The sequence below is a fragment of the Rattus norvegicus genome, chromosome 2 (assembly GCF_036323735.1).
Source record: "Rattus norvegicus strain BN/NHsdMcwi chromosome 2, GRCr8, whole genome shotgun sequence".
Lineage (NCBI taxonomy): Eukaryota > Metazoa > Chordata > Mammalia > Rodentia > Muridae > Rattus > Rattus norvegicus.
In genome coordinates, this window is record NC_086020.1 from 53142257 (window position 1) to 53286435 (window position 144179).

General features: G+C 41.8%; 2 protein-coding genes, 1 non-coding gene and 1 pseudogene across 17 annotated transcripts; 3 read left to right on the forward strand and 1 right to left on the reverse strand.

Annotated features, from left to right (window-relative positions):
- Nucleotides 1–1900: 1900 nt before the first annotated feature.
- On the reverse strand, nucleotides 1901–95601 carry Nnt (nicotinamide nucleotide transhydrogenase). Of its 12 annotated transcripts, none has more exons than XM_008760774.3 (22): nucleotides 95468–95601; nucleotides 90633–90835; nucleotides 83154–83383; nucleotides 80682–80899; nucleotides 76023–76110; nucleotides 71566–71654; nucleotides 66557–66744; nucleotides 49578–49711; nucleotides 48854–49045; nucleotides 47773–47926; nucleotides 44950–45111; nucleotides 43822–43932; nucleotides 41879–42024; nucleotides 39965–40160; nucleotides 37425–37658; nucleotides 36187–36347; nucleotides 34075–34254; nucleotides 24233–24392; nucleotides 21370–21451; nucleotides 6146–6264; nucleotides 4742–4857; nucleotides 1901–2771 (listed from the first exon to the last, which is right to left on the reverse strand). In XM_008760774.3, the coding sequence occupies exons 2-22, from the start codon at nucleotides 90781–90783 to the stop codon at nucleotides 2622–2624; spliced, it is 3261 nt and encodes a 1086-aa protein (XP_008758996.1). In that variant the 5' UTR covers nucleotides 90784–90835; nucleotides 95468–95601; the 3' UTR covers nucleotides 1901–2621. The 12 variants fall into 12 exon arrangements, with proteins under 12 accessions (XP_008758996.1, XP_006232030.1, XP_006232031.1 ...); XM_006231968.5 differs by lacking the exon at nucleotides 95468–95601 and adding an exon at nucleotides 95249–95388; XM_006231969.5 differs by lacking the exon at nucleotides 95468–95601 and adding an exon at nucleotides 95244–95379.
- On the forward strand, nucleotides 65435–65507 carry LOC120101211 (small nucleolar RNA SNORD36). Its single transcript, XR_005501598.1, has one exon. It is a non-coding gene; the product is annotated as a small nucleolar RNA SNORD36 (small nucleolar RNA).
- Nucleotides 95602–104877: 9276 nt separating the features above from the next.
- Nucleotides 104878–105744, forward strand: LOC108349949 (60S ribosomal protein L15 pseudogene; annotated as a pseudogene).
- A 7915-nt stretch (nucleotides 105745–113659) lies between these two features.
- On the forward strand, nucleotides 113660–140709 carry Paip1 (poly(A) binding protein interacting protein 1). 4 transcript variants are annotated; one of them, NM_001399759.1, is made up of 11 exons: nucleotides 113660–113876; nucleotides 115281–115450; nucleotides 122953–123138; nucleotides 125672–125784; nucleotides 129218–129329; nucleotides 131320–131445; nucleotides 132879–132985; nucleotides 133665–133782; nucleotides 134732–134786; nucleotides 138319–138412; nucleotides 139430–140619. In NM_001399759.1, the coding sequence occupies exons 2-11, from the start codon at nucleotides 115352–115354 to the stop codon at nucleotides 139521–139523; spliced, it is 1104 nt and encodes a 367-aa protein (NP_001386688.1). In that variant the 5' UTR covers nucleotides 113660–113876; nucleotides 115281–115351; the 3' UTR covers nucleotides 139524–140619. The 4 variants fall into 4 exon arrangements, with proteins under 4 accessions (NP_001386688.1, NP_001386687.1, XP_008759000.1 ...); NM_001399758.1 differs by lacking the exon at nucleotides 113660–113876 and adding an exon at nucleotides 114231–114465; XM_008760778.4 differs by lacking the exon at nucleotides 113660–113876 and adding an exon at nucleotides 114232–114705.
- The last annotated feature ends 3470 nt before the right edge of the window (nucleotides 140710–144179 follow it).

The window sequence follows — 144179 nt, forward strand, 5'->3', positions numbered from 1 at the left end:
GAGTGTGACTATTCATTTGTTCACTTTCTGAAACTAGTTTCTATATCTCCCAGAGTGACCTGGAACTTGCCATCCTACTGTACAGTCTCCTAATTGCTGCTACTATAGGCATAGGTGTGCAGCCTGATCCTGGTTTTTTTTTGTTTTGTTTTGTTTTTTTTTTTTTTTGTTTTTTTTTTTTTGTTTTTGGTACTTGTGTTTTTCTATTGGAAGGCTCCAGAAGGCCAGCTAACAACAGAGCCCGGTCTTAGGGCCCAGGGCTTGTCTTTAGGATGAATGTCAAACACTGCCTTCAGGGTTGACTCCCATAACTATGCCTCCCTTTTCCCTTTCTACAACTAAAGGGGCTTTGCCCAAAGGAAACCAGACCTAGTGTCTTCATCCCTCCCTTCTGGAAATCAACAGCCAGTAACAACACAGAGGCAGCTCCAGGTGTGTGGACCATGAGTCTGTTGCACTTCGTCCGTTTCCATGAACTCTCAAGGAGTTATACACACCCGCAGAGCCCTTTCTTCTGCCTCTAACAGCCCCCTAGGGAAGGCAGAGCTTCACTAATCCTTGTAAAATGGTGAACACCAACCGATCACTGCAAATTACAGTTCCTCATTTGCCCTGGCTTTGGAAAAACTCAAGCTTCAGCCTTCAGTTTGGCAAATGCCTTTTTTTTTTCATATAGTGCCATGCTTTAGATATTGTAATTAGTATTTAAACCACCAAGAAAGACATCAGAGTCGAGAAGACCAAGGTTTCTCAACCTTGGCACTATTGATATTTGGGGAGTAGATCATACTGTGTACTATACGGTATGGGGACTGGTCCTGTGCATTTAGAATGATCATTTAGCAGCATCCCTTGACTTTTATCCATTGGTTGCCAATAGGATCCGCCAGTTCTGATAACCAAAAGTGTCTCTAGATACCACCAAAAGGCATCTGGGAAAAGAAGCAAAATTCCTCTCAGTTATTTAGATTTAAATTGGATTTTGGAACTACTTTTAAAATTCAACTTGCTACTTTCTAGAAACGCATACAGTTGCTTTAAAAGGAAGAAAGGGATATGAATAAAGATATTGTTTGACTTCTTCTAATAGAACTTTTATGATAAATTTGAAGTTACTAGTGATGGCAGATCCATTAGTAAATTGCATTTATTTCTTAGACATTTAAGAGAAATCTTTGTTGCTCTAACATCTTCCCCCTTCCTTTTCCCTCCTCTTCTCCCTCCTCCCTCTCGCTGTCCCCTCCTCCCCTCCCTCTCCCTCTGTCCCCTTCTCCCCTCCCTCTCCCTCTGCCCCCTCCTTCCCTTCCTCACCCATCCTTTTTCTCAAGCGCAGCAAACTGAACTTGCTTATAAACCTAACAGATATTGTGCAATATAAATTTGATAAAGATGGGCAAATTTTAACTAGTAGTCTTCAGATTTAGAGACAACAATGTATGGGCTTTTCTGTTTGTTTTGCTTTTCAGTACTGGGGATTGGACTCAGGACCTCACACAAGGCAAGCCCTCACCAATTAAGCCCTAGCCCCAACCCTTATATGGTTTAATAATTGCTTTGGGAGACTTGGTACCAAACTGAGTGCCCAGAGAGACAGAATCCTAATAATGTTCCACATTCCTCTCTACTTAAGAGCTTTTGATATAAAGGTAAAATCACAAAGAAAATCTAAACTTCTATGACAGATGTCCCTTTTTGACTGTTCCTTGAAGATATGGCTAAAAACACTGTTACAGCTTTTGAGTATCATCCAATTATATATGACCTCGCAAACCACAATGGTTTTGAAAAGCAATTGCATCTTCTAAACAATGATGAGAGGCTAACTCTACCTATTACAAAGTAGTAGGTCTTCCTCCAGTGTTAATTTTAGTTCTTGTCATCAGAGTCAAGTCTACATCACTTTGAGAACATGATGAACTCATTTATTACTCAAATGGTTGCATTCCATTCAAGAGCACTTAATACAGACCATTCAAGAGCACTTAATTGATTGAAATTAAAGAGACCAATTGGCATGGGACTTTTAAAAATACAACTTATTCCTTTTAAGTTATTACTTAAACTATCTAGATCTTCTACATATTAAAATAGAAGTGAGAAAATAGATCTTTGGAATCTAGAGTCTAGAGTGAAGGCTAAAAACCTGATATGGAATTGGCATGATCAATCCAGACTACGGCTAAAATGCAAGAGAACAGGTCAGGAGTTGATCAAAGTTTCAAAATTTGTCACATTTGGTGGAAAAATAAAACACTAAATGCATGTGCCTGTGATGATCAAACAGCATAATATTCTTCAGACCAAAACATATCCTGAAATCTTGAACATTCAACTTCTGAGCTCATTTCTAGCTCCCGAAAGGGGGTTGCAAAATCCAATGGGATTGCATCTACAGTGAGGCCACTCTCTCACTGCTGACAAAATACTCTGCTTTTTGGCAATGGCAATGATAAACAAGTAGATGATGAGAACTCCCGATGCTTTTTGAGAATCAAGGGTTGCTGATCTTGAAAATCTCCATTGTTTTCTGAGGCTTCTTTCGGGCCTTGAGAGCTTTGCTCATCTATAAATGTCTCATTCTCTGTTCCTGCAACCGAAGGCACTGGCTTGATTGTCAATATTCACTTCTGATAGGATTCTCGAACTTTGGCCTGCAGAGCATCACATGTCTTCTTGGCGTCCCCCAGAAGCATGGCTGTGTTAGGTTTGTAGAAGATTGGATTGTCCACTGCAGCGTAGCCAACACCAAGGGACCTCTTCATGACAATGACCTAAGAACCAAAGAAGGAAGAAATTATACTCAACAGGACTGGGTAGGCTCAAAGCACTGCCTTTTTCTGGTTTTGTTGTTGTTTTAATTCATATATTACTTTTTGACTTTCCTTTATTTATTTAATACATAAAATTATAAATGCATAGTTACAAGGTACAGGTGACACCTCAATACATGTGAGTATTAGTCAATACTTAGACCAAGTAAAATGTGTCTACCTCCTCTGACACCCATCGTGGATTAATGGTGGCGAGAGTCAAACTACTTCATTCCAGCATGGTGAAATCTACAGGACATTGCCCAGAGAACCCAGCTGTGCAAGACCACACAGGATTTCTTCCTCGAGTGTGAACACGGCCCGACCCACTACTAATTATTCAATAGAGAGATTTTAAAATACACATGAAGTATTTTTACATTATATTAAATGTATGTTTACATTATATTAATGACCATTTTTAATCATACTCTTATGCCCGCTGGAGGGAAGTTTGTGTTAAAAGTTTATCTTTGAGTGATAAGATTGCGGTGGCTTTTCATCCTTGCACTTTCTTCTACAGTCTGTGAATAACATTTTCTCATTGGAAAGGTAACACTGTGAGCCCATCTGCTTTCTGTGAATGAGCTAAAGAAAAGAAAGACACTTAGTGCATGAGCTTCCACTTGCAAAATACAACGGAGTCCGGAAATTGTAGGATTCTTGCCTATCACTTCAGAGTAAACTAAATCAGAAAGTTCTAGGACAAAGGCATGTCAAAAACGAAGTAGCTTCTTTCAAGATGGGAGCTAAAAAGTAACAAGACGTTTGGACCAAGGACAAGGATGGGGTTCGTTGCCCTAGAAACAGTGTATTAACACAGATAGACATTTGCAAATGTCAACCTGCAAATGTCAGGTTGGTTCATAAGAAATCGAAAGCCTCCGCATGGTCTTCTAGAACATATGATATATTCGAAAATGAAAGCTTTGGAAATGTGTTTGTGCCTTGTATGACAACAATACAGCAATGCAACTGTGAAGACTTTCAGATATTGACCACGGGTACGATAACGGCCTTACATACATGCACAAGGACATTTCACTCAGCTCAAACAGTACATCTTAAACTTGTGTATTTACAATAAAAGAAACAAAATTAGTGGGGAATGCTCCCTATGTTACTATAATCCTTTTAAAGCTATATTTTATTTTATTTGTGGGTGGGGGAGGTATGTGCACACACATATTTTGGAGCTGGAAGATGTTGGAAATCTAGGCGCTGAAGTTACAGGTGGTGCTGATCCTCCCAGTGTGGGTGCTGGGAACTGAACGCTGCTTAACCATGAACCATCCCTCCAGCCCCAACACTGCCATGATTCTTATAGTGTGTATGGCCAGGAGCAGTAAAGAAACCTTCTGGATCAGAGGACTATTTAGAAGCCTTTGAATTCTCTAAAACCTAGCACAGCTAGCTGCACGCAGGAGACATATGGATGAGCGAAGCTTCCCTTCTCGGGCCATGTTATTGTTTGGATTTTTAAATCACCTCTCCATTAGACAGTCCATAACAGCATACAAATACCCCATAAAAAATAAATTGGAAAAAAATGTGCTCGCCTTGGTATATGAAGGCAATGATACTGAGTCACTGTCCCAGAGGGAAGCCATCTGCTTCGATGGACTGAATCTGGAATGTGGCCAGACACATTCCAGTTGCTCACAGCCCTTTACTCAGCTGTGGTTACAGATTTTCTTAATCCAGCCACATAATTTCATCTGGTTCTACTCACAAGGCGGCGGCGTTCACTCAGGTTCTATGGTGTCCTGGGAACAGAAGGAAGCTGGACACGGGGACCTGCCCCTTACGCTATGCTTGTACTCCTGAGCCTCCTAAAAGGCATCACCAAATCCCATTCAGTGACCAAAGAAAGTTCTACGTGTATGTATTTCAGGGGACTGTGAGAAGGAATGGTAAGTCTAAAATTGTACCTGTTTGGACTTCCAGACCTCGAGGACTGGCATGCCTGCAATAATAGAATTGGGGTCTTCCTGAGCCGCTGAATTCACGGTGTCATTAGCTCCAATGACAAGAACCAGATCGGTATCTGTATTGGAAAACAGAGGGGAGGGGCAGAGAATAAAAAACACAATGGGTCGTTCGCACTTCTTTTTAGGCAAATTACAGCGATATTTTAACAATAATAAAACCAAATTCTTATAAGAGGCTAACTTGTGCCGGGTACTACATACGGCTTTACCAGAAAATGTCAGAGAACTAGAAACCAGCAGGGGGACCTGCACAGGGCTTTACCGTCCTGACTCAAGCCTGCTCTGTGACGCTTTTCCTCCCAGTGGACCTACCTAATCTGACTTTATAATTCTTTTATTGTCCCCAAATTATCTTGCTCTTCACATGATTTTATAAAATCTGAATCCATTTTCAACTCTCGAAATGACCAATTAAGATGCAATCTGATGTCAAAAAACAATGTCTAAAAGTCTGTACTGTATTAAAGCTGTGTCCATAATTCCTGGAACTGCCTGGTTTTACACATAATTTAACAACAGTTAAATTTAAAAAGGAGCGTAAAATTAAAATGGCCTAAATTCCCTCTTTAAGGACTATAATTTAAGTGACCTAAGCATGTTGCCAAAAATGCCATGTGCATCTAGACATACACACAATCTCGTTGCTTTTTTCCCTCCCCCCCCCTAATAAACAGTGTTTTCTTTTTAAGTTTACAGTGGATACTTGCCAGAGGGAACGGGTCTAATTTTAACAAACATGATCTTGGGCCAAACGTCATTACCATTCCACATCTACACAATGACAGCTATAAAGTACAGTGCCTTATCTTATGAAGTCCTAGTACTTATAAATGAAGGGGGAGGGAGAAAGGGAGGTAGGGAGGAAGAGAAGGGAGGAGGGAGGGCGAGAAACCAAAAAAGGACACAAGCTACTTCACTGATCATAACTTGGTACAAGGGAAAAACAGTAAAGTTTCAGACACCAAGAACTCATCCACAGAAGCAGTTCTGTAAATGAGGACACTGTGGCGAACATGCAGTTCAAGGCTACGAGCTACTGAGAGCGGAGATCTAGATTCAAAGGCCAGATCTGCCCAGATTTCAGACTGACTATGCACTGTGTCCTGGGGTTCTCAGAACCATTCGGCACTCACAGAATAAAATCTAACTGCACTTCTGACAGAGCTGCTGCGGCCCTAAATGATGCCCTCCACTTATTTCATGGTGAACTCATAGTTACTGTCTTCACATCACTCTTTATCAAACTTGGAAGTCTTTGCTAATCCCATCGTATTCCAAATAGAGTACCACCTCGTGCACAACATTTAAAGGGTAGTTAAAGCGTACCATCACCCCGTTGCTTACCTGGGAAATCACTGTTGATCTCATCCATTTCTAGCACAATATCATAGGGCACTCCTGCCTCGGCCAGGAGCACATTAAGCTGACCAGGCATTCGGCCCGCAACTGGGTGGATTCCAAACCTGGACAGGAGACAAATGAACAGCTGGCCTTACTTGATAGGCCAAGTGTACAGAGGTCCCAGTGTCCCCTCCGAATCTGCACTCCTTGTTCTTGGCACCTCTGCTTTCTCCTAGCTCTATCTGATTTCTGCAAGCAGAAGGGGAATTCGAAGAGATATATGGCCATTCTACAAGTGCTGAGGCTGGAAAGTCTAATGCCTTAGGACTTAGAAACTATAACTGCCCTCGTAAAAATAACACCGTAACTTTGGAACTTTACTCTTCCATATATGTCTTAGGTGCCATGAACTTTCAATAGTATTAATTAAATAATACTCCCTCCTCGCATTTAAAAGGCACTATATTTGCTCATGATGCTTTCTGATAAGTCCTAATCTCTTAAAACAGTAAGTTGGACTGGAATTGTTTCCAATTTAAAAGTTAACATCATTCCAACAAATGTTGCCTTAATGTTCAATTGTAGTCCCTGTTGTAAAAGGTGGAGAAAAAAATACGATACACAGGGTGTTAAAGATTCACAATTTTTCAGGGATTGATGCTAAACATCACAAAAGAAAAGTGATTGGAACACACTGGAGCATTTAAAGACAGAGTACAAAGCACCCAGAGTTCTATAGTCAAAGCAAGAAGCTGAAGCATTGATCTGCTTCTTCTGACCAGACACACGCACTGTCCTTTGAATATCCTATTCCTTGGCCACCATGTTTAGCTCTCAGTACCAGGCACCGTGCCTGCCACATAGGAAGGGTTCACAGAAAGTGAATGAATGAATTCAGAGAAGAAATGCCATTTGAGGGAGGGTAGAAAGACAGGGACAAGGCCCTGAGAAGGGAAAGCAGCCCTCCATTCCACAGTTTGGCCAGACCTTCTCACCAGCTCAGAGTCAGGAATTCCAGCACAAACTTTGCTGCGGAGGCTGCCTGCGTAGCAACAAGATTCCTTTTACACGGGTATTTCTAATCGCAACGTTAAAATGACAGTGAGTTACCCTTCCTCATCACGGAAGCTCCCTTTTGCAGTAGAAAAAGAGACCCACATTTTACATTTTACAGAGACCCACAGCTCAACAGCACAGAGGAGAGACAAATGGGACGTCTATATCACAACCCTCCCGTCAGGCCCCAGGCATATATGCGGAAGAGGGAATGAAAGAGTGTAAGGGTCGGAGGTAGCAGATGGCTTGGAGGAAACGGCATTCTTCAGACGCAACAGGACAGGTTGTGGACAACAGACAAACACATACAAACTCAGAGACTATGGCAGCACACAGTACAAGAGAACTGTACATGTTCAAGCCAGAAAAAAAAATCATCTCAGCACAGAGGAGGGGAAGTAGGTACGGAATCCCAACCCTGGCCGAGGAACTATTTGCAATTGATAGCTCTTTGGAGAAGGAAAGTCAGTTTTCCTTAATGAAGTGGCATCGAGTCTCTCAACCACACTCCAGGGCAGGCATCACAACACAGACCGAGCCCTGCAAGGTTCTTTGGTAATTTTTGTTGTTGATGTTTGTTTGTTTGTTTGTTTGTTTGTTTGTTTTTGAAGAAAAAAAGTAACATGAACTTAGATGGATAGACAAGTGAGAGACGATGTTGAAGAAGGGGAAAGATTACCATCTATATATTGTAGGAAATTCTCAACAAATTAAAACATTGGGGGAGAGACTTGTGCCTATATGGACTTACTATTTTCCCAGCCAAATATATACATTTTTTTTTAAATCTTGCAGGAACCCCTATTTATAGTGAAGGATATTTAATAACACCCCCTTATGCAACCCTTGTCACATGTATATCTGACCAAATTAAAATCCTATCGAAATGATTATCCAAGCCTCGATATAGTCCCACTCAATCCAAAAGAGGGGAAGGAGTCTAGAGAGATGGCTCTGCAGTTAAGAGCACTTGCTGCTCTTCCCAAGGATTGGAGGCACAGCTCCTAACTGCCAAGGTTGTTCACAGCCACCTCTAACGCTAGCTCCAAGAGTGCCCTCTTCTGGCCTCTGTGCATACTGCAGGAATATGCACACGACTCCCACAGGACCTAAATGTTTACCTTGAACCAACACAAAAAACCCTAGGATAATTACAAGATAGCATCTAAGGCTATTGGGATCAGAACACGGAGAGAGAATGTATAAATTAGTCCGCCAGAGTAACATTTTAGCTGACAGCCCAATGCACACGCCATGTTTTTCTTTTAGAATCCAATGCTGTGTCGTGTGCCTTTTTGGTTCCAATTTTTTATTTAATTTTAATTTGCTTTTTGTTTTTAATACTGCCTTTGTTATCTTTAAATTTCTCTGTCTACCATCTTTATGCTTTAATAGTGATGTCTTGGACCAAGTTAAAAATAAATCGAGACTCTTGGAATATATTAGCTCTTGCTCTAACATCCAGATTAGCTACAGACTGTAGAAAGACAATGTTTCTGTTTGGCTAGTTGTGACGGGTAAATAATCACCAACCTAACCATCATGCTACAATGACTATCCCAAAGGAGGGATCATTTTATATATCTGTTTGCATAATAATTTATTACCCTGAGCTTTGGGGCTCTGTGTTTGGAGCAAACTACATGTGAGATTATTAAAAGAGAATGCCAATGTTTTGAGAGAAATAACAGAGCACACTCAAATTTGTACAAATATATATGCATGCTGATGAGTCAACATGAGTTTAAAACAATTCTGGCCCTTGTGGCTGGCTAATCTCCAAAATACATATTAACATTAATTGTATTAGACAAAGGTTGGCCATAACCAGCAATTTCCACGAACTGACTGGCCAAAGCTCATCAATGATCCATCATCACATGAGGAATATCCAGAACTCTAACGCAGAAAGACTACCAGCCTTTTGGTTCTTCCCTTTGGAGCAGTAAAACGATCCTCTATTATGCGCATACTTTAAAAGCTGAGTCAGCGATCCCTGACCACAGCAGGGCTCTGCAATAGGAAAATAACTGCTAACACGGAATCACGCACCCTGGACTTTCTTCATCTCCTCCTCCTACACCACATTGCACATGGGCATCATGGCGTTCCTCCCAGCAGCAGCTCCTTGAGCATAGGAGCCAGGCCTTGCTGGTCAGTGGTCACAATCCCTGTGCTCTACCTCAGCCCTCACTTAAAAGCAGAAGGGTTTAGACGGCAAATCCCACGAAAACACACTGGTTGAAAAAATCCTACGTCTCTTTCTGAAGGAAGAATTTAGGGTTCAGGTAGCAGTTAGTTCTCATTGCACAAGCATTTGGACAATTGACTTAAACACCCCTCAGTTACCTCATGTGGATGATGGGGCTGGGAGAAAAACCTCTATGAAGGGTTGTGGGGATCTAAACAGGAGAATTAACAAATTATTTTACCTGCAAAGTGCTTTATATCAGCACCAAACAAATGGAGCCTTAGTAACTGTGATGGTTTGGACAAGAGCGGCCTCTCCACAGAATCTCATATTTGAATGCTTGGTCATTAGGGAGTGACATTACTTGGGAGGGATTAGGAGGTGTGGCCTTGTTGGAGGAAGGGTGTCACTCAGTGTGGACTCAGGTTTCAAAAGCCCAGGCCAGGCCCAGTGTCTCTCTTATCTCCTGCTGCCTGCGGATTCAGATATAGAATTTTCAATTACTCTTTCAGCAGCCTGTGTGCTGCCATGATTCTCACCATGTCTAGTTAGACAGACCAAACCTCTGAAAATGTAAGTAAGCCCCAACTCAAAGCTTTCTTTTATAAGAGTTGCTGTGGTCATGGCATCTTGTAACAGAATGGAATACTGGCTAAGACAGTAACAAGAGTATTACAGTATTCTGCTCAAATATACCTTGGTAATAGGGATGTTCATCACACTCATCAATTAAGTGTGTATTTCTTAATGTTCACATATTTCAAAACAACACACATTTTTACCTTACAATGTTGGGTTGTTGGTTTGTTTTTTTTTTTAAGCAACATTCTAGGTTTCCTAATTTTTACCTTGAAATGCTAACATAGTGTATACTGATATAGTCCCCTCAAAGCAGGAAGTTCTTTGTACCTGAATCAAAAGAAAAAAAAAAACCTAGAGAAATGATACTGTCAATATAGATTAAATCCAATAATTATGAACATTGCACATCAGACTCAGTGCAAGCCTGGTGATAGCTATTATTCACACGCATGTTTATGCTGATAGGGTCAAATTTCAAAAGGCTACAGTTAACCATTCAACAGATACCAGTAGGCAAAACAGTGTCATTGCTCTATTTGACAGACACAGAAACATCAGCACTGAAGTTAGTGTAATCTCTGTAAGTATCTTCCAGCACTTTCTGTCATTTTTGTCTTTCAACTGCGAAAAGCATCGTCTTTGATGGAAGCTTATGTAACAAAGAAGCTTGGCCCTCCGTTACCAATTAAAAATAGGCTCAAGCCCTTTGCGGGGGGAAAGTGGAGCAATGAGCTCTAATCAAACAGCCCAATCTTCTGGGCCTCTTTAGTTAGCCAAGAAAAAATAAAAACGGGTGAGAATGTGCATGGAGCTGATCATGAATATCAAGTAACTGGATAAAGTCTGGGAAGGGAGCAGTTCAAAACTATCACTTCCTTAAAGATGATTTGATAATCCGCGATGACATAAGCTCCACTCTTGCAGCATATTCCAACCTCACATCAGGTTTTCAGTGCCATATGTTTTAAAGGAGTCATGACGGCATCGATGCCCAGGATGACAGACTTTGAAAACAGTACGTCCCAACCAGAGTTCACTGTAGCAGTTGCTCTTGGGCATGTGGGGCTATTAAAGATAATAAAATATTCCCCCACGTGGGTCTGACCACAACCATCCAAATAAATCCTATTTTCCTGTTGACATTATGGAAATGTCTGTCTAGGTCAGCTGTGAATCATGGAGAATGGTTTGTTGAATCGAATGCTGTAGACAAAGAGACTCAGTGCAGTGGGCCCTAGCTTGAAGCTTCTAGCATTTTCCCAGCTTGTAGAGGCTCAAGCTTCAAACATCGAAATGCTCCCTGGACGGTACTCTATAACCTTCAACTATTTGACTTTAAGTCTTTTTTAGTCTGTGCACAAAATCACTTCCATATTTAGTACCATTGAAGGGTTAACATCCCTTCCTTTACTGTGATTTTTCATTTTAAAAGCAAACTGTATAAGAAAAGCAACGCATATTGACCGTATCTTTGAATTCTGCCTTCCCAAATCCACTCCCTCACAGTTTTCTTAAGTATTTTGGAGACTGGTAAATTAGGAAAAAGACAAAGAGAAAAGTAAAAAGATGATTCATTTGCTAGAAATCTACTTCTGTTTTAAAACCATAAATATTTCTAAATCATTAAAACTGTTGTCATGACTTCTACTAGGTGGCCTCGTCCAGCCTTTATATGAGGGCATATGTGTAGTTTTACTCTAACTTGCATGTCAGGATTGGTTGATATCCTCTTTTCTGAAGGGAAATGGAGGAGTAGATCTTAGGGAGTGGAGAGGAACTGAAAGAAGTTGGGGGAAGGGAATTACGGTCAGGATGTATATGACAGAAGAATGGATGGATAGATAGATAGATAGATAGATAGATAGATAGATAGATAGATAGATAGATAGATAGATGGAAACTGTTGCAAATACTTGTAATTTTATGTTGCCTCGGCATCCATTTAGAAGACAGCACTAGCACATTCAAGAAGTACAGATTAGTCCTTGACATTTTTCTGTCTCCTGCTCCCTGAGACTGATACAGATCCATCCCTACACAACTGGGCTATGCAATCTCACCGCTGTAGCCATAGATTCCTACCCACACTCTCTGAACTCATGAACTAGAGCTCCTCCCAGAGAAATTGCTCAGGTACTGCTTTGAACCTTAGCGAAGATCTGGGTGTCTAGGTATCTATCTCTTTGTCACCTCAGCTGCTAGGCTGAACATGATGGTTTCTCTTCTAATATTCCCAATTTGGCTTAATCCTCACTCCTCTTCTATCTGGGATTTATAATAAACTGTTTCCATGAATCACACAATTTGTTAGGCTTCCTCTTCTATCTAACGTGACCAACACACCCTCTCCACTGCAGGCCTCTCCTAGGGACTGGTCACCATGATTGAAATTTACTAGGTATGTATGAGTCAAGAGGCACAAGGGGACCAACCTATAATGAACAACATCACAGACTGGCCATTTAGGCATTAGATCATCCATCAAGAGAACAATGTCTTATGAAAAGCACACTATAAACAGACATTGCTACCTATTAGGACTCTCACCAGGTCAGGGCTAGATTTAAAATCACTCTTCTAACAGTGTAGAGAAATTTTAACCCAGCAACATGGCTTCTGTGGCAAGGAATCATATCCAAAGACCTTTTAGGTCTATGTGATCCAGCTGGAATGAAGACAGTCTCTAGATTACAGTAGGATCTGGCTGGGATACAAACACATCCTTAGTACCCACCTTTAATCCCTAACAGTGAAGGTAAGGTTGGTTTGTAGACAGAAGAAGCCATGTTTGAAAGTGATATCTAATTGAGGGGCAAAGTGATGAATCAAAGATTTGATATCTATCTATCTATCTATCTATCTATCTATCTATCTATCTATCTATCAAATAGAAGAAGGAGTCAGAGATAGAATATACCTGGACAAGTGTATTCTATCTATTTCCACAAGGACAAGAAAGAGAAGCTACTTAAGGGCAGCACGAAAAGAGAGAGGAGTGGTGTATGTGTGTGGCAGTTTTACCAAAACAGTTTTACAGATACAGGTTACAGAGAGAATGAGCTAAGCACAGGTGAGGACAGAATGAGAAGGAGCTGAAAGATTAGAATGCATTTCCAATGTTAGTATGAGGCCAAGCAGAGCAATTCAGTCAGGAGCCCAGAGAAGCCAGGTTAAATCAGTCAGCTTGGAAGACTAGACTATATAGCAGCTAGAAACTTCCAGGCCTACATCTAAGGATAGTTTGAACAAAGAAAGAAACGCTCTGCATATTTGCACAGCTTGGGGTCCAGCTCTCATCTCATCCCGTCATCTGAGGAAATAAAAGTGATGTCTATATACCAGAGACTCTAAATCCAAATTAGAGGAATATCACCCCTTAATAGTATACTAGACTTTAAAGATCTTCCTATGACCTTAAAGCCATCCTAGGAGAGGAAACGGTTATTTGGAGTTAGGTCAGTTATGTATACATGGTGTTCTGTCCCAGAATGTGTTGGAAATCTTACTATAAATGCAATAAAGGGTCCTTCAGGGACCTCTGTATTCTAGATTTGCATGTGACAATAATCCATTCTGAAGAGGGTCCGGTCCCTATAAACAATACAAGAGTTTGTTACTAGAGTCAGTAGTTTTACATTTAGTTACACATTTCTCCTGTAGAAAATATAGCAGACTGAAAAGAGAAGGTCTTTTGGTCTATCAATTACTTATTGATAAAATTTTTTACTGACAGTCATAAGTTCCTTAAAAACACAAAGGGAGTTTTTTAGTAGTAATTTTAGCAAATTGTTTTGAAATAAAAAAAACCTTCTAAAATATGAGGTCAGCATAGTGAATGCTACCCAAATCATCTTTGATCACTTCCAAGACAAGCTGGGTGGGGCTAGTCTTTTTCATCAGAAGAGAATCGTGTTAATGAGGAGATATAAATCTTCATGGCAAGACAGCTGCTGTCCATAAAAATCAATCACCAAGAAACATCATGCAGTCACCCTCTCTGGTGAAGTTTCATAAGTGAAACACGGATACCGCACTGTCTAAAATGCTGAGCACTATGAGAAGTTAGACAAAGTCACTCGTACGATTCTAAATGAAAAGAAGCACTTCATTCAACTTCCTGTGGCTTTCCTGCATTCGGATTATGCTTTACTCCTCCCTTTCTTCGTGTGAAGTCAATTAAGAGTTGAACTACTACTCTGACTGCTATCTGGTGGCCATTCGTATTCTTTCCTTACTTAGGAAAAAAAATGGTATGCAAGTCAAAGAGCTTATGAAAGGGTCCAATACTTTTTCTAACATAGAATAATGGACCCTGTTCTTCCAGTAAAATTGAAGAAATGCTTGACAGTCTACAGCCATGTTCTCCCTCTGGTCCATGTAGCACACAACATCAGGTACACAAAGATATAACAAGTCCTCCAGGTGGATCAGGTGCAAGAAACCAAGCTGAATGTCAACACATCCCTCTACAAAACCTCTGTATTTCCCATTCCAACAATACGTGTGATATAGCCTAACCTTTCTATAACTGAACTGAACCCAGATATCTAGCCTAGAATGGAAATCTCATGACTACACTCTTTCTTTTCCAAAATAATTAATAAAAAATAATTAACAAGACCATGAGTGGCCACATTGGAATGAAAACTAAACTTACATTTCTGACTTATGTTCTACAATATTATATTCTGGCATATCATAGACATTTAGTTAAAATTTCATCTATTTGCCTGAATAATAATCCTGTTGAATGCTCTTGGGATGCAACAGCTAACGAGCACCATAAAATGAAAATTATAAACAAGATACAGAAGAATTTGAAGATGAAATAGGAAGATATTTATTTGTACTGTTCTGTCCACATGGACCTCATTGAAGAGTTATAATAAACTGAGTTTATTAGAACTAATATTGAACCAGAAGTTAAAAAATCACCCTGATGGTCAGAAACATTTACTTCATCTGACAAAAGTATTCCTCAAACTGACAGCATGCTTGGGGGTGGAGTGGGGTGGCATGAAGATTCTAAAGAATGAGTCCTAAAAAAGACATTACAAAGTGCCTAAAATTCTAGTTGTTTGCACAGACAATCTTTGCTCACCAATCTGGAGAGGGTAGAAGATAGTTGTAATGGCTATTCCTGGTTGTCAACTTGATTATAATCTGGAATAAACTACAATCCAGGATTGGAAGGCTCACCTGTGATCCAGATCTTAAGGCTGGAAGATACAAGTTTCTGACCTGGATCTTGGCATGGAGATCTTGAGGCATAGTGGCTATGAATCCCAGGAGACTAAGGCAAGATCTCTGAGTTCAAGGTCATCTGGGACAAATTCCCAGATACCGGCATAATGGCACACACCTTTAATCTGAAATGCACCTTCTGCTGGAGGCCTACATAGGGTCATTGGAAGAAGGAAGATTCGCTCTTCTTCGCCTGCTTACCTTGTGGGACTGAACAGCTATGAGAGCCTTGGACTTGCCACTCACAGCTGACCACTGTTGGGGAGTTGGACTACAGACTGTAAGACATCATAACAAATTCCCTTACTATATAGAGACTACCCATACGCTCTGTGACTCTAGAGAACCCTGACTAATACAATAGTCAAGCCCCAAATGATCTCGAGAGAAAGCTGAGACTATCAAAACCCATCACTGACTTTTTTTTTAACATGCATTGGTGTTTTGCCTGCATTCATGTCTCTGTGAGGATGTTGGACTTTTGAGTTACAGACAATCACAAACTGCCATCTGGGTGCTGGGAATTGAACCCAGGTCCTCTGGAAGAGCGAGCAGGCGGGGCTCTTAAACACTGAGCCATCTCTATCCCCTCAATGACACTCTTCATCTGGGGGACTGCTGACAATCCTATACAAAGCGTTCAAATCTTCATGAGTGAGTGCATGTTCTTGCTTCGCTTCTCCTCTCTGCCACCAAAGGTTTACTGATTTGCACAACTGCATAAGCAACCTCGATCTCACCCTCCTCCCACCATGCTTTTCGAGCCGGCAAGTCAGCCAAGGGCAAGGTAGCAGAACCACTAGCTAACTCATGGTGTTACTCCTCTTCCTCTTTTCAGTTAGCATCTGAATTTGCCACAGGCATCCCCCTTCTCAGAGGAGAAGGAGAGAGGGGATGGGAGAGGTACTGGGAGGAGGTGAGGCTTCAATCTGGATGTAAAGTGAAAAATAAATAAATAAATTTATGGGAAAAGGGAAAGAAGAAATGTCCCCCAATTCAGAATTAAATCCTAAAATCCTAGTGCCTCACCTCTCAAGTGAATGTAAGCCCTGTACCCTGTACCGTTTGAATGAGAATAGTTCCCATAGGCTCATATGTTTGAAAGCTCAGGCTGCCAGTAGTGGAACTATTTGGGAAGAATTAGGAGGTGCAGCCTTGCTGGAGTAGGTGTGGTCTTCTTGGGGAAGGTGTATCACTGGGGGTGGGCTTTGATGTTTTCAAAAGCCCATACCAAGCTCAATCTCTCTCTCTCTCTCTCTCTCTCTCTCTCTCTCTCTCTCTCTCTCTGTGTGTGTGTGTGTGTGTGTGTCTCTGTCAATGTCTCTCTCTGCCTCTGTCAATGTCTCTCTCTGTCTCTGTCTCTCTCTCTCCCTCTGTCTCTCTCTCTGCCTCTGTCTCTCTCTGTGTCTCTGTCTCTCTCTGCCTCTGTCAATGTCTCTCTGTCTCTCTTCTCTCTGTCTTTCTCTGTCTCTCTCTGTCTCTCTGTCTCTCTCTCTCTCTGTCTTCCCCCTCTCCTTACCTTCCCCTCCCTCCTCCTTCCTTCTTCCTTCCCCTCTCCCTCCCTTCCTCTCTTTCTCTGAGCCTGCTGCCTATCAGATCAGGATAGGCCTGTGCTTGGATCAGGATGCAAGGTGCCCAGCTACTGCTCCACTACCACGTCTGTCTGCTTCCTGCAATTTTGATCATGGGCTCTGAAGCTACAAGCAGCTCCCCAAATTAAACACTTACTTTTATAAGAGTTGGCTTGCTCACAGTGTTTCTTCAGTAGAACAGTCACTAAGGTAAGCACTAAGAGTTTGGATATTTTACTCACTGATCTATCCCCAGGACCTAGAATAGTGCCTGGAACAGAGTATTACACAATTATTTGTTCAGTGATTGGTCATCAATATGAATAGTCATATCCTTAAGAAAAGAGTGCTATAAAACTATCATTAGACTGCCAGATAATGTTGATCACTATTCTAATTCTCTACTAGACCTGGCCCACTTTGCATTCCCTTTATAACGTCACAAATCTGCATGTGGTAGCTGTTTCCATGCCCTAAACATGACTCATAGAAACCTGAACTCTCCCTATTTGAATCTAGAGATTCAAAATAGTTCATCTTGTGTTTGGATCTTTTTTTTTCTTTTTTTTTCCGGAGCTGGGGACCAAACCCAGGGCCTTGCGCTTGGTAGGCAAGCGCTCTACCACTGAGCTAAATCCCCAGCCCCAAAATAGTTCATCTTAAAGTATGCTGAGGAACTGATTACTTAGGGGAAAAAAATACACTTAAACCATAGCCACACAACATAAGAAGACTGTAAAACATTATTAAGCTACAAATATCATAGACAAGTTGATGTATTAAATGAAGTAGTTTATACACACACCCACACCCACACACACATACACACAACTTTTTTTAAGCCTACAAACAGTTTATGTTATTTGTACAGATAATTGAAAATGTTCCTCTCCTGGCTCTACTCACCTTACAGTGACACATTAAATGGAATTCACTCTTTTATATATAGTTTTTTTTCCTTTGTAACCATGAGACTGGGGAACTAGACTTTTATAGCTTTGTATTATCAGTAACCAGCAAATAAAAAGCTATTGACAAGCTGTTAATAGATACAGCTGAATAGTAACCTAAATGTAAAAAAGAAAATGAGAAAAGAAAAGAAACACTGAGAAGAGGGCTTAGCACTTAAGAGCAGTCACTGCTCCTCCAGAGGACCAGGTTCGATTTTCAACCATCTATAATTCCACTCCAAGAATAACTGCCGCACTCTTCTGACCTTCACAGGCACCAGACATGTATCTAGTGGTTAAATATACACATGCAGGCAAATACCTATACAAATAAAATTAAATTAAATCAAATTTAAAAGTAACACATAATATCAATTAGTAAATCAAAGAAGTCAGAAAGTGTTTCCACAAAATCAAAAGGACTTCTGCAATAATGCAAGTGATAACCCTTTAGAGAAAGAAAATCAAGTAGTTATTAATTACAAATAAGGAAAATAATACAACTTTCTAACATTTACTGCTTAGAGATGGTATTCCTGACTTATATTGAAAAGACCGACCAATAACCAACCCAAAGTTTGGGAAGGAAAGAGGAAAGAAATATCTGTGCTATTATATGCTAAGGTTTTTATCTTTAAAACGTTCAAAAACCAGCATAAGTTTTGTGAGCTGACTGACTAAACAACTAACAATCAAACAATATCTTAAGCACTAAATTTTCATGACATTGGTGACCCAAAATGAGTTCTTGTCATGAAATGCTGCGTGCTTCGCTATAACCTCAAGCCTTTGAGAGCATGTTATGACTGTGGCCAAAGCGAAGGAAAACAGTAGTGTCTCTAAGTCAATCATGGGCCATGAAAGCCAGACAGACTGTATGACAGATGCGATTTCTCTTGGCACCACTCGGGCGTGACTAATTGATGACAATCGTATGTCCACATTGGCACGTTTCCACGGGGGAAGTGTGTGAATATGTCACTACATCTGGATGCGAGGCATGCTGGGTCCTGAGGCACGAAGACCTCCTAACCAGGGGCCCAGCAGCTGCACTCAATGAACACCGTGGGAGCGCCACAGAGTGATGAAAGGGGAAATTGCCACGAACTGTAAATACAGACTTATTTCATTAAAATACGAGGTAACCGCGCAGCTACCTCTTGTTCAGACATGTGACTCTATATAAAAAAAAAAACCTATAACGTGTGTGTGTGTGTGTGTGTGTCTGTCTGTCTGTCTGTCTGTCTGTATTTGGTCAATAAAAATCTTCATTTCCCCTATAAAAAGATGATGACGCACACATAAAGCAAAATCAGAGTTTACCTGACTTCCTTAGTAAAGAAAATCCACACAGAAACTAAAGTGGTAAAGTCAGACAGACAGCTGTCATCGTGTTTAAAAGAACAGTTCCTTTCCATTTCATTCAACTGAAAAATCCAAAACGCCAGGTCACAGAGCCTATGCTGGCTGAAAATCCAACTGCATAATAGTGAAAAGCATGATATAGATTATATATATCACATGTAAGTCCATCTTGAAAGTGAAAGGCAGATAAACATAAGCCAATATCTATAACTCACAACTAGTGAGATCAGACTAAGTAATAATTTTTTTCTGACTCTACATTATGAGTTATAAACAAATTTGATGGTTATTTTTAATAAGGATTTTCAACAATTATGCAAAACCATGGGGTGCTTTTACAAATATAAAAAGTTTCTATGATGTTCATAAAAACACTTCAACAATCTATAACTTATAGCTGGATAATCCCCTTACGGATGTATAATTAAATGTCTTATGAACCTTAATTACTCCTCCTATGCAGAAATACATACATGATGCTTTTTCCACTTGTGTTTGTGTGTGTGTCTCTGTGTCTGTCTATATGTGTGTGTGTCTATCTGTGTCTCTGTTTCTCTGTGTGTGTCTGTGTGTGCATGCATGTGTGTCTGTGTGCATGTGTCTATGTGCATATGTCTCTATGTATGTGTGACTTTCTGTGTGTGTCTGTGGGTGGGCGGGTGTATCTCTGTGGGTTTCTGTTTGCACATAGGCCTAAAGTCAAGAAACTTCCCACCTTCCTGTAATGGGGCTTGCCAATTAGGCTGTGCTCACTAGCCAGTGAGATCTCAGGATCCATTAGTCTCTATTTCCTCAGCAGTAGGCTTACAAGAACATACCACCATGCCTGCCTTTTTACATCGGTGCGGAAAATCCACCTCAGACCCACACTTGTGCAGCAAGCACTCTGCCTACTGGGCTACCTCCTTGGCCCTTAGATAATGAGTCTCCATTCCGCACCCACTCTTCTAATGCGGAACTGATTTTCTAAGCTGTCCTGTTAACCTCTGCTGAACAGTGAGTAACAAGAGAGGTATGCCACATCCAGGCCTCTTTCACTGAGGATAACCAAAACATAAAGGCCATCTTCCATGCTCTGTTTTATTACAATTGCCACTCGGCCCCTAAACACTCACAGGGTGATGGGAGGCGTTACTAATATCTTGGACTTTTCCACATGTGGATTGAATAAAGAAAGTCATTTCCTTTTTAGGAAAACCATACAAGGCTCTTTAACACATCCTTTTCACTTGTAGGCTTGCAAGTGCTTTGAAATGGAAGACTATGGCCAAGAAAGGAAGAGCAACCAGATAACTGATAGGAAAGAAGAATAAATAAAAAAAAGAGTCATTTTCTAATACTTGGATGAAAAACTAAAGTCAATGACTTTTCTTATCTCCAATTTATTTAATATCACCACCCAATAAGAAAATCCTCCACATTGAAACAATGTCGCTACCTTCTTCCATAAAATGGCATCTTGACACTTTGTGTACTGAAAAGCACACACCATAGATTTTGGGCAGGGATGGAGCAATGATAAAGGGGGTAAGAAGTAAAATTCAGCTGACCCTAGACTGGGTAAGTAATTTCTGATCTCATCACCTATGCCTCTTAGAATCATAAATGGATAGGACATTCAAAACCAAGATTGATTCTACATCCAGTTTGGCACAGACACTCTGACAAGTTCTAGGTCTGGTTGAGTTTAGGTCCACTTTCTTGTCTGCCCCCAAGACAAAAGCATACGGTTGATATTCAAAAGGAACTATTAGTAACAGACATTAACAATCTGGTGCACATACATTAACATCCAAATGAACCAACTCCATTCAATGAAGTATCTTGAGCCTCTTATTTATGCTACCAAGTCAACACTACTGCTAATGAACCTGGAAAATGAACAGCAACGTTCCTAGGAGAGAAGACCTCGCAAGCTCATTGTCTTTCCTAGATGCCAAGAAACAATGTCCCTTAGCGGGGACTCAGAGAGAAAGCTCAGCACCGCAAAGGCCATTGAGCTCTTCCTCTGAGAGCCCTGTGTTTGTGCTCCTTGGGACCCATGGGGAATGATCTAGGTGTGCACGGTCCTCCACCCCTCAACTTAACCCCCTCCCAAGAACATTCAGCACTCAAAAGGCAAGCAGCAGCAAGAGCAGCGCTGAGAGTTTGGAGGCTTCATGACAGCTTGGTCTCTTCCCCTCGGGTCACTTGTCTTACCTGTCACTTTTTAAAGACCCCACTGCTCCCTTCTCATCGCAACCACACGTTTACACACAGTGCACTGACCTGACTTTCTTGCCTTGTTCGGTAAGCATCTTCACCAAATCGGCAATGGGGTACTGAGCTTTAGCTGCACAGAGCCCATATCCTGTGAGGGAACATAAAGGACACAAAAGAATGTGGTTTTATCTGGGACATCTTACTGATTATAACCTCCCTCTGGATCCAACCATGTTTCTATGACAGCATAGGCAGTTAATCAGACTACATGATTTATAGTCTGAATACTTTGAAACTCAAAGCCTAATGACGCCTCCTTAAACTCTCAATAAGTCTCAGGCTGCAGAATGTCCCGGCTACGCTCCATGTGCCCACACTGGTCCATGCCCACGCCCATGGGCTTTTCAGATGTGGATATGTCTTGGATGCCACTGTAGTCCTGTGTGGATCGCTCCTGGCTTTGTTCTATTCTTCCTCTGGTACCCTGAATGGTTTTTCTCCTTTGTCACTAGCCACATCTTCCCCTGAGGCTTTCCATTTGTCCACTGCCTCTCCTTAAATCTTAGCTCACTGCAGGGTGGGAACAGCTGTGCTGAGTCCTCCTGGTTTGACCTACAGCTGATCTCCAGTACAGCATGATCACTGTTCAAACCTAATGTCTTCAAAGAAAAAGAACTGGAAACCCTTCTCCCCCAACTCTTCTGCCATATTTAAATAAATAAAAAATGGTCCTCTCCACTTAAGGTTTGTACAGGTTATGACCTAGAATGTCCGTCCACTCCCTTCTCCCTTAACTCTAAGACAGTGTCCATAGAACCTGTATGCTGACTCACAACCATTAATACTCTTCTGGTTCTTCTTGTCAAATGCCAACTTTTGCTCTAGCTAGCATTTCTGCCTTCTCCTACCCACAACACCATCCATCCTCGAAGGCTCAAAACGATTCCTAACTTCCCTTCAACCCTTCTTAGGCTCCACTTTAGGAAAAAGAAAATGTGTCTATACAGTTCAGTTTGGGACTATCAGAATACATGTGGCAGTATTTATCTCTCTGACTCCTAAACTGGGATAGGCAGTTCATGAAGGAAAGATATCACATCCCGTCAATCCTCATACTTTGCACACAGGCATACCCTCTCAATAAGCCACACCCTTGCCTTTTGGCTAGGACAATTCATTCTGCAGGTATGTCCCAGACATTACAGTGTGTTTCCTCACACTGACTGGCACCAGTAGTCTCAGCTCCGTAACAACCAAAATCCACTGTTCAAATGTCTTAAAGAGTAACACTGCCTATATTGAGGTGCGTATTAAAATATCAAATTTGCCTAACATTTGTTATTTTTATTTGGACTACATTCTCAGCCAGTAAATTGTCCACATGTCAAGTCAGTAGTCTTTCTTCATGGAAAACTCCCAGAATGGCAAAACAGAGTTAAAATCTTAATCTGACATTCTGTGACAAACATGAAAAATCGAACTCAGTCACACACATTAGGAACTGTGGCCAAGAGGTATTAAATGACTTGGTCTGTACTATTCTGGCTGTTAGAGACAAAGTTAAGGACAATCAGGATATATTGGGACTCCCGTGACAAGTTCTTTACAGTCCGCTACTTTAATCAGCCAAAACTATAATTACAAGATGAGCTTTCTCTCCTCAGTCATACTATCTAACATGATCAGAAACCATGCATTAAGCCTGCATAATTCCTAACAACCATCTAGACCTCTGTCCTTACACTCACAGGTGACTGTAGTCCTCACCCCTTGTCACAGAAACTTCACTCTGCAACCTATGGAAACCACTTCAGAAAACCTCAGAGAGATTCTTGATGAGCTAAATATTTATAAAAAGAGAACAACACTTACTGAGCCTATTGAATGAGTCAGACACTTCCATATGCTACCCTTAATTTAATTTTACATACCTTAAAATTAGCAATAAACGAGACTCAACAGTAGCTTAGCATGTATACAGAAGCTCAAAATGATGTCTGGAATCTACATCAATTGATAGAATATTTATGTTATTCTGAAATATTGATCTGAGAGTACCTAGTATTCTCACTGACTCCATGGCCACTGTCTCCACTGTGTTTTCAAAAATAAGGAGGTCCCTAGGGCTAGACAGGCCCTAGCCCTAGAGGAAAACCTACTAATATTAGCTGCTAATGGGACATAGTATTAAACTGACTTCTAAAGACTTATTTTTATTCCCATAGATCTCGTATCTCTCAGCCTTCATCTATGAAGCTTCTACTTGCACCGTCATTAACAGAGAGACTCACGACTGCCTGAGTTGCAGAGAATAAGAGGCTACAGGACACCCCATTAGGTGGAACATATTTACTGCAGTCACTCCTCCCAAGGCCCAGGGATCATTGCAGAAGAAGCAGAAGGAACCAGTAGGAATCAGAAGTAGTAGACGACTACAAGAAAACTTTATCTCTGGCACAGCAGGGCTGCTACTCATACAAATTCACAGTGGTTGTCACAGCATACACAAAGCCTATGCAAGTCCAAGTCAGACCAAAGTCCAATGTGGAGATGGGAGGTGGGTACAAAATCCTTCTCCTAGCCATGCAGTTATTGGCAACAGTTAGCTGCTGGAGAAGGGCCCCTGCCAAGCCAACCGTGCTCCAGTGGAAGACCACAGGTCCACCAATACTTGGGTGGCACAAATGGTCTTGATGAGTTAAGAAGAAAAGAGAAAGGTAGGTGAAGAGAGAAGAGATGGCTCGTGAAAGGATTGGTGATGAATCTGATCCAAACCTGTATGAAATTCTCAAAGAACTAACAAAACCTTTAATGAGGAGGTTACAATGTATCTTTTTCCTATCGATATAATCAATGATAGGTTGTTAGGTTTTTCTAGATCTTGCTTTTATTAATTAATTAATCAATTTATTTATTTATTCATTTTTACCTGGAGTAATAACAATGCTGTTAGCTTCCCGGATCATCTCGACTGCATTGTCCAGGTTGATTTCTGTATGTGTGCCGGAAATTTCCATGGGTTTTCCACCAGCTGTTGAAGTCGTACCATAGCCTCCGAGAATTACATTTGCCAGGGAACGGTTCATTGCCTAAAGAGCAAAATCAGCCCTATGAGAGTCCAATCCGTGGAATTCTTGGGGAATAGCATAAATGTTTTGTACATGAAATTCAACATCACTGTAAAGGAATGTGTCTTAACAATTAAAGAATTTTAGCCAGGGGTGGCTCCTAAAGTCACTTCAAAACTTAATAATAAAGATACCTACCTAAGAGCCCTATCAATTTTCCAACCGGGTCAATTACACACTAATTATGTTTTCAACAAAACAAAAACAAATGTTTTAATGCAAATAACATATAAAATACAGAAGTTAATTAAATTTTGGATGTACTATTATCGTCTAGATACTGAATAACCAACTTCTCACTCCATATTTACATGTACTTCAGCAGAGTGAAAGAGAATGAGAGAGTTGCAAGGAGAAAAATTTTCACGAAAAGGCCTCATGTATCTCTCCAGTAGGTTCTGCTACTGTGTTCAAGCTGTCAAAAGACAGCCAGAAGGAGTCCAGATGATAATTACACATTTCGTTTAGAACTCCTCAGCTTTCTGCATTCAAGAAAGGAAAAATACGGACGTGGACACTCGCACTTTCCAAATCTATTACAGCTCCATAAAATTTTATATCTGATTGTCACAGAAGCAGACGGACTCATCAGTAGCATTCTAAAGTCTCTCGCCTGCAAGGACGTGGGTAAGCAAGGCAATCCACTCTTTCAGTCTGTGCCCACCCTTTACCCTAGGAAGATAAACCCAGGAGAGAATTCAGAGAAAGCCATCTCTCCCTCCTAGTGTGCTCATCTGTGATCACCCATGGATGAACCTGCACAATGCCCCTAGACTATAAAACAGGCAGGAAGTGTTCTAGTTTTGTCAAGATAGCTGGCAGGGATGTGGTAAAAAACAAAAAAAAAAAAACAAAAAAACAAAAAAAAACAAAACTAGATGTTTTGAGGAACAAAACACATTTTAAGAATTCAAATTCCTTACTGTTTTAGTTAGGATTTCTATTGCCGTGATAAAACACGATGACCAAAAGCAATTTGGGGAGGAAAGGGTTTATTTTGCTTACACTTCCACACTAGTCCATCACTGAGAGGATCCAAGGTAGGAACTGAGGCAGAAGCCATGGAGGAGAGCTGTTGGTTGGCTTGTTCCTCATAGCTTGTTCGGTCTACTTCCTTGGAACACCCAGGACCACCGGCCCAGGGGTAGCACCACCTACAGTGAGCTGGCCCCTCCCACATCAATCATCAATCAAGAAAAATGCACCACAGGCTTGCCCAACAGACCAGTCTGGTGGGGGCATTTTCTCAATTGAGGTTTCCTCTTTCAAAATGAGTCTTGCTTGTATCAAGTTGACATAAAGCCAGCCAACACACATGCTATTCATGAATCAGAGCGTTTTATATGATGAGTAATTTATGGGGAGAAACAAAACTCAAAAAAAAATCTTCAAGACTTATTTTTTATGATTGTAATCCACTCTATTACTTAAAAGCTTACAATTATCAATCTATTGCTTTTTCAAAAACAAATACTCTATTTTAAAAGTTTTATTTAAAAAAGAAGCATCCAGAAATCTCCGATAATAGCCCATCAGGAAAAAGCAGAATGGTCCATACAACAGTAAAGAGGCCAGTGACAACCTTGCAGAGAGAGTTACACAGCTGGGGAGGTCTAGTAATAAGAAAGAGGGAGAAGGAATGTGGAAAATAGCCACACTTTAATAAATAACATAAATTTCAAAGATGATGGATAAGAGGATAAGAAAAATTTTGATGTTTTGAATTAACATCCTAATCCCAGCCGGGCAGAAAGTTTATAAACTTCTGAATAAAAAACCTGAAGCAGTCCTAACTAGGACTCCTCAGACATTCAACTTTTGATGTCTAGGAATCTTTTCCAGTTTTGTTTACAAGATTCTGAGATTTAACTCTCAAATATAAATGTGTTCTACTAAACTCTTGTCATTAAAAACTAATCTGAAAAGCCTGTTTTGGGAGGGCTGAAGAGATGGCTCTGTGGTTGAGAGTGGTTGCTGAGCAAGCATGAGGACAGGAGTTTAGATCACAGTTGCCACCACCCCACCCCCAAGAACTAGGCATGGCCCCACACACTGCAACCAGACTCGGCATGAGACCCTACCTCAAAGGATCAAGTCAGAGAATGAGAAAGTTAGACTCTCAGTGCCATTTCTGCCCTCCATACATATGTGCATACGTCATGCATGCATGTGCCTCATGCATACATGCACAAAACAATGTAGATGTGAAGGTTGCCATTACAGAGAACTTTTCTCCAACGGACGAAGAGTCCACTTCACTTTACAGCAGAACCAACAGGGCAGGGACGCAGAGATCATGTGTGAGGACAGAAGCATTATTGTTCTAACTTGGCTTAAGAAAAAGCATCGTTTCTCCTATAAAACTGGATAGGGGAGGAGGGAAGGACTTCTGAGGACATTTAATTAAAGTGCACTCACTTGGGATGGAACTTGGGGAGAAAAAATTATGGTTTAACAATCAAAATCTGCTTGTTAAACACATAAGCAAAATTATATCACCATTATACTAATTCCAAGTGGTCTCTTAAAAATTACATTACTTTTCATCTCTTAATTTACTGTTGCAACATTGTGTTTGCAACAAATGTTTAGGGTTTATGACTCTGTGTCTCTTCCCACCCCCCACCATTCTATTTCCTTCCTTGTGTAATTCATGAGACTATCCTGTGGCCACTTATCCACACATTGAGGGGTTCCCAGATTCCAAGACAAAAAAAAAAAAAAGGTTGCCACACTGTCCAAAACTGTTCCTTTTGAGCTAATACGTCCTATAATGAAAGTTATGTTCAACATTAAAGAGATCATTAACTCCCATAATTCTAGCTACTCGAAAAGAAATCAGTCGGGAGACAAAGAAGGGTCATAAAAACACCCGTAACTGAAGCAATAGCATATATACCATTTAGTGCTGTCTCTTGTCTCGATGCTCTGTAGATGCTGATCAATCAATCACAGAGAAATAAAATAAAATTCTACTTGGCCTGGCTTTTGACTTACTTCATCATGCTCTAACTCCACTTGAAAAGAAAGATGAGCAGTCTTTCCTTGTCTGAAAAAATGCTTTCCCAGTTTGGAAGAGCTCCACCTGCCAGGTACTAGACTGAGAAGAGACACACAGAGGCACATGGAGCTTGACTACTATAGCTTGGCAAGAAGCAAATCAGGAAACATGTCAGCATTTTTTCAGTTTTTATTATATGGCTTGTTGAGTAACCCCAGCACTGGGCTCAGAGCATGCCCAAGAGAATTCATTGTAGAGCAACACTTTGATTTTGGACATTGTTGGTTAGTCACTCGGGGACTATTCCATCTCCTCCCACATAATAAAACCACCCTGCTTGGGTTTGGACTTACATACTGCGCTTCAATAAACACTTAAGAAAGTCAATATACTAGAACCATATGGACTCTATTGGCATCTGCCCCTGTAACCTGTACATAGAGGACTCCAAACTAATAAATAAATAAATAAATAAATAAATAAATAAATAAATAAATAAATAAATAGCTGTCTCCTGAGAGGCTCTGCCAGAGCCTGGCAAATACAGAGGCAGGTGCTCGCTGATAACCACTGAACTGAGAACGGGGTCCCCAAGTTAGAGAAAGGACTGAAGAAGCTGAAGGGGTTTGCAACCCCACAGGAAGAACAATAATATCAACCAACCAGACCCTCCCAGAGTTCCCAGGGACTAAACTACCATCCAAAGAGTACACATGGAAGAACCCATGGCTCCAGCTGCATATGTAGCAGAGGATGGCCTTATCAGGCATCAATGAGAGGAGAGGCCCTTGGCCCTGTGAAGGTTCAATGACCTCGTGTAGGGGAATGCCAGGGCAGGGAGATGGGAGGAAGTTGGTGGGTGGGTAGGGATTCCAGAGGAGAAATTGGGAAAGGGGATAACATTTGAAATGTAAGTAAAGAAAATATCGGGGTTGGGGATTTAGCTCAGTGGTAGAGCATTTGCCTAGCAAGTGCAAGGCCCTGGGTTCAGTCCCCAGCTCCGAAAAAAAGGGGAAAAAAAAGAAAGAAAAGAAAATATCCAATAAAAAAAAAAGTCCTTTGCTGTCATTTAATGAACACTCAAGGTTCATTTACCAAACACTGTGTTCATTTGACTATGTATGCCTCCTGGATCAGGTTTCACAGACACGAAGGTGTGCATCTTAAAACACATCCTATACAAAATGAAGCTATTTCCCACCTCCAAAACTACTGTGGGGATTCAACAACCTCCTGTTTGTAAATGACTTGGCACAAAAGCTGGAGTATTAAAATAACCTTGAGCAGCCAGTATTTCATCGTTTTTTTGGTTTTGGTTTTGGTTTTGGTTTTGGTTTTGGTTTTTTTTTTTTTTTTTGGTTGTTTTTTTTTTAATTCTAAACTACCTTGAGCTCTTAAGCACAACTCTTTTAAAAGTTTCTTATAATAAACCAGTACATGCTACAGATCAGTGATGTGGGTGTAGTGGATAGGGGTGTCAACTATATGAGAAATTTAGGATGAATCTACTTTAAATGCCTAAAACTATGGCTGGCTTGCTTTTGATTGGTCACTCTCTGTTTTGCCATTGCAGGGGGAAGTGCGGGGAACGATGGAAGGTACACACTGACAATAAGACTTGAGCCTGCAGGATTCTCAGAGATCAATTCATCAGGATCAAGAGCCAACAAGCACTCACATCTCAGACTGGTTCCTTGTACTGATAAAAACCTAACAAAGGAACACCACAACCATTTGTTCAAAACGTCTCATTCTGTGGGTTTAGAACTATTGCAGTGTAGCTATATGCATAAGTGTTTAAAAATATACTAGTTAGAAAAATCAAACATTACAATAGCTTAATACATTTCAAAGAGGATGAATACAAACTCAGCAGTCCAAAATTAGAATACTAAATGTTAACAGTTAAATGATGAATGGGAATCGTGTCCTTTGTTTTCCTTTGTCCTTTTCTAGCCCTCCAAATACCCTACATCTTGTACTTTCATAACTAAACTTTCTTTCTGAAATAGGATCTTCATAGGTATGAGCTGGCCTTGAAGTCTCTACGAAATCCCGGCTGCACGTAAAACTCATGATTTCTCCTTCAGCTTCCCAAGTGCTGAAGTTACAGTTGTGTGCTGCTGTCCTCGACTTACAGTAGCTTTGTTTGTTTGTTTGTTCTTGTTTTTACTATATAAGCTTGGCTTGCTTAATACACACTACATAGACCAGATTGGCCTCAAACTCAGAGGTCTGCCTGCCTCTATCTCTGCTTTCCAAGTGCTGAGATCAAAGTCAGGAACTACCACATCCGGCCTTGGAGTAGTCTTTTTAATTAAGGCTTTCACTGCCCTTAAACCCAGATGAATTAAAAAAAAAATACTATTACAGAGTATTAATCTAATCTAATCTATTTATGGTCCCTGACAACCAACGCGATATTTAGTATAAGAACTCAAATAAATAAAAAACTAAAGCATTAATGGGAATGGTGTTTTTAAGGCAGTAGAATTAGAAAAGAAACAATGACTAGGAAGATATCCTAACATGTGGATGGGCAGAACAAAGAGAGAAAGATGACATCATTCTACAAGAGTACACAGAAGAGAGTATGTCTAACATACTCTTTTACTGGGCAATTTGTTCTCATTACTGTTACTGAGAAGTCACTGGAGGAGTTACTGTTACAGAGAAGTCACTGGAGGAGTTACTACTGTAAGAGTACCTGTGGCTACAACAATATGGAAACTGAATAGGAAAGAAAAGGCAAGACGTAAAAGACACAGATCAGAACCTTGGAACATGAGCTATGGAGGGTAAATATGGGAAAGGTGCTTATGATGCTGTCCCAAGAACAACATACAAATCCTTCTCCATGTCCCCCTATATTGATATGCTATTAGCATTGATAGAATTTGCCAGGCAAATTACAGGTGGTGCATGCCTGTAATTCCAGCATATGGGGGCTTGAGGCAGGTGGATCATAGTTTAAGGCCAGCCTGGGCTAGATAGTAAGATTCTGTCTAAAATGGAAACAAAATGCAAAAAACCAAATAAGATAAAATAACTCAAATCTTGCAATTTGATTTTAAAACTCACTTTTCTGGCAAATCGCCTTTAAATAATAATGACAATCTGCTGCCCCCTGCTGGCCATTCAAACTCTCCAAATGATACAAAGTAAAACGCTTTAAAAGTTCCTTTTCAAAGAAAACTGCATTTGTAAAGAACTAGATACAAGTTTTCTTTAAAGGTATTGGCAATTTAAACACCCTAGAGCCTTGACGTTTTCAACAGGGTATAAAATTTCCAAATTCCAAGTTTTTTAAACTACTTGGACTACATAATAATTGGGTTGTTTTAAACTTGGACTGTCAAGCCCTGTGTTTTTAAAAGATGAGCAAAACCACAAGAACACTTTTATTACAAAAAGATAACTCCAGTGTTTTAATTGACATGGTATCTCTCAATTAGAGCCAAGTAAAATGCTGAAATGAGAAAATGGAGGTTTTTATGTAACCTGGGGTAACCAAAGCAGCCAGGTGGAGAGCTATCACCTATCTTTTTTATTGTTGTGTGACAGATGGAGACTATTACAGAGATCCACGGCTGCTCAAAACAGTAAATAAGTAACCATGTGACGCCCAACGCCAAAGGAAACATTTGCAAACCTTACACCTAAAACTCAGGAAAACCACCAGAAGGGGAGATGGAAACCTTGTGAGAGCCTAAAGATGGTGCCTGCTGCTAAACAGTGCCCCCTAGACATGACAAAGGGAGCACACCCAGGAAATCTCAACAATGAGGTTGCCTGAACAAGCATGACACCAGCTGTGTGTCAATGTGGATGGGGGAAGTTCCACGAGGTTCCCACCCCTAGATGAAGGTGGTCAATGGCAACTGAGAAAGGGAAAAGCCACTTCCTTCAGGGAATCCCAAGTGGTCAGCCCTGGACACGTATACATTCAAGCAGCATGAAATAGACTGGGTATGTTGTCTATACATATAAGAAAGGCCTTGAATTTTCAGGAGACATGGGAGACGTTGGAGAGGGGAAGGAAGAGAGAGAGTGACAAGTTCAATCAATGTCCTCAAAAATAGTACATTTTTTTAAAAAAGCTCTCTTGTTCTCTCTTGCTCTTGCCTTACTGCTCCTGCTCTGTACTCCCATCCCCCTCCCCCTCTCTCTCCACATGCACATGGCCAGCCTCTACTTCCCTCCTCCTCCTCCTCCTCCTCCTTCTCCTCCTCCCACTTCCTCTCCTTCTCCTCCTCCTTCTTCCTCTTCCTCCTCTTCTTCCTTCTTCTTTCTTCTTCTTCCTCTTCCTCTTCCTTCCTCCTCCTCCTCCTCCTTTTTCTTCTTCTTCCTCTCTCTCTCTCTCTCTTCTTACTGTTACAGAGAAGTCACTGGAGGAGGAGTTACTGTTACTCTCTTCCTTTCTTTACCCTTACTAACCTCTTAGCTCTCCATGCCCTGAATAAACTCTATTCTATACTATTTTTAAAAAACAACTAGATGGCTAGAAAGGTGACTCAGCAGTTAAGAGCACTGGTTGCTTTTCCACAGGTCCCAGATTTGAGGGCCAGCATCCCCAAGGTGGCTCATAGCTCCCTATCATGCCAATTCCAGCCCTCTTCTGGCTTCTGCAGGTACCAGGTATTCAAATGATACACAGATATATATATATATATATCAACAAAATGATATATATATATCAACAAAACACCCATACACAAAAACAGTCTTTTTAATTAATGAAAAAAAATTATAGCCAGACACACTTCCTAACACTGGAGATAAAGGCAGGTAGAGCTCTGAGTTCGAGGCCAGCCTGGTCTACAAAGTGAGTTCCAGCACAGCCAGGGCTACACAGAGAAACCCTGTCTCAAAGAAATGAAATTCATATATATAAGCACAGGGGTATATAATTGTGTTATTAAGGTATGACACATTAAGGTTATCTGTAAACCTAAGATGTGTTTGTAAGCTTTGGGATAGTTTTTGTTAAGTGAGCTTTTCTTTTTATTCAAATGTTCAGAGTTATATCTCACATACTCTTGGTAAAGATATAATCACTGAAAACAATGCAGGGTTGGTTTTTTTAAACTTGTTATAAAGCACTGCAAGTGGGCTTCAGCAGTAATCCAAAGCGGTCCTGTAGAGAGTAACTGTTAACAAAGCTCTAAGTCAGATTTAGAGTTATTTGCAAGATACATTTTGCTATCAAGAAGGGAATTAACTAGAAACAAAAAGGAAGTTGGGAAGTACTTATGTTGCTACTTTTCTGTTCTGGATCCTTCTATTACAGAAAAAGTCACATTCACCATAAATCTTCAGTGATAGGCATGCTCATAGATGAGCAGGAGAAACCCAGGTCAGAACAAGCCGTCTGGAAACACACGACGAGTATAGAAAGCCTCTCACCATGAATGCAGTCTTTCTAAGAACTCAATCTTACAAAACTGAAAACACACGGATGGGGGAGATCAAGTCCCACCCCTAGTGGAGGAACTGCTGCCAACTGATGGCCTCTCAGGGACTCAAAGAGGGAGCTGTAGTCCCAGAGAGGCCATCCATGCTCTGGCAGATCGTCCTACACCCATGAACACTGAGTGGACTGAGTGCGGGAGGGGGGGATGGTTAAAATTTTTAAAAAGGAGCACATGAAGTTGGGAAGAAGCAGTGGTTCTAGGGATGTGGGAACAGTGGAGGGAAGACAATGGAGGTGGATTTCTTTTTTTCATTTTGTCTCACTGTGTAACCCTGGCCAGGCTGGCCTCAAACTGACAAAATGCTCCTGCCCCATCCCTGCCCCCACACCTCCCTTCCTTCCTTCCCCTTCCCACCCCTGATCCCTCATCCCCCTCCTTCCCCTGCCCCTGCTGCCTCTTCCCAAATAGTTGGATTAAAGCATGTGCTGTCCCACCCATCAAGAGGGATGAATTTCATCAAAATACATATAGGGAAATGAAATTTTCAAACAGTAAAGTAAAACACATGAAAAATGTCAAAGATGTGCTATGCACAGAGATAAATTAAAAAAAAAAAAAAAGTCAACCTAAGCTGTGAAGTGCTGGGAAAAATTAAATGAACTTAATATATCCACATGACAGATCACCATAAAGCCCCTTAAATAAGATTTTAGAGGCAGAGTCTTTCATGATTAAAAAGACAAGACTATAGTATGTAATATCCTAAAACTTAAGTGAAAGCTAGGTACACCCTATCCTGCATTCCTGTAACCCAAGCACTGGGAAGAGAGACTACAGCAGGAAGAGCGAGGAGGGTTCAAATCCCCAATTCAAGGCTAGCGAGGAGCCTGTCTCACACCACAGAAAGACGAAAGGATTCTGAATGGACAAATACAGTAAGGTCAGACAAGCAAAAGCACAGTACTATACAAACAAGAACCGGAAAAAAATCCTCCCCTAATAAATAGTATGTGTTACTCTCCAGATAGAAAACGGCATTAGAAGAGTTTTATTTTTTAAACTTTTCCCAACTCCTTAAAGATGGATATCTTTAAGGCAGTCTTAAAATTTTCCTCTAAAACAAAATCCTCATATTTCTGCTGAAAATAATGAAAACCAATAGATTTATTTCTACTGCAAACAGAAGTGGCGAGCACTTCTCCGGGTTACATCCTGTCTCATTTCTTACCACACACATGATGTACGACAAGATGGCGCCCGAGGAGCCGATGAGTGCTCCCACAATGGTCAACAGGTTGTTGTTGAGCAGGAAGCCCTCCGCACACAGAGCCCAGCCGGAGTAGCTGTTTAGCACAGTGATAACAACAGGCATGTCAGCACCGCCAATGGCAGCTGTCAAGGTCACACCCTAGCCAGAAAAAGCGAAGAACCCAACGTGAGCATGTGCAATCAAGCCTCTAACGTTCAACATCTTGCTTCTTAAACATTCTAATTTTTTTAATCAATATATATATATCCATCATACAAGTTCTCGGTGATGACCAAGTCTCCTATATGATCAACTCTCTCGTGGACTGTAAAGATTTAGTCCCACCCCCAAAAATTCCCTAAATAAAAAAAGTGATGAGAACTGGCAGAAACTGGAAAGAAGTCTCCCTTGGAAAAATGAAATATACCAATGAGTGTCTTGATATACCCAGCTCCTGATGGCTTTAGACTGAAGTCAGGGCCCAGCTGGTATCAAGTGGAGGAGACAAAACTAAGGCCATCAGTCCATGGTCTTACTTGTTTGACGATCCAGAAGATCGTGGGTTTGGTGACAAAGACAGCTGAAGAGTGAAAAAGAAAAATCCCACAAAGGAGCAGGCTAGAATCATTTAAAGGAGCCCCAAGTGCTATACATAATCAACACTACCCAAATCTCTAGTTAACATTTAGACTGTCCGTCAGAGGCCAAACGATTCTGTTAAGGGTAAAGTAACAACATACGTCATTGTTATGCTATAAGAGAACTTCAGTTTAAGCAAGTTAGCTGCTCCAAAACAAAAATAATGTTAAAAAATTAAATTATAAATGGTTATCAATATTCAAGATGAATACAACAGAGTCCACCGCATCTAAAAAAGAGCACAAACAATGTGCATGATGGAACCCAAAGCTATTAAATACAAGAAAGTAAAAAGGATGGGGGGAGGATTTTCACTACTCGGTCTGTATACCCCTCCATTTTTGTACTCTGTTTCTGCGTGAATATATAAGCCAAACCAATTAAAAATATCTTTGGGGTTATGGGGATATTTTCCTATTGGGTATAAGTTCCTTTTAAATATAGTCATCATTTCTCAAAAGTGACGATTCTTCCCATTTTAAATATCTTTATTATCGGTTTGAATATAGGGACTTCTGCTTCGTCAGGTTAGAAGTACAAAAATTATTTCATTTAAAATAAAACAAAACAATCATCACCAGATGAGACAGAGGAAAGCCGGACTATAAGGCACACAAAGAGAATTTCAAGTCATTTTTCAGTGTCCTATAGTGTCTGTACTGAAGCCATGGCCTGACTTCATGATAAATCACCAATAAGTCTCACTCATATGCCACAGGTCCAGTCCCTCTGAGCCAGGGTCAGTATTTGATAAGGAATCACTAGACAGCTAGCTCTGTGCTGTATTTTTTTTTCTCAGCTTAAAATATAAGGACTATCTACAAAGTATAAACCAGTCTAGAGGAATGTGAAGCGAGAATGAATAACAGAATTTCATGTAACAACATCCTCTACTAATAAAATCCCAAACTGAACACGGAGACAGAATCTCTGTCTACATCGATACGTTATGTGCGAAAGTCAGACGGGAGAGTGAGAAAACCCACCACAAAGAATGAACTCTCTCAGTGAATACACAGGGTTTAATAACCGCACCTCATTCTACATAGTTATTGGATTCCATATTATATCTTTTAAGGAACATGTGAGCAACTTATGGGCTGTGACCACCTTACACATATTATATAAATCTCAAAGTATTATCTGCAGAACCTGGCAGAGTAGGTGCCTACCAAACGGAGTTAAAAACCCTTGGCTTTTAAAATTCCTGTTCACCAGCAGGTTGGTAGTGTGAACCCCGGAGCAATAAAGGTGTCAGATGTGATGACTCTTAAATATTCGATTCATAGAACGTGATTTTCTTCTCATACTTTTTAAACTTTAAACTTTGCAACCAATGGTTAGACCTGTTTATTCCCTTGGGGATCTTAAAAGAGCAGAAGCACGACCAGATTGTAGTCTAATTCCCCAGCTCTTTTCTCCATACACACTTCTCCATCTCCAGGTACTTACCATCAGAGTAGAGAGTGCGGACACAGAGCCCAGACACATGATGCCTGTGGTAAAACTAGGGTCAGCCATAAATGGGATTATTCCCCCCACGCTAGCAGCCAGCAAGCCTGCATTGAGCGCGTGCCTTCCAGGGAGCAGCAGAGGGGCTGACTTCAGAATACCTGGGCCAAAGCAGATCGTAGTCAGAGCCTAGAGTGTGCTGTGGGAAACCCTACATGTCCCTTAACCCTAAATTACCAAAACGTAATATCAGAATCATGGTATAATACCTCAGATACCGATTTATAGCACCAGATATGAAACATAAAGGCATGTTAAGAGTTCTGTATGTAACAAATTAGCAGAGACAGGAAAATATGGTTCGACTTAACTGTTCTTTTCCCCACACTGACCACATGCTCTGTCATGGAATCTTAAAAGTTGATTTTTTTCCCCCTGTGTGACCAACACAGGAGTTGTTAAGTGTGGTTTTGTTTATTTACAACTTCAATTCAGAGTTCTGGGACATTAGCATTTCCAATGTTATCAACTGAGCCCCAGGGAGAACCCTTGTTAGCTATTTCTAAAGAAAAAGCCCAAGACAAGAATGCCATAGACTTGAAGTTCATTTATGATCTTTTAAGCTTAATGGAAGTTTACCCCACTTAATAACTTTATTATCCAGAGGCAAAAACATATTTTTACATCACAAACGAGTCTCTCTAGGGACTGGTTTGTGAGTGCACCACACAGAGGCTCTCTGGGTTTTTTCCCTCAGCTTCCGTTTTCATGATTCCACGAGACAGTAGTAAAATTTGCCATGGCAGAGCGCTGAAGCCCGTGCTGGTTTTCAGGATGAGTTCTGTTAACCAAACGCATCCAGTAAGTGTGTCTCTACTCTAGGAAACAGGACTTCATTTCCACAGACAATACATAGTCAAGTCTAAACGAAGGCTACAGAGTTGTTTCTTTGTTCATACGTGTTATCAAATATCCACTAATGTCTACAAATTCTTGTGCACTGATTTCCATTACTACCTGTCTGCAGAAAAAAATTGTCACAAAGCTTAGACCCCCTAAGAATTAGAATGAGTCGTCATTTTCAGGGGGAAATTTTTTACATGTGTCCGAGTGCTACACAAATCACTCCTCACTTCTGCAGGTCTCTACTCTAAAGGGCTTTTCTAAAATTGAGACAGACCCATGGGTACCCTGAAGAATAGACATATACACCCCACACATTATATCAAATCGCTTACCCTGTAATTTTCCGTAGGCAACCAGAGACCCACTAAAGGTGACTCCGCCGATGTAAGTGCCAATGTAGGCCACAATCTTGGTGAAATTTGAAGTGGCATCCATTGCGAAATGTGGATACTCCACGATGTACTCGGCCATGCATGTGAGCACTGCCGCCAGACCCACTAAACTGTGGAAAGCAGCAACCAGTTGAGGCAGGTCGGAGATCTGGATCCGCTTTGCAATCGCCAGTCCTGATGGAGAATGAAGAAAGGTCAAAGGCAGAGTAAACCTGACAGACCCATGGGAAACAACAAGCAGAAAAACAGAGCTTACATCACTGTCACAATGACATTACCTGGCTCCCAGTACGAACTTGAATGTTCCTACAAGGGTGGTGTGGCAGGAAAAATACTAGCTATATGCGTATCGTGTCAAAATAGCTCCTTTTCTCACCTCATCTAACCAACATCAAATAACAGCGTACGGCATCAGTGTGTGCTTCCTCTCTCACAGGCTCTGGATACATCCTGTACACAAGCTTATGAAGGCCACTTAACACTCCAGTGACACCTCCTTATAAGTCCTTACGACTTACACGTCCTCCCTGAGTGAATGTCCCAAGCTCTCTTTGACCAGTGCTTACACCTATGCATGGCACTAATGGATGGAATTTTGAGTAAAACAGAACTAAGCTTGGGTTCCAGATTAGTAGGGCTAGAGACAAAAATGAAAGAAAAATCCCAGGTAATAAATTCCCTAATTCTAAAGGATTTTAACTGAGGTAGTGAGGAGATACAAGGAGTAGGGATTCAAACACTTGTTTAAGATCACAGGTAAGCAATTTCCCACCAGGAACATAGGACAACCATTTTCCTTCAAGTCGGAATTGTTACCAAAGGACCCACGCGGCTTTCCAGAGGAAGTACAAAAGGCAGCCTAAAGCAAATGCTTTGTTGGGAAATATGCAGCAGCCAGATCACAGGAGGGGAGGTGTATATATGACTTTATATAAAGGTGAGTGGTACAACTTTCAAGTAATAAAATATACAATAGTGGGGGCGGGGCATGAAGGCTGGAAGATAGCATCAGATCCCCTGAACCTGGAGTTAGAGGCGGTCGTGAGCTGCCTAAATGTGGGTGCTGGGAACTGAACTCAGAGCCTCTGGAAGAGCAGAAAGAACGTCTAACCACTGCACCAGCTCTCCAGCCCCAACATATGCAGCATTCTTTATTCCAAGTTCCAAAAAGATTCCAGAATTTTCATAGCATGACTCTGGTAACTTCTGCTAAGTTCTCATACCTGGAGCAAACCTAGAATTTTCAACCAATAAGCATGCTTCCCACACAAACATCAGCAAATATTTTACTTACATTTATAGATATAATGAAAGAAAAGCTGAGGTTCGTGGTATGAACCATAAGATGCAAGTGAAAATTTTGCCCCTGTAACAACTATGTGGGGGACTTCTTCACTATGGTAAAAGTTTCCAAGCACAAGAAGAATATTTGCTTGGTTTTTTGTAAATCACAATTTAATAACCACGGTCATATCTTAAGTCTAAGCTATATTAAATTTTTCACATCACTTTCTTAGGTCTGTCCATTCTTCCACCCGGAGCAATTTTATGTCACTGAATGGGGATTGAAGAAGAAATTATAACAGCCTGCCATTATTTAGTACTTCTACATAAACATACAAGAGGCATAAACGACCTCGAGAGTGTATTAAAGAGTCTAGTACAATAATTACAATGCAGTATATGTTATGAGTATTACCTCTGTTCCTGGTGTAATTTAAATTTGGGGGGATTGTTTTGGTTTGATTTGGTTTTTGGTTTTTTGAGACAGGGTTTCCCGTTGGACCCCTGGAATTCACTCTGTAGACCAGGTTGGCTTCAAAGTCCTAGAGATCCATCTGCCTCTGCCTTCCGAGTGCTAGGACAAAAGGCGTGCACCACCACCACCTGGCTTGAGTAAGTAACGGTTCTATTTTAAAACTAGCTCACAAAATTACTGAAAATTTGACAAGATCTCCAACAGAGTAGAGAAGACACTCTACTTGACACAACAGGAGAGAAGATTAAAACGGGTTTATTTTTTTAACTCAGTTACACGTGGTGTTTGAAAGTTTAACGTTTAAGAACAGTCCTCTACTGAAGTTTATAATCAGCAGAACAACAACAACAACAAAAATGAGCCTACATATAAGCATCCCAGTCCCCCACCCTATAACAGTAATGCAGGTCGCAATCAGTAAAAGAAAATTGACTTCACAACACTTGGGGTTTTTCTTTTAATCACTCTCTAACCTAGTTGACACACTTCCCCGTGTTTTACAAATGCTGTATCTGAGTAAGAATAACCTGGGTGGTGTTTACCGTAGGAGGGATCCTCCCAGCGATGCATTCCTCAAATTAAGCCCTCAGTGTTAAGGAGCTCTTCAGACCTGAGTCTTCAAACCTCTTCAGACATATGCAGGACACTGAGTGCATATAAAGACAGAAGCCCACAAGCACTCACCGATAGTGCCGCCCACCGCCAGCCCACAAGCACTCACCGATGGTGCCGCCCATCGCCATTGCTCCGGACATCTGAGCTAACAGCTGTGGGTCCGGCTTCAGGCCTCCAAGGGTAGCTGCCAGGCCTCCTGCAACCCCAATCATGCCCAAGGCATTGCCGAGTCGAGCTGTTCCCTGAGTGGAAAGGCCGCCCAGGGCCCCAACACAGCACAAACCTGAGCCCAGGTACATGATCTTTGCAAAAGGAAAGAAGAGAAAGACATTATTAAAAGCTTTGGTCTGTTGGCTCAGGGAGAGTCCCTTGTGAAACATAACTTTCTGACAATTTAAATTCAGACAGTCAACAGACGAGAATTCTTCTAACACTTCAAAAGATTTTCTTACCCATTAGGAAAATAAAAACATGACATTCTCTACATTGTACTTAGAATTACACCATTTATACAGACTGGCTGTCTTCTGGGTTTGATAGTATACACAAATATATAAAAAGTACATAAATCCAAGTGAGGTACTTTATTGTTACATTTGAAAACAGTAAACACGTCTAAGTGCTAAGAGACAATAATCCCTGTCACTGGTGCCATGAGTCGTGTATATGCCTTACTTCTACTGTAACAGTCTCATGGAAGCCTTGAGAGGAAGGACCCACTGTCCCCACTTTAGAAAAGGGAGAAGTGAGGCGTTAGGAGATGACATTATTTCCCCAAGGTAAGATCAGAAAGTAGAAAATCTGAAGTTCAGATCTGAGTCTCTAGACTTCCAGCTTCCACTCTTCTCCAAAAAGATCTTGTCACTCTGGGAATACCGCTCATTGGGAGCACAGACGAAACCAAGAAAGACATGATTTTATTTTCTGCCATCCGAGAAGATGAGACCCAGTGGCATTCACTGGAAAGCAATGTAAAATACGTAACCCACAGAAAAGCCTCAGCTCGTTTTATATTTCACCCTGGAACTTTCTCAGTTCACACCTGATCATTAGCATATAGCATAAAACTGGGTGTGAGCATGTCCGCTTATGTGTGCAGGTCAGTAGACCACCTCTGTGTCCTCTCTCAGGGACCATTCTGCCTTGTTCTTTGAAACAGCATTTTCTGCTTTCCTGGAGACGACCATGTAAGCTATCTCTCCTGGTCATCAAAGCTCAGGGGTCTGCTTGTCTCTGCCTCTCCAGCACTAAAATTACAGTACCTCGCCCAGTGTTTTCTACACGGGTTTTGTGGATCAAACTCATGCCCTCCTGCTTCTGCAGTAAGTGCTTGACTAACTGGCCTATCTCCCTACCCCCTATGACAGTGGTTCTCAACCCAGGGGTCAAGACACCTTTGGGTTCAAATGACCCACTTCGTATTGCCTGAGACCATCAGAAAACAGATTATTATTATTATTATTATTATTATTATTATTATTTACATTATTGTTCATAATAGTAGCAAAATTGCAGTTGTGACATAGCAATAAAAATAATTTTATGGTTGGGGCTCAACACAAACTGAAGAACAGTATTAGAGAGTCACAGCATTAGGAAGACTGAGAACCACTGCCTTACAGGGTAAAAAATGTTAAATTCTATATTGTCATAAGTGTACTGCATAATGTCTTTTGTTAACAAGCAGTGATTGTAATGTATCTGTAGAGGAGGGAAATATAAACCTTTTCAAGATTACTGGTTTGATTATTGTGTCCTTACAACAATCCAGCCAGGCACACCGGAAGGTACTAATGCTCTTTCTGCATGTGAAAACCTTAAAAACTAACAACCGAGCCCACATCGGCTCCTCATCCTTAGGACACTGGGATGGTCTGTCTTGAACAGGGTATTTCTAGGTCACCACTGTATTTGCTGACCAAGCCGCATATTCTTGATACTTGGAATTCTGCTGGTGACATTAATTCTAAAAGGGAGAAAGACACAGTAGTAGAAATGAAAACTTTCAAAGGTCTCTTACTTCTTCGATGTTATAACCACCGTAGAGAGCTGCTAAATATCCCCCCACGAAGGTGCCGCCAGGGAGCAGATACAGGTAATTGTATTCTGGAGGGTCCGTGGGTCGCTTGAACATGTCCAACATTCTCTGAGTCACCAGAAAACCACCTTACCACAGCAAGAGAAACACAGAGGCGAGAGGTGTCAGGTCAGACAGCGTGACTTTTTTCCATATGCTACAATATCTTTATTTCAAGTATACTTTTACCACTAAATATCACAAAGTGATACTATTATTTCAAGTAGTATTTTGAACCTCAAAAGCAAAAGTCACTCTATTATCAAAGCCAGTTCCCTTAGGATGGATGAATATGGGGAAACCCTAAATACAGTTAGGAAGAAAACTTGCTATCAAAATGTAGGGCCAACTGGTTCTGCAGGACTAAAGTAAACAGCCACATAAAAGCTTAAAAACACAATGGGTCAAAAATCAGCCTTTTCTGTGATAGGTTACTCTGTTTATCAAACTCTGTAACAAATGATAATGAACACATACTGTATCAATAGTCACCAGGTTCCTTGGACCCAAAAAGTAATTTTTAGCTATAAAATAGCATCAGATGAGGGTCATGCATGAGTGATGTGTTAGCCTTTCAGTGTTCAGGAACACACCACAGTCGTGATAAGACAGTAGACTAAAATCTTGTCTTCGGTTCTACTCATTTACAGATGTCACAGTGACAGCGGGAGTCACCGTCATCCAAAACTATGCATTAGTTTCTAGCAGAACATCCCTGTGTACCTGGGGGTATGGAGGGATTGGTTCTTTATCAATACAGTTTCTAGCCATTACAGATAGGCAAGATATTTGACTTTCCTTCAAAAGGAAAGAGAGAAGTGGTCTGAGAGAAGTCATTTTTAAAGGGACAGTTAAATTCTTAAACTCACAAAGTCTACTTTATACAACTTGATTTTGCTTTCTATGTCTTTTCAAAAACAGCAATCTGAGCTCTTTCCTCCCCCCTCCTCCTCTTCCTCCTCCTCCTCTCCTCCTCTTCCTCCTCCTCCTCTCCTCCTCTTCCTCCTCCTCTCCTCCCTCCTCCTCTCCTCCTCTTCCTCCTCCTCCTCTCCTCCCTTCCTCCTCTCCCCCCTCCTCCTCCCCTCCTCCCTTCCTCCTCCTCCTCTCCTCCCTTCCTCCTCTCCCCCCTTCCTCCTCCTCCTCCTCTCCTCCCTTCCTCCTCCTCCTCCTCCCCCCTCCTCCTCTCCTCCCTTCCTCCTCTCCCCCCTCCTCCTCCCCTCCTCTCCTCCCTTCCTCCTCCCCTCCTCCCCCCCTCCTCCTCTCCCCCCTTCCTCCTCCTCCCCTCCTCCTCTCCCCCCTTCCTCCTCCTCTCCTCCTCTCCCTCCTCTCCTCCTCTTCCTCCTCCCCTCCTCCCCTCCTCCCCTTCCTCCCCCCTCCTCCTCTCCTCCCTTCCTCCTCTCCTCCTCTTCCTCTCCTCCTCTCCTCCCTTCCTCCCCTCCTCCTCCTCTCCTCCCTTCCTCCTCCCCTCCTCCTCTCCTCCCTTCCTCCTCTCCTCCTCTTCCTCTCCTCCTCTCCTCCCTTCCTCCTCCCCTCCTCTTCCTCCTCCTCCTCTCCTCCCTTCCTCCTCCCCTCCTCTTCCTCCTCCTCCTCCCCTCCTCTTCCTCCTCCTCCTCCCCTCCCTTCCTCCTCCCCTCCTCTTCCTCCTCCTCCTCTCCTCCCTTCCTCCTCCCCTCCTCTCCTCCCTTCCTCCTCTCCTCCCTTCCTCCTCCCCTCCTCTCCTCCCTTCCTCCTCTCCTCCCTTCCTCCTCCCCTCCTCTTCCCCCTCCTCCTCTCCTCCCTTCCTCCTCCCCTCCTCTTCCCCCTCCTCCTCTCCTCCCTTCCTCCTCCCCTCCTCTTCCTCCTCCTCCTCTTCTTCCTTCTCCTCTTCATCCTGCTCCTCCCCCTACCTGCAATGTTGACTGACGATATGAATGTAGCAAGAGCAGCAAGACTCTGGGAAGTTGTGGAGGGATAAAAATGCCCTCCCATCAACGCCAGCCCACCAACTGCAGTCAAACCTAGAAAGAAAACATCACCATGGTGAATAAGTTCAGGAACCTCTCCAAATCCAATGTGAAAACCCAAAACGCTTGTCACATCAGGATCCAATATCCAAAGTCAAAGCAGCCTTCTTACAACTTCATCAAAAATGGGAAGAACAATCTTCCTGATCAAAAATGTGGACAAGCACCTGAGCATCTTTCTTACTTGAAGACGATCGTGGTGAAAGGTTAACACACCCTGCTCCCTTTGGCATAAGGATCTGACCTTCAACTTGACTAGAACACTGCTTATAAGGAAATGTGACTGAAAAACATTGTAACCAAACTAAAAGGAACTAAGCATGGTCTGAAGATACTGATCAAGTTGCCACCAATTTGAGCTTTCCTGTATACAGCACATTTTAAAACTGGACGTGCTCCCAGCAGAAATTCTAGGTGGTATGCCTACGGGATTCCAAGAGATAATCACGCCCTCAGTCATGCCGGCTACTTAGATGGGGCTCTTTCCCTCACATCTAAACCATTGCTAGGAATCAGAGAGAAGCTCCTTGCATTCACGTGCACTGCTGTGTAAACTCTCACCAAAGAGAGGTGCCTGGTAACACTTCTTGACAGGCTGGTTCCTTACCTCTAACCATCATAGCCAACTAAAGCCATATGCAGCCTATCACAGCCTTGCTAGATTCAATGTTTAGCTGACTCTAAGAAGAGATCCTAAAGGTTATGGTAACTGATTCTGCGAAACACTCTCTGGTTTTAAATTTTATCATTGGAATCCTTTCCTTACAGTACATGATAATTGGAAGTAACATTCTACACTGTTGGAAATGGGAATGCAGGAAAGGCCGACACATTCTATGACATCCGCCTTGACAAGCCCGCTCACCCTTGGGAGTCCCCAAGCCACTACAGTGACTGCTGTAGACACCAGGAGTTCATGATTTGAAGCTGACCTTTATAAAATTCATTGAAACTACTCCCGGAGCTGCAAAGGTCATGATGGCCTAAGAGGTGGAAAGACAAAGGACAAACCTGAGATAGCATTGGTCACAGACATCAGTGGTGAGTGGAGAGCAGGGGTCACTCCCCAGACAGTGTGGTAACCAATAATGCCCGCCAGGCCAAAGGTGGTCACCATCTGAGAAAAGGCTAGATTGGGGGCCACGATGCCCAAACCTAGCATCCCGGTGAGACCTAGAGGAAGAGAGAGAGAATGAGAGGGCCTGCAATGGCCTCAGTAAAATTAAAATTGCATGCTCATACACATACACACACTAAAGAATAGTGTTATAAATTCTGTTCCCCTGCCCATAACAAGCAGACTTGTAAGACACCTGACCACTGAGATGAGGGAGAGGACGGACAAATATCTACCCAAAGCAAAATGCAAAGATCTAGCAATTTTTATGAATCGCTTTCTTAGCAATCAATGTGCACATCTCCCCGTGCCTAACTTTGTCCTTGTCTCTGTTTTTACCGTTTCCTGGCGGGATCACATGTGTTTAAACAAGCATTTTTATTCCAGAATTGCAGGCCTATCGAAGAGCCACAGAGTGCTTTCTCCTCGGGTGGGACATAACCTTTACAAGGCAGGACTTTTATGAGGCCAATTTCATGTCACTCTCAGTTGTGGATGAGACAGAGAGGTTTTCAAAGACCAGGAAGGATTTCATTCACTCCAGCACCTCCCCAAAACATATGGCTTCCACCCACCCAGCCCAGGACAGAAATGTTGCAATTGCTCCTGAATCTGGACTGGAGCGCTGGCCAGGACAGTCAGCTCCAGCCTCAACACCAAGTCAGCAAACATAGTTTTACAAAGAAAAGGGGGGGGGGGCCTACAAATTAAATTAAGAATGTGCAGAATACAAACAGTCCGCTCTGAACATACATCTTTAATTATCACCTTCCTTAATCACAAACATGTGCATGGTTGTTCTGCCACAGAGGAAAGGGTTACCTAGTGGTCAGTAAAAGCAGAAACACTGGACTACAGGGGAGCTGGAAGCGCCCTTTCCTGAATGAAAGGCCTTGGTGTCTTGGCAGGACCAAACACCTTCTCAGTGGTACAGCTGAATGAGCAGCTGCAGAATGACATTAATTTTACTTTAAGGCAACTGTGTGTGTGTGTGTGTGTGTGTGTGTGTGTGTGTGTGTGTGTGTGTGTGTGTGTTTGTTTGTTTGTTTGTTTTTCAAAGCAGCACTGGCTGTCCTGGAGCTCACTATGTAGACCGGGCTGGGCTTGAACTGAGTTACCTAGCCGCCTCTGCCTCCCCAGTGCTGGGATTAAAGGTGTGCTCCCCCCCCCACCCAGCAAGTTGACTCTTCTCAATGTAGATTTACCCACTCATATTTAGTATCTCAAAAGTCCTAACACGTGGCCTGTTGAAACTCTGGAGAAGAGCCAGATAAATGTTCTGGCTTTCTAGTTAGTGAGAAGACACTCTATTATATAGGGTTATGGTTAGTCAGACTTCCTTAAGTCAGATAGAGTAGTTCAAGGCCTCATCCTGCTGCCTGCTAACGGCCTGCTCGTAGACATGCTACACAGCTCTCTGTGCTTCAGTGTCCTCATTCATAACATCATTAACCCTCTGTGCCTCAATATTTTTAGAAAAGAATGTAATAGTATTCCCCCATGTCTGAGTTTTTCTAAGGCGTAAATGAGCTACGGTATATGGCGCACGTAGCAGAATGGCTGGTGCTCATTAAATGCTAGCCTCTGTTATGATCAGGAAGTACTAACTCAGCAAACTACATAGTGCCCCATGTTGGGTAAAGGCACAAAAAGTATTAACATGTAGGGAGGTTTTCTGACCAACTCTTTTATAATTATCAGAAATCCCTCACCTCGGTAAGTATGACAGAATAATATAAAAAACATAAATCATCACATACACCATGCCCTTCAGCATCTCAAAGGGAAACGGAAACACCCAGGAGCAATGCAGTCACCCTATTTCCTTTTTATTGTTTTTTTAACAAGCGAGTGCAAGTAGGGACACTACCCGTCTACTCACAGCGTGCACCAGCAGAAGCTCTGCAGGCATCTTGCTGAGCCTTGCTCTTTATTCAAGGAGAGTTGGACATTTGGCTTTAAAACATCTGGGCTCACATGGGAATTCAGGGAATGCTGAGCCTGCAAGAACCCCGTGCGCCTGGTGCTCCCTTAATTCGTTATAGTTTGCTTTTGTTTTGTTTTTGTTTTGAGGCTAAGCAGATCTAAGCATGTTTAATTCCTTCTCTGAGGAAGAAAGCAATTTCCAATCAAATACCCACATTTCTCACTATTCTACAGTAATTCTCCAGTGATTTTACAGAGATGAATCTAAGGAAAAAAACCTGTGGTCAGTTATAAAGAAAGAAATCAAAGTTAAAATACTAAACTTCCCTTAGTAGGTAACTTAGGATGTTAGTCTAAAATGCAAGGCTGTCCTTACTTCGTACCATTTCTAACTCAAACGAGCATTTGGTTCCTCTGTCTTATCCAGTTACATAACAGCCACAGCTAATGGTTTGCTAAGCACAGAAAGACCTTAAACAGATTTCCTTACATTTAACACCAGCACACCCTGACACTCCCTGTGACTCACAGCTTTGACATAGGTGATATATGTGTCAGTACCCTCTGTGTTACTTCATGCTTCACTCTAGTACTTAACACAGTGCCAGAGTTATTTTCGGTAATCACTGTGGCCTCCAAGTCCACAGAGGAGGGACAGGTAACATGTGGTAAAGTCAGACCTATCGGGTCCAATACAACAGAATCCACCAGTATTCAAATTACTCATCGTGGCAATTAATATTCTGCATACAAAACTCGACTAGTGCTGTCTTAACAAACGTGATCCTCACCTGCTGAATACACGGATGCTGTCCTCAGTGTCTTCGTGTACATTGAGACAGTGCCTGCCTTCTCTGCTTCCAGCTCAGCCACGGTCTTCTGTTTGGCTGGGGCTTCTTTGGGAATATTTTTTGGTGTGGGAGCTGGGAAAATCACATTGCCATCCTAACCAGTATTAGGAAATAATGGTTTTTAAAGTCAAATTGGCATGTCAAAATGACTTACAGAAGACAGCGCATGCTAAAGAAAAAAACCTGCAACTATAACTTTAATATATATAAATTCATATACTTTACAAAATGGGTATATAAGTGAATAATGTTTGTGTTGCACATATGTAATTTATATATGCCTGGGGCATATATAGGAGAATACCGCTCAAACCCTGAAAAGTAAGTACATGGGGAGAACAATCCATTTTTACTTTACTAAATTTCGGTCCCTGGTTTTCAAAAGTGATGTGTGTTTTTCAATGACTCCTATGAGAGTCTTTGAAATGCTTTCCTTAAATCGTTCTTGGTTTTTACACAATTCCCACTGACATGCCAATGCACGGTTAAAACACATCTCTATTCTGGAATCTTCAAGGGCAGAAATCCCAAGTCCAGGTTACATTAAGAACACAGGAAGAGCTTCCTGTCCTGGCCGCCACAGGAGAGCAGCAGCCATGGCCCTGTGCTACCCCATGGCCGTGGGACTCAACAAGGGCCACAAGGTGGGGAAGAACGTCAGCAAACACACCAACTTCATGCGGGACACGATCTGGGAGCTGTGCGGCTTCGTGCCCTATGAGTAGCGCGCCATAGAGTTGCCCAATGTGTCCAAGGACAAGCACACACTCAAGAGTGGGCACGCACATCCTAGCCAAGAGAAAGCTGGAGGGGCTGAGCAACACTGAACGTGCTGGCAGCCGTGGGAAGGCGGTGGCCAAGAAGGATTAATGAACCCTCTCCCACTAAAAGATTCTTCTTATAAAAATAAAAAAGAAGAAGAAGAAGAAGAAGAAGAAGAAGAAGAAGAAGAAGAAGAAGAAGAAGAAGAAGAAGAAGAAGAAGAACACAGGAAGAAAGGGAGGAAGAAAGGGACCTCTACCTTCATCACCACGGTTCCTCGAATGACGTGACTCATTGTACCAAAGTCAAAGTCATCCTTCACTTCAAAGTGAAAATTGTCCTTGTCGGGGCTGATGGCCTTCAGGAGCTTGGTGATGTTGTTGGAGTACAGAGTGCTAGCCTGAGTGGCCATGCGGCTGGGGAGGTCTGTGTAGCCAATATGAGTGATTCCCTAAATGAGAAAGCATATTGTCACAAAGGTTGGTTCCCTACACTTCCATTCTCTCCAGCACAAGTCTCAAGAGCAGTTGGGGCTTCGTTTAGGAAGTGCCTGTCTTTGTAGATATAGACATATATACTTACAAACATAAACTTTTCTTTTAATCTTTTTCCAAGACTTCATGGCTTTGCTTTGTTTTGTTTTAACTTTCAGACTTCAATTTTTCCAAATACTTAAAGGAATATAGTACCCCTTACTGAAGATCTGGGGTACGGCTTGGTGGAAGAATACTTGCCTAGCAGCCATGAGGCCTTGGGTGTGGATCCCAGCACTAAAAAAAGACATTTTCAAAGGAGGGGGGACCCTCAATTGCGGGGTGGGACTAGGACCAAAGAAACACTGAGGGAGGGATGTAGATGTAATATGATCCAATACATTGTATATGTGTGCATTGAATTCTCAAAGGACTAGTAAAAATATTCTCTAAATTTCACCAATCACTAAATATCAGAATATAGGGGTAGAAGATGCTTTCTTGCTATACCTTATGAACGTAAAGTTCTCCCGGTTTAGTCGTTTCAAAGTTTCCGCCGGCCTCAGCAGCTAAATCCACAACTACTGAACCTTCCTTCATGGACTCGATCATTTCTTTACTAAATAGAACAGGAGCTTTCTTACCTGGTCAAATCAAGAAAATAGTACAAATTAGTATATTTTTCTTTCTTTTTTTTAAATGCACAGAAATCTTTTTTATATACATATTTTTAGATTTATTTATTATATGAGTACACTGTAGCTGTATTCAGACACACCAGGAGAGGGCATCAGATCCCATTACAGATGGTTGTGAGCCACCATGTGGTTGCTGGGAATTGAACTCAGGACCTCTGGAAGAGCAATCAGTGCTCTTAACCACTGAGCCATCTCTCCAGCCCTAGTATATTTTTTCTAATGGCAACAGTAGTCTCTAGGGATGGCTACAGTGGTCTCTGGGCATTCAAGGTTTGATTATATGAAAATTCAATTCTTTACAAGATACTCCTAAGACTAGGACACAAGCGAGACGGGCCATTCTCTTTGGGAAAAGATGTAAGTGTGGGCTGCAGAGAGGACACCATTCAGCCAGCGAGCAGTCCTCACCACATGCTTGGCCTGAGTGATCTCCGCCATGCTCTTCCCAGCTGCCTTACATCTTGGACCATTTACCGAGAGATTTTACTTGTTCAAAAAGAATACGTAAAATAAGCCATTATGGAAACTATGTTCACCCATGCTGAACAATTCACAAAGGTCACACATGTCAAGAGTACATTCAGGACTAATTTGTGAATTATGAAATAGAATATTTCCATTCCTCTTAGCAAATGTCACCAGATTTTCCAACTCATTACCTACCTTAATGTAACACAGGATAGCGACTAGAAGAGACCAGAAAGTGCTGTGAAATGCACTGTGTGGCTGCAAAGGGATGGGAAGAACGCCTGTACTTTTATTCCCAACTACTGATCCTCAGTCTACACAGACAATCCTATCTATGTCTGGTGCTGGAAGTGCAGTAGATAAGCAGCTATGTTCCCTGTTCTCATGGGGCACATTCCGCTCATGTGATATTTCACAGTTTAATTTCACAATGTGTTTTACAAGGCTTTCACTAGTTCCTACAGAGCAACAGTTCTCACCCTTTGGGTCATGAACTCTTTGGAGTTTAAACAATGCTCGTCATAGGTTCACATATCAGAAAGTCTGCATATTAGATATTTACATTATGATTCATGACAGTAGCCAAATTTCAGTGATGAGGCAGCAACAAAAATAATTGCATGTTTGGGGGTCACCACAACATATCATTAAAGGGTTATGGGATTGGGAAAGTTGAGAGCCACAGATATATATGTTTGTGTGTGTGTGTGTGTGTGTGTGTGTGTGTATGTATGTATGTATATGTACATACACATACATATGTACATATACATACATACATACACATGTATATATATATGCTAACAAATACCAGAACCAGAAGAGAAATAGACTTGCAATATTGGTATAACAGAAACAGAACACCAACAGCCTCATTTCTGTCCCTCACTTCGCTCCTTTTTTTTTTAATTTTCAATTTTATCTTTACATGTTTTAGTTAAAAGATGGAAACTTACACTAACATTAAATACTACATTTGTATTAAAGTCATCTCATTATGAAAACACTGAACTAAGATACATTCCAAAAGGAAAAATAATACTTATTTGTAGTGCATTGGAAAACAATTATAAAGATATGTGTGGGTATTTGGGGTTACCTCAATCTTTTTGGTATAAATTTTAAACAAGAAGCCCAAAATGAGTCTAGATCCTTATTCCTGAAGGCGTTCTTTCTCCCCTGAGTGAACAGTCCTTTCTAACACTGCCCCTCACTGCTTCCCCTCTGGGCCATCCACTGCAGCAAAACCAGACTGGCTACCAGAGGATTCCTTAAATGACATGAGTTTCCTTTCTGAGTCTCCATAAATGAGCAAGAGTCAAGAACTTCCCCAAGGCTTGAAGCTCTGGTTGGCTACAGTGGTTTTCCAAGCTCCTTGGCGGTATTCGCCTCCCTTTCTTTCCCCAAGTTCTAAGCAAAGGCACCTTGAATATTTCCCTGAGCCCTGAGAACCTGGGAAGGCAACGCATGTGACTATCCAGGACTTTTTCCATAAGAAAACCCAGACTTCTCTGCTCCCCAGAGGCTGGTAATTGTGAATCACGGTGGCTGCATCCATAAGAAGGCAGATCTAAAGCACTTGGCTTTCCAGATGTGTACCTTCCAGATGTGTGCTGTCATCATCACCCCAGCCTTCTGTCCAGAGCTGTGGCTTAAATGGGCCACCTTCCTGGACAGCTTTTATTCCTGCCTTGTTTACAGTCTCCGGACTTGGGCCTATAGGCCTGAAACCGACTGTCCGAAGTGTACGATGACCCCCTCTGGCTTCTGACTAAACAGAAACTGTGGCTATTGGTGCCAAATCCTTACCTGCCATCTAACTAATTCATCCTGCCATAGTTATACCAAATCCTTACTCGGCATCTAACTAATTCGTTCTGCCATAGTTATACTAGATTCTCCAGAGACCTTGAAAACTACCACTGTAAGAGACATCACAGAGCCTAAGATTTCGGGCTCCTCAGAAAACGTGAAAGGTACAATCCATCTTCTCTAATTTTATTTATTCAACTTTTACATATTAAATTTGTCAGCAGCTGACACAGTCTTTAAAAACACCTGTGCACATTGGTATCATGATACAATTTAGATGGTTTGGATTTTATTATTGTTGTGTAATTCAATCATTTTTAAGACAATAGCATATTATTTCATACCCTAACTTAGGGTAAGGACTGTAGGGTATCATGAGAACCATTTGAAAGCCTTGCCAGGTACAGGAACACGTGCCTGTACTACAATACTCATACAGTAGGGGTAACACAGTCAGAAGTTCAAGGCTAGTGCTATCCACATAGTGAATTCAAGATCAGACTATGCTACATGAGACCCCCTCTCGAATCACATCTCTCTCCCCTCAAAAACCCAGCACGTCATGGGCAAACCACAGAGGGATAGTTAAAAACATGAAATCTAAAGAGGTCAGCCAATTGTCTAGTGTGCCTGAGACCATGATTTCAACCTCCAGCACCAAACAAGCAAGAAAACAAAAAGACAGGATATAATTGCAAGCCAAAAGCATGAAGCAGAGCTGCTGAGATGGCCCAGTGGGTAAGAGCGTTAGCCACCAAATCTGAGGAGCCGAGTTTGATCCTGGGACTTACATGTAAGAGACAACCGACACCCACAAGTTGTCCCCTGACCTCCGCTTGACTCCACTGGCACTCAAACATTCCCTACCCCCAAATACATATACACTTAAGAGAATTAAAATGCAATTTTAAACTGCATAACAGGATATGTGTTTAAAATACACACACCTACTTTATATATGCATATGTAAGATATTCCACATTCTATATAACTTGTAATAAATTTATTCCATCATATAGCATTTGCCAATATCAGAGTATACTTAAGTGATGAGACTAATTATTTTCTTCTCTGTGCTTTTGCTTATCTCCCGAACGTCCTAATTTATCCATGAAGACATCTCGGTAAGGGCTCCGAGAAGACAGTGAAGGAGAGAACAGGACAGCTGCCTACAAGCACTCACATGGGGATTAGTTTTTTTGGGTATTTTTTTGTTTTGGTTTGGTTTTGGTTTTTTTTTTTTTTTATTCTGGAAACATCAAAAATAAAGATTGAAAACAGAAGGGAGAGAGATAAAGCCAAAAGAGAAGCAGGATAGTGAAGAGAGTTCCAAGTAAGCAAATCCTCAAAAGAATAGGTCAGGAGGGAGAAAGAATGGGAAGGCGATTTCCACATCGTGTCTTAGTGTGACAGCCGAATAGGATAAAGTGTAACTGCACGATATACACAGTATTGAAAAACAAAGGAAGGAAGGGCAGGAAATGGTTTTCTGAGGTTGGGGAAATGTTTTCTATTCAAACTGAACTTCATATTTTTAACTAAGGTACAGGTAGATCATAATTAATCATAAGAGAACTGACATAGAAAAAGAAAAGGGAAGCAAAACCCTTCAGAATCCCTCTCTGGTCTGTGGATTTAAAGGGATTTCCTAAATTTCCTAACAACAACAAGGGAAATTACAAAAGAAACACTAGCCGACTTAAATAATTCCAACACCGGGGGAGCCAACTCCCTTTTCTGACTTCTGTGAGCATCTGGATGCCTGTATACAATACACACACACAGACACACACACACACAGACACAAACACACACGGACACACAGACATACACCACACACGGACACAAACACAGACACATACACACACAGCAAGATGCAATCACAGAGGCACAGAAATACACACACATACACACAGACACATGAACACACAAACACACACATACACAGAGAGACACATACAAATACACACATACACATGAACACACACGGGACACACACAGTAAGACACAATCACAGAGACATAAACACATACACACACAGACACATACCCACCCAGACACACACAGACACACATACTCACACACAAAATTTTTTTAAAGACCAAACTGGCCCACATAGAGAGTTGCAGGTCAGCAATGCATACACAACAATGCATACAAGATTGTGTCTCAAATAAATAAATCTTTAGGGGGAACATAAAGAAAATAAATGAAAAATTTAATTCACAGAAATTAAATTAAAAAACAAACTATTAAGATCTTAAGAGAGGCCTGGAGAGATGGCTCAACACTGACAGCACATACTGTTTTTGTGGAGGACCTGCGTTGGAGTCCCAGCCCTCACGTCAGGCAGCTCACTGCCTGCAACTCCAGCTCAGAGGAGTCCAGTGACCCCCCCGCCCCGCACAGACACAAACACACACTCAAGTAATAATAACTAAAAAAGGTATTTTTTAAGAAAATGGTTTTGCTTCATTTTTAAAAGATCTTAACAGACAATACAAACACATGATTAATTCAAAGACCAGTCACAGAGGAAAGAGGAGGACGAGGAGGAGGAACAAATGTTTACCCCAGGAAGAATTAGAAAAATATAAGTATAGAAAGTGAGACATTTTTTGGCTTCTCAAACTGAGTTAAAAGCAACACAAGACTAGAGATGGGAGAAAGTGGATGCTAGAAGCTAAGAGTGGGCAATAAGGAGCGAATATGACTGAAATATAGTATATGAACATATAAATGTACACTTTATGTGTGCTAATAAATAATTAGGATACTCCATACTGAAATGAAACAGTTAACCAAACTATCACAGTGAGGTTATAAACAGAAAAATCTTTCAAGAAAGCAGTTTGTCAGGTGTGTGTAAATTAGCAAAAATATGTTCCAGAATTCACCACTGCCCCCCATTAGTTTTACTTTTAAAACCCTTATTACTTTAGAGAAGTAGATTAAAAATGCTGATAGAGAAACTAGGCGGAAAATGTTCAGTATTGGTTTTAAGCTGACAGAAGGCAGAAGTAAACTGAAACTTCAACTTTGGACAAAGAGCTAAAAATCTGGATGTGAAAAGAAAACTCTACACAACCACTAAGCCAATCTGACAGAGTTCTGATCATTAGGTTGCATCAAACACTCCCATCCTCGTACTAAGGTACTGAGCAGTGGAGGAAATGCACAACATCTCGATCCCCATTCCCCGTGCTGTAAAACTGTACTTCAGAGGCTGGATGAGAAGGAGAGAACTGTGAACAGTGTGTCCAGCTAAGCTGAGAGATTGCAGGTTATTTCTATTCTCTGCTATGCTAAGAGTTGTCTAATCTTTCTTTGAATTTGTGTGTGTGTGTGTGTGTGTGTGTGTGTGTGTGTGGTGTCTATGCACGTGTGCTTGTGTGTACACATGGGGTGGGGTATTGGAGGTAGGATGCTGCACATACTTGCACGTAGAAGTCAGAGGTCAATGTTTAATGCTTTCCTCTCCAAATTGTTATTGTTATTGCTGTTGTTGCTGTTGTTGTTTTAGAGACGGTCATTCACTGAACCTGGAGCTCACTGATTGGCTAGGCTGCCTGGTCAGCAAGCTCTGGGAATCCCTGTCCAGACCCCAGCAGCACTGGAGTTATAGCTCCACAGGCTAACAGGCTTTCACAAGTGCAGGAGATCAGAACTCGGGTCCTTATACTTGCTTTCGTAATCTCTCTCCAGCCCCACAGACTATTTTTGTTTAGAATATAAAAGTCATCTCCCTAAATGATCACAGCCAAGTCTTGCTTTGAGAACATGGTTTGATATTTATTACCAGGAAGAAAATTAAAATAACTTAGGGGAAAACAAGGGGCTGATCTATTTATTTCCAACTGAAAAAGCTCCGTGTGGATTGACCTGGTCTTCCCCACACTACAGCAGAGCTGTGCTTAGGACAACCCTTAAGAGGACAGAGACAAAGACGGAGAAAAGGAAATTCTATGCAGACTTCACACTGTGCAACAGCAAAGTCCAACATTCACTGCAAATGATAAAACAAAATAAGAACTTGATATTTTCTAGGACATAAACGCAGAAGAAGACAGAGGCGCTACCCAAAGCATGGGTAGGAAGTCTGGGAGGGTTTACGGGTTTCTTGCCTTTTAAGATACACAGGCTTTCCCATTCTAAGGCATGGTTTTATTAATTTAATCATTTATCTAAAAGAGATAGGATTTACAAACAGGCCAGGATTGTTACATTTTCAAGCACCACCCATCTAAAATTAAATAGTTGGGTTTTTTTTTAATTAATGAGGAGAAAAAAATCACTTCCTGGCGAGATTTTTCATTGAGTGAACGATTTGACACAATCTTCATGAAATGTTTCTTGATCTTTCTGGTTCGAGGACATTGAGTTCCTCTAGTAAGATTACTCAGTTCCTCCCCATTGGGAGTTATTTCCATTCTTCTGCCAAGACAATGGTAGGACATCAGCGCTCACAGTCAATCATTCAGACGTTCATTCATTCACTGATTCAGCCAATGAGCACTTAGTGCCCGACTACCGCATATAGGCCAAATCTAAAAGGAAATACTCACTTAAAGCTATTTTTAAATTTAACTTATTTTAAATTTTAAATTAAGACTGCTTTTTAAAATTGATAAAAAAAATAAGTATTATAAAAGTCAACGAAATGATTCCTGATGATATTCTGCTATGCTCATACATCCCTGCCTAGCCCAGTTGTCATCAGAGAGGCATCATCCAGCATCTGTTGGGAGTAGATGCAGAGACCCACAGCCAAACACGAGGCAGAGCCAAAGGAATCCTGTGGAAGAGGGGAGGAGGGATTGTAGAAGCCAGAGAGGTCAAGGGCACCACAAGAACACTGCCCACAGAATCAACTAAGCAGGACTCACAGAGACTAAAGAGACAGTTGAGGACAGTGTATGGGTCTCAGCTAGGTCCTTTGCACGTATGTTATAGCTATGTGGCTTGCTGTTCTTGTGGACTCCTAACAATGGGAGTGGGGCTGTCCCTGACTCTTTTGTTTGCTCTTGGGACCTTTTCTTCCCACTGGGTTGCATCATCCAGCCTTGATATGAGGGTTTGTACCTGGTCTTATTGTATCTTAGGCCATGCTTGGTTGATATCCCTTGGAGGCTGCTCTTTTCTAAAGGGAAATGGAAAAGGGGTGGATCTGGGAGAGGTGGGAAAAGAGGGGAAACTGGGATGAGTGAAAGGAGGGGATATAATGCATGAGAGAAGAATAAAAAAAATTTTTAATTGTCATGGCTTAAGAGCTTAACTAAGATGAGGTTAGGGGCTCCTTTCTCTGGGGACAGCAGCAGAATGCTAAAAATCTCATCTGGTGAGGGCTATGGCTAAGTTCTAGAGCCCTTGCCTAACATATGTATGAGGACCTCAAACTCTAATGCCCAAATAAACGGATAAATTATCTGAAAAATTGAAATATGACATCTTTGGTTCAATTAACTGCTGTGTGGGATAGATAGGAATGTTTCCCATTAATGCAAGGTCTCTCTGAACCTCTGTGGTAGAACATAAATGTGACTACTCATTCTATAAACAAACGGTTTTTGAGGTAAGCACACATGGCTGTAACTCCTATAAATTGTATTTGCGTCAGACACACCAGTTACACAGCCTAACTTGCTATGCAGCCAGAGAGGACACTGGGGATCCCCTGCCTCTGTTTCCCAAGTGCTGGAGTTGCAGACATGAGCTCCTTGGGTCATCTAAAATTTATCTTGAGATGTTAATGAATGTACAGAATCCTTTCATAATCATGACTTTCTCAATAAATCTACAAGCATTCAAATTAGAAGCTATCAAAAAAAATAAGTTACAAAATTCTGAAAACAGTTTCAACAACTTACTGACATACGACAAAAGGATATATAGCCTTGGTTTCCCTACGACAGTAAATTCAAAAAGTCATTTCAGTTAAACTAAATTACAAAAACTAACTGTTTCCTGGAAGATTTTATAATGTACCTCCTGAATAAATCAAGGCAAACACAATCATCTAAAATCAATAAATTCTCTTGGGTTCATCATATTGGAAAAAGAATCCAATCTGCGCAGGCAAATTTGATCAAGGAGGGGGGAGGGAAGGAGGGAAGGCAGAGGGAGAGAGAAGACAGAGAAGGAAGGGAGGGAGAGGAGGGGAAGGGAGGGATGGAGAAAGGAGGTGAGGGGACAGGAGAAGAGAGGAGGAGAGGGGAGGGGAGGGGAGCAAAGGGGGAGAGAAGGGGAGGGGAAAGGAATTAAGAAGAAGCCACAAAAACTATTAAGAACAAAAAGACAGCAAGATGAAATGGATTAACCACAAGTTTTTATAATGATTCCAAAAAGCACAGAGAATTATTTACTGGAATTACTCAATGACATGTAATCATGGGGAAATTCCTAACTTCCAGGCCTGCGAAGCATCAAATTAGAGGCTCAAGAAAAGCTTTCCGCCTTCACCCAGCATGATAAAGTTAACTCTATACTCACAGATGCACGATATATAGAATCTGTTTACCTAAAACCAAGGCAGACTTGTCACAAACAAGCACCACGACAGTCTTAAATGTAATGCACTGCTCTGTGTTACCTAAACATAAACCTGAAGCCGTCGAGAAAACAGCATAAGCGTCAGTGTTTCACATATTACGAGATTTCATTCTACACTGGGTCTGTGCCTATAATCCTAGTGCCTGGGAGATGAAGGCTGGAGGATCAGAATCACAACCTAACCACAGATGCAGAGCAAGGCCAAGCAAGGCCAGCCTGCGTCATAGGAGACCCTGTCAGAAAGGGAGGAGGAGGAGAGGGAGGAGGGAGGAGGGGAGGAGGGAGAGGGGGAAGAGGGAGAGAGGGAGAGGAGGGGGAGGAGGGAGGAGGGAGAGGGGGAGGAGGGGGAGGAGGGGGAGGACAGATCCATTATAACAAGAATCTTTCAGTTACACATGCAAATGTGAGTATGAACTGTCCCCCATAGCCTTGCATATTTGGGGTTTAATTGCTAATGGGATTTGGGGAAATGACTATATCCAGAGGGCACTGACCTGACAAATAGATTAATCCCTTGGTAGATTTATACTATGATGATGTATTTGGAATCTGGGAGAAAATAGAAGCTGGGTGGGCTTCTTGGAGAAATAGGTCACTGAGGACATCTGTGGAGAGATCCTTGGTCTAGCTTCCCTCACTGCTCCTCCTCCTCACCTCAAGTTTTAATTGTTTAAAAATCGTTACATCAAGGAACATCTAGTTTCACAAAATTCACCAGAACAGAAGGAGAAAGAGGTAGGAAAGTCAGATATAATAGAGTAATTATGCACACCAAGGCCAACTGAAAAGCAGTCATGAACAAATTAAATCTATACAGCCATTGTCCAGGGCTAACTATTCTTTACAAAGAGCTGCCACAGGCTACTGAGATATCTCACCCTGGCCTACTGCAGGCAGTCCCTTATTTCAGATGGCGGACCCCCTAGAGGGATGTGTCTCCTGCTTCCCAGGGTCCCAGACACCATCCTTTTTTACAAGGAGCTTCTGTGGGCTTCTGAGATGTCTCTATCCTGGCCTACTGTTGGCAGTCCCTGTCATGCTATGCTGTCCCCACCACCTCCTGTCCACCAGGATCTAAGGGACTCAGATGCATTTGTTGGGTGGTGGGGGTGCATTAACATACCCTTTAGAATTTGTATGTTCATTCCTATGAAACTGACTGAATTTGGAGAGCGGGCTGTTAAAGGTATGACAATAAAGTTAGGGCCTGAGCCTAACTTTATTGGTATCCTTAAAAAAGAAGAAATTAAATGTCAAATGTCAAATGAATGTACACACACAGAGGAGAGAGAATAGAGGCCTGAGAAAGGCAGCCATCTTCAACCAAGGAGAAAAGGCTTAAGTCTTCAACCAAGGAGAAACCAATCCTGCCAACAACTTGATCATAAACTTCTAGACCGACCCCCTCCAAATGGTAAGCAGATAAAGTTTCTGTTGTTTAAACTATCCAATCCTATGAAAGCCTTAACAAACTAATACAATGTCAGCTTACTCTTAGACACACGGCTAGTCAAGAACTCCTAGCTCCGTTCACAGGCTCTCTGACCCTGTGACTGGACTCAGCAAAAGAACTGGAGATGAGGGTGTTGTGTAACACTCGCAGGCCCTCCCGTGCACACTCCTCAAGCAGAAACCGTGTCCAGAATGACCTCCAGAGCCCCATGATAGTGTAAGCAACACTTCATGAATCCCCACATGGTGGGAATGAGGTCTGTTAACGTTACGTGGGCAAAAAATAAATTTCTACAATAACCAAAGTTTTACACGCTTGTGTTATAGCAAGATATAAATCTTGCTCTTATAAACCTAAACTCTTGTGAATTTAGAGCCAGACTGTTATAATAAGAATGAATGGAGTGGATGGGGAGTGATTGGGAATTCAGAACTGCTATGTGGTAGGGATAAGACATTAATGGTAGCTCAGCCTTAGAAGCGGTCTCGTCTCCCAAGTCATTCTGTTCAGGGACTGGCAGGGAGAGGAATGTAATGCTTCTCCGTCTTGCAACATACTTTTGGAGAAATAACAGGCAAAACCAGAATATAACTCTGTGGTGTAGACTTTCCTAACAGAACATTTGTTCAACATGGCTCGGCAACCCATGAAGTGTGTCAGACACACCCTAAGAAGTCAAGACTGACAAATGGTGGCGGAAGACTCCAGGCTTCTGGGGTTCCCCATCTGATGACAAGCAGCCCTATCTGTGTTGAAAGCTACCCAGAGGTACGGAGACAGCCTGTGGTTACCAATCCTTGATGTTGTAACATAGAAGCATTTCTTGCTGTCTTTTAAAACTCTCAGAAGTAAGTGGTAGTGTGGAGGCGATATCTTAAAATTCCATAGAGTCAGAAACTGCAAGGGAGTGAGGGGAGCGTGAAGTACAACTTCAGAAACATCAGCCGGTGCTCACCTACACAATGCAGTTTTGACTTCTAAAATCATGATGTGCACTGAGAGGGAAAAACCCTCGGATTGATGCACTCCGCTGGCTTTTGAAAAGCATTGTGCAGTTCCAAAGCAAGAATTCTCTCAGTGGAATTCCAGCAACAAGTGTCAGCTATTGTTGTATCTGTCTCCTGTCTGAAACACCATCTTTTCAGACTGTTACCCTATCTTACCAAGACCCAGCCAGGAAAATGGGCAGCATCAGAGGCAGAATCGTCCAGGATTCTATATAGACCTCTCAGGCTGAGGCCCATCAGGGACTGTCTCCTTCCCAACTCTCACCCAGTCGTGGGGGATTTAAGTGTTCTGTGACGGTTATTTTATAGACCCTAACTAGGACAAACACAAAACCTACTGCTACTTAGAGCAACTGTAAGTGTACGTGGCCTAAGATGTTACAATTTATAATCAATGAATACCTTCCTTCCTGACAGGGCACATCACAATTCCCGAACACCCTGCACTACTTCCTGATGCCGGTGCCTGAAAGGGCAAGCTAGCCACCTCACACTGCAGACCGGCGTGTGGTCTAGTTTTGTATGACTTAGGAAATCTAAGCCTTAAATTCGCTTCTACATTTAAAAAAAAAAAAGGAGCCAACAGAGTGCTCTGCCCAGCTTTCTTTAGGTCACCTTGAAAGAATAAAAGTGAACATGCCAGCCACCACCCAAGAAAGACACACAGGACTGTGAGTCGAGCAACACTTACTGAACCACTGCTGTGCTCGAAGCACTGGGGCAAGCATTGGCCATGACAGATACGGTGGGAACAGACACGTCCCCCTGTGCTCACAGGAGGACAGGGCAGTGTACTAAGTGTGGTGTGTGAGTGCAGAAGTGAGTAGCCGCTGCTCAGCAGGATGCCAGAGGCACTGTAGGAGAGGCAGCTGGATGGGTGAGGTTCCAAAGCGCAGGAAAGAAGAGGGATGGTGTGTCAAAGGGAAAGGCAACATATGGGACGTTATGAAAGCGCCTTAGAGGATCTGAGGTGATAACTGACCCGCAGACACTAGTTAGCATAAGTTTAACATGAAACCCAAAGGCTAAATTTAGACCAAAGAAGGAGGGGAGGAAGAGAAAAAGCGGGAGGAGGGGGAGGAGGAGGAGAACAAGAGGCACAAGAAGAGGAAGATGACAATGATGACGATGACAATGATGGATGATGAGGACAAGGAGGATGAGGGGCAGTAAACACATCACCAAGGATATCAACTTTATAACACGGGTACCTGGGAGTCAGGGGCTATGATCTAACCTTGGCCAAGATAGATGACTTCAACTAAGGATGCTGGGAGCCTAAGTAGAGCAAGACATAGACACCGCTATTAAATAAAATCTCAGGCCTTCCAGGAGCTATGGGCCACTAAATTGAAAAGAGGAGGTGGGGGGCAAGAAAGCTATACAATCACAGTCTTCGTGGATTTTTATTTTGGTGTGTACAGTGTGTGGGTGTGCGGGTACATATATGGATGTGTGGACCCATGCATAGAAGGAGTCCATGTGTGGGGACCGGGGGTGAACATCAGGTATCTTTCTCTACTGCCTTCCATCTTACTTTTTTTTTTTTTCTCGGAGACAGGGTCTCTCATTGAACCTAGAGCCACCATTTGGCTAAACGGATTTGCCAGCAACTCTCCAGGATGCACTATCTCTGACCTTCCCTGCCATCACTGGAGTTACATACGCGTCTCAACACCAGGCCTGTACACCAGTGCCAGGAATCTGAACTCAGGTGCCCGTGCTTGCGTGGCAGACTCTCTGCCCACTGAGCAGTCTCCCAGCCCTGATCATGAATTTTTAACTGGGTTACCATCAGGACAGATTTTCAGTGTAACAGAGGTCGTAGTTTCTGCCCCGGTAAATCTAGCAAAGACAGGACAGGGAGCTCAGTGGCTTTCTCTTCTGCACTGGACACCACTGACACTGCAGTTAGCCATTCCTGAAGCTATTTGCAGTCAGTAAAACTCTCACCTCTAACTCATCACCAACTACTGGAGGCAGCGCAACAAGTACCTCCTTCCACAACTATTTCAGTGCACATACACTGTATGCTGATTAAGTTCTCACTTTCCGGTTTTGTTCTGTCTTTTCATTTGCATAACTTAAGCCAGACAGCCTCTTGAGAGCAGACGCTGGAAAGATGGATGTACTGAAAAAACTCACTGCAAATATAATATAAAGATTATGGCTTTGGAAAAAATGAAAAGCAGATTAGCAAAACCTCTCTCGCTAGTCTTCAAGATTATCCCACAGTTGACCGTTCTACTAAAGTACACTGGGTAGAGACCAGTTGGAGGGAGAGGGGAAGAGGGAAAAAGAGAGGGAGGGAGGAAGGCAAGGAGAATGACCATCTGTAATCTTACAATCCCAGTATTTAGGAGTCTGAAGCAGGAGGATGACAAATTGATAAATTCAAGACCCCTCCAAGCTATGTAAGACCCTGTCTCAAAACGAGCTATGCAGGTAGGCACAAAAGGTCAGTATATTCACCTAAGGCCGAGAGTTGCATCACTCAAAGCTTTATAATCAATAATAAAGCTATATACTGTGCCAAAATGGCTACCATTTCTAGCTTCCTGTCTTTATTATTTTCAATGAGTAAGTGTCTTAGCGCCCTCTGCTGGCCACTTGTTGCACAGCATCTCCTAGCACTGCCTTCTCCAAGGTGCAGACACTCCCAGTTAGATGGCTAAGGCACAGGTATCCTAATTCCTTCTTGGGAGTCATTGTCACAAAAGGGGGGAAGGGTGTCCAGGAGTGCTCTCCTGCCACTGCTTGTGTATGGTTTCCATCATAGCTGCCAGATTCCACAAACACCATCCAATGGCTTCTGATGTCTATCCACCACACATACACAAACATAAGCCTCATTTCTCCACTCCGAGACACACCCATGGGACACGCCCATACCACCCTCCTGCCTACCCGCCTGATCTAACAGCACTCTGGCTCACCTACCGTTTGTGTAAATGGAAGTCGTAACAAAACCAAAAACAAACATTCAAACAAACAAAAGAACTTTTGTTTTGGCTCGGAACAAGAACAAAGATCTCCACCGATTTCTGAAGGACCCTAAGCAAACTTAGGCCATTTTCTGCTATGTACTCTGTATGCAAAGCAATATTCTCAGAGCTGGTGAGTATAAAGCGAAAATGTCTCTCAAACCTGAAAACTACTGAAGATGCTCTAGCTTCTGTAGGATCAAATATCCACCCAAACACCATCGTTTACGCAAGACAAACAAGCATATCCATTTCATTAGTGTGGAAACTTGCTTTCGTGTTAATAAACGCTAAAAATACATATAAATAAAAATGGCTTTCAAATAAATCTCTTTCTGATCTATTTCCAGTTTGAAATGTTTGATTTGTATGCCTATCTACCCGGGCCCATGGAGAAATTTCTCCGGCAAAGGGGTGGTGAGTTAAGTCGGGGCCTGAGTAGAATCAAACAGTAGGAACCGTGCTCCCCTTAGTTCTCGCCATCTCGCTCGTTTTCACTCAGGAAGCAGAAAGAGTCCCAGGCAACACGTACAGTACTTACCGCTCAACAGGAGAAGCAAAGGATGGGGAAAGAGGTAGGAAAACACAAGATGTGTCCGTCTCAAGCTACACTTTCCCGGTCAGTCAGTGTGTATTGGTTTGATATTATGCACTGTGCACGGACACTATGTAAAAAACGTTAAGATTTAAAAATAATCCCTGCCATCAGGGACCTCACAATCTGGTCAATCAAAACAAATGCACCAGGGCTGCGGAGATGCTCGGTGGTGAAGAGCATTTACTCTTCCTGGCAGGGGACTAGCACCGATGTCAACTGTCCCTGACGCCAGGGAATTCGAGGCCTTCTTCTGGCTTGCACAGCACTGCACTCACAGAGACACGTACACATGCATGCAATTAAGCATAAAAAAATCCCCCAAAAACACCTGTGGAAAAAAAAATTAAGAACAAAGTGCCACGTCCTTAAATAAAAACATTCCCTGCAGATTCCATAAATACACGCATATACACAGAAACACCTCTTCACACAGAAACATTATCACCGCAGAATTAGCTATGATGAACTCCGGTGGAATTTCTGACTTGTCTTTTAACTCTTTAGAGTTTTCAGGTCTTTTTCTACCGTGAAAGCATAGTGCCTTGAGAAGGGAAAACAGATTAGCACTTCATGAAAAATGTGGTAAAGATGCCGCTTATGAATGCAATGGTGTGCATAGAAAATAACCTGTGATGTAAACAGAGTTACACAAAAGCACACACTGAAAGGAACCACATGGTGTTATCAGTGACTTCTGGACCTGGGAACTACAGTGATTTTTGTGGTGTTTTTCATTTTTTCTAGGACTTTTTTCACAAAGAACAAACAAACAAATTCCCTCTGTTTAAATTCTAACGTGTGCAGAGATGTGTGCGTTTCTTCACCTGAAGTCACTGTAGAGTGAAACCGAGCTTTTTGACCCTAAGTCACAGTCTGCTGGAACTGCCCTGTGGTGACGGTAGCAGCCCAAACACACAGGCAAAGTGTCTGTGTGTTCTAGAGGTCAATACCATCGCCACCTTGGTGGGGAACAGGAAGGCTCGGCTAATGGCGATTGTCCATTGAGTTGGTGTTCCTCCTGCCTACCCTGTGTCACAAGATGGGGGTCCCCTACTTCATCATCAAGGGAAAGGCCAGGTTGGGCGCCTGGTCCACAGGAAGACATGCACCACTGTTGCCTTCACACAGGTGAACTCAGAAGACAAGGGTGCCCAGGCTAAGCTGGTGGAGGCTATTACAACCAATTACAATGACAGATACAATGAGATCCGCCGCCACTAGGGAGGCAGCATACTGTCTGTCCTAAGTCTGTGACTCACATTGTCAAGCTGGAAAAGGCAAAGGCTAGAGAACTCGCCACTAAACCGCGTTAAATGTACACTTAAGTTTCCTGTACATAAGTATAAAATTATCATCCATGGAAAAACATTTTTTAAAGAAATTCAAACACTAAACACTTATTCACCCTTGAGCTGGCTGATTTTGCTTGTGCACAGGGGTGTGTGGGTATGAGGATGGGTGTAGGATGCTTTATCAGTTTGACACAAGAGTTATCTGAGAAGAGAGAACCACAATGGAGAAAAAGGCCTCTCTAGTAAGCACAGAGCACTTTCTTAATTAGTGGTTGGGGTGGAAGGGCCCAACGGACTGTGGGTGGTGCCACCCCATGCAGGCCATCATGTGCTGCCTAAGAAAGCAGGCTGAGCAATCTTGAGGGAGTAAGCCAGCAAGCAGCACTCCTCCATGGCCTCTGCGTCTGTTCCTGCCTCTAGGTTCCTTTCTTGAGTTCCTCCCTGGACTTGGATCAGTGAGAATCACCTCTTGTCACCTGAGAGTTGTAAGCCAAAACAAAGCTTTACCTTGCCATTGCTTTTGGCAATGGTGTTTCATCACCACCAGTGAAATACTAACTAAAACAACAGTCATTCAAATGTCGATGTCTTGTTCCTCTTTAAAGATAGCATTTACTAAGTAGCACACCTGGAATCAGAGCTGTGCTGATAAGGATGTCCACTTCCTTGCATTGCTGAGCAAAGAGCTTCATTTCCGCCTCAATAAACTCTTTGGACATCTCCTTCGCGTATCCTCCTTGGCCCTCACCAGACTCCTTCAAGTCCACCTCCAAGGGTTCAGCACCAAGGGATTTGAACTGTTCCAAGGCGGCAGCTCTGGAGTGTTGAAGGGAAAACAGTAGGTAATTCCATCAGGGATGTAAAGTCCTCATTTACGTACACACTTTAAATCAGTGGTTCTCAGCTTCCTGATGCTGCGACCCTTTAATACGGTTCCTAGGTTTAGGGTGACTCCCAACCATAAAATCATTTTCATTGCTACTTCATAACTATAATTCTGCTACTGTTATGAATCATAATGTAAGTATTTTTGGATAGAGGTTTGCCAAAGAGGTCTCAACTCACAGAACCGCTGCTGTAAGTAAACCATACGAAGTTCAAAGTCAAGAGGTTAGTTTGCTATCTCTGGCTTGATTGTTTCAATGACTTCTTAGACATAGGCAGTTCTTACATATTTTTTTCCTTAGGGGTAAAAACAAGAATCCCAATTTCTACTTAGACAAAAAAGAGAATGTCATTATTGCCGACCCCAATTATGTTTCTTTTGATCCTAATATTGATAATGATATGATATCTGATACACATTAAGATTTGCTGTCACAGGCTGCAGAGATGGCTCAGCGGTTAAGAGCACTGACTGCTCTTCCAGAGGTCCTGAGTTCAAATCCCAGAAACCACATGGTGGCTCACAACCATCTGTAATGGGATCCGAAGTCCTTTTCTGCTGTGTCTGAAGACTACACACATACATAAAAATAAGTAAATACATAAATAAATTAATTAATTAAAAAAGATTTGCTCTTACATCACACAAGTTGAGGTTTTCCTATTATAATTGTCCTGAGTCTGTTCTCTTTGTGAGCTTTTTCCCACACAAATGGCTTTTATTAGAAATACTTTAATATTCAAATAAAGTGATTGGGGAGGAGTTCTGTCTTCATAAATTAGTAGACTGGTTTTAGAAAGCAAATGGATATAGTGGTGCATGCCTACAATCCCAGAATGTAGAGGGCGGAGACAGGAGGGAGAATGGGATTTCAAAGAGAGTCCAGACCATATGAGATGGTGTCTCAAAGGAAAATCATAAGGAACAAATGGTCAACTATAAAGCGCCAACATATTTAGATCATGCAAAATATATTCAACTTGAAATAAAGAAATAAATGCCACCCAATCACTGTACTTAGAAAATGGGAGCCAACAACAACTTCAGTGGTGGAAATCACCACTATCTCGGCCCTACAATAAACCTCGAGCATCCTAGATGACAGCGGTCACAGCAGGTGCCCACTGCAAGTACAAATATGGTCACTGAAATATTTTATATAGTAACCAGGTGTCCCCGTAAGGCTCAGCTTCCTGCTCCCGCCACCATGCCACCACTCTGCCTTCATGGACTCTTATCCTATAAATCCTTTTACAAGCTGCTTGGGTCAGAGTGTTTTATCACAGCAACAGGAAAATAGCTAGTCCATTAGAACTAGTGGGACACAAACGTCACAGGACTGATGCACAAAGAACTCACAAAGACCATGGCAGCATGGTCATGGCCTAGAGTAAGTCCAAACCTGCCAGGTCAGCATACCAGCACAAGAAAGAGAAGTACGCAGGAGCTCTCATCCACAACCAAAAAACTATCTCCAAGTACCAAACTCCCACAAAGGAAATGAGCTCTTCCAGGGCAGTCTTGGTGGGTTCACCAGCCACACGTAAGGGCAGATCCCACACCAGCAGAAGCAAAAGAAGCTCAAAGGTGTTTCTGAGATGGTTTGGCTCATGTTGCTCTGTCTGGGCATTTTCTACCTTTCTACTCTTTTGCTTATATACTATGGTTTCTGCTTTTGTGTTTTTATAGGTTTCGTGTGTCTATGCATGTGTATTTATATGTGCCTGTATGCATGTACCTGTGTGTGTGTGCACATGTGTGTATATGTGTGTATGTTGATGTGTACATGTGTGTATATGTGTGTGCATGTGTGTATGTGGGGTGTGTGCATGTGTGTATGTATGTGTATGTGTGTGTATGTATGTGTACATGTGTATGTATATGTGTGTGCATGTGGGTGTGTACATGTGTGTGTGCATGTGTGTGGGTGTGCATGGGGTATGTGTGTGTACATGTGGGAGTGTGTGTGTGTGTGTTTGTGTGTGTGCACCCACATGGGGTGTGTACATGCATGTGCATTTGTATGCATTTCTCATTCTTTATTTTATTTTTAGACTTTAGTGGGGGTGTGCTCACTTTGTTTTATTCTTGTCTCTGTCATTTTTACTTGCCTGTTTGTTTTCTTGAGCGAGAGAGAAAGGTGTGTAGTTGGAAGGATGGGGGGTAGGAAGGATCTGGGAAGTAATGAGGATCAGAGTATATTGTATGAAAAAACGTTTTCAGTTAAAAAAGGAGAAAAATTAAATCATAAAATCTTTAGGAAAAAGGATAGGCTTGAGATATATAATATTAAGTAAGGTCACCCAATCTCGGAAAGGAAAAAAAAAAAAAACCAACAAGCTTATGTCCTCCTTCACAGTCAGAACCTAGTCTATAAAATATACATGAATATCAATATATGCAAACAGATGTATGCACAGGTGCAGAATAACACTGGCAAGGAGAATAAGAATGGGATGCCCACAAAGGGCACATACGTCATGAAGAAAGACAGAGAGCTAGATGCTTTTCTAGTCTTAAGTCTGTCGTGGCTTCTTTCTGTGGTACACAAAAAATATAATTGATAATTAAACTGTAAACACACAACTTCAGAATGGCCGTTCTAGCTAGAATGAAATTCAGTAAGATGGACGGAGTTCGGGGCTGAACGAGTGTTTGCTTGAGTGCCTGAATTAATCAAGCTGCATGACGTCTTCATTACATCACAATGTAGTGTGTTACTTTAAGGTGATTTTTATAGTAAGTAAATAATTGACAAATGAAAGTAGGATCTTGGTTACCATTCAAGATAAGACACTGTGACCCAGCCAACTTATAAAAGAAAGCATTTAGAGCTCACAGTTTCAGAGGGTCAGAGGCCATGACCACTGTAGTGAGGAGCATGGCGGCAGGCAGCCAGGCATGGCGCTGAAGCAGTAGCTGAGGGCTCACATCTTGAGCACAAACATGGAGCAGAGAGAATGTTAACCAGAAACAGTGTGGGCTTTTAAGATCTCAAAGCATGCCCCATGTGACACACCTCCTCCAACAAGACCACATCCCCAAATCCTTCCCAAAGCTTTCCACCAAATGCTGACCAAGTACTCAAACATGTGAGCCTAGGAGAGTCCTTCTCATTCAAACCACCACAAGTGGACTGAACAGCAGCTGTACTCTAGCCACCTATTCAGTTCACAGTATGAACGATGACACCAGTACACCAAATGCTCAACAGCTAACCTGGCAAGTGTAAGATCATTTCTAGGTCAAAATATATCTACTGCTACTCTAGTATCAGTATCCATTATAATGGAACCACGGGCAATCCACTTTCTAAAGGCTTGAAGGTTTGGAAACTCTGCATATCAGCAGACACTACAAGTAAAGGGACAGAAGCAATGTCACTTTTGGCCCCAACTCTCCTTAGCTGAAGTCATGACTACTCTGAAATTGCCTCATTTTTCTCGTGGAGGTGACGTGGATTCTATAAGCACCTCACCTCCCTTCTCTAAGGTCAGGGAAAAGCTGTTCACTGTGTTCTATGAACGTTCACTCTGATAAGTCATGTTCTTTCCAACTTTGATTTTTTTTTTCTTATATTCGTGATTGGGCAGTGTAAGGGTATGGTTCAGTCAGCAGAGCATGTGCTGAGCACACACGAGTCCCTTGATTCAACCTCCAGCACTGAAAATTAAATTAAGAAGACTGGCAGCCATGTTGTCGCTCCAATGCCCTCACTTATAATCAACATATATGTGTTTTGAACCAAAAAAAAAAAATCAAACAACAAAATGATAACTGAACTTAATAAGCATTTAATAAATGCTGGTATCTGGGAGCTGGAGAGATAGCTCAGTGGTTAAGAGCACTGACTGCTCTTCCAGAGGTCCTGAGTTCAATTCCCAGCAACCACCTGGTGGCTCACAACCATCTGTAATGAGATCTGAGGCCCTACTTCTGGTGTGTCTGAAGACTGTGAAGGCATACTTATATACATAAAATAAATAAATCTTTAAAAAAATTGCTGGTAGCTGGCATCTTCATCAATGAAGGAGAATTTTAATCCAACTCCTCTTGGCAAACAATGGAGGAAAATGTTTTATGGCTGTCTTAGAGAAGTACAACATACACAGAAAAATGGTTTCTCCTACATCTTCTATAAGCTCCAGAGAAAAATGCTCAGCTCTCCCCTTATGTCTGACCCAGATGCATTAGCAAAAGTACTGCAATTGTAGTTCCTGTGTGGCTACTCCTAGGTAAAAAGTGCTTTAAAGGGTGGGTCTGTAGGTCAGTGATAGAGCGCTTGCCTGACAGGTATGAGAATGGGGTAGGATCCTCAGTCCCCCCCAGATAAAAGTGTTTGGAGGCTGTGATGCCAGTTTTATCTATTTCTATCTACTCAATGCTAGACAAAGTGTCCTCCCAATGTACCTGTTAGCTTTGCTCATGCCCGGCCTGGTGCCCAGAAGCATTCTAAAGATTAAAGGGACAGAGTAAAGCAACATGCTGCAAGTTCACTAGAGATAACTCTGGTCCCATTGCCAACGTACAAAAAGAACTATGGCCTATTAATTATCAATGACTTTATTACTTCTGGTAAATAATAATTTTTTTATTGAGCCAACTTTTAAACAGCTAAAAGAAAAAACAAAAATATTTTTAATTGGAAAGAACACAGAGGAAACCATTATCATCTCTACTGTAACAATTACAAATGCCTATTTCATAACAAACGTTTTCGGTTAAATATTAATCACTAGTCAAATGCTCACCTTGTATCAAATCCTCGGACAACTGCGCCCATTGACTTTGCTGCCCCTGCAGAAGCGAGCCCGGCAACGCCACCACCAACTATCAGGATCTGGGGGGGGAGGGGGGGAGAAAGAACAAGCAACGTTTTAAAGCTTGTTACCAGGTGATGGCAAATGATCACCAGGCGGCAGCTCCTGGTGCCTGGTACGTAGTTAACACTCAACTGATGGTGCAGATCAGCCTGCGAATGCGACAAAGGGTCTATCCTTCCGCTGACTCCTCGGTGTTTTTAAAATCGATCAAAGAAATCTGCCAGCTGAGGACAACCTTCCCTATAATGCCCCAGCCTTCAGCAGCATCTCAGAGCAGAGGCCTTGCAAACACAACAGTGGCGCATGCGTTAAAGATTGACCCATTCCTTCTCACTGTACAGAAACTACCACCAACACACCAGGATGCTATTCCAACTGTCTCTCCCTCTCCAAATCCAAGGCTTTCCTGGGTTCATAAAACACAGAAAACCACGTCCAGGGTGGGCACAACCTTGACAGAACATCTATGATAACTGCTATTTTGTAATTCTGAAGACCTGGGAAGGAAACACACAACTGAGGACCATCTTGAATGATCTATATCTGAAATTTGATGCAATACTAGTAAATCTTAACCACAGAAGGATCTGAGCCAAGAGAACCCAAGAATCCCACAGAGACTCCAACCTCCCCAGCCTGCAGAGAAACACTGAAAACACTGTTGCTTCTGGCCTTGAGCTGGCCTTCCTGAGAAAACAAGGCAAGTTATGCATCCCAGAAATGGCTAGATTGAAGGAACCCCTTGTTCCTGTAGGAACAAGCAAATGTCACCCACAGAAACAGATGTTTGTAAATACTCGCCCACCTATCAGGCCCACGCTACTTCTGCTTTTCTAAGAAGTCTATGTTATCCAAACTGTGTGTCCCTGGGACCCCTAGGCAGTGCCTCAGAAACCATGGCAAAGAATGTTGATGATGGTGGTTTATTTGGGACGGAAAAGTCCACAGAAACTGAGTCAGATAGGGACCTCAGCAAACAAACATCAGAGTCTAAACGAAAAGCACCAACCCTGTTCTACACAAAGTCCCAATAACTCAAAAAAGAAAATCATAATAACAATAACAAGTATAAGAAACTGACAGGACCGGGCTAATTATCCTGTCAAGAAATAGCGCAGATGCATGAAACACTCTAATCATATTCTAAGGCAAGGAGGGGGAGCTGAAGGCCATCCTAAGCTACAGAGAGAAACAGTATCTCAAAAACAAAAGGAAAAGGACTGAAAAGGATACATGATTACAGTTAGGAGAAATAAAATTCAAGAGACCTACTGGACAGCAAAATAGCTTGGCTAGGGAAACCGCTCAGTGAGTAAATCACTTGCTGGACAAACACAAGGTCCTGAGTTCAGATCCACAACCCCCATGTAAAAAGAGAGGCACAGGGATTGGGGATTTAGCTCAGTGGTAGAGCACTTGCCTCGCTTGCCTAGTAAGCGCAAGGCCCTGGGTTCAGTCCTCAGCTCAAAAAAAAAAAAAAAAAAAAAAAAGCAAGGCACGAAGTGGAGCATCTGTCTTACTTTGAGTTGCTATAACATAACCTGTAGGAATGACCCTACATTAGCCAGACAGACCTTTGGTTTCCACATTGTGGATCACCCTCTACCTTGCTAATCATCATACAAGGCAGTGGTTTATACCATTGGCCCAGGGAGTGGCACTATTAGAGGTGTGGCCTTGTTAGAGTGGGTGTGGCCTTGTTGGAGTTGGCATCACTGTGGGGGTGGGCTTTGAGGTCCTATGCTCAAGTTCCACCGAGTTAGGAAGAGAGTGCCCTCCTAGCAGCATGAAGAAGACAGTCTCCTCCTATCTGCCTTCAGATCAGGATGTAGAACTCTCAGCCTTCTCCAGCACCACACCTGCCTGGAGGCTGCCGTGCTTCCAACATGATGATAATGGACTGAACCTCTAAAACTGTAAGCCAGCGCCAGTTAAATGTTTCCTTCATAAGGGTTGCCTTGATCAAGGTGTCTCTTCACAGCAATGAACCCTAACTAAGACACATTTCAAAGCTGGAAGCCTTCTTTTCTAGAACACACTAAACTCCATTTTCCATTTCAGTATCATATACATGCTGCTCCCTTTGGCTAGCACCTTAAGTCCTGAGTTCTTTTTTCCTTCCTTCCTGTCTCTGCTCAGATGCCAGAGCCCTTCCTCTACTCTAGCTTGGGAAGTTAGCACACTCTCATTGGTTATCGTCCTATCATCTTGATCATTATATCATACACTCATCTGTGTTTTCCCGTCTTCGTCGTGACATGTAACTTTTATGCAGTAGGAATGGTGCTTGTCTTGTACAGGCTTGTCACTCACTGTTCTTCCCAGCACCCATCCATCACATGCATTAAAGTGGTTTTAGTTCATTTTAGACAAGTTAAAAAAAAAAAAACTCTGTTTAAAAATAAATTTAAAATATTATTCATGACAAGCCCCAACTATACTCAATTCTTCTATTTTATAAAATGATTTCCTACAGCAAGCCAGTTTCTTAGGCTGAGTTTATTTCCTAATGACATTTTATTATTTGTGTGGTAGGGGAGGGAAAAAGATGTCAGGGGACACATGTAGAAGTCGGAGCTAACCCATGGGAGCTGGTTTGCTTCATTTTCCTTCTAACAGTGGGTCCCAGGGATTGAACCCTGGCTCATCAGGTTTGAAGACGGAAGAAGCCTTTTCCCCTCTGTCACTGAACTTAAACACCAGCAGACACAGTCCCCTCCCTACCTCTTAATAACTTGGTAACTAAGCCTCTTGGGGTTTTCGTTCACTTTTTAATCGCACATTACAAGTTTCCTCTCAAATCCCCACCTTTGTAAAACGATGCTAATCAAGACTAAAGTGTCGGCTGGCGTATCATTGCATTCGGCCAGTTTAAGGGCAGCATCACGTTTCTGCCCAGTTTGAACGCCAGATGTTTCCTCACGGTTATACAGTAAGATAGATTTTTATATTTCAGATACAGGAAGTCTAGTGTCTTGTGTGCCATACATCTATGGTGTTCACACACATGTTCTTGCCGCACATCCTGGCCTTTGTTTTAAAGGACTTGCTTTTCTTTCCATGGTCTGCTTCACTCAAGGCTGCTTGGTTTTGGTTTTGGGTTTGGGTTTGGGTTTCAGTTTGTGTTGGTATCAGGAATTGCCTTTAGCAGCGACACCATTTGGTCACTGTTGCCATGGCAATGGCCATACATTCCCAGTAAATCTTTTGGCTCAATTCCCAACTCCACCTGGGAGCAGTTATGTCATATTCCAAATGAAAGGCAGACATCTTCTGCCTTCTTCCTCTTTCTCTTCTTTCTCTCGTCCCTTCCCCTTGTCTCATTCTCCCATTAAATCTCTCCATATGGCACATGTTGGCTTGGTGTGTTCTGTCTGGGCATGGGTTTGTGTTTGGGCTTTAGTTTTGGTTTTGCTTTTGGTTTCCCTAGCAGATTTATTGGTAGAATTGTTCTGCGTTTGTAAAACAAGTATTTAGAACAGAAAGTAGGCAGATGGATGACTCCATTTACACATCTTGTTTCCTATGCCTGGACTCGGGTTTATATGCACTGGATACCCTATCGAAGGGCCATGACATAACCCTCTAGGCTGTACCTCTCATCTCTCTGCTTATCATTAACCTCTCTTCCTCTCTCTACTCCCAATCGGGATTCAGGAAGCAGCCCCCTTCCAATGTGCCTTGATTGTACCACCTCCCATAATCTCCTGTCCTCTTGATGCCCCTCCACATCCTCAGTTGACGAGACTGAAGAAATCAAACAAGTGTTTTCTACAAACTAAGGTACAGTAATCAGGAAACACAGATTTACTGAATAATATCTTTAAGTTCTTTAAAAAGTAATAGTAAATTCATCCACAGATCAATCTAGACAAAATCTATTTTAAGAATTCAAATAAGTCAAAAACTGAAAAGGCAAAAGGAAAAAGACTAGAACTTTTGAAACAAACAAAAAAGCCAAAATTCCTTTTTTTTTCAAGCAATATTCAATGTTCAGCTCTAAAACGTCACTTTAAATTTCTAAGTATATTAACATCAGCAAGGCTATCACCCAGCAAGACATTTAAAAATAACCATATTTAATGACGCCTTCAATTTGTCTCATTAAAAAACACTGGAAGTGGGGCTGAAGAGAGAGCTGAGAGGTTAACAGCACTGACTGCTCTTCTAGAGGTTCTCGGTTCAATTCCTAGCAACCATGTGGTGGCTCATAATCATCTACAGTGAGATCTGGTGCCCTCTTCTGTCGTGCAGGCATACATGCAAGCAGAACACATATACATAGTAAAAAAACAAATCTTAAAAATAATAATTATTATATATAATAATTATAATTATTACTATAATATATATGTATATATTGAAACACTGGAAGTTATACATACCTTCGCTGGGGGGACTTTTCCAGCAGCTGTGATCTGACCAGTGAAAAACCTTCCAAAATGATTGGCTGCTAAAACAACAGCCTTATAACTGAAAAAATAAACAGACAGCTCCATAAAATAAAAGGTAAAAGTCCACACATTACTACAACCTGTCAGTTACATAGCTTCGCAAGCATAATCCCGGTATGGTACTCTACGGAAGGATTATTTCTGAGCACTGTTTATATACTTACTGACCTTTACAATCAGCCTCTGAATGCCGACAATGACTACATTTGCTTTATAAAGACAGACAGGAAGGTGAAAGGACCACTTGACCACCAGGACTCAGCTAGTCAGCAGCAGAGCGAGGAAGACCCTAACCAAAGAGCTACTCAGCGGCTTCCTAACAAATACAGCAGACTAGCCAAGATAGAAAAAGTAAAGACATTACACTAGGGGAGGTCTAGATTCACTGTGACATTGTATATAATAATATTTCAGACTCAGAGGGGAGAAACCACTACCTTGGATCTGTAGTGGGAGAAAGCCCAACTGAGACAGACCAAATGATCAGATCTGACCCGGAGCAGAAGTAACACTCTCCTCATCTATTGCAATAAGAGCCAAGGAGTGCATCGAGCTCTGAAAGCTACTGAGAGAACGAAGTTAACACGGGTGAAATACCCAGTGTGGTTCTTGTCACAGGACAAATGCTCGGTAAGTACAATTTAACTACAGAAACAAGTTATCCCAAAAAAACTAACAGTGAGCCGAATCTTTTCTTTAATAGGATGTCTGGAGCACACTGCACTAATTCATTTCCACATTGTCTTTACTTAGTTAAATACAACTATTCTAATACTAAGACTCATGTGCTGACGCCCTTGTAATTGTAATACTTAATAAAACAAGTAATATAAAAACATGCTGTCATCACTGCTACTGCTGTAAGTTAGTCATAGTGAAGCAGAAAAAAATATTCTCAAGATGGAAAGTATGCATTTCTAAACGCTCCATTCTGTCTAAGAGCAACCTGCAGTCCATGGCGCTAATGGGACCTACTGATATTGTCTCGAAACATGCTGTTTGCTCAAACAATTCTGCAGCCAAGAGCACTGTTCCAGAGCTGAGGACAGAATCAAGAGCAGAACTCTGCATGGTACACGTTAAGCCCCACCTTGCGTAACGGTCACTCTTCCAGTCACTAAATAGGCAACAATTTCTTTTGGCCCCTGGCATAGATTTTACACCATAAACAATATTTTTAGTAAATCATTTGCTACCTTATAGTAAGGAGAACTAAGTGTGTTTCTATTTAATTATCGCGTGTATGTGTTCGTGTCAGAGTACCTATGTCAGAAGACAGAAGTTGTGATCAGAAGTGCTTTATTGATTGATCTATCATGGACAGCCTCCCCACACCCCGTCGTGTGAACTTGTTTTAACTTTAATGAAATGACAACCCATATGAATGGCGAGTTTCATACACGGCGTATTTTAAATGTTACACCTAAAACAGGAAACTCGGGTCTGCCAGGCAGTTTGTCCCAGGACCCCACATTTACCAAGCTGAATAGTGGCAGAGATGTGTAATCCTAGCACTGCCTTGGCAGTGATCGGGTGTGATGTGAAGCTGGGAGCTGGAGATCCAAGAATCACCTGGGAGGTGACGGAAGCAGCTAAGCCTAGGGTACAAAACTCGGTACAAACAAGAGACCCTGCCCCAGTAAGACAGAAGAGCCTACTCCAGAAACCTGTCCTCTGACCACCAGATCTCCTTGCCGGGACTCACGCATGCACACACAGATAATGATAGGCTTAAAAAAGAAAAATCTAAGAGCCTTCCAGTTCATGCAAAACTCTATGAAAAGTTTATTTATATTGGGTCCCCCCCCCCAGCCCCCAGACACTGTTTTCCCTTTAAATGCTTTCCTTGGTGTTTCAATCATGTTCGCTCAAGATTCAGCTCAGTTAGCTTCCTTGGGAAGCTGATTTCATAAGCATTGCCCCATCTCCAGACTGGTCCCACCCTCTCAGACAGGTGGTGGGCATTCCAGTCCCTTGCAAGCAACTGGAGTATAGCCATCTTCCTGCAAGCAGAGAGGAGCTTGGGACGCATTTCTCTGTGCTGTTCCACACAGGACAATTGGAGTCTTTCCCATTCTGTGGGCTGCCTCGTCCATTGATTAACGGTTACCTTTACAGTACAGACACTTTCTCATTTCATGAAGTCCCACTTGTTGACCTGTGGCCCTGTTTCCTGAATGACTGAGATGCCATTCAGAAAGTCCTTTCTGAGCCCAGATCCTGCTCTTTCCCTCAGAGGCCTTAGAGATTTGGATCTAACTCTGAGGCCTTCGGTCCACTTGAAACTGATTGGAGTTCTGGGTGAGAGGGAAGGATGAAGGTAGATGTCCAATTTTTCCCAGAAGCATTTATTAAAGATGCTATAATTTCTCCAATGTGGTTCTTTTTTCTTATCTTTGTGATAAAACGGTTGACTGTAGGTATATGGATTATGGGTTTTTGATTCTATCCTATTGATCGACATGTCTATTTCTATGCCAATACCATGTTGTTTTACTACGGAACTGTAGTATAGTTTAAACCAAGAATGGTCATGACTCCAACAATGTTTTTAATTGTTAAGATGTTTAGAAAAGCCATATGGTAACCTACTACTATCATATATATACACATATTAGTTTAATTGAAGTTACTCTATACATGGGGATAATGTTCCTCCCAGAAGCAGAAGTTGGGGGGTGGGAGGGAGCTCAGTATCAGGGTTAAGGATTTGATAGTTATACAAATGTTATGTTGATAATAACTATTTTCTGAGTAGAGTTAAGGCCTGCTCCAAAGAAAGAAACTCATACCTGGGTACTTTAAATCTGGCCAAGAACCCATGATTGGAGAGCTCATAAGCCCGAGGGGTGAACCTACTGCTTTTAATGTGCTAAATGGACAGAGTACCTGGCATCCAAATGCACGTCATTGTGCCCATATGTCTGTGCAGCTCCTAGATCACCTCAGAGAATCTTCTCCGTCTAGCGGATAGCAGTTACTGCAAAAATTCGATTGGTCAAAGTGCAAAGAGCAAGTGTCTGTCAGCCACAAACAAGGACACAGCTCTATACACCTCCTCCCTCCAGATCTCCCAGAGGACCACAGCAAAACAAGGTCTCCTGAGGAAGACCAGACCACTGTGATCACGAACTCACAGCAGCCGAGGCCACCCATGAATGCATGACCAAGCCGATCAACACTTCAGCATGGACGATGGAGGCTCCCCGACCCCGCTGTGGAACAGGAAGGTAGATTCTGGAGGAGGAAGCCTCAGGGTTTTTTCTTTAATAATGTGGTCCTTGGTAGGTCAACCATGCTCTAGACCATGTCCCTAGACCTAACTCCATGGCCCTGCACCCATGAGTATATGCTCAGCACAAAATGGACTGGGGCTGGGCAGTGACTCTGGAAGAAATTAGGGGGAGGAGTGGGGAGTAAATATGAACTAAAATACACTGTATTCATGTATGAAAGTCAATCAATTTTTAAAATATTCTGCATTTTTTAAATAAAAATAGAGCTCTAAAAGAGAGAGACAGGAAGATAGCAGTGCTGACAGGCAAGTAAGATCCACTGTCACTGGGGCCCCAGAAGTGGACGAGCTCTAGTCAAAAAGACAGACTGTGACAGGACAGTAATTTCCAAATGGAAATTTTCTTATTTCAGTAAATATTTCCTTAGCTTTCTTGAGGAAACCCTAAGCAAGATGAGCGACCTAAGCATATCCTGTGCCTATAAGCTCAGCCCTCAGAAGGCTAGAGGCAGTGGGATCACCGCTTTGAAGCCTGAGGCTCCCCTGAACTACACAGCGAGTTCTAGGTCAGCCCGGACTACACAGCTAGACTATTTTTTAATTAGTTAATTAATTAGTATACAGTATGCTAAGTACCCCTAATATAAAAGTCTAAAGTCAAAGCCGTTCCACGTGGGTCCCTGACATTATCACAAGCAGAGTGTCCCATTCCTAACATCACTGGAAACATGTAACGGGGTCACAGGTCAAGCACAGAAAACCAACACGGTATTTAAAACACCCCAAAGAAGGAAAAGACCTCCTGAAATGCGCCATTTCATAAAGAAAATTACCAAAATATATTTACAAACCTTCAGGCTATGTGTCTACAGTGTATGAAACAGAAATGGTCCTTGTGTTCACTTGGATCTTGGGTCCAAAACACCCCCATTCTATGAGTATTCCAAAATCTGAAAACATCAGAAATCTGAAGTGCTTCTGATTCCAACTTTTCAGGGGTTCTCAACCTATATTACATTAAAGCACATGAAACTGCCAGTGTCCAACTATTTGAAACCTGTTAAAACAACCATTTCAATCTGATACATATACACACAACATAAAATACAGCCTCCTCACGCAGACACTCCGACAGCCTCTTCCTCTGGTAGGTGTAAATTCTGCTTCTAACCCTAAAGATAGGACATGTGACATATATGACTGTGACTACTGTGAAAAGAAATAAAATGAATCATAAGAACTGATTTAAGTGTAAGAAGCTCAGTCCCCAACAATTATGAAAGTTTAAACTCTGTGAATGCCTGTGCTACCTCCCTGTGGTTTGGGTCAACTGAAATGGGAAAGAATATACCTACCCAGAAATGTTGGCCATGGAGCTGAGAGCATCATAGCCCTGAGCTATTGTCACCCTCGGAACCTGGTCCATCGCCAAAACTGTAGTTTTTCTTTCGGAGAGTTTATTTAGCAAGTCTGGATTTTGGGCTGGGTAAATGAAGCTAATTAGAGTTCCTGAGGGCTTTAAAAAGTCAGCTTCATGAGCACCTAACGTCGGGTTCACCATGGGGGCCCTCACCTGAAATGAAAACCAAATCACAGATTAAAACGACCTTCACCATGTTTTTTAAGCAAACAGGACAATTTACATAAGGCACGGCCCTATTGTTTAGATAGTACTTCTGAGAGAAATCGTCCATCAATTAAGCAAGGGAAAGCATATGATGTACACTATCTATCCTGTGACTGATGACCTGTGACCTGTCCTGGGTAAAGAGCACACACTCAGGGAGTGCACAGCACCAGGTCAGCTGTGACAGCTCAAAGTACAGAGAAATTACAAAGATTTTATAGTAAACCTGGGCTCCCCAAACTTACTGTTAAATCTGTTTTAAAAGTATGAGATAGGGTTGGGGATTTAGCTCAGTGATAGAGCACTTGCCTAGCAAGCGCAAGGCCCTGGGTTCGGTCTCCAGCTCCAAAAAAGAGAAAAAAAAAAAAAAGTATGAGATATTAGAAAAAAAAGACAAAAAAAATTTTGCTTTATGTTTGAAGACTCAATCCAAGGATAGGAAGTACTAGCACACATTTTAATCCCAGACAGGAGAGACAAAAGGCCAGCAGATCTCTGTGACTGGAAAGGCAGCCTAGTCCACAAGTCCATTTAGAAGCCAGTAAGGGCTACATAGTGAAACATTGTCTCTAAAAACCAAACAAAAAGACTCAATGCTTACTAATCTTGGCAAACAGGAATACATAGGGTAATGAGGCGTTACCAAGGTTGTCAGTTAAAGACTCTATGGTACAGATTTATGTCACTTTAAGTTCCTATAAAGGAACACAGTGTAAGCGAGCATCTCTACCAAGTTAAATTACTCTAGCTTCAATCCATTGTTCTGAAAAGAAGTTTCACTATATTTGTTTTGCTTGCAATGAGCATAGGAGACACAGCCTGTAGGATTTACATTTTAAATACAAACAAGAACACTGCTTCCATCACTTCCTGTCATGGCTTTATTTTTCTTCATTTACCCATTGTGAACCTAAGCTGAGAACTTGTAACTCTTAGAGCAGGAAGTGTGGTTCAGTGGTGGAGGACTTACCTGGCATGTGTGAAACTTCCAACACACACAGACAGAAAAAAATCTATTTAAGATTAAGAAAACCTTGAGGGGCTAGAGAGATAGCTCAGCGGTTAAGAGTACTGACTGCTCTTCCGGAGTTCAATTCCCAGCAACCACATGGTGGCTCATAACCATCTGTAATGGGCATCTGATGCCCTCAACTGATGTGTCTGAAGACAGCAACAGTATATCCATATACATGAAATAAATAAGTAAATCTTTTTTAAAAAAAGAAAGAAAGAAAAAGAAAACCTCCAGACTGCTGAGTCAATTCTACTGGCCCTCATCAAAGGCTCAGCTGAGACCACTGGCAGCTGAGATGTCAAACCGAGTGAACGATTCCCTAAACCTGGATCCTCAGAACAGGATCGGACTTGATTCAATGGAGAAGCCCTGGGTCAAATAAGTTATGAATGGAAGGAAAATAGCTTCATTTTTACACGAGCTGAGTAGAAGTCTCTTTTAACTGACTACATGGCCATTTATACACAGGCTTCCCACTCATGACTAGATGCTACTAGGATGGAAAGGAGTTATTGGACACAGCCCAGGATACTGTGTGTCATGTCTAAAATCTGAAGGCCGTCATTTCCCCCACATAGTGCTGTTGGAGAAACAGCATGACCATTCTGGAGAAGGAAGCATTTGGGCTGAGTGACCCATAGGCCAATTGACTTTAAAAGATCTTCAGATACCATACAGCAGAAATTTACATGCTAAGGAACTTTATAACTAAAAAAAATATGAAGTAAAAAAAAAATCTACCCATATACTCTGGTTTCTCTTCAGATCATATTAAAAAAAAATCTACCCAGCTAATGCAAAAATGAAAGTCTTCATTTCCCTTCTATGGTTTTGTTGAGAAAAGAGAGTATGACTTTCAAATAGGAAAGGCTGATGGGTAATGTTTAAGGTGATGAATACACAAACTGCTCTGATTTGATTTTTGTACATTGAATATACATTGTGATATATATGTATCACTTATATATGGCTGCATGAATATGAACAATTATTATGTGTCAATTAAAAACAAAAAGAAGAGCACTAAGAATTGGCAGGGCTGGGTGTGGTGGCTTTGATCCCAGCACTGGAGAGGCGAAGGTAGGTGGATGTCTGCGGATTCCGAGCCAGCTATGGCTATACGCTGAGACTCTGTCTCAACAAAAGACATGAAACTGTGAATGAAAGAGAGAAGAGAGTAATTACTTTGACCACCAGATCAGAAGCCAGAACTTCCTTCGTTCCTTGGATCTGGGCCCCTGCTGCTCTGTAGAGATCATCTGGGAATTTGGAAGCTTCGCCTGCTCCTGATTCCACAACAACGTTAAAACCCTGCTTGACCAGGGCCTGGACACCAGCAGGAGACAAGGCAACTCGCTTCTCATTTTGGAAAATCTCCTTGGGGACCCCAACTGTCAACTGCTTATATGGAATTCCTAAAAGCAAACAAAACCAAAGTTTAGACAAAGGTAAAAAGCGTCTTTCGGAGCAGACTTCAGGAGAAGGAAACGGGCAATCTGTTTTTCAAAATGTACCATGCATGATCTGCTACTGAAAATAATGATTCACAATCATACTGCTTACCTTGTTTGAAAAGTGATAAATTTTTGGACAAACTGTCCTGAATGCACTAAATGTTTTATTTAACCTACAGTCTCTCTTTAAGGCACATGATAAGTTTAGTCTATTCTTAGGAGAAAAACACCTGAGTTGAGAAATCGTACAGCATGCTAACTCCCCTCCTTCACCCTCTGGGGTCACAGTCTTCCCATCCTGACCTTTAGTAAGACAGAATAAATTACTGCACAATAGCCGTATCACATTGATGGCTGCCATAGCAGAAGTCCCTTTCCTGTCAATTTGGCCAGAGGAAATTCCTTATAGATTTCCAAGGCTGAATCCTGAGACTTGACCAGCAGCTGAGAGGCCAGCAACCAGGTCAAAGAGAGTCACCAGACAGGCCAGACCTGAGAGAAGCTGGCAGCCACTGCCAATGACGTGACTTACACAGGAATTGTGGATCCAGACCAGTCCATGTTGGCCAGTTATTAACCTCCCATGTGGCTAGTTTAATGTCAACTTGCTACAAGCTAGAACATTTGGGAAGAGGGATTCTCGGTTAACAAAATTCCTCCATAAGGTTCGCCTGTAGACAAGTGTGTAGAGTATTTCCTTGATTAGTGATTGATGTGGTAGGACCAGCTCACTGGGGGCAAGGTTGAGTGAACCATGAGGAGCAGCCAACAAGCAGTGCTCCTCCATGACCTCTGCTTCAGTTGCTGTCTCCAGTTCTTCCCTTGAGTCCCTACCCTGCCTTCTTTCAGTGATGGAGTGTAACCAGAAAATCATAAGCCGAGATAAACCTCTTCCTCCCCGAGTTGCATTTGAGCATCATGTGTTACCACAGCAACAGAAAAGTAACGAAAACACCTACCCAGTCATGGTCCCTCCTAGGAGGTTTGAACGGAGAAGCCGCATGAAGGCTAAGAGAGTAGCAGGTATGGAAGTGATTTGTAAGCACAGCCACGCGATTATCAGGGAGAAGTCAGAGTAGCCCTGGCAGGCACTGTGATATGGCTACTCAGAGAAAGACCCTCCATAACTAGGGAACCCAGAATGCATTCCACTTCTCCAAGGTAATGGAGGGGATCCTGGGACCCCAAAAATCCATACAGCACACCTTACACAAATTATAACCTGATTGTCATTCTGCTCCTTACGACCCAAAAGAAAGCATGTAACACAAACATCTTTATGTAGAGTTCAGGCGAGCTCTACCTACAAGACACCAGCTTCTTCTTCTGATGTTTTAATCAAGATATATATATATATATATATATATATATATATATATATATATATATATATATGAGATAGGCTTTCTTTGTGTAGCCTTGGCTATCCTGGAATTTGCTTTGTAGACCAGGCTAGCCTCAAACTCACAAGCTCCACCTGCCTCTGCCTCCAGAATGTTGGGATTAAAGACATGTGCCACCTCTCCCAGCTATTAACATATTTTTAAACATTATGTTTCTACATAGGGTTTACCATATAGTTTAAAAAATCCATTCTTGCCACTGAATATTTAATAAAAATGGATAAAATTATAAATATGGAGTAACTTATTGAGGCTTTACACAGATCAAGGCAACTTGAACATACTGGCACTTGAACATAGTCTTCAATTCGAGTATACCAGAGACAGACAAATGCATATTTTCTACCTAAAGAGGGAGAGAAAGAGGAGTTTGGCCAATATTAGATCCATGTGTAAAATGAAGTCATATATGCACTTCTCAGGAGTTTGCCACTCATCTGAAAAACCTCAAATAGAAGTCCTGTATTTGGAAATCCAAGGCAGCTACTAAAGATGACAGAGTTGAGTCGAAAGTATTTAGGAGGGCCAGCAGTGGTGGTACACACCTTTAATCTCAGTTCTTAGGAGGCAGAGGTAAGTGGGTCTGTGTGAGTTTTAGGCCAACCTGGTCTACACAGCAAGCCAGCCAGGGCTACATAGCAAGACCCTGTCTCAAAAAAAAAAAAAGAGGCAACTCAAAAATGGCTTCCACTAACGATGGGAATTTGAGTATAAAAATAATGAATGGGAGCTGGAAGGATACACTGGTCTCCCAAAAGACCTGGGTTCGAAAGTATTTAGGAGGGCCAGCAGTGGTGGTACACACCTTTAATCTCAGTTCTTAGGAGGCAGAGGTAAGTGGGTCTGTGTGAGTTTTAGGCCAACCTGGTCTACACAGCAAGCCAGCCAGGGCTACATAGCAAGACCCTGTCTCAAAAAAAAAAAAAAAAAAAAAAAGAGGCAACTCAAAAATGGCTTCCACTAACCATGGGAATTTGAGTATAAAAATAATGAATGGGAGCTGGAAGGATACACTGGTCTCCCAAAAGACCTGGGTTCGATTCCCAGCATCTACATGGTGAATCACAACTATCTATAACTCCAACTCCAGGAAGTTCTCTTCTGGCCTCCATGAGCACCAGGAATATATGAGTACACAGACATTACATGTAGGTTAAAAAAACTGCATAAAATAAAAGGAAAATTTGTAAAAGAATAATGGACACTTATGAAGAACACTTCCTAGGATATTATAACCCATGCATTAAGGTTGATTATCAGAAAAAGTACTAGGTATTTTAAAGGGCATTGCTCAACTTAGAACATACAACGGGATAGGCAGAATAACAGCGTCCCAAGAATATCCATGTCCTAATCCTTACTACCATTGAATACATCGTGCATGGCACAGGAGAATTATGATAGCAGATAGACTTAAGGGTTGGTAATCACTGGGCCTACGGTAGGACTATCCCGGGTTATCTGGAGAGCTGCAGGGTAATCATAGAGTCCCTACATGTGGAGGACAAAGAGTCCTAGTCAAGAAGCAATGTGAGGATGGCACATTGACATTGTCAAGATGGAAAGGGGCCACCACCTGACAGGTGAAGAAGTTCTGCAGCAGCTGAAAGCTTTAGAGAAACAGTTCTCCCCTGTGGTTCCCAGGACAAATGCAGAACTGCCAGCACTTGTACGGAGGCCCCAAACTCCTTTGGACTTTGACCTCCAGCGGGTAAAAGGCCACAGGCCTCTGAGTATTTGTTACATCAGGATTAGGAAATTAACACATAAGGGAACCAAGTGCTTATTAGCAAAACGAATATGTAATGGGAAAGAGCTTTATCCCACTTACCCGGGTCCATTTCAGGGCAAGTGACCAACAGAGAAAATTTGTTTTCTTTATAGAAAAACTCTGGCTGATAAATGAAGGAAGAATGATGGAGTTTTGCCCTTTGGAGAGCCCTTAATAGAATCATGAACGTAGTTAATGGGCATCAGTCAAATGGCAGGAAGAATCTGAGTGGGAAAAGCTGATCATACCAGACAGACCACAAGGACAACACCTACACTATCCCAGTTGTCTTCCCGATGCAATACAATAATATACAACACTGCTGGTGAGGTATTCTTGCCAGGAATGTATCCTTAAGCTACTGGAGCCTTCAGGTCTGGCTAATGTTACAAAAAAAAAAAAAGGGGGGGGGGGACACAGAAACTCCCTTAGTCATATTTAGAACGCTGGAAATTCTACCGAGCAACAACTGTATTTATCAACATAGGAGAAAATAGGGAAGAGAAGCAAAGACTGTAAGTAACCAAGCGGTAAATACCTAACCAGCCTGTCTGATTCCCAGTAATAAAAAAGAAAAAGAAAAAACGTCTTTTATATACCTGAAGATGTTAGAATAGAAATGTGTTTGCTTGGCCCAGAGAGACACTATTAGCATATATGGCCTTGGTGGAGTGGTGTGGCCTGGCCTACATAGCAAATTCCAGAATAGCCAGGATATATATCAAGACCCTTTCTCAAAAAGAAGAAGTGGAGGAGGAGGAGGAGGAGGAGGAGGAGGAGGAGGAGGAGGAGGAGGAGGAGGAGGAGGAGTAGCAGGAGGAGCAGGAGGAGCAGGAGGAGGAGAAGCAGGAGCAGGAGGAGCAGGAGGAGGAGCAGGAGGAGCAGGAGGAGCAGGAGGAGCAGAAGCAGGAGGAGGAGAAGCAGGAGCAGGAGGAGCAGGAGGAGCAGGAGCAGGAGGAGCAGGAGCAGGAGCAGGAGGAGCAGGAGCAGGAGGAGCAGGAGCAGGAGGAGCAGAAGCAGGAGGAGGAGAAGCAGGAGCAGGAGGAGCAGGAGCAGGAGGAGCAGGAGGAGCAGGAGGAGCAGGAGCAGGAGGAGCAGGAGGAGCAGGAGCAGGAGCAGCAGGAGGAGGAGCAGGAGGAGCAGGAGCAGGAGGAGCAGGAGGAGCAGGAGGAGCAGGAGCAGGAGGAGCAGGAGCAGGAGGAGCAGGAGCAGGAGGAGCAGGAGCAGGAGGAGCAGGAGCAGGAGGAGCAGGTGCAGGAGGAGCAGGAGCAGGAAGAGCAGGAGCAGGAGGAGCAGGAGCAGGAGGAGCAGGAGCAGGAGGAGCAGGAGGAGCAGGAGCAGGAGGAGCAGGTGCAGGAGGAGCAGGAGCAGGAGGAGCAGGAGCAGGAGGAGCAGGAGGAGCAGGAGCAGGAGGAGCAGGTGCAGGAGGAGCAGGAGCAGGAGGAGCAGGAGGAGCAGGTGCAGGAGGAGCAGGAGCAGGAGGAGCAGGTGCAGGAGGAGGAGGAGCAGGAGGAGCAGGAGCAGGAGGAGCAGGAGCAGGAGCAGGAGGAGCAGGAGCAGGAGCAGGAGGAGCAGGAGCAGGAGCAGGAGGAGCAGGAGCAGGAGGAGCAGGAGGAGCAGGAGCAGGAGCAGGAGGAGCAGGAGCAGGAGGAGCAGGAGCAGGAGGAGCAGGAGGAGCAGGAGGAGCAGGAGCAGGAGCAGGAGGAGCAGAAGCAGAAGCAGAAGTAGAAGCAGAAGCAGAAGCAGAAGCAGAAGCAGAAACAGAAACAGAAACAGCAGCAGCAGCAAATGGAATTCCGACTAACCTTACTTTTTAGGCCTCTCAGTGTTTTAATTAAATTAATATTTTATTATAGATAAAAAGGAATCCTTATCTGTTAAAAGAAATTTTATAGACAGTTGAAAACTAGAAATCAAAAGTTAAACAAGGAAGATTTATACACATTGTCGCAGAGGTCTTTGATGTCCATAGGTCTATTCACGAGGACAATCCTCACGTCCTCAACAGTCGTTTGCCTGCTCTATCTTATCAGCTCTATCACTGGCTACCACGGCTTTCCCAAGGTGATTAAACAAAAGTTTCTTAAGATAAACTTGGGAGCAATAACAGAAAGGCACACTGCCAATAGAGATTTGTCACCTGAGAACACGGAACAAAGCTACAAAATCTATTCAAGGTAACAGCTCCTCGGTGACTAGAAAGGAGTGTTGCCAGTCCTAAGAGGGAAAAGAAACATTCATGCTGTCCTTTCATCCTAGGAGCTAATCGCCATCCTTAGCCGGGCATGTTGCCATCTGGAATAAAAACTAAATGCCTAAGTCTTCCTGACAAACCTCCACACGCTTAAGGTCCAGCCAGTGAATGACAGACAGTGTACTAGGATGGTCCTCAGGAAGAATCCTAACAGAGAGGTGACTCAGCTTAGAAGGTGACCTCTGGAGCCTCTCCTCCTCCTAGCCTGTACCTACAAAAGGATCAAGTTGAGATTCCTATTACAGAAAGCCTGAGAGGCCGTTGGAAACCTTCACTCTTGCTTATTGCGAGCTGAGAAGACAGTGATTTTGAAGAAAGGACCGATGTGGCTCTTCCAGTTTTAAAAAGGATATTCACATTGCCGTGCACAGGACAGACAGGAAGAGGGCAAAGGCTGAAAGCACAAGGACTATTTAGGAAATTAACACACCACTTGAGTGGCACAGATGGTCTGAACCAAAGTGATGAATGTGGTAAGGGGGGAGCTGGAGAGAGAGAGAGCTCAGTGGTTCAGAGTGGTGGCTGCTCTTCCAAAGGATTCACATTTGGTTTCCAGCATCCACAACAGGACATTAACGATGGCCTGGAACTCCAGGGGACCCAACACCCTCTTCTAGTCTCAGAGGACCCATATGTGCACATACACAAAGCCACACAGACGGATGGATGGAAGGAAGGAAGGAAGGAAGGAAGGAAGGAAGGAAGGAGGGAAGGAAGGAAACCAAGCTAAACAGTGGCTGCTAACAGCATGTGGGAAGAGTAACATCTCTGACCTGAACAGCAATGAGGTTGCTTTTAACTAAAGCAAAGAACATTACTGTAGATCAGGAAACACTTCCTTCCTAGATCCTGAGCTGTGAACTCTGGTACAATTCTCCAAGTCCTTCTAGGAGCAAAGGAAGGGCTGCGGTTATTATCGTATAAGGCTCCCAAATACAATAGAACCAGTTAATCTTTCTCTTTTCCATTATTTCTTATCATCTCTGTTGGTAATGGCAATCTGGAATTTCTATTAAGTTAAAATATGATGTGGATTTGCTCTAATGCTTGTACGATGTTAATCAGGTTCCCAACATAGCATGAGAATCCACATTAAGACGCTGAGGGTCCCTGCCCCCAATTGATTTTAGTTGGTAAATAAAGTTGCCAGCAACCAATGGCTGTGCAGAGACAGAGACAGGACTTTAGGATTCCCAGGCAAGGGGACTGCATGAGAGAGGAGGAAAGAACTAGAACTGCCATGCTGGGAAAGGAGAGGACCAGGCCTGATGGCTACAGAAGAGAGAGCACACCAATCATGTAAGAGTCAGGGAAGAGCACACACACACACACACACACACACACACACACACACACACACACGCTGTGAGTCTAGGACAACAACAATAGAATATAGATTTTAGTATGTAATAACTCAGGAAGATCGGAGAGCGGGGAGTTAGCCATGTGGAGGTTTGAGAGTGGCCCAGCCATTAAGCTGTTTAAGACATACTAAGATATAAATGTGCGTGTGTGTCTATCATTTGAGAACCCAGAACATTGGAGCAGGCAACGAGAAACACACCGCTGCTGCTGCTGCTGCTGTTGCTGCTGCCGCCACTACCAGATTGATTAGAAAAGAGATTAATAACCAACTACTACAAAACACTCCTTTGGGTTTTTGTTGCTGTTGATGTTGTTTTCTGTTTTAAATGACCACGCACAAGCACCAGGCCATAAAACTTAGTGAGTTTTCCTTGCATGTCTCAAAGACCTGAAGCACGCGGGGAAGTTAAGTTTTACCTGGTTTTGCCGGGGATTTACACCACAGTGCCTGGTGGGTACGAAATGTTCGTAAAAAGTCTTTCTTCCCAGGTAGAACCTTACAGGACCCCAAATTGCTAACAGAAGGACATAAACAGCCAGTCACCACCGTTTTCAGTAGATGTGCCATGTTGCTTTGCGCTCCCAACTTTTCAAATCCCCAATTCCTCGAAGGTGGTTTACTAAAAAGAAAGAGAAGAACGTGTTTATATGCTAAGAAAAAAGTTACCTTGTCATCTGAGTATGAAAAAGCATAAAAACTGTCCATCTGAAGAGTCTGCATCTGGAACACATTTGTATACTGCCACCTACATAGAATTTAACTGCCAAGTCTTTTACTTATGGAAAACACTTCAAAAATCTGTTTCTGGTTCAGCATTTAAAACTTGAAATCCATTTTCTACCTAGAACTGGCATTATAAACTCAACATTCAATTCCAGGCCTGAGTCACACAAGTGTGTGTGTGTGTGTGTGTGTGTGTGTGTGTGTGTGTGTGTGTGTGTACAGGTAGTTTCTATATACACACCTACACAGATAAATCATATCTTACACTAAAGTTATCCTCTAAGTCAACATATTTGTCAAAAAGTTATGTACAAAGTTACATTTGAATTTTCCTTAAGTTATCTAAAAAAAAAAAAACAGGCACTAGGTCATACAAAGCACATTGCTATACTTAGCTCTTCCAGTGAGATCACCTGATCCATACCTAAATGAACATGAGATTCATGTTTACCTCCCCCCCCAAAAAAATACACATAGAATAATACAGACAGACACAGAGAGAGAGGGAAAGGGAGGGAGGGAGGGAAGGAGGGAGGGAAGGAGGGAGGGAAGGAGGAAGAAAAGTAGGTCCCATAATATCTTTACTAATTCAGTCAGTGGCCAGTTTAACTTGCAAGTGTTTTATAAATAAAGTTTATTTCACAAAAACATGGCCACTTATTGCTAATTCTAGCAGGACTGGGTGAAGTATCACTCCGATTCTTTAGCTACCTTTGCCCTCTTTGGCAGATCCCCAGGGATGCACAGCCTACACTTCCCATGTTCCTCTACTGCGTTCCCGTGTTCCTCAGCATCTGTCATTGCTTTGAGAATGGGAAGAAGCAGAGGAACCGAGGTCTATCAGTCAAACCTGACTAACATTACCCACTATGCCTACAGGCACTGATCCATGAGATGGACTCTCACGGGACCCAGCGTGATACCCAAGCAAGCTCTACAGTCATCCTTCCAAGCAGAAGAAGTGCTTAGCTGGTTTTAAATCTCAAAGCTGTTGGGGCTGGAGAGATGGCTCAGCGGTTAAGAGCACCCGACTGCTCTTCCAGAGGTCATGAGTTCAATTCCCAGCAACCACATGGTGGCTCACAACCATCTGTAAAGAGATCTGATGCCCTCTTCTGGTGTATCTGAAGACAGCTACAGTGTACTTATATATAATAAATAAATAAATCTTTAAAAAAAAAATCTCAAAGCTGTTACTACAACTTCCTAAATAAACTTTAAAACGCTGAGAAGGAACATCGGTGATGGGAATTATCAATCCAGGAGTTGCCTACATTAGACGCCCTTTAATTCAACAAACGTAGCCCAGAGGACAGAATCTCAGAGGCCCTTTCCCTTCTTGGGTCATCCCAGCTCCCCGCAACCACTGTTCTCAGTGAGTGTAAAGCTTCCCAGACTTCATCAGTAAATAAATGAAACTGACCCAAATGGAGCCCCGCAGTACCCAAGTCCTCCACTTCCTGATTGTTTAACCTGAATTACTTTGAGCCTCAATCCACTAACCCATAAAAGTGGTAGCAAACAACAACTTGCTGAGGTCTTTTTAGACTCTAGAAAAATCCATAATTGCCTTGCCTTCTTGGAAAATAATTTGACATAGAGCAGATCCCACATCCCCAATAGGGGCACCCTATATCAGAAGCCCAATCTAAAAATAAAACATTTAAAAATAATACTACTTTATTAGGCATTAAACACATAAATCAAAGATCAGGAGATTTACAGGAAAGTCCACTCCACTCGCCCTACTTTAAATATAAACTGTTCTGAAAGGTATTCAGAAAATATCTGAACCACCGGCCAGTCCCTGTTCACGCCAACAGAGTTACATTTCTCCCTTTTCTTCACTTCGAAATTCTCTATTCGCTTCCATGCACTTCTCAAGCCTTGAACCAATAATGAATAAAATACAATTTTGCAACCCCAAGTTTAAAAGAATAAAATGCCTGTGTTAGCACGGCATTCGTTAAGTCACTTGATGTATGTTATAAAGATAAGTGCCTCCCTCCCCAGTGATTGATGATTGGTGTGTGTAATGCCAAGGACAGGATCCAGAACCACACACTTATTATGAGACCACACTGCCCCAGACCTACATCCTTAGCCTTCCCCAGTGTTAAAACCCTCTAGAGCAGTGGTTCTTAACCTGCAGGTTGAAACCCCTTTGGGGGTCAAATGACCCTTTCACAAGGGTATCATATCAGATATCCTGCATACCAGACATTTACATTACACTTCAGAGCAGTAGCAAAATCACAGTTATGAAGTAGTGACAAAAGTACTTTTATGGTTGGGGGTCACCACAGCATGAGGAACTGTATTAAAGGGTGGCAGCTTTAGAAAGGTTGAGAAGCGCTGCTCTAGAGTGTAGGGTCAAGCACCTGACCTAGCAAAAGAAGACAGTAAAGAGACTAGAGTATAAACTCTGCCTTGGAAGCCCCTTCTCCAGGTTATGCTAGGTGTGTCTTCTCAAATCACCCAGCTTCTCTGTACCCGATTTCCTCGTCTTTAAGGTCATAACGACAGTGAAAACCTACCTCATAAAGTCGTGAGGATTAAAGGAGCCAAGTACCCTGATCATTGGTTCGTAGAGAGGATTAACGAACACAAGATCCTGGTGGGTTATTTTTCTTGGCTCAGTACTTTGCATTAAACAGAGTAAGTCAGTTAATACTTCTCGACTGAACACTTAAATAACTAGGGCTGGGTGTCCTGATGCCATTCCACAATACATTTCTGAGACAGGAGTTTCCAGATTCTTTCCCTTGAATAAAAATTTCGTATAGCCTTGTAGAAAGCTGACCTTATCAGCAAAAACCAACCGTTTGCTGATCCTAGAATAATCCTAAACTGTCCTTTCAATAAACACAAAAAAGGAGAAAATGGAGCTGGGGTGGTAGCTCCCCAGCACTGGGGAGGTTAAGGCAGGAGGAGCAACCCATGTTCAAAGCCAGCCTGGGCTACACAGAGAAGTTCAAGCCAGCCAAGGCTACAGACCGAGATCTTCCTCGTCTCACAATAAAAAAATATAATAAGAATAATAAGGTAAGAAAGAAAAAATAACCGATATTTGCCCAAAAAAGGGGGTGCAGTGGGCAAGTAAGCCCCATATCGCCAAAGTTTTCTAATGACTGCACAGGACCACAGGACAAATAGAGGACGCCTGCAAGCATAAACAAAGTCATGCTTCTAAAAGCTAGGCATACCGACAAGGACACAATACCCTATCCTGGCAGCAGTGTGACCTCGCCCAAAGCCACTGGTGCCTTGGCCCCTGTCACAGGTGCTGCCCCTCCCTCAGCAACTAAACTGCCACCCACTGGCACGTGCAACTGGACCGCTATTTATAACCTCCTGTGGAAGCCCATTGGCTGTGGCTACATAGTAGTTACTGTGCCTCTCAAGTTTGAACCAGCTCTGCCCAGGCCTACACCCCGACTCACCAACCCAAACCCCTCTCTCAGTCTTTAGAAACTGACACTCCCTACCCCCAGTCAGCCCTGACCTACACTCACATCTTTCCCTACACACTCAACTGGAAACCCTGCCTGAACGCTCTCAAGGTTCAAGTACAACTTCGGAGCGCTCAGCTGTTAATTCTTCTAGTCGCACTTCTAGTCTTGGAAAGTCCTCAATGACCTCTCTTCCAATTCCTGCTAGGGTCAAAATGACTACATACAACTTTTGCAGTGCTTGCCCCCACTCACGCAGGGATTCAAGATCTGTACCTGCACAGCTGTCACTTGGTTACCTTGTCCTCTGCCGCGACCCCGTTCCCACCTCCACCCTCTCATTCCTTTCCATGTCACCCCAATGGAACGCACACATAAAAGGAGCCCCGGAGGCACCGTATTCCTTCTCCGTCTGTCTCCAGCAGGAGCCTTTGCACCCCATTTGCTAGACACTGTCGACCCCGCCCCCCTGCTGTTCTCTCTCGGGTCCCCTTTGCCAGGGGACCCGGGGTCAGCTCTGGCTGCCCGCCTTTTCCAGCAGCTCACCGGCGCCGCAGGGTCGGTTGGCTCACCTGGACAGGCAGGCGGGACAGATGGTGACCCCGGGCTGCGAGCAAACGCCACGCCGCGTTGGCAGACCCGGGCTTGGCCCGCGGCGCTGTGCCTCCAACCCGGAAGAACAGCCCCAACCCTGAGGCGGCGGCGACGACCACGTGACACAGCACTGCTCAGACCCAGACCCGGACCCGCGCCCCCTTTCGGCACCCCCTCTCTGCCTTCCCCTGCCTCCTGCCAAGCCTTCTTCGCCCGATCGCCAGTGTGCAAAAGAGAAAGCGACTCCACCAATGCAACCTTACAGCGCAGCAGCTGGTCCGAGACAAAGGGTCCTTCCTCTCCGGGTGGCCGCCGAAGCCCCTTTGTCTCTACCAGGGCCCCAGGCCTGCAGTCCTGCCCCCTTGCTCTTGCTCAATCCGTCTGTCAATCAAACCTGGAGCCAAGCACTGCTACTCAAGTTTTTAGGAATTCGTTCCTCTTCTTCCCCCAGGAGACTAAGTTACAAAGTGTGATTTCCTCACCCGTCTCCCAGCAGAACAAATAAACGGATACTATAACTCCACTCTTGGGGCCGGACTTTCGTCAAACTCTCTAGGAAAAAAAACCCAAACTTCTGTAACTGGAGAAGACTTAGGCGGGAAGAAGCCCAGGGCGGGAAAAGGGGCGTTGTTTTTCTATTCTGGACCGGGGGGGGGGGGGGGGGGGGGGCAAATTCCTCACAAACGAAGTCAAGGCCTGAAAAAGAACACACACGTGTGCATATTTGGCTTCCAACAGCGAAGCCAGCCAAGAGGAAACCCTGCATTACTACTAATATAGGCAGCGTCTAGAATGTATCGATAATTGACATCCTTGTCAACGTTCCTGATTAGAGGAAATCAAAGCATAATGACCTAGTTGAAGGTTAGTGACTAGATTCTGTTACTTGCTCTGCAGATGCATTCTGATTAAACTTACCCAATGCTGAATCTAAAGGAAATGTCAGTGTAAGATTGTTGCTTGTTTGTTTGTTTTTAACTGAAATATTTTAACAGGCAGAAGAAAATACCTGAACCACAGAGAACCCCTTATTTAGAGAATGTCTTGGGTTTTAAACAGCAGAAAGGGCCGTTAGGCTAATGGATTCTGCACAGCAATCTGGAATAAACTTTTCCAGTAGCAGAAAAACTAGAAGGAGGAAAGGACTCAGCCCTGTTTTAAAATAATAATCGCAAGTCAACAGATAGAGATACTGCAGGTACAATGAGGCAAGTCCTAAACATTTAAAACTCTGTGCTGAGGACTGTGTGATACAGTGTTCACATGCAAGGCTCTTCCACAATCAGCAAGTCTAGCCTCTAAGGACATCTGCCTTTATACTCTGTATCCCAATGCTTTCTTTGTTAGTGTTGTTTCTGTTACTACCCCTCCTTCATTTTTTTTTTCTTTTTTCGGAGCTGGGGACCGGGAACCCAGGGCCTTGCGCTTCCTAGGCAAGCGCTCTACCACTGAGCTAAATCCCCAGCCCCTCCTTCATTTTGATTAGCATTCCCCGTCCCGCTCCCTCCTCCATCTCCTGTCTCTCTAATGGAACTGGTCCACAACCAACATTTCCCCACCTTCGTTTTACACATATTCTACCGTCCCTCCTTCCTTGTGGGAACTCCCCACCCCACTAGCCTTTTTCTGGCTTCCTGAAGTACTCCAAACACACAAAACTAATGAATTGAAGTTGCCTTGCTCTGTATAATATTTCCAGTTTCACCCATATAACTGCAAATTTCTTAATTTCATTGTCCTTAATAGCTAAATAAAAGTACATGCTGCACGTGCACCACGTTTTACTAGTCGACGTACATCTAGACTGAGTCCACTCTCTAGCTATTGTGTATAGTTCAGCAGTGAAAATGGATGCAAAAGTGAGTGTCCCTGTAGAAGGATATAGATTCCTTGGTGTCTTAGCCCGTGTTCTGTGGCTGTGACCAGATACCATGACCTTGGCAACATTTATAAGAAAAAACATTTAATTGGGGCTTGCTTACAGTTCCAGAAGTTTAGTCCTTTATCGTCATGGAGGGGAGCACGGTGGCAAGCAGGCAGGCAGAAGTAACTGAGAATTCTACATCTGGATTGGCAGACATCTGAAAGAGCCGGACACTGGGCCTGGGTTGAGCTTTGGAACCCCCAAAGCCCACTCCCAGTGACACACAGGCCACACCTCCTAATCCCTCTCAAGGAATGCCACTCCCTAATGACCAGGCATTCAAACACATGAGCTTATGGAGATCATTTCTATGCAAACCAACACACTTAAGATACATGCCCAGAAGTGGTATGGCTGGGTCATCTTTGAGGTTTTTGGAGGAACCTCCAGACTGATTTCTAAAGTGGCTGCACTAGTTTACACTCCCATCAGTAGTGTATGAGGGTCCCCTTTCCCCATATCCAGGTCAGCATTCGTTACATTAGAATACACAAAATTTAAATCCTGTCAACAACTATAACATACCATTACCATCAACATTAAAGCCCGAAAGCCAAGGAGGCACCTAATGGTCAAAAGTTAAAATGTAAACTGAAGCTGAGAAGATGTGCTACTAAATGTGTGTTTGCCCTGGTGCTGTTTGCATTTTGATGTTAATTCTGCTTCCTCAAGAGGGGTTGCCCTGATGAAAAGTAGATCACAGGTACTCAGGTGAACCTTCTCCTCATTCGACTGGTCAGATAAAGGATGAACCTACAGATTGGTCAGTGGAAGGGGAAGGTGGGACTGGAGGTCTCAGAAGGAGAGAGGAGGAGGAAGAGAGAGAGTGGAGGAAGAACAGGCAGAAGTCAATATGGATCAGAACCACATAGCCTAGAGAAACTGAAAGCAGCAAGGGGTCTCATCATAGGGGAATTAATTAGTATAATGAGAGATCTGCCCAATCTAGGCATAGAGCTTATAAATATATTAACTGAGTTTTGTGTTTTGTATAGGGCTTTGCCACAATAATTAAACGCTGACCTGTAAGCCCAGTCTGGGGTGCCAAGACCCTGTCTGAAAAAAAGAAAAAAATAAATAGATTTCCATCACAGTTATTGTATTTTGCCAGCACTTTACTATTTCAAGCTTCCCTTTTATAAATCTAGTGGTTAACTGGTTGGGTGCAGTTCACACCTATAATCCCAGCATCTGGGAAACTGAGGCAAAAGGATTGCCCTGAGTTTAAAGTTAGTTTGAGCTACATACTACAGGGCTAGCCAGGAAGAACTGTCTCAAAAAGAAAAACAAACAAAACAAAAAGAACAAAAAAAAAAACAGTGACTATTATTTTTGGCTATTTGAAAGGCTCAATCATATAAAAGTCTTTGGTGAAATCTAACAATCACGCACATGACAAGTTTTAAACCATCCTTAGGACCGGTAGTGTGGCTCAGATGTAAAGCGCTTGCCAAAAGACCCAAGATGTTGAGATTAATTCAATTTTAGGATGACCAATCAAGAGTGTTTGGTCCCAGGAAATAAATATATTAATGAGCTCAGTGAACTGATGCTAATCAATATTGATTGGAAGAAAACTGACACCAGGGCTGGAGAGATGGCTCAATGGTTAAGAGCACTGGTTGCTCTTCCAAAGGTCATGAGATCAATACCCGGCAACCATGTAGTGGCTGACGACTGTCTGTAATTGGATTTAATGCCCTCTTCTGGTGTGTCAAGGACAGTGGGGTTATATACATAAAATAAATAAATCTTTTTTTAAAAAGAAAAAGAAAACTGACACCAAAAAGCCAGCACAGTGTCAACTGACAACTTGATCTATTTAAATAAAAGCACTTGTATTGGGAATTACTGTGAGTGTCTATCAACCTAACGTAAGCCGGTAACAGTTGCATGCACTCCTGAGTAGGCTGAGGAGTCTAGGACTTGGAGACCAGCCAGATCAGCATAGCATGGCTGCGGACCCTTAAACTAATTCAGCACACTTGTGTGGGAAATGTTAACTATAAAAATCTTTATCGATGTAAAGATAAATGGTATCTTTGGGGGCCTAGGGAAACAATTAAGGCTAGAGACTCCATTAACAGCATCCTTGGGCTTCAGTAACAAACTACCATGAGGGAGTTCAAGCTAGGCCACCCCAAAACACTCCTTTAACATACTTAAAGATTGCTCTTCAGGGAGATGGCAGAGAGAAGAGTAACTGAAAAGCTGCCCCTTTGGGTTTAGCTTGCACTCTCGGTCAGAGTAAACAGCAGATGCTTGCTAACTTTCCCTGAGCACTGTATACCAAAGACCTTTTCGTAGGAGGAAGAAACTGGGGATCTGACACTGGCCCAGAGAGAGATGGACAAACGTGGCCTTCTGAAGACAGACCTTGGAAGCTATCAGACTGATAACATAACCTTGAGTTGGGTGCTTTTTTTCTGCCTTAGCTCAAAATGCTACTTAAGCTTTGATTCTCCTGCCTTTGAGTTTCATCCAGACTCATAGCATATGCCTTCCATACCACAACAATGCCTTTAAAAAGAGGATAATGGGTTCCTCGGACCCCAGCTCCGAAAAAAAAAAAAAAAACATTTAAAAAGAGGATAAACAAAAATAATTTCAAAGGATAGGAAAGACACTAAACATACAGTTCTATATAGTTCAGCACTTAATATACTTCTGAGCATTTATTCCAGAGAAATAGAAATTTATTCTCTCATCAAGACCTAAATGTGAAAGTTGGTAGTAAATTTAATCTAAATGTTCCTGCTGAATAGTGAATGGACAAATGGACTGCTTGCTTGGAGATCATTGTACATGACTGCCATGGAACATTACTGAACAAAGAAAAGGAAAAACAACACACACAACTTGGATGAGTTTATGTTAAAAGAAAGCCAATCTCAAAGGAATTCTATTACTACAACAGTTTTAAAAATACAAAATTGTGGAAATTCAGAGTAGATTCATGGATACCAGGGTTTAAAGAAGAGGTGGGAATTTCGGAAGTAGATGTGACTTCGAACAGGTAACTGAGGGGCCCTTGTGGGACTAGAGATGTCCTGTGATTTTGTAAGGGTCCATGATTTAATGAAAAATGATACCCTGGACTCAAATAGGATGTAAACGCAAAGAGTGTTTTATTCTGCAGGAGACCAGCATGCTGGGGCCTCCCATTACTAAGGTAGAGAGACAGCCAAGCAAGCTGGAAGACCTGATACAAAGCGAGTTAGGGGAATTCTCGGGTAGGTGACCTGTATCTTCATCTGTTGGGTCCATCTCTGCAGACATTCTATTGCCGGGGTGTGGAGGACTGGAAACTGTTGCTGGGGAAGTCTGGAAATTACTGCTAACCCATTGTCCTTGCCTGGGGTAGGGGAGGGAGAAAGCGGCGGGGTGGGGGTGGGGAGCTTCTGATGGCAGGGCAGTTTTCTGCCTAGCTGCCTGAAACCTGGGGCGGGGGTGGGGGGTGGGGGGGTTTCCTAGTAACTGACTTGCCTGGGTTTGCCTGGATTTGCCTAGTTCTTAAGCCTAGGCTCCTAAACTGCCCATCTGAAGCCTGTGTGAAACTCTCCTATAACTTTGCCAGATGCTAATGTTGTGAGATGCCAGGAAAGAAGGACAGAGATTTTCTCTTTTAAACCTCACAACTGTGTGGGAATCTAGGACTACCTTAAGTAAGATGCTTAATTAAAAGGCTAATCCTAGAAGGTGTAGTTAAATACTAATGGTAGAATCTAGGAAGAAGGATGTATGAACCTATGATTTCTTTTTTAATTTGCTGAATTCTTAAAAAGGTTCTTAGTAAACTTAGAAAAAATAATATATTAACTCCTATACTTATTGTGAGACTAAATTACAAAGAGTCTCACAATTCAAGGGATAAATATAACAAAATTATCCCAAGTATCTAGAAGTGCCTCTTTTTCTTTCTTTTTTTTTTCTTTTTTTTTTTTTTCTCTTTTTTCTTTTTTTCGGAGCTGGGGACCGAACCCAGGGCCTTGCATTTGCTAGGCAAGCACTCTACCACTGAGCTAAATCCCCAACCCCTAGAAGTGCCTCTTTACCTGTAGCTTAATTTGTTAAGTGGTTTCTCATCTATGGGGCTTTTCAGAAGTAATATAAGGAAACAATGCTGGTTCAGGAAGCCATCCTGAGCTTGGAGACAAGAATTTTTTTATAACTCTCTGCCTTCTACCCCATCTTTATTCGGTGTTTTCAAAGTTTATTTGTCCCAGCAATGGTCAAATTCCTCTCCCTGATGGTCTGTTTCTCCACAGAGTGGTCAAGGTTCATTCTCTAAGGATTACATGACTCAAGCATTCCACACTAAATGATACATCAGCTGCTTCATCCTCCTGCTTCTGGAAGGGGGTCAGGAGTGTCCTCTGTTGTCCCTAGCTTTTAAGGAAGGGACAAAGTGCTGTGGCTTATGGCATTAACTCAATTGTTTTAAATAGTTCAGGGGTGGGGATAACTAATCTAGGGGCTTACACCTCAGAAATCTGGAAGTACTTACAGACTCATACCGACTGTTAGGAATGTTATGTTTCCTAATCTCTATAATAGCTGTAAGAATATAAAAGTATAAGCCATTGTTGTAGTTTGAAGATGAAGCACCACTCCCTACAAAGCTTATGGGTTGAAGGCCTGACCCTCCTCTGGGTGCCATAATAAGAGGTATGGGTGACAAAGCATGCTAACCTCATCAATGGGCTAATGCACGATGAGTCCATGCTGAGCGAGTTGCTAAGGTGCAGGGCCTGCTGGGAGGAGGTGGACCATTTGGAAGCACGCCTTTGGAGGCTATATCTTATTGCAGGGCCCTTTATGTCTTTATTTCTGCTTTGCAAGGACCATGAGATAAGAAGTTCTGTTCTTGCATGATGCAGGAACAAGAGAGCCAAGAGCCCGCAGACTGATAACCTCTAGAACTGTAATTCAAAATAAATCTGTCTTCCCTTAAGTTGATTTATTCATGTACCTTTGACAGTATTGAAAAGCTGGCCAGCACAGGCAACCCCAGGACAGAAGAATAACAGCTATATGATGCTTGAAAGTTTACACAACAGTGTGACATGTATTATTGTCGTAATATTTTTCTATTGCTAGGAAGGGACACTATGACCAAGGAAACTTTATGGTGGCTTACAGTTTTAGAGGGTGAATCCACAACCATCATGGCCAAGAGCCTGGCAGCAAGCCGGCAGTCGTGGCACTGGAGCAGTAGTGCAGAATGATGTCATTACGCAGGTGAAGACAAGATAGAATGAGGCCTGTCATTGAATGAGAAGGAAGGATGGACAGGAGAAAAGTTTTGGAGAGGAGGAAGAGACTGACAAGAGGAGGGAGAGGCAGCCAAGAGAACATGGAGGCAGATGTTAAGATTCCTCTCTGCACATTTACAGGTTGTTATGAATTCTTAAGGGATGGATGTGTACAGGGTTTTGCATGTCTAGGTGGGCAATTATATCTTATCAACTGGATCAGAGGTTATTGTGTTGTGTGTTCTTTCATGTGGTGATTTAAGTTCAAGAGAGTGTATGGTGGCTGGGGACACTAGGCTGCCACGGAATTGGGATTTATATTTCTGGCATGGTGGCAACCTGCCTTGGGAACTGGATGGGTAGAGAGATTGTTGCCAGGCTCAGAGAAAAGCCTTTGGCTGTGTGATATGGGATACAGCAAAGCAGGTGACAGGCTTTGCTGACTGAGATGAAGATGTCTATCGATATCTTGGGGCACTATGGTGCCAGATCAAGTGCAGGATAAAAGACAGCATTTTTTTTATATATAATTTTACAGCAACACAATAGCTGTAAGCTTATATCCTTATCCTCTAGTAGGAGGCAGAAAGAGCTAACTGGGAATTACATGGGCTTCTGAAACCTCAAAGTCCTCCCCCTAGAAACACAACTCCTCCTAATCCTTCCCAAAAAGTTCCACCAACTGGAAAGCATTCAAATATATAAACCTATGGGGGCCACTCATTCAAACCACCACAATTACCTTATTTGATTATTTCAGTGACTATGAAATGGGTATTGCTAGTTCTGGTTGTTGTTTTGTTTTGTTTTGTTTTTGTTTTGTTTTTTTTCTCGGAGCCGAGGACCGAACCCAGGGCCTTGCACTTGCTAGGCAAGCGCTCTACCACTGAGATAAATCCCCAACCCCGCTAGTTCTGTCTTAAGAAAAAGAAATTGTGGTCTGATACATCTAAGGCATCTAAGTTCTCAACCCATGGGTGGCAACCCCTTTGGGGGGAGGGTGGTGGGAATTCAATATCAGATACTCTGCATATCAGATATTTGCATTACAATTCATAAATCTCATAGATGAGACTTAAATACAGTTCTTAGCTTCAGGTTTGTTGAGCCCTGTTAAGGAAGTCTATTACAGGAGAATGTTGGGTTTTGAATGAGAAAATAAATACTAACCCATCATTTCATATGAAGTCAGACCTTCTCACAGAAGACTTAATAACCCACACAAGGTTGAGGTGGGTATCTTCTCACTTGAAATCACAATTTTGCCATTATTGCCATTACAGTCTATGACTGTATCTCACTCTAGTCAGACTGCCAAAGCGAAGGGTCAGCTGGATGGTTTATAAGCAATGACAATGAATGGCTCACAGTTGTGCAAGCTAAGAAGTCCAAGGGAAAGGCACAGGTAGATGCGTTTGCCACCTGATGAGGGAATGTATGCTTCCTCATAGAAAACTATAATTTCACATGGCAGAAGGAGCAAAAGTATCAATTTTTTGGCTCTTTTTATAAGGGCATTAATCCTATTCATGAGCCCTTATGACTTAATCACCACCCCCAAATCACCATTCCTTAAAACTATTAATATTTAGGTGTGGTCTGTATAAACCTTTAGCATTCAACCTCAGCCTGGCCTAGCAGCAGCCAGCAGATCTCCTGGAGCACTTCCTTTCCCAGAGCCTCCTTCTGACATTACCTGCTCCATTTATCATCTCTCCATTCACGTTCGTCCATTCCTCTTGATACCTTGCCTTTACAGCTTTCACAATTCCGTACCTTGCCTCTGTAGCTCATGTGACCCTAGAGCCCCTGCAGCTCAGTACCTCCAGTTGCTCTCCAACAGGGTTCATTAACATCCAAACACTGCATCTCTGTCAGCCCTCTGTCTCCTCTAGTGAGGCCACTGAACTCCTCCAACAATGCCACGGCCAATGGTCAGTCAGCATGGAAAATCAGGAACACTTTGCAAATTGCAGCCAACAAAACCAAGGCAGCTTGTTGGTTTATTGTTATTTGATAAATTTGGGCATGGCGGGAAGATCTAAACATGTCTGACTTTGCTTCTGACATGGCACAGGAGGGGTGTAAATATTCAGTCCACACTACATTATGATATGTATCTGTCTCATTTCTGTACTTACGTGTAAGTTCCTTGATGGCCTGCATTTTGTCTTACTCACTGACAGGCTATCTGTACCTAAAAAAATGTCTGGCTTTGTGATGCCTCCACAGGAAACGTGAGCATATTATAGAAGTTAAGACAGAAGCAAAGGGAGCTGAACTTATGTCTCAGCAGTTAAGAGAACTGGCTGTTCTTTCAGAGGACCAGGGTTCAATTCCCGGCACCCACATGGTGGCTCACACTCTGCAACTCCACTTCCTGGGAATCCCAACCCTGCTTCGGGCCTCTGGCAGCTAGGCATGCAAGTGGTACACAAACACACAGGGTAAACACCCACACACATTTCTAAATGATTTCTTTTTGTTCTATGTGAATGGGTGTTTTGCCTGCTTGTATGTCTATGTGAGGATGTCATATCCCTGAACCTAGAATTACAGATAGTTGTGAGCTGTCATGTGGGTACTGGGAACAGCAGCAAGTGCTCTGAACTGCTGAGCCATCCCTCCAGCCCCGACATTAACAGAAAACTTTTAAAAATAGAATACACTCTTTTTTTCCTTTCCTCTAGTGGCAGCCATCAGGTGAGCCAAGATGGTTGCATACAAATACATCCAGGAGCTGTGGAGAAAGAAGCAGTCCGATGTCATGTGCTTTTTTCTAAGGGTCCACTGCTGGCAATTCCACCAGCTCTCTGCGCTGCACAGGGCTCCCCACCCAACCCGGCCTGATAAAGCATGAAGGCTGGGATACAAGGCTAAGCAAGGTTATGCCATTTACAGGATTCATGTCCGCCGCGGTGGTCGCAAGCACCCAGTTCCTAAGGGTGCAACTTACTGCAAGCCTGTCCACCACGGTGTTAACCAGCTGAAATTTGCCCGAAGCCTTCAGTCTGTTGCTGAGGAGAGAGCTGGGTGCCATTGTGGAGCTTTGAGAGTCCTGAATTCCTACTGGGTTGGTGAAGGTTGCACATATAGATGTTTTGAAGTTATCCTCATTGATCTATCCCATAAAACTATCAGAAGAAATCCTGATACCCAGTGGATCACCAAACCAGTCCACAAGCACAGGGAGATACTTGGGCTGACATCTGCTGGCAGCAAGGGCCGTGGCTTGAAAAGGGCTACAAATCCTACTACACAATTGGTGGATCTCACCGTGCAGCCTGGAGAAGGCGCAACACTCTTCAGCTCCAGCGTTACCGCTAATACACGCAATATTTGTAAAATCCATATCCAATAAACAACTTAGGACAGTCAAAAATAGAATACTGATTTTTGAGCATGTCAACTGAAAGGTAAGTGAGAAGATTAAGCTAGAGAGATATGGAGACAGAGCACACCAGGAACAAAAGACCTCATGGTTGATACTTATGCATTAAACAAGATACTCTTCTTCCTCTGATGCGAAACTTGGACTCTGTTCATCATCTGATTGACAAGTATTTCCAGTTAGTACATTACCTCCTGCTGCCAGCAAGCACTCAGTTCAATTAGTTGACCTGTGTAATTGGAATATTGAATATGGTAATTATTCATTCAGAATGTCCTCTAAATTTTTCTACTCTTATAGCTCAGACTCTGGCTACCCCTTTATTTCCAGGGTCCTTATTTTTGACTTCCACTCCTCCATTTTTCCATCTATCACCTGTCTTTCTTCCTCAACCTTTCTTGCTCTAGCCTCAACCGTGAACAGTTAGTTTTTCAGCCCTTTCTGCCTTAGCTGCATAAACAACTGTGTTGCCATTAACAGGGTCTTCAGTCGCTGTCACGTGGTTGGGGATGATGGGAAGACTTCCCTCAGCAGCAGCCAGCAGGTCTTCTGTGGGCACTTCCTCTCCCAGAGCAAATGCTGTCTCTTTCCCCAAGTTCCCTGTTTGGTTAAGTCTATCATGCTCAATCTTAGCAGACATTTCCTCTTTTCTTACTGAGGACGAGTACTACCCACTTCTGTTTCTATGTCTTAGTGCTCCCTTTTTCTCCCTTCTGATCATGTCTGCCACCTGGTGTCTGAATCTGTGACCTGTCTGTCACTCTCTTCTTCAGTGTTGACCCTTTCCCCTGGGGAATTCTTCTGCTTCCTTCGTCTTTAGCTGGCACACTCATGTCTGTGGGTTTAAAGATTAAATAAAACTATCTACATTCTCTATATTTCCAAATACAAAGTTACTTGCAACTAAATTACTCACAAATTCTGTACTATTCTGACTGCTATTAGAATATCATTGAGTTGCCTCCTTACTGATTTGTAGTAAGAAATACACCTCAGTGAGACTAAGCTGTTGGTGTCTGTGGGAGCCCTTTACTCTGGAGGTCTTGTGTATTATCTAAGCTTGTAGGAACAATCACTAAGTATGGACCTTGAGCAAGTTAATATCCCAAGCCACAGTGCTTTTTTAATTTTCTCATTATGATGGTTTACTTATGCTTGGCCCAGGGAGTGGCACTATTAAAAGGTGTGGCCTTGTTGGAGGAAGTGTGTCACTGTGGGGTGGGCTTGGAGACCCTCTTCCTAGCTGCCTGAGGATGCTCAGTCTGTTCCTGCCTTCCTTCGGGTAAAGATGTAGAACTCTCAGCTCTTGCTGCACCATGTCTGCCTGGATGCTACCATGCTCCCGCCTTGATGATGATGGACTGAACCTCTGAACCTATAAGCCAGCCCCAATTAAATATTGTCCTTTATAAAACTTATATTGATCATGGTGTCTGTTCACAGCAATAAAACCCTAAGACACTCATCATCGTGACCGAACCTCGGGCAGCAGCACTTTAGAGGGGGACAAGTTTATTTGGGTTCCGGATTTGAGAAGGCACAATCCACCACAGTAGGGAAAGCATGGCAGAGCTCACGGCAGTGGGAGCATGTGACTGGGGATCCAAACAGCTCAATGACCAGGTAAGAGCACTTGGGCCAGAAGCAGGGCTATTACCCTCAAGGTCCACTCCTAAGGCCAAGGTCCACCAGGTAGGCATCAGCTGACGACCAAATAGTCAAACACTTGAGCTGTCTTATTTTGGATTTTATTAGTGTGAAGAGACACCATGACCAAGGCAAATCTTATAAATGCAAACATTTAATTGGAGCTGGCTTACAGTCTTAAAGATTTAGTCCATTATCATCATGGCAGAAGCATGGCGGCACCCAGGCAGACATGGTGCTGGAGAGGCAGCTAAGAACTCTGCACCTTGGAGAAACTGCACTGAGCAGACCTTCAAAGCCCACCCCTACAATGATGCACTTCCTCCAACAAGGCCACACTTCTAATGGTGTCACTTCCCATGGGCCGAACAGATTCAAACTGAGCCTATGGGGAAGCATTTCATATTCAAAGCCATATATATATATATATATATATATATATATATATATATATATATATATAATGGTACCTATTTTATAGGGGTATTTTCAATATTAAATGAGATATAATCCATTTAATACAAGGTATTTTCTTGAAACAAGTGCTATATAGGTATATAAATATTATTCATAATTATTGCTGTTATGCATATTTAAATGCAGTAAAATTTTACATGCATCAAATTCTAAAAGAGAGTTGCTTACTCCATTGCTTACTGTCTTCAGGTAAGAAACATCCAGTGCAGGTACTAGAGGGCTCAGTCACAGGCTCTCGAGTCCTGTTATCTGATACCGCTATAACAACCGACACTCATGGAGTCTTTGTCTTTAACCTTCTGCTTCATGGTAACTTCTTCCAACTTCGGGTCTAGGGAAATAAAGAAAGCTTTCTCCTTCGTTAAGCTGTTAAATGTGATGTCTCTTTTCTTTCCCTGCCCTTGCACGCTTGCTGTGTAATCTCATTTGTTCTTGTGACTCTAGCCAGCAAATTCCAAACCCACACACGGTCCTCTGAGCCTTAATGCTTAAACTCAACTGCCCACTGAACGATTCTGCTTGGACACTTCAGATGTCAAACAGAACGTCCATGGAATAAAAGTCCCCGTGTTCCTGAACCTGTCTGGTATTCCAGTTTTGGTTGGGGCACCAATCCAGAATCCTGGAAGTTATCCTTATCTGGAAGTTAACCTTTTGCTAATGCACACTGTACAGTCTGGCCATTCCTCATTGGGAATTCACTGAATGCACCCCCCATGAACTATGCCACCACATTGTAGCCACCATATTGTTCTATATGAATTTCTATAACCAATACCAAATAGGTCTGTAGCTTCCTAAGATCTATCCATTATATACTCTCCATCTCATATGCATATGAGTAGCTCCTAGGGAGTTTATAATGGAGTCAAGAGGTCACATTAAACAATACCGGTAGATCCTGGAGAGATCTCAGGCAGCATTCTTGTCCAGAGGAGATGCTTCCCTGATCCAGAACTCTACAGTGCTAACTGGCTGAGGTTACCAAGGGCCCAAGAGACCAGGAGAGGAAGATAATTTACACAAATGAGACCCATGAGGACAAACACATCAGCTAATTCTTCTTCTCTTCCTTAATGATTCCTCCATTCTTTGATTGTGGCATTCAGGTTGCTGGGGTGGTTTGAGTAGAGAAGGGTGGATTGATTTACCCAGGAATAATGTAGTAAGATACAGCAAGGTTTATTGGGTTAGGAAAACGTTCTACCTCAATGACAAATTACCTGAGAAACAATTTAAATAGGGAAGAGTTCTTTTGGCTCCATTTCTGAATTATTGGAATTCATGGCCTGCTGGCTTCATTGCTTTAAGACCCTCATCAAGTCAGAAAAAAAAATTTTTTTCGGAGCTGAGGACCGAACCCACTGAGTTAAATCCCCAACCCCCCAAGTCAGAAATATTATGGAGGAAAGATGCCAGGGAAAAACTAGTCAGCTTGTGTCAAACAGGAAGCAAAAGGGGGAGTCCAGGAAGGATCAACAGCAAGATGGACCCCAAAGTCCTATCCTCAAATGACCTAATTCTTCTGGCTAAGCCTCATCTTCTAAGTTCCATTATCTCCCAAAATAGTTCCCTCCTGCTGGGGGCCAAGGCTTCACCAAGGTGTGTGAGCATGTGTGTGAGCGCGTGTGGTGATACTGTACAGATTGCATTCCTGTTTCCCCTCCAGAAGCTGATTACCAGACCAATGCAAAATGTTTTACACTTGTTTCTAAGAGTCCCCAAAGTCTCATCAGTTCCAACATTGTCCAAAAATCCAAATTTAAAGTCTCTGAGGCTCAAGACGAATCTTTAGCCGAATCTCCTTACAAAATAAAGATCACTTTAATCCAGTATAAAATGGTACGGAGTAAATATCCCCATTGGATAAATAATAGAGCTGGAGAATAGAAAACAGGGCCAAGTAAAAGCCAAGTCCTGGAGGGTAAATACTGAGTCTCATAGGTCCATGTCTGGCATGACGTAAGCTCTCAGGGTCTTCTTGACCCTATAGTCCACATGGCATTTGTTTGTGTAAGGAAGATAATGTGTGTAAAGTAAGTTTTGTGTGTGTGTGTGTGTGTGTGTGTGTGAGAGAGAGAGAGAGAGAGAGAGAGAGAGAGAGAGAGAGGCAGACAGACAGACAGACAGACAGACAGAGGCAAAGAGACAGAGACAGAGATGTGCATGTGTGTAGGGTTGTTGGCCCACCTCTGCTCCAACATTGGGCAGGGCAGCTAGGGGAGGCAGAAGGCGGGCAGTTTGACTGCACTTATCCCACTCGGGAGGGCAAAGGCAATGAGTATCCCATCATTTCCTTTAAGGTAGGATCTCTCTGTGAACCTAGAGCTCATGATTTCTTTGTTCAGGCCAGCAACTAGCAAGCCCCAGAACCCTTCTGTCTCCATGTCCCTCAGTGCTGCAGTCCAATCTTCCCATTCTCGTGCACGAGTAGGAAGCACCTTTAACCAGTTAGCCATCAGTTCCATCTTGCATTATTTTTCTTGTGGGGGTGGGGAGATAGATCTGGCTATGCTTCTTTCCTGCTGGTTTTCTCAGCAGACATTCTATATTCTTGGCATCTCCTGCTTCCTGGGGTCTCCATCACATTGGCTTCAAAATAGCTCTCTCAAGTTCTACTTACAGGAATACTGATTGATCCTGCCACACATAGCCTGATTTCCCCTTTGAAATAGGAGTGTAAACTATTGGGAAGATTGGTTTTTGTTTTTGCATTTTGCCTTTTTTGGGGAGGATTGGTTTTTGTTCTTGGATTTTGCCCTTTTTTGGTAAGTGGGTAATGAAACGTCGTTAGTTTTAATTTGCAGTAACTAGTGGTTAATTGAGAAGTTTTCATGAACGTAAGTGCTCTCTGTATAGTCTCTTCTATTAATGTGATATTTCCATTCTCTAACTGGATTTTTTTTTTTAGTTGGCTTATGACAATTCTTCCTATTTTCTGCTTACATGTCTTTTGTCGGATATGGGCCATGCAAATATTTCCTCCTTCGTAGTTATGAAAATGTTCTCATTAGCTGGCCTTGACAGGTTCTCTGAGGCAGTGGGAGCCAGCACTGGAAACAGTCTTCATTACTGTCACTGTAACGGTGACTTTTGGTGTGGGGAGTCTACTGTAAATTAATAGTTACAGTTTGAAGACTGTGTGGACCAAGAACTGGGTTAGAACCTACAACAGTGCTTCTCAACTTCCCTAATGCTTCCACCCTTTAGCATAGTTCCTCATGCCACCCAGATGTGGTGGTACACACCTTTAATTCTAGAACTCAGGGGGCAGAGGCAGACAGATCTCTGAGTTCGAAGCCAGCTTGGTCTACAGAGTAAGTTCCAGGACAGCCTGGACTATACAGAGAAACCTTATCTTGAAAAACCAAACCAATCAAAAACAAACAAACAAAAAACCAAAAAAAACCCTCCCTCATATTGTGCTGACCCCCTAACCATAAAATTATTTTGTTGCTACTTCATAACTGTAATTTTGCTATTGTTATGAATTATAATGCAAATGCAATGTAAATATATGATATGCAGGATATCTTATATGCAATCTCTGTGCATTTGACCTCAAAGAGGTTTGAACCAAAGGTTGAGAACCGCTGACCTAGAAGTACCAATAAGGCACCACCTGCCTTCAAAGGGTAATTTCAGTAGAGAAATAGTTTAAAATTTTTTTCTAGTAATCTGACATGCAAGGTACCATGACGGTATCCTCTCAGAGCACAACCATGTCAAGGGAAAATCTAGGCAGCTTAAGGAAGTATTCCTGAAGAGCACCATCTAAGATAACTTAGAGGAAACTCTTTGTCCTAGTTAGTGGCATGTCCTCTTTCTGATAGTGTACACCACACTTCCCATCTTCTCTGAATGGAATCCGGCAAACCCTTTTTGCCACCAATCAATAAGCAATGCACAAATGGAGAAGAAGAGCTTTTCTAGTGATCTTCAGTGAGCCCTTCATGGCTCTTATATGTCCTAAAGTGGCCTTTTACTGTAGTACCCAGAAGTCCAGCATTACAACAGTCCCTAGAAGGATCTGAGTTTCTCTAATAATCCTGGCATATGCCCCACAGGATATGAGAACTTATATAAATAAAACTGAGGCAGATACAGATTAATAATAATTATCATTCACTGCTGGTTTGCAATAAATCCTGGTTTGCAAATCACAAATTAAATCCATTCATGTTGTCCCTACTCCATCTCTCATATGTCCAAGCATAGAGCTAAAATTACACAACAGGGAACGGGAGGTGGCCTAGGGTGTTTGAGTTAACTCCTCTGGTTCAAGGAGCTTATAAATATTCCCTGGTATCAGCATGGATATTTACCCAGTAAAGTCTCCATGTTAGAAAAGGTGATTATCCACTGTGAAACCTTTAACCGGAGATCCGGTAGATCAATTGCAGGGACAAGCTTAGCATCCACAAGGCCCTGTGTTCAATTTTAGTACCTTCCCCACAAGCCCCCCACCAAAACCAAAACAAAACAAAAAAGTGTTAGAAGAAAACAAAAGGGCAGTCACCAAAAGCCTGCCACAGATGCGGTACAACTGCATCAGTAAGAACACTGAGGATATGCTATCTCACTTCCAGATTTTTAACAGTTTTGGGTCCTTTCTGCGTAGGAAAGAAGGTCAAGCAAGATGTAACCGCTGAGCCAGGCGCTGATGCTCGAAATCACCACACCTGGGAGGAGGAGGCAGGTGGAGCCTGTTCAAAGTTGGCCTCAGCTCCATTGAAGCCGACCTGAACTACAGGCTTCAGTCTCAAGAAATGATCTGGCTTCTAGTGGAGGTGGAGGTGGATGAAGGTGAGAATATGGGGGTTTGGTGGGAGGTGGGAAGGACTCCTTTACCTTTAAGGGGCTGGCCACCAGGGCTTTGGCCATGCTTCAGTGAGTATCTGAGCCACACCAATTGAACTTTTTTTTTCTTTGTCTTATCTTTGGTGAGGGTACAAGAGTGGAGGATGGGCATGAGAAGAATGGAAATCAAGTTGGATCGGGGTGCACTGCATGAAATTCCCAAATAATTAATAATTACCTTGAGAAATTTTTTTAAATGTCAAACAAAAATAAATGACTGCTGCCCATAGTCAGAGACATTTTAGAATGCCAACAGCATCGTCTCTATCCACTTTTAAACGGAAATCTTGTACAATATTAATCAAGAGCACAAATCATCTACTGATGCTTGCCTCAATAAAACCCATATTTTCTTGTTGATTTACTTGAAGGAGTGTTTCACATGGTTAATAAAAATGGTTAATATGGACATTTTGGTTCTATTTGAAATGATACTGTAGATAAAACTTGGAAAACCATTAAGCCCTCCTTAAATCACAGAGTTAAACTCAGAATTCTGGAGATGGCTCAATGCAACAGTAAGGGCATCTATTTTTTCCTTTTTCATTATTTACATTCACCTTCCACTTGGCATTAGCACCATCAGCCCTGACAAAAACAATTTACAGATAATTACTGGAATTGTGTTGTGCAATACTGCAGCCAGTAACTACACGTAGCTCTGGAACATTCTAAATGTGCCTGATTCCCAATGAGAAATGCTTTGAGTGTAAAATACACATTAGCCTTCAACTAATTTTCAAAGAGAGAGGCTATGCTATTCACATTTAACATTAATTACAGGTTACAACGATACCATCTGAGCATATAGGAGTAAGGATATTAAAATTAATTTCACCTGCCTTTTCTTTAAGGCGGCTTCTGCACATTGACAATTAAGTGGTTTGCAATTTTTGCTCATGAACTTTATTGGACAGCGAGTGTGGAAGATGCAAGAGGGAAGAAGCAGACGTGCAATGGAAGGTAGTGTAATTTTTCTAAGAAGTTCCTGGAGGGAAGACACAAGGGCAGCGGAAGAGGCTTGGTGGACGTGACCTAGTGTGTGTGATAACACCTAGTGGGAACTGGAAGGCGGGCGCGGTTGCGTTCTGTTTGCACTCCCTTTCTCCGCAGACAACCGGGCAGAGGGAGGGCTGCGTCCCGGGCCCCCTTCGCCGCCAGGCCTCGGGGTTCGGCCGGAGCGCTATCGCTGAACACACCTGCGCGCCCACTGAGGTGCGCGTCGGCGAACCCTGGCGCTGCGCCCACGCCCCCTCCCCCCGGATTATTTTCCTGGCACCAACCGTCAGTCTCGCACTTTTCACCAGAGGAACCAGCGGGGAGGTCGGAGTCGCCCGGTAAGCGTCCCCCGAACTATCCCTCAGCCCGACCCCGGGAGCCTAGACCGCCGAACGCGTCCGTCAGCGGAGCCGCCTCCTGGCCCGGACGTCGCTCGTCCAAGCGGCCGGGTGAAGCCGCGGCTGCCCGCCCGCCAGCCAGCCTGCCTGCCCGCCCGCCCGCCCGCCGGCCCGCCAGCCCGCCAGCCAGCCAGCCAGCCAGCCAGCCATCCGCGAACGCGAGCGACCGTCGCCAGCCGGCGGGAGGGCAGCCGCGCCCCGGGCCTCCGGGCCGCGGGGGGCCGCTGTGACCCGTCTCGGCCCCACTGCGCCGCGGGCGGGCAAGTGGGCGGGAGGGGGAAGTGGGGCTTAAGGGAGAGCGTCCGCCAGCCGAAGGGAGCTGGGGAGGCGGGCGCTGTGCTGCGGCGCGTCGGCGGGGGCCCGGAGCGCGGAGGACCGAGCAGGGCCCGCCGGCCTCCTCCATGAGGCCTGAGTGAGGCACAGCGGTGACAGGCGGCCCGCGGCGCCTCCCGCGCGTCCTATTCGGAGCAGCGGCGGCGGCCCCGTTGGAGAGCAAGGAGCATGTCGGACAGTTTCGATCGGGCTCCAGGTGCTGGTCGGGGCCGGAGCCGGGGCCTGGGCCGCGGAGGGGGCGGGCCTGAGGGCGGCGGGTTCCCGAACGGAGCGGGGCCTGCGGAGCGGTCGCAGCACCAGCCACCGCCGCAGCCCAAAGCCCCGGGCTTCCTGCAGCCGCCGCCGCTGCGCCAGCCCAGGACCGCCCCGCCGCCAGGGGCCCAGAGTGAGGCCCCCGCCGGCTCCGCGCGGCCTCCCCGGCCTGGGGCGCTCCCAGGTACGGAGCAGCTCGAGGGGCCCCGGTGCTCCTGGGCCAGCTTTCCCCCGCGGGCCTTCGCGCACGCCGAGCTCCGGCGCGCCGAATCCGCCCCCCGGTTCTCCGAAAGCATTCCCCGAGGGGCCCGCTCGGCACGGGGTAGGGACTAGCCAGGAACTGGGTTTGGAAGGAGGTGGTGGCTGGAATCCTTTGTGCGCTCCGGCTGGGGGAGGGGCCCGGGCCGGGTGCTTAGTCTGGCGTCCCGGGAGGAAGTCAGAATCGCCTACCTCTCTCTAGTGAACCCGGGGCCCCAGGCGAGCATCACACTTCTTAACCAACTCCTTACTAGAGAGGGAAGGGGTGGGAAAAGCCCTCGAACTTTCGATTTGCAGGCAGGTATGTGCACTCACGAACCAAAGCAAGGCTATTGTTCCATTTTGCAAGCTCTTTTGTACGACTCTTAACGATCTTACGTTTTGTATTTAACTCCTAAAATCCGGAAGTTCTCAGACGGTTTCTAAATCTGTAGTAAGTTGCTATATACAAAGGAATGAATACATCTAGCACTGCTTTTTCTTTTCCTTTTTCTTTCTCAGAACAAACGAGGCCCCAGAGAGCTCCACCTAGTTCACAGGATAAAATCCCACAGCAGAACTCGGAGTCAGCAATGGCTAAGCCCCAGGTGGTTGTAGCTCCTGTGCTAATGTCTAAGCTGTCTGCGAACGCCCCCGAATTTTACCCATCAGGTTATTCTTCTAATTATACAGTGAGTACATTTTTTTTAAACCTCCTACAACTCTTGTGTAAAACTATTGGAATAAAGTGGTTATTCTCGCTAGAGTATGCTGGCTGCTTTCTGTACTACACACAGAAATATCTTACTCAGCGAAGTCATGATTTAGGAATATAATTTGCAGTTATGTATGAGATATTGGCGTGTAAGCTTGTGAATGGGAATTCTTGCTGGCTCGTTTCACTGTTGTGTTCCTAGTACTTAAAAAGAATATATAAAATAACCTGGTATGAAAAGCCCACTGTCAAACATTTTCAATTTGTAAAACTAAAATCCACTTCTGAACCTTCTAGATAACCTGTACAGTGAGCAGTCAGGAAAGCTTCCTTTAAATTGATTTTAGTCACGTTGCAGAAAATTCTTTGGTGTGGCCTTTGAAGTAAATTAAATAGCGTTTTGCTGTAGATATTCTTATGAATATTGAGAAACACATCTCGGCTCTTTATTTCTAGAGCAAGTTTTGTCCATTATGTTAAAACAATTTTTTGTTGCAGGTTACATGTTATATACAGAAATATTGTAAATCTTTGATTGATTGGGTTTTGTTGTCTTTATTTTGTTGTTGTTGTTGTTTTTGATTGAGGCAGGCAAGGCAGTTGTCCTGCTCAGCCTTCCAAATCTGGGATTACAGGTATAACTTCACCATGCTTAATATGTAAGCGATTTTGGCAAAGCATCTACATAAGTATACTATACATAGGTATAAAGAACTTTCTGCACTTTTTTAATCTTTGTCAATAATGCAGCAAATCTTAATTGGTCCTTGTTTTCATATTAGTAGGACGCATAATGTATGGTTAAAATGTATAGGAAGAAACTCATTGTGCTTACTAAATTCAAAATAGTCAATGCAGAGAGATTAGCATTAGAGAAGGGAGGCATGACAGTGGTGAATTAAAGATGATTGGTAATACCTCAGCTAGAAGTCTCTCAGTCTCTTCAGTTTACTGGATAATAGAATGAACAAGGCTCAGCTCACAGTTAACCACTCAAGACAACTCTGACAAGCAAACAGAAAAGTATCAACATACAATAAGCCCCATTCATCCCTAAAATTATCACTCATGCCCAAAGGTAACCACTGAGCTTTGTTTTGTTTTCTTTAGATAGTTTTGATTTGTATTACTAATTATCCTTGAGCTTGATAACCTCTCACCTCACCTCTCCTCTGCTGCCCTGTTCCCAGTGTTTGGGTGTGAGTACTGACTCACCATTTTGACATACAAAGTATTTTTTCAAAGCTTACATAAATGAAGTTTTTTAGATTGTTCTAGCTCTACATCTAAATTTATATTGTAACATAATTTGAGATAATTTATTCACATCACTTGACTGTATCAGGGTTCCATTTGTTCCTTTATCAATGGATAATTTCTACTTTGGGGCTATTGTGCTGAATCTTGTCTATGTCCTGACTGATATATGCCTTTATTTCTGCTTGGTTTGTAAAAGAAGAATTATAGTAGCCAACCTTAATAGAATCAGCCATCGTCTCTAAGACCTTCCCAGTCTACATTCCTCACAGTGTCTGATTTGCTACTTGCTGCTCTTTCTAGTCAGAACTTGGTATTTTCTGTTTAGCCATCCCAGTAGTTATGGTTTCTTAAAATTAATGACTGCATACCTTCTGTAATCTGTATTTGGTTCTCCTCATGTTTGATCAGTGTGGAAACTCTGAATTTTGTAGAAATAGAAGTTCCATTCATCTTTTAGCTTTGGGATTAGACAGGAGACAGTATGAATATGGCCGGAAGAGCAGTCGATTTGGTGAAGAAAGCCATTGTCATGAAAAGTAAATAGGAGTAGCTTGGCGTGTTGTCAAAGTTGTATTTGGCTCAGAAATGGAAGGAACCATTAAAGAGCTTGAGTAGTTGAATAAACTCCTTGAGAATGTTTACTTTTTAGCAGCCAAAACCAGTTACCCGTTCATTTTCCTTCCTGTTGCCGTGAACTATTTTATTTTATCATGGGAGGAATACAGGTTTGTTGTTGTTGTTTTTCATTTCAAAGTCCTGAATAAAATTCAAATGACCCTTCAATTATAAGTATATTTGTTTGTGGTTATGTACAAGTGAGTGCATTTGTCTGAGCAGACCAGAGAAAGAATCGGATCTCTTTGGAGATGGATTTACAAGATGGTTGTGAGTAGCCAGTGGATGCTAGGAAAGGAACTGGGTCTTTACACATGCCCTTTTTTTTTTCCTTCCTTAATGACGTATGTGTATGTGTATTAGTGTTTGACCTGCATGTATGTTTGTGTGAAGGTGCTGGGTCCTCTGGAACTGGAATTATGTATGACAACTGTGAACCGCCATGTGGATGTTTGAAATTGAACTCCAGTCTCAGGAAGAGCAGCCAGTACTCTTAACCACTGAGCAATCCCTCCAATCCCGTGTTATATCCTCTTAACCACCAAGCCATCTTCTCTACCCCTCCACCACTTCCTTTGAATCAGTGTTGTATTTTAGGAATTCTTTCGTTTATTTATTAGTGTAACAATTTCTCTATTCAGTGTACCAAAACAAATTAAGGACTAGAAGCTTCTTTGGCCCTGTCTGACCTTTTGTTTTAAAGATTGTTTTAATTAGTTGACAAAATTTAAATTGGATATTGAAAAGTCTATATTTCCTAATTTCTGTTCAGTCCATAATGGACTGGAATTCTGAAAGCAAAATTGGTTGAAGCATAAGAGCATTAATTAACAGTTTCTTCCCTGAATGACTCTTGTGTTGTAATTCTTATGAATTTCATGGGTAAGTGCTTGGGCTTTTGCTGCTATGCCCCAGTACATTTTCTCAACTTTACTAGTTCACATGAGTGTTTACTCATAGTCCAGGTTAAATGTTTTTTAGTCCATTTAGTGCAGAACAAGAGAATCCTCATTAGCCCCAACTTTTCATATAAGTTCCTATAAGGAAATCTTTTCTGTATAATAGCCATGTCCCAAAGTAAGCTAGATTCACACATTCCACACATAGTTCAATACTTATGCTGGGTCAGCAATAGTCATATAGTACAAAGCAGAGAAAACTGTCTTGTTGTTGTTGAGTGTACTTTTTTTTTTGATTTGTGAATGAGTAAAGACACTGTTGCTGTCTTCAGACACAGCAGAAGAGGGCATCCAATCCCATTACAGAGGGTTGTGAGCCACCATGTGGTTGCTGGGAATTGAACTCAGGACCTCTGTAAGAGCAATCAGTGCTCTTAACCACTGAGCCATCTCAGCGTAAAAAAACTGTCTTTATGGAAGTTCTTTTCTAGAAATCTTCCTGTTTCCAGAAATCCCTTGAGTCTGTTCTTTATACATAATTGGTTCAGTGAGATGGCCCTGCAGGTAAAGTGATTTGCTGCCAAGCTGATGACCTAAGTTCAGTTCCTGGGACCCACATGATGAAGAGAACCAACTCTCACAAGTTGTCCTCTGCCTTCCGTGCATAGACAGACCCACAAATGTGCACACATGCATGCACACAGAAAACCTTTATGGTGGTTTCTGCTGTGCCTTTTAGGTTCCTTCACAACTATGTGTGCTCTTAATCTTCATTCCTTCTCACTCTGCTGCTAGAATTTCCTCCTTTTCATATTGTCTTAGCAAGTTACTGTATCCATCTCTTCATGGTTGCTTCTTAGACAAATTAATATGACCATGAATATTTAATCATAGGTTACTTACTGGTAAAAGGTTCCATATAGGATCTCATCAAGCCCTTGTTAAGAGATGAAAATGTTAGTGTCTTACTATACCATCAGCAACAAAAAAAAGCTTTTTTCCTAAAAGTATCTTCCTTCAAGTTACTGCTGCCTTTTTTTCTCTTAAAAATTGTCATCGGTACTCTGTGATGCTCAGTGAATGCATGTCTCTGCAGTTGATCCCTCTAGGTATGTCGATGCTATTTTTATGACTGTAAATGATACTCCTCTGTTTTTTAAATATGTAGTCATCTTAACCTGCCTTTATTTTAGGCCCCAACACAATATAATCTGTTTAGTTTAAAAGACTATGCTGTGTCCTATGGTATATGTCAGTTACCTTTTGTGATCTTTAATAAAATCTCTTATAATTATACTAGAACTACATATTTAATATTACTAGTTTTGTTCTGTCTTTGTGTATAATCATCTTTATTTCTAAGACTGCAGCTAACATTCTCTTTCAGATTTTAACCTATGAACCTGACACCGATCATCACTTTTCCTTACTCAGCTGCCCTTTGATTTCTGAGTTGATATTTCTCTATCCTCCTCCTCCTCAGACCACAGCCTCTAATGTTTTTCCATTTTATTACCTCCTTTGTGAATCCTGCCTCCTCCCAAATTCTGATACTTACTTTCTCGTGTATGAATAACCGTCAAATCTCATTCTTTAGAACTCCAGACTTTGTAGCTTGATCTTTTTCTTAACTTCATAAGGATCTCATATTTAAATTAAAGTGTAAAATAATTATCTTACATAGTTTTTTTCCTAATAGGGTTTGGGCAGGAACTTGGTTGTGTTGACTCAGCCCCCATCCTTTTCGGGGTTCATCCAGCTGATGACCTAAGTAGTCTGAGTTACTCCAGAGTCTCCGTCTCTGCTCAGGTCCCTCTCCCAGTGCCTGGGATTAGGACCTCTTGACATTGCAGTACGTAGTGACTACCTTCATTAAAGGTACATTTGTAAACTAGTGGTCCCTTATAATCTCCTGCGTAGAACTCTAAGAAAAAAGCTTGAAAAAATACTCTTCAACTGATAAGTTGGTTGTCTCCATGATGAAGACAGAAGAAGTCCTTGAAAGGTGAGGGGCTAGAGAAGCAGTGCAGGCCTCGACTCAAGCCCAGGTGGGATGCCTCTGTTCAGAACTCTCTGTACAACGGCAGACCTAGGTCTCTCCTCTATTCTGTATTCAGAACAGCTTTGTTTTACTTACCAGACTTGAATTCTATTTTAGAGAGTTCTGTTGACTTTATATAAAGCTGAAATTGGACACTGTAAACTGTGCTTTTGTTGCAGTGAATGACATTTGATAGAAAATATCAGCTGCTGTCTTTAGACTCCTTGTCATTATATTAAGATTCTTTTAACTCTCCAAAACTGACCATGTCCACCAAAACCTTATTAATTCTGAAATACTGAGATAGGTAATATACATGTTAATATGTTTTATGCTTAACTGCTTCACAACTTTTCAATAAAGAGGAAGTATTAATAATATGAACAATGTTTTCATTCCAGATGTGTTGTTAAATTGTTTAGCTTTGCTGAAATGTTGATGGGTCTGTACAAATAAGTCCCTTTCTTAAAAAAAAAAAATTATATATGCTCTTTTCATTTAACAGATTATCTTGTGACTGTTTCTGGAAGGATGGAAATGTATATCCTGCCATATATATAATATAAGTTATATGTTAGATATATAAATTCTGCCTTGTTTTCTTAAGTGGCTATATGAAAGCACACCATATAAATGTAATTTAACCAATATCTTGCTTATAGATTTTGTTTGTTACCAAGAAACATATCTTAACACTTATAAAGTGTCAAATTTGTGTTCTAATATGTAGTTATTTTGAGAATAGTGTAGGATATAAAAGTACAATTTTTAGTTAGCTTTGTTATCATACACAAATTATTCAAGTTGTGTGCAGCTTTGCTTTGTATAACCACACACACACACACACACACACACACACACACACACACACACGCACTGCATTTAATTAGCCTCCTTATTCTACCCCCTAAAACCAAGCAGGATCTAACTAACTCTTAACAGCCACCATCCCTTCCTCAGTCCTCTGCATTAGCTATTGATTTTGTTCCTCAAAAGTGTCAAGCCAAGTCTCTCCCTCTTTGGAACCAACATTCTGCATCTGCCCCTGCATAGGTTATCTTTCCACCGATTTCTGACAAGTTGGGAAGGGATTTTGTTTGCACTTTTAGTCAGTTCAGGTGTTCCTACTTTAACATTTTTAGTAATCTGTTTTGTTTTGTATGTATGGATGTTGTGTGAACAAGTAATATGTGTGGACCATATGCATGCCTGGTGGCTGCAGAGGTCAGAAGAAGGCATTGGATCCTCTGTAACAGAGGTAAAGAGGTGGTTATTATGATCTACCATATGGGTGCTGGGAACTAAACCCACATCCTCAACAACAGCAACAAGTGCTCTTAACCACTAAGCTTTTGTCTACCTGCTTCCAGATATTATCTGTCAAGACTGTCTGGCCATGTTTTCCATAATTACCTCCATATCTGAATGCACCTTACATCGTGGGATTATGAGAATGGAATTTTAACTTTGCCTGCTGTGCACGGCAGATAATTGTCATAGAAGTACGATATAGTTTGTCACTTAGTGGTCACTCAGCATGTGGTTTGATCTCAGATTCAGTCTTACTGTGTAGTGTGACGATCTAGTTCTGGAGTGACTGGTGTGTCTCTTGAAAGGCTGAGGTACAGCCATATCAGAAAGAGGAGCTCCATCACAGGAAGGTTGGCCTGGTGTGCTATTCTTTGTACTCACTGACTCTAGAACTTAGAGTCCTTCATAAACTACTTCTCTGTTCTGCTTATTATTTCTAATTTGAGTTTGAGCATAAGAGATAAACTTTAGCATGCTTTGGATAGTATTCCATGTGATAAGAGCGAGAGGGATATGTTATGTTATTCTAGCCTGCTAGAATTTTACATAATTCTATCAAGACTCCTGGCACTAGTTACAAGGTTAGCAGCTATGAAAAATGGAATATTTCAGTGAGAAAAATAGTGTTTTAAAACTACTGCTACTATCCAGATTGGTTAGAAACCACATAAAGCCGCCAGAAAGTCTCCTACTATATACATTATAATATAATTTTATACTTAAACACTTAAATATGTTTCCCCTTCCTTGGGTATCAACAAATAAATGACATATACTAATTTCGGAGGGTATTTTTTCTTTCAATATAGATGTAGTCTTAAACTCATTCGAGGATGTACAGAATAGAATAGTATAGTGAATGTTTCTGGGTTGGCAATTCTGGTTTCTGTTTGGTCCATCTTTTCCCATCAGTTTTAATGCAAATTTGTAACTAGAGTTTATTTCATCTGTAACTAGATTCTTTTTTTTTTTTTTTTAAAGATTTATTTATTATATATAAGTACACCGTAGCTGTCTTCAGACACACCAGAAGAGGGCATCGGATCTCTTTACAGACAGTTGTGAGCCACCATGTGGTTGCTGGGATTTGAACTCAGGAGTTCTGGAAGAACAGTCAGTGCTCTTAACCGCTGAGCCATCTCTCCAGCCCTAGATTCTTTTTATATTGCTTATTATAGTGATTTTAAAAACACTTAGGTTAGCAAGGGAGACTAATAACTGCATGCACTTAGTTTCTGATCTTTAAAGTTACTCAAGGTACTAACCAAAACTCACTGCTAGAGACTGCCTCAACTGAAAGCCAGTTATATGAATTATTCTGGTTTTGTTTTTGTTTTCATTTTTGAACTGTAGGAATCCTATGAGGATGGTTGTGAGGATTATCCCACTCTATCAGAATACGTTCAGGATTTTCTGAATCATCTTACAGAACAGCCTGGCAGTTTTGAAACAGAAATCGAACAGTTTGCAGAAACCCTGAATGGATGGGTCACAACAGACGATGCTTTGCAAGAACTTGTGGAGCTTATCTACCAACAGGTAGGCAGGCTCGTAGCCAGGGGTGGCCGGGAGTTTCTCTGGAGCCCAGAATGCGGATACTCTTTGAAAGAGACTAGGTTACTGTCTGTTTCATCCAAACTCATTAATGTTTTATGGTTAATAGGAGCTTTGAAGTCTACCTATAATTCGAATAGTTAAGAGGTCCCAGGCTAGAGGCAGGCCACACCATCGATTGGCCTGCATAGCTGTGGTCTACAGAAGCCGGGCTTACACATAAGTAATAGCACAGAAAGGGGCTTTAGGCTCTGACAAAGAAGTCTACACAAGAATCACATACCCACCCTCACATACTCCCACTTTGTAGCATCGGAACTAACATACACAAAACAGTTGTAGGGTTTTCCCCTCTTTGTGTTTAATTATGTAGGACTATTGGAGAAAGGGAGAAAAAAGTTGAGAATTTTTTTTGCCTCACAAATGAGTTGTCTTTAAAAAGCCAAAGTGGTGTTGAGGATTGAGTTCAGTGGCCAAGGACCAACCAGGCAAGTACAGGACCCAGAATTTAGTCCTCAGCACTGAGATAAATAAAAATAAGCCAGATTGCAAAATAGTCAAAAATTAAGTTTCAAACATTTTTCTTGTCTTAATTTATGTATTCATATGCTTTTCAGAAGGTCTCACTTTGTATTCAGGCTGGCCTAGAACTCACTATCCCAGACTGGCCTTAAACTAATGGAAATTCTGCTTCCATCTTCCAGGCTGTAGGATTGGGCCATGTCCACTCTTAGGTTTTGGATTTTAATTCCTGAAAGACTTCACAATTGACATTTATCATACAATATTCAGCTTCTATCGCCATGTATTGAGCAGTGATACATTTAGTGCCATTATAAGGGTTCAAACTGTATCAGACAGTATTTTTTTTCCCCCAAAACTTTATTTTTAAAATTGCCTTCAGTACAATTTTAAAAGTTAAGGAACTTTCTTTTTTACCATTCCCAAATAATTATTAACATGTATAGAAAACCATGCATTACAAAGATGATATGCAAAGACATCACTCTTCTAAGAGGTTGTGTCATCCTTAGTCTGTATCAAGATTAGGAAGGCTGTCTTAATCATTCAAGTATATCACTTAATTCTACCACATAAGACCAAAGAAGAAAAATAGATAGCCTGGAAAGATGTAAGTCTTCTTGAGTAACAATTGTGATTGGATCTTCAAATTTTAACACTTGAGATTTCCCAGTGGACCTTGAATTTGTGCACATGACTGCTATCATCCTCTACCTCAAATGTGGGGCATTCTTCTTGAAATTTCAATTAAAGAAGAATATACTCTGTCTCCAAAACAAAGCTTTCAAGATTGCGGATGGAGAGAATGGGAAATAAGTGGGGCAGCTTAAAGTAAAGTGCAATCTACAATCTCATCTTCTGATGTGGGGAGACAAGAAATAGTATTTAAACTGGAAAATCACATATACAGCCATTAATGGGAAAATAGAAGTTTGGATTTCTATGAGGAGAAATCAGTGTCGTCCCCCACCCCACCCCCCGAAATGAACCAGATGTGAGAAAGGAAAAAAAAAACCTAGAAATAAAAAATATTAATCATAAAGCATTTGCTATGTTTCTAATAATCCTAAGCATTGTACAAATAATCTAGCTCAATGGCTGAAAGTGTTATTCTTCTGTATACTTTATATATCCTGAGCAGAAAAGTTTAAGTGACTTGGTCTGCTCTAGTAAACTGATCTGGAGGAGGGTACAGAGGCTTCAGCCCATCTGTTAGACTAGAATCTGTGGTCGATTACCTTTGTGACCTTAGTCAGGCTTCTTAACACTCCAGTGTGTTTTCCTATTTCCCATGAGGTGGTGAACTGGGTCATCTGCTGTTCTCTAAAATCTGCAACTGAAGTCAGATTTCTTAGGTGTTGGTTTCACTACATCATGTTCTCTTCCAGATGTAGTATATTCTGGCTTTGTTGGTTTTTTTTTTTTTGTTTTTTTTTTTTTTCATTCTCTTTTTAAGTGGCTTAGTTGTTTTTCTTTTTATTCCAAGTGTTTTAAGATGTCATGCCAAGTGCTGTTAATCACTTCTGTGTGTCAAAATGAAGCTCAGGGAGGTTTTAGTAGTGGCCAACGTCACAAAGCAGAAAACTTGGGTGTCTTGTGGACTGCTAGGTCCCAAAGTTTGTGCTCTTACCCTGAGAAGCAACGCTGCTCAATAGTTTGGTTTCTCTTTCTCGTCTTTCATAATTGTTCCCAAGCAGCTGTATATATATCTGTATTTTCAGCAAAAATGGGTTAACATCAGGACATTTTCTAATTGTTTTCTGGTAACCTCAGATAAATGAGGAATCAGAGAAGTTGCCTTAAATGTTTTTCTTTGTACTGTGGTTCTTAGTATAATAAGGCTAAGTGAGAGAATTAATTTCCTTTTGCCTAACAAAAACCTTTTTTATATACTATATAATTTTGGTAGCCAAAATGGTTTCCTCCATAAAATATTGCTACGTGTTTGAATTGATGATAATGTATTTGTGTCATACAGAATTTTTCTTTTTAAAAGGCCACGTCTATCCCAAATTTCTCTTACATGGGAGCTCGCCTGTGTAATTACCTGTCCCATCATCTGACAATTAGCCCACAGAGTGGCAACTTCCGCCAATTGCTACTTCAAAGGTCAGTGTGAACATAAATTACACATAATAGAATTTGACCATTGATGTTTTCTAAAGACCTCATGATATACAGAGTTCCAGGGGAATATAGGCAAACCAGGCTAATTTCTAAAATATTTAAACCTTACACTCAAATGTGTCAGTTTTCCTATAATAGCCTTTGATTTGGGTTTTGGATTTAGGGTTTTATTTCCCAGAATCATCAGAATGATTACTGATGTGTTCTTAGGTACTTCTGTAGTTTTGGTTTGAGAATTTAAGTTAGATAAAAATGAATAATGCGTGTTTTTTTCCTGTTTGATTTGAACTACCACCTGCATCACACAGCATTATTAAACCTGAACTTTTGTTATGTTCCGTCCGTCACTTGTTGTTGTCTTTCTAATTGCTATATAATAGCTATTTTAAGAGCTCTAAAATTTTAATTATCTGGTCTAAATAGTTCTTAGTTCTTGTGGAATCTTCTTTGCTGTGTATTTTTGTTACAGTGTAGAAGTAGTGCTTGAATTACACAGTTAGTATTTATTACATATCAAGAGGTGGCATTGATTATGAAGTACAAGGAAAAACTAATTTTCTTAGTGTGTGGTAGCTCATACCTGAGCCAGGATTGCTTTAAGTTCAAGCCTAAGCTGCAAAGTGAGATATCCTTCCTCAAAAAAAAAGAAAAGAAAAGAAAAGAAAATATAAACTGATTTTTTCTTTTAAAAAAAATTTCTCATCATTTGAATGGTCCTTAGCAATAAGATTATTTTCATATTTAATAAATTTATTATTGGGGCCAGAAAGATGGCTTAGTGGTTAAGAGCACTGACTGCTTTTCCAGAGATCCTGAGTTCAATTCCCAGTAATCACATCGTGTCTCACAACTATCTGCCCTTCTCAGGTGTCTGAAGACAGCTACAGTGTACTTGCATACATTAAATAAATAAATCTTTTTTTAAAAAAAGTTTATCACTTGTTCCCTAATTCTTTAAATATCTAGTGGAAGGCTAGAAATGTAGTTCAGGACTAGAGTACAAAGTCCTGAGTTCAGTTTCTACTGGACATGCCTGCATGTGTGTGCACACACATATAACATACCAAAACAACAATATAATAATAATAATGGTTATAAAATATTTCTGTATAAGAGTGGGAAAAAAATAATCTTCCCTATTGTCGTAGTCAGGGTTCCTGTTGCTGTGATGAAACACCATGACTAAAGCAACCTGAGGTGGAAAGGGCTTACTTGTGCTTTCATATCGATTTTCAACATCAAAGGAAGTCAGGACAGGAACTCAAAACAGGGCAGGAACCTGGAGGCAGGAGCTGATGCAGAGGCAATGGGGATGGGGGGTTTATGGAACGCAGGAAATACCTATCTCCCTCAGGGATGGCACCACCCACAATGGGTTGAGCCTTCCCATATCAATGACTAATTAAGAACATGCCCAACAGCTAGATCTTATGGAGGCATTTTCCTCAATTGTGGTTCTCTCCTTTCAGATAACTCTAGCATATGTCAAGTTGACATAAGACTATCTAGCAGTCCTAGGGAAGTAGTCAGCCCTGATACCGTATGCATACAAGTAACATACAGACTGAGCAGAATACTCACGCACATACACATATATACATATACATAAGTAACAACAATTAACAATTAAGAGGCTAGAGACCATATATATTTGAAGGGGGAAATAATTCATGGGAGGAGAGAGAAAGGGAGAAATAAATGATGTAATTATATTTTAATTTAAAGAAATAAAGGTGGTACTTTAAAAATACTTATAAAAGATGAATTGTGCTAGCAGCTAAAGGGGATAGTCATTTATAGAAATAGAAAAAGGAGAGATGGGTTCTTGTCCTATACCATGTTAGTACATCAAACTAAAATGAGGCAACTGGGGTAAGTATTTAATGAGTAGGCAAGTCTTGGGTTCTCAAAGCTATTTTAAGCAAGATATTGTACCCATAGACCACAAACTTAGATTTATAAAATTAGTTAAATATAAATTACATTTGTGAGAAGTCAAATTAATGTAAAGTAAAATTCAAAATTTTATATATAGCAGTGAGCTCTTTTTATGCATTAATAAAGGAGATCTCTTAAGAGTGAGTAAGAAAAAGCCTAGTGGGGCTGGAAAGATAGCTCAGCAGTTGAGTCTCTGGCTGCTCTTCCCGAGGACCTGGGTTTGATTCCCAGAACCACATGACAGCTCACAGCCCTCTGTAACTCCAGTCCTGGGATTCTTTTCTTTTTTTCTGTGAGCAGTGCATGAACATGGTACACATACCTGTAGACAAAACACCCATACATATAAGAATAATAAAGTTTTAAGAAAATGTTTTCAAATAGCTCTGGATAAATACAATTTGGAAAAATAAAAATGGCAAAGTTACATATATTTTTAAAAACTACCCTTACTGTAATTAAGTATAAACTGTGGTATCTGGACAGAGAAAGTGGAATCTAAGCAGGGTATGATGCCAGAAAGGCCACCTTATTAAAGTTCTCATTCTTTGAATTTTCTTTGTTCTGAGTTTTCTTTCCAATTGTGAACTCCTACAGTACTGTAATTCTGTCAAAGATACTGATTTGAGAAAGTGCTAATAATGTGAATGGGAAACAGCACAGTTCTACCCTTAAAAGTATTTGCCTTAGTAGTTTGAAAAGGACTAAGTGAAGTTGCAGTGGTATTGCGGGAAATCTGGTCTGTTTTTTCACCTTTGTGAAATAAACACGGGTTCTTCTTATTGTTGAAAATAGTTAGGTGAAATCATTCATGTATGGGAGTAAGGATTTACTTGGGCACATACATTGTGTCTTAATATCTTATGGCTCTACTAAGTGACAGTGCTAAGTTCAAGGGCAGCCTAGACAACTTAGCAAAAAACGTATCTAAAAATTATGAAAAGGGCTGAGGAGGCAGCTCATTCTTGCCTTGCCTTGCCTTTCCTTATGCATCCAAAGCCCAGATTCGGTCTCCAGTGACACACACACACACACACACACACACACACACACACACACACACACACAGAAAGAAAAGAAAAACCTTAAGGACTCTTTTTTTCACCCTTCAGCTGAACTGGATATATACATACATTCTTATTTTTAAAAAAAAGTCGAAGAAAACAAAGTTCAGTTCTTCTTAGTAAAAAGACCTATTAGACATTAAATAATTTTTTCTTCCTGTTTTTAGTACTAGGATGTTCTGAACCTTGTGAAGTCTTTATTATTAATACTGCAATAGTCCAATAGTTTTACTGCACTTATTCCTGCCATTTTCTCAAACTGCAGCCTTTGGAGAGGTCAGGGCAGTCCTTGCCCTCATTGCTGTGGGTAAACAGACCAGCTTGTTTTACTGTTGGAGAGACAAAAACAGTGTGAGATAATAAAAGATGCGTCTTCATTAGGTGTGAGAGAATAAAAGCTACGTCTTCTTTAGGTGCCGGACGGAGTATGAGGCAAAAGACCAAGCTGCCAAAGGGGATGAAGTGACTCGAAAACGATTTCATGCGTTTGTCCTGTTTCTGGGAGAACTATATCTTAACCTGGAGGTAAGAGCATTTCTTACTAGGACTTAAGACTCCAACACATAAAATTCCAGGAAGGAATTTTGTTCATGGTAACTTTCCACCATCAAAAATAAAATGGGGAAAAACTAGTGCAGTGATAGCAGGTGATAACTGCCTGCAATCCTGGTACTTGGGAGGCTAGCCTGGGTTACGTAGTGAGAACCTGTTAAAGTTAAGCAAAAGTAAAAGGAGGGAAATAGGAGGGAAAGCAAATCGTTTTGTACTTAATTATATTTGAATGGAACACTGATAACATTTTCTCTACTCATGAGCAGGATGTTACAAAGTAATAACTGAATTTTCAGAAGCGCTATGTTCTCAGGAAGCTCACGTGTCAGCTAGGCTGGCATCACCCTTATAGCATTGCTCCTGCTGGGGCCTCCCAAGTGCTAGAATTACAGGTGTGGGCACCACACATGGCTTCAGTGCTGGGTTATTCTAACCATAAAAGGATAACACTTTAAAAGTCTTTGTATATTTCTTTTTTAGTTTTATTTGTTTGTAAGATAAATAAAAACACCAATTTAAATTAAGTCACATTCAGGGGGCTGGAAATCTAGATCTACTCTTGTGAAAGACTGAGAGCCAGCATATGGGTGGCTCGCAGCTGTCTGCAACTCTAGTTCCAGAGAATCAAATACTCTTTTTAGACCTGTGGATACCACACATGATGCACATACATACATATATACATACATACATACATACATACAGACAGACAGACAGACAGACATACAGACATACAGACATACATACAGACATACATACAGGCAAAAACTCATGTACAGAAAATAAAAATAAATCCAATCCATCTTTGTCTTATGAAGTCATGTTAAAATGCCACTCAGAAATGTGCCTACTCCTGATGCGACTTAATGTGCCAGGGCAGGTTGGTACCCATGGTGGGGGGTGTGGGAGAGGTGTTCCCTTCACAGAGGAGAGGTTGGTACCCATGGTGGAGAGGGTGGGACTGGGAGAAGAGGAGGGAGGAAGGAGGCTGCGATGGGATGTAAAATACATAAGTAGATAGGAAAAAAAGAAAAGAATGCCGCTCAGAGATGGATGGTAGCAGTGCACACATTTAATCTCAGCACTTGAGAGGCAGAGGCAGGTGGATCTCTATGAGTTCCAATCCAGCCTAGTTTGCAGAGCGAGTTCAGGAAACCCAGGGGTACACAGAGAAACCTGGTCTCAAAAAAACAAACAAAAAAGCCATTTAGCATCTCCTGTGTGGCAATGATAAGGCTGCTAATTCTATGGGGAGTATGGAGGCAAAGCACTAGTCCTACACATGAGTTAGTGAAGTGGTCTAATATAGAAAGGGGGTAGTTTTAACTTGTATAAAAAGCAAAGGGACTGGAGAGATAGTTCAGCAGTTAAGAGCACTGTCTGCTCTGCCAGAGGTCATTTCCCAGAAACCACATGGTGGCTCACAAGATCTGTAATGAGATCCGTCTTCTGCTGTGTCTGAAGACAGCTACAGTGTACCCATCTCTTCCTTTCCATAGGACCAGAATTTGATTCTCAGTACCCACTTACTGCTTTAGAACTTTTTGTCCAGTTCCAAAGGATCCAACTCTTCCTGGCTTCCATGAGCAGGAGACATATACATTTTGCACAGAAATCTATTTAGGCAGAACACCCAAACACATAAAAAAACTTGAATATTTTTTAAATGATAGCCTAAATTACAGCATGTTTGGTGAAGCAGCAGTATTGAAGTGGACTTATATGTTTGTTTTATATGTAATGAATAAAAATTAAATTTTACCTGTGATTTGCAGTTTTATTAAAGGTCTCAATTATGTAGAGAACAATTATAATTAATTTGATGAAGTTAACTGCAGTGTATTCCTGAGATTTTTTTATATTTAACCCAAATACTTATTTTTGCAACCTTCACAGACTACTTCTATATGTCTCTATCACATTTTACTCTTGTTGCTTTAATTGTCTATTTTTTCTCCTAAAGATTAAAGGGACGAATGGACAGGTCACAAGAGCAGATATTCTTCAGGTTGGTCTTCGGGAACTGCTGAATGCTCTGTTCTCTAATCCTATGGATGACAACTTAATTTGTGCAGTAAAGTTGCTAAAGGTTGGTTTTTATTTTCTTTTTTCTTTAATTTTTCTTTTTCTTTCTTTTTTTAAACATTTATTGTGTAGTCAGAAGACAGCTTGAGGGTTTTCCTTTCTACCCTGTAGATTTTGGGACTTGCACTCTGGTTGTAGGACTGGCTGCCAGTGCCTTTACCAGCTGAGCCATCTCACCAACTTATACTCTTAAGTGTAATTTCACCCACTTGATACATAATTTAGAAGATGGAAAGTATGTGTAGTTCACAAATTCAAGATTAAGTTTTAAAGTTAAATAGTTGGCATCCTACATTTGGCTTTCAAATAAGTTAGAAACAATATAGTATATTGAGTATATAAGGATTAAATTAGAAGAAAAAGTGGAAATCCTTCACCCCAGCCCATTTGTAAACTCCCTTCCCTGTCTATGCTTATGTGTCCTTACAAAAACATTCTTAGTCTATTTCAGCTTTAGTTTTTGGCTCCCAGATGAAGTATCTTAATCACTCTAGAGAGATTTTAGCTCTGTATTGAGTAACTTCTTAGTATTGTATTGTATTGTATTTAAATACATCATTCATCCATTATTTTAATAAAAATTGGGGCAGTTTCCTATTTGGCTGCTAGAGCATTGCTAGTAGTCTCTCATTATCTCTTTACAGATACTTAATAAAGCGTTGAACAGATTCAAAGGGTCATGAGCATAAGTATTTTATATCAACAGTTAACATCAAAGTTTGATGAGCTACTGTATACTCTCCTTAGTGATGAGTCAGCATTCCTTTCTCCATCTTCCAGGGAAAAATATGACCAGTTGGGTTTGTCATGAATGAATTTTAAAAAAGCCTCACTATAATTTGAAGTTATCGGTAGTTAATTTAAGCATTCCTTCATGCTTATAGCCATTTTTAAACAGTTACTCTGTGTGTGTGTCTGTGTGTGTGTGTGTGTCTGTGTCAAGAGGGTGTCACTATGTGGATCTGGCTGTCCTGGAATAGCTCTATAGACTTGAGGCTAGCCTTCAAAGTTGCAGAGATCCATCTGCTTTTCCTCCAAAGTGTTGGGATTAAAGGTGTGTATCACCACTGTCGGCTGTTGATTTTTATTGTTTTATTTTTATTTTTTTGGCAGGGAGGGGGTTATTTCAATTTATAATTTTTAGGTCACACTCCACTGTTAATTATTTTTTAAAAAGAGGTAGTCAGACTTAAATGTCCAATCTTAATAGGAAATATATAATTATAGATATGAAGCCTTATACTTTTATTTTCTAATTAATCAAAGGAAAGCAGAGATAGTGTAGAAGTCTCTGAATAGACAGTAGGCAGAGAATAATTGGAAATACCAAATCATTTAATTCATTTTGTTAAGAAAAAGTTCCAGCTTTTGTTAATACATTTTTTTAAATTTCTCTTTTACTTTATTTCTGGTTTTTCTGACATCTGTGCTTTTTAGTTGACAGGGTCAGTTTTAGAAGATACTTGGAAGGAAAAGGGGAAAACTGATATGGAAGAAATAATTCAGAGAATTGAAAATGTTGTCCTAGATGCAAACTGCAGCAGGTAGGAAAAGAAGCCAGTAGATCTTAGTCTTCTATTATTTTCTTACTGTTCTTTAAATCTGTGTACTTCAAAGAGTAGTTGAATCTAGTATTTTGTCTATGGTTTCTCTAATAAATTTTGTCAGCTACACTTAAAATTGAAAACTTAAGATTTTCTTTGTGGTAAGATATGATGAATTCGTTAAGAAAGAATATTATGACTTTAAACATGGACCCAGTGTTTATGCAGTGAATTCTACCATAAGTAATATAAGACACTAGTAGAATTCATGACCATATAGTCAGTAAAGTAGAACGTATTTTAAAGGTATTGCTTTGTTTGGCTTTTTTTTTTTTTTTTTTTTTTTTTTTTTTTTGTCTAAGACAGGGTCTCACTATATAGTTCTGGCTGTCCTTTAACTTGCTAAGTAGGGCAGACTACACAAGGACCTACCTGCCTCTGCCTCCCAAGTACTGAGATTGAAGGAGTATGCCGCTAGCGTATGCCAGCTTCAAGCTTTTTTCTTTTTCTTTTTTTAAGTAAAAATAATACAGTGAATTATGTCATTGAAAATGTCTAGAAATTTAAAACATTGGTACCTACGTTAAATAAATTGAGCATTTTAAGTCACTGGAAGTATAGAGCCTGACAGCATTTGCAGTAGATGCAAATTCACTTTTTAAAACCTTTTTGTCTGTAGAGATGTAAAACAGATGCTCTTGAAGCTTGTTGAACTTCGATCAAGTAACTGGGGCAGGGTCCATGCAACTTCAACATACAGAGAAGCTACTCCTGAAAATGACCCTAACTACTTCATGGTATGCCAGTATTTATATTTTAAGTTTCACTTAATGCTTTGTTTTAGTTTACTTTTTTATAGCTGTCATAAAACACCATGACCAAGGCAACTTAAAAAGAAAGCATTTAATTGGACTTACAGTTCCAGAGAGTTAGAGCCTATGACTGAGCAAAGACACCGGCAGGGACAGCTGGGAGCTTATATCTCAGTTCATATACAGAAGGCAGAGCACACTTGTAATGATGGCTTGAGAGTCTTTTGGAACCTCACACCCTGCCCACCAGTGACACTTCCTCTAACAAGACCACACCTCTTAATCCTTCCCAAACAGTTCTACCAATTGGAACCAGGTATTCAAGCATATGAGCCTATGAGAGCCCTCCTTAATCAAGCCACCACATGATGAATTCTACTTTGGAAACTGTTTGCATTAGATAAAGCTATTCTCATAATTCAGTGCCTATTAAATTTTTTATTGCCACAGAAGCCAGCAGATCATGTAAATAGAGACCTTCTAGTAAAAAGGAGACTAAACCAAGATACATCGTTGTTAAGGAAGGAATAGTGATAATGCATGGGTCAGCATTATAACCACATTTCTGTGTCTCAGATGTTCTCTACCATATAACTTCTGACATTACCAAATAAAGCAGCTACAGAGAAATACTCAACCCCAATCTTGTAAACTCTTTAAGTGGCAGGATATTAAGAAAATAAAACTAAACTAAGTCAACATTAAGTTGCAGTTCATCCAGGAATGAATCAAACACGACAGCAGGGCCTTAGAACTACAGGAGGGTGAGGGGACAAATGGAAATATAAGAACCATGTGCATGCCCAGCGAAGCATAGGGGCTGTCGAGAAAGTAGGGGTGCTTACTGTGTATAATTTGATTGTGGGTGATGGAACACTCAGGCCATGTGTACTTTAAAATGAGTGCCGATTTTTATCGTTTGGATTTATCCTAGAATGAACCAACATTTTATACATCTGATGGTGTTCCTTTTACTGCAGCTGACCCAGGTATGTTGTCTCAGTTACTTTCCCGTTTTTCTTAAGTGATAAATTACATAAAACCACTCCTTGACACAGTACAAAGTATGGTTTTTCTTGGTGGGTTTCATATGTTCTAAACTTGTAAGGTTACAATTTGTCCTATGTAGATTACTTGGGACCATTTTAAGGAATTAGTTTGTAGTATCTTGTTACTTTCTCAAAGATTTCATACCTCCACGAAGTGCAGCCATTTTTATTTTGTACTTCCTCCTACTGTGTGTTTTCGTCTTAAGTTTTCTGATGATTAGGATAGAAGGCAAAGATGATTCTAGTTGACTGACTAGTTAGCAGCTTATTTTAATGTTAGTACTTATAGATTGCATTGTATCTACAGTTCAAAGTCATTAAAATCCAAATCTCTGCATACCTTCCAATAAAGGGTTATTTTAGAAAAAATGCAGTAGTCGTTATACAGGTGGGACTGTAGACTGAGAGTTCTGATTTAATACAAACTACAGCCGACTGTAACTAGGATTTCTCCAGTTGTTTCCTCTAAATAACAAGCATTGAATGTCCCATGCCTCGGCGCAGAGGAGTCTCTAGGATGAAAAAGTAGAGCGAAGTTACAGGCGCAAGCATGTTCAGTTTCTCTAAGTTACAGGCGCAAGCATGTTCAGTTTCTCTAAGTTGGGCGCTGTTGCTGGATAGTTTTTCAGCCTGATCATTCCACTTAGTTTTCTAACCTGTGTCTTAGAGGACTTTTGTTTTTATTCTTGGCAGTGCTTATTAGATATAACTTCTGTCATTCCAGTCCTATGAAATTGGACGTATTTTCGTGACTAATAACACTGAATTTCGGGGGTTGGAGAGATGGCTCAGTGTTTAAGAACACTCACTGCTCTTCCTGAGGTCCTGAGTTCAATTCCCAGCAACCACATAGTGGCTCACAACCCTCTGTAATGAGATCTGATGCCCTCTTCTGGTGTGTCTGAAGACAGGGACAGTATCTTCTCTTACATACATAAAATAAATCTTTTTTTAAAAAATCCAGAATTTCTTCTTGGGTGTTAACCTATGTTTTATTTTGTCTTCATTTGAAAATTGCCTATTGGTTGGCTTTTTCCCTTATTTCTGTTGGGTCATTTGTCTTACAAATGTGTGATTCCTTACAAATTCTAGAAAAACATGATCTTGACCAGGGATGAGGCTTATCCCTTTGTGCTGTATGGCTCTCTTTCCATTTTATGTATGATGTGTTTCCATAGACATGCTGTAAGTTTCATCAGTCTTGATTTTACTGGTTTTACTAAATTACATTTTCATTTTCTCCTAAAAATCATGCTTGCTATTTTCCTATTTAAACCTTTAACCCACCTAAGTTTTACATGGAGAATATAGTAGGTATTAAATATTTTTCCACTGTATTGTCTCAATATCAGGTATTAACCTTTTTTCTCTCTTCATTGTAATAAGTTTCCTATAGTATTCCGAATACTATTTATTCTTGTGGATTCTTTGTTAATATAGTTGTCTTTCTTTACCAATAACCCATTCTTAACTATTCTTATGTAAATAATGCTGTTTCTGGTAGGACAGATCTCTTAAAAGCTGGCCAGGAGAGTTGGAGCATGGAGGCCACACCAGAAACCTGGGGTAGAAGCCTTTGAGTTTCGGAGTTTGAGACCTGCCTAGGCAACATAGGAAGGCCCTCTCTCACAGAACAATTGAAAGACTTCCTTCTGTGCAGAATTTTCCAGAGTTATCATCCTTCACTTGATTCTTTGGTGTCTATTTTGTCAAATTTGTTCCTACCGTTAACAGAGATTCACTTTGGTTTTCTCAGGTTGGTTTTTGGAATTTGGGGGTTTTTTTGTTTTGTTTTGTTTTTTTGCTTTTTATTACTATTATTATTATTATTATTATTATTATTATTATTATTATTATTACCTTGACTTTTTTTCAAAGTTTCAAATCCTTTCTCTCCTCATTCTATATGTAGTCTTTGTTTTGTTGTGTAACCCTCTGTGTAGGAATCACACAACAGTAAGGAAGAGCATTGCGCAGAAGCTGGTCTTCTCCCAGAGGCTCAGATACCCATTTACTCAGCACATCTTCGCCGTCTCTGTCTCCACACATTTGTCTTCGTAAACCATTTGGCTTGCTACCTGCTTCAGTATGAATGCAGTAGTGTTTTAACCTTTTGTTTTCTTGATTAAAACCCTATTGTCCCTTTGGTTTTAGGACCTCTATCTACTAAAAATAATTTTAGATTTGCTTTTGCCAGGCACTGCTGGTATATCACTAGCTTGGAAAAAGTTGGATATTTTTTGTTTGTTCTTTTTGTTTGGTTTTTGTCTTGAGGCTTCTTTATGCGGAAAGTAGAAATTCAAGGTCAATTCTCTTGTTACAAACTCTGGATAAACCGTTTCTCCAGAGTGCCAGGCCTCATTCCAAACCCAAACATAAAATAAAATTTTGTTTGCCACTGAGGTGGTTTTTTTGTTTGTTATTTTGTTTGTTGCTCCTGCAGATCCATCCTTTAGATACCAACCCTTAGATGTTTATGAACGATGAGAGATTGGTATATGAATTCTGTCTTCCTGTTCAACACCGAACCAGGGCCTTGAACACTCTTGTCTGTGTGTGTGTGTGTTTAAATGCAAAACCCCTTGGCAGCTGAAACCAACAGCCTCTGGATTTATAGCAGGAAATTTTTATACTTAAATTTTCTCTAATCTGTCAAAATTGGAATGGCACCAACCCCTGGTGTTGAGTTAGAGTTTTATAAAGACAGTCTTGGAAAAAACTCATCCAGTGATGTAATAACCTTTCAAAACAAGAATGAAGATTAGCCTGTATGGTGCAAGACAGTAATGCTAGCTACTCTGTAGAGTCCGGACGTTTAAAAGACATGCCTGGCTCGAGATAAACCAAGCCAGGAGTAGTGGCTAAGACTTTTAATCCCACACTGAGTGCTTGGATGTAGCAGCAGGAGAATCTCTGAGCTTAAGGCTGGCCTAGTTGGCATAGTGAGTTCCAAAGCACTATAAAGAGATGGCAGATAAAGGGACACTGTCTCAAAAACACCAAAAACAAACAAACAAAAATGATGAATGACAACAAGTGAAAAAGAGCCTGCTGTGGTGGCACATGCCTTTAATCCAGCCTGGAGGACCTCTGTGAGCGTGAGGCCCATTGAGCTACATAGGAAGTTCCAGGATAGCCAGAGCTACATGGTGAGACCCCTCTCAAAGAAGTTAAAAAGAGGTCGATTGGGGGTTATCGTTCACTTGTAGCTATATGCCATAAGGGAGACCTTAGGTTTAATCTTTAGCAACCAACTGTAGAATGTACTTAACATTTAAAAGAATAGTATATAAAAATATTTTAGGGTCTGTGAGCATGCAGTGAAACAAAGGCAAGGCAATTAAGAATGTAGGTTTTATGAAAGCATTTTATGTAATTTTTAGTATAAAGTCATTAAGAACTTTATGGGGTAAACACTGTTCATTTCATAAGATTATCTGCCCCCCCCCTTTTTTTTTTCTGTGTTTTATAGATTACCAAGAGAAGTATCAAGAGTTACTTGAAAGAGAGGACTTTTTTCCAGATTATGAAGAAAATGGAACAGATTTATCAGGGGCTGGTGACCCGTAAGTTCTCTTTTTCATTACTGATAGTTTTGTGTGTATGTGTGTGTGTGTGTGTGTGTGTGTGTGTGTATTCTTAATGTACATGTGTGTGTGCATGTGGAAGCAAGCGATCGGCAGGTATCAGATGTCTCTTTCAGTCACTGTCCACGTAATGTTGAGTCAGGCTCTCTTGCTAAACTCGGAGGTAACAGACTCACTTAGGCTGGCTGACCTGCAGGAATAGGCCTGTCCCTTCTCCCCAGATCTGGGGTTACAACCACTGGTTACACTTGGTTTCCAACTTGGGTGCTGGGTTGCTAAACTCAGGTCTGTCTCCGTGCTTCCTAGCAATTGCTCTCCTCTGAACCATCCTTCTAAGCCCCTTATTGCTCACTTTTTAAATGAAGGTTTTATGCCCAAGTTTTGAATAGAAATAGCATTCGGGGGGCCAACAAGATAGCTCAGTTGGCAGAAATGCATGCTTCACGAGCCTGGTGACCTGTGTTTGCTTTCTGGAATTCCCATGTCGGGTGGAAATAAAAAATTGATTTCACAAAGTTGTTCCCTGACATCCACGTAGGCATCTCTGAGTGCTGTGATTACAACAGTGTACCACTGTGCCGCAAGGCTTTGTATCATTTTAAACTCCTGTATTTGGGAACAGGGCCACCTGGATAACATAATCTCAAAAGGAGCTTTCTGCTACACAAGGCTGGTTTCAGATATGTGGAAAAGTGACCTGCCTTTGTGAAATAGCCTTGCAGATATAGGTTTTGATGTTAACTAGACATAACCACTGGAAGGATACAACTTTTTGAGTGGAATAATAAAAAAGTCATAGGTAAATTTGAAATAATTCTAATTAAAGTGTCTATTAATAAGATGTAAATTTATATGCCAAGCCTTTTATTAACTTTTAAGTGAACATATCTAAAAATATAACAAAATTCTGTTTCGGAAAGTACATTTAACATCTCCAGACATTTTTGGATTTGAAAAACAGAAAGGCACATGAATCATTTTTGACTTCTTTTATAGATATTTGGATGATATCGATGATGAGATGGACCCAGAGATTGAAGAAGCTTATGAAAAGTTTTGTTTGGAATCAGAGCGCAAGCGAAAACAGTAAAGTTAAATTTGAGGATATCAGTTTTTTTTTTTTTTTTTTTTTTTTAAGTTTAGGTATGGTGATTTAGCAGAACACAGGAAAGCAAGAAACTGTGTCAAACTTATACCAAATTAAGGATGTTGAGTTATGTTACTAATGTATGCAACTTTAATTTTGTTTAACACTACCTGCCAAAATAAACTTTATTCCCTGTAACTTAAATGTGTATATATATATAATAGTTTTATTATGTACAGTTAATTCTACTGTTTTGGCTGCAATAAAATCGATTTTGAAATAAATGAAATGTTGAAAGAAAATTTTGCTAGCTGGTTAGATGCTTATTGTTCAACTTCTTTTTCTTGAGGTTAAAAAGTCTTAGCCTGGAAATACATATTACTGCAAAAATGTAGCATTCTTTTTTAGATATGATTACTACAGCTTTTATTTTAGTTTAGCATTTGATGTTCTATACATTGAGTTTCAGGTACTAATCACAATCATGAAAATCTTTAGCACCAAAGTCTTGGAGTCTATAAACAACCTATTTACATATGTAGATGCTATTTGATACCAAGGGCTTTTAAATGTCATTAATGTGGGGTTGGGTGGGTCTTAGACACCAGCTAAGGAACCAAGACTCTTCATTGAGGATTTATTCCAATTCAGGAGTGGTTTGCGTTTTGTTTGCTTCACCTGACTAATTTCATTACCCGCCATCCTACAGTATTATTCTGCTTTCTTCATATGGCTTACTCATTTTTATTTCATTGCATGGTGCATTGACTTTTTACTAGAGAATTTTACTAGGTATTTGTCATTCAAGTTTCCATCTGCTTTATATTGGTATACCGTGAGGGTCACTTTTCTAATACTTTTACTATAATGTACCACCTCAGCCCTGTTTAAGTAATGTTTTTATCTAATGTCAAATCTTTTCCAACTAACTAAAAGTAAACCTATATAAAAGGGTTGTTGTAAATGTGCATGTAAATAGTTGTGTTAATAACTCATTGTTTTACATTTGGTACATCTGTGTCTGCTTATACACCTAGTTTTCCCACTTCTGCTTGTTTGTTTGTTCAGTCTGTATTAAAATTAGAATTGGAAAATAAAACTTAGTTTGTTTCTTCTAACTTTTTAAAATGGTATCTTAAAGAACTTTTTGTTAAGCTTGCTTACATGAAATAAAGGTTTAAAAGTTAGAGAAATTACGATACCAATTGAATAATTGAATTCAGTAACATAAATGAACCTAGAAAATTAACAAATACAGTAATTTTTAGAATCTATGTTAAAAGTAATTGTAGAATTGCTTTCCTAAATGAGTGCTGTAAGTTGACTCCCAGCACAGCCTGTGGTCTAGGAACATAGTGGTTGCAGCACATTAGAACAGATAACTGAGAGATACTGGTCTGCATCTGTTTTAGACAGCTACTGGTCAGTGTAAACATCCAGTATTTGACACTCCCTCCATTGTCACTAATTACTGTACTCAAAAGTAGCTATGAACAGAATCTACTTGCATTGGTATTGTGGTGGCAGTTCATAGCATGCAGAAGACCTAGCTTGATCCCTAGCACTGAAGTTAAAAACCACCCTAGTAGGAAAAACAGTGGGCTAGGGATAGCCTGAGCAGTCCTTGGAGCCATCTTCTCACATCACTATGAGAGGACCCCTGTCTTCACTGGAGCCAACCTCTCACATGGCTGTGAGAGGACCTGAGCTGTTGACTAGAACTTTGACATTTTACAGATGGCAGCTTCTTTTGAACCTCTCACAGCATTTTGGCTGGATTCTGAGAGTGGACACACCAAAACAGGAAGAAGCTGCATTCAGAAACTGTACCACAGTACTTACTTCCTTGGTTCTAAATGAGTCACTAAATCTATATCAGATAGGAGGCATTGAGGAATGCATATATAAGGTCTAAATTTGTAACTACGTAATGAGTTGGTCCTGTGTCACGTCTTATAGAATGCATGCCTTCATGAGGCCCATGTCTTGTAGAAATAGTAAGACAGTGCCTTCCAATGAGCGTGGGCACTGTTGCCAGTCACAGCCTTGAGTTGTAACAACAAAACAAATATTAATCAAGCAGACAGGTAATTAACTATATCTAAGTAGACTGGGTTTGTCACAGAGGTGGAGAACCATAGGTTTATCTGTAAGAGGCTGGTAGAATTTAAAATCAGTCTTTGGATGATTCTGTAAGTATTTCACTAAATCTTGCCTGCGAGGAGAACAGATGAGTGTAGATATTTTTTCCATATTAAAAAGAAAAGGTTTTGTCATTTAATGAGAAGAGGATGTTTGGTAGGTAAATCCTGTTGATAGCTGAAAGTCAGCTCACGAAAAAGTCCATTTCCTATCAGGTCCTGAGGGCAAACACATAGAGCTAGCTTCAAAATTAACTGAACATGTTTTTATCCAAAGTCTTGGAGCAGCTCTTGAAAGATCCTAGCTCGAGTCTCAGGATGGTGCGCCCCAGGAAACACCGATCCCGGACGAGCCCCCAAGTGAAAGATCTCCGAAGAGAGACCCTTTCTAAAGTCGCGGGAAATCACGGACCCCAGACACAGAGAGACCATTTTGGATGTAATAAGCAAAGGCGAGATTTATTACGGAGATCTATTACAGGGATCTCCGGTCGACACGTATCCTGCGCAGGAGACAGAGGTGTCAACCCCGAAGCTCAAAAGTTAGGGGTTTATATAGGGAAGGCTAGGGGGTTTGGCGCGGTTACACACAATTGGCTAATTTCTGGTGCGGCTATAAGTGATTGGCTCATTTAAACATGGCAGTGAGATTACAGCACAGCAGGGGAGTACGTATTGACTGGAGCGCACAGGATTTTAGAAGCTAGGGGCGTATCATGGTTTGACGGACATCTGGTTAAGGTGTGACTCTGAGTAAGCTGGGGGAGGTGCCTTTCTGCCAGATGGTTTGGGTCAGTCCTGATAACTCGGGCTGGTTCCTGCATTCCTTTTCTTTATCTTTATGGTCTGTTAGTCCTAGCGGCAGGGCGGGGCTGCCTGGACTTGCTTTTCACAGTGTTTAGCCCTGAGTTTGTGAATTTTGAAACTTACTCTTTTAACCTCATATTTTTAAACCTTAAATCTGTATAATTTTCCTTTCACTCTTAAAATGCCTTTGTGGTTCTCACCTTGTGGGACCATTGATTTGTTACTAGCAGCTCTGCCCTGGCATTGCTTTTGTTCATCTATTACTGGGTCAAACTCTTCTTCCCCTGTAGCTTCAGAAACAGCATCTCCCCTGGAACTGGTCCCCCTTCTCTTAGGACGGCTCAGAGTGTTCCACCAGGAACCCTTCCTCTCTTGCCAACTGACGGGCTGGAGTCTGGTGGTCTTTGACTAGACTTTAGCAGATGGAAATAATCTTAAACTGTGTATGCTGCTGCCCTGTTGTGTTGGTTTAGCAAAACTGAGCTATGAATGCAGCACAGTTGCATCTGTGCAGCCACAAGCCTTAGGTTTGGTTCTGGTAGGTGTGTGGCAGAATTCAGAATCCTCGCTGCCACTTGGGCTGCCCTTACTGCTGGTGGTAGTTGTGCTTCCTCCTTCCGTTCTTAACTGGGTCTGACCTCCTCTAATCTTTTCATTATCTCATTTGTTTTAGGGAAAACATGAGAAGTCAGATGTACACAAATGTATCTGCTCACTTAATCTTCTCTCCTCTACAGGAAGCATCCCAAGGAGATTTCTGCCTCCTCTTTGAGTTCTGTTATTTAAGACTTGCTGGGGTTTCTTTTCTGTTGTTTTTCTATTCTGCCTTTTTTTTCCCACGAGCTATTTCCCATGTCATTCTTAGCAAATAAAAGGTAAAATCTGCTTTTCTAACTTTCCTTGTTCCAGAGTCCTATAGTCAGCCTTCTCAAGTAGCCCATATTTATCCATTTCCTTGTTTCCTACTTGTTCTTCAAAGTTTTCTTTCCCACTATATGCGATCTCAGTAAAGTGGCCCTGGCCCTGCCTCACTAAACCTAATAGATCTGTTTTCAGCTTGCCATCTTTATACTGACACCAAAATTAAAACAGCATCTAGGCATCTAAGACAATAATTTGCTTTCTCTATGCTCTTCTGCAAATGGGTTTCTGGGCTTCTTTTACTTTACCTTAGTTTCTTTTTTTTTTTTTTTTTTTTTTTTTTTTGGAGCTGGGGACCGAACCCAGGGTCTTGCGCTTCCTAGGCAAGCGCTCTACCACTGAGCTAAGTCCCCAGCCCCTTACCTTAGTTTCTTTTACTATTTTAAAAATTGTTTCATTTAGTATGTGTGGATATTTTGCCTATTACATGTGTCAGCACCAGTGTGTGCTTGGTACTCGGGGAAGCCGGAATGGAGTGTCTGATTCCCAGGAACTGGAGTAACCGTTTTGAGCTGCTGTGTGGATGCTGGAATTTGAACCCAGGTCCTCTGGAAGAGCAGCCAGTGCTGTTAACTGCTGAGCCATCTCTCAGCCCCCTTAATGTTCTATTGTCACATTTCTTTGTTCAGTCTTTTAAATCTTCAGTTAGCATGTAGTGGTCATTGATCTCAAGATGGGCATCTCCTAATTCCAACCAAATCTTATTTACACTTTTCACCAAATGAACTGAGAAGGTTTAAATCTAGCTCAAACTTTTCCTTTATTTTTATAACCTCTTCTACCTTTCCTC

Bases quoted from the DNA above. Each gene is read 5' to 3' on its own strand.
- Paip1 (XM_008760778.4), top strand. From the start codon at position 114,438: ATGTCGGACAGTTTCGATCGGGCTCCAGGTGCTGGTCGGGGCCGGAGC. The intron at 114,706-115,280 runs GTACGGAGCAGC...TTTCTTTCTCAG, and splicing joins CCGGCCTGGGGCGCTCCCAG to AACAAACGAGGCCCCAGAGA. The intron at 123,139-125,671 runs GTAGGCAGGCTC...TCTTTTTAAAAG, and splicing joins TGGAGCTTATCTACCAACAG to GCCACGTCTATCCCAAATTT.
- Nnt (XM_039102256.2), bottom strand. From the start codon at position 93,589: ATGCAAAGTACTGAGCCAAGAAAAATAACCCACCAGGATCTTGTGTTC. The intron at 76,111-80,681 runs GTAGGTATATTC...TTATTTTTTCAG, and splicing joins TCCATGGCCAACATTTCTGG to TTATAAGGCTGTTGTTTTAG. The intron at 43,933-44,949 runs GTTTGTCCTTTG...TTTTCTTTCTAG, and splicing joins TGTGACCAATGCTATCTCAG to GTTTGACTGCAGTTGGTGGG.